The sequence below is a fragment of the Tympanuchus pallidicinctus genome, unplaced genomic scaffold (assembly GCF_026119805.1).
Source record: "Tympanuchus pallidicinctus isolate F22 unplaced genomic scaffold, pur_lepc_1.0 scaffold9, whole genome shotgun sequence".
NCBI lineage: Eukaryota > Metazoa > Chordata > Aves > Galliformes > Phasianidae > Tympanuchus > Tympanuchus pallidicinctus.
Window position 1 is genome coordinate 2,946,730 of NW_026294813.1, and position 140,839 is coordinate 3,087,568.

Here is a 140,839-nt window from a genome sequence, read left to right on the forward strand (position 1 = left end):
TGTATCAGTTGAACTGATTCTTTAATGAACGAGTAAGAATAGAAATAACAGAGTATACATCAACTCACTGCCATTCTAAGTTACACTGTTGACAGATGCTTTTTCTGTTCAAAATGTAGTTTAAGAAAAATGCCAGTACTGTCTCTCCTCCTGCTGAATCCCAATTAGACTACTTCAAAGGACATCCTTCTCAGACTCTGCAAAATCATCTAGCTTGACATGTATTTAAGATTACACACAGACACAGAAGGAACAAACACAATTCAACCCATTGAAAACTTCAAGGTTTACTGAGTAAAGTCAGTATAATCCATGTTTTATTTGATGGTTAGTTTGCTAATTTACTCAAGACAAACTTTGGCCAAATGTTTCCACGAGAGGTACTAAAGTTCTTCTATAAAACTCTGTTTCTACGGTTCTATCATAGCCAAGCAGTTTTTGATAGAATTGTCTCTTGACAAGTCAATCTGAAAATTAAGTAACATAACACAGTTTAGAACTCCTCTTAACATTAAAGCAAAATACAACACAGTATTATTCCTCAGTGATATAATTAAATGTACTGTAAAATGTATATAAAGTCAGCCCAAGATCAGTAAAGAATCAGTTCTGCTTTTTGGACTTTTTCCTTCCCAAAGATTCAGGTTATGTAGAAGACCAATTTAGGACACGTCTGTCTGTTTTTTTTCCCTTTAAAAAGTAGAGTGTGATAAAAATAAAATGATTGAAATTAATGAACGTATGATGTGAACATTTTGCTTTTTCAATAAAAAAAATATAAACTAAATAACCAAACACATCTCAGAAGGGGAACACCGAAGCCTGCCATTATATAGCTACGTTTCTCATTCTTTCCTTTAAAGATTAACAGCACACAGAAAATAAGTGAATTTTTATCAAAATACAGCACATTTCTGCTAGTATATTAAAAAAAAAAAACAATTTTCCTATGTAAATATCACTGAAAATCAACTAAAAAGAATTAAAATATACAAAGAGTTGTTAAAGGGTTTCAATTAAAATTATTAGAACTATACACAGTACAATAAGCAACAGTTAACATCTTTAAAAGAAGTGCAATAATATTGAAGTTTGCTTATTTAAAAAGTACTGCCTGTTTATTACCTTTAGCTATGTATAATTCCTCTCTTGTAGTTAATTTCCCCAAAACTAAAGGAGGCTGGTATTTTTGCTAGCTTTATTAAATGCATTTACTTCTGTACACATGGGTTGAAAAGAAAGCAACTTCTACTTGTTTCAAACAATCAACTTGCATGTAAGTAAAAATGAACTGCAATAACTGAATATTGCTCCACTGACAGGCTTATCATTAGCCCTGATTAAAAACAGTTACTGGTCTTCTATGGCACTTTTCCCTGGTCCATAACAACCGTGTATTAATTGACACTGCAGATTGCGTAGTCTTTATTGAATTACAAAGGAGAAAAGAGAAAAATAAAGTTAATGTTTCTGGTAAACAAAATTAATACAAGCGTAATTGAATATTTTACACAGTAATAAGGAACAAAGGCAGCCTGTGGTAAATCACTATTACATTAATACAGTTAGAAACCCTTTAATGACTCTGAAGTGTGTAGTTCACATTTAATGTTACCTGTAGGAACAGCCCTTTAAGAAACATCATTACAAACTGGTTGGTTGTAAGTATACCCTCCCTTTGCTCTCCATCTCGTCACAGCAATTCTCCATCACTGTTCGAAGTTTCACAAACTTGCTTTGGTTACCTAGCTCCATGCCTATGGTCTCCTTTTTGATTAACAAGGCAATGCAAAGGCCAAACAAAATCAAGATGACTTTCATAACCTTTCTTCCATCATCTATTTTGTGTGTGTTTAAATATATATTACAGGCAACAATCTTAAAAACTGGCCATTTTGGTTTCATTTTAAAAATCTGAAAGGTTAAAATGGAGTACTTTTTATAAAGACAAAAGTACCACCACTTGCACAAAATTGGAGATTTCCATAGCAAAGAAAAATCTCTGGGCACGTTTCCACAGTACAGCTGAAAAAAAGTATGTATTGAAGAAAACCCAACTAAACATGAATCACATGGCAAATGACTACATTAGGAATAAATCTGTACAATATCACAGATTTGTAATTACAGTCTTCCTAAAAAACACCATAATCTTTTATTGCATTTTCTATTGGTAGACGCACACTCCAGAACTAAATGCTTTTTTGTCTTTATTGATTCCAGATTTAGATAGCAGATAGTTGATTCACCTGACCTTTGTACTGTCCGACCAGCACCACCTTCCATCTACCCATTCATCTATACAATGTGCACATATCAAAGCCAACATTTAATATCCCCTTTCCACATCTATAGAAGTGGTTTCAGCATAACACATTAATATCTGGTGAATAAAAATAAAGGCAATAAACAGCAACAGGACAGACAGCCCTGCCATCTGTCCATTGGCTACAACGTGGCTTCTTAAAGCCTCGCACAAAGTTTAGTAATGTGTATGAATTATCCAAAAATAAACCTACCATCTGTACAAAACAATAACACAGGTTTGTTCTTGGAGGAGTGATCCTTAGATTGTTATAATGCTTAAAAACAAGTTTATTCACCATATGTATTTCCAAAGTGATTTCCTGTATGTTCTATACAGTGGTTTTTTCCCCTTTAACCACAAGTTCAGTTTTTCATTTCCTGTACAAATATTGATCATAATTCTTTTCAAGTTCCTTTAATGTATAAAAATAGGCAAAATATTCAGTTTCCCATAAGTCCTTCAATGAATCCTGTTGGCTTTATCCCCATTATCCACAGAATTTATGAAGAAATTTCTCTCACAACGATGAGTTCCACTGTATTCTGAAAAGTCTTTAGCAAAGATACTGCTTGTCCATGGTCAATATTTATGAAGCTGTATCCATTGGCCTAAAAAGAAATTTTTAGAATTGAAAATGGCAGTCTGATATTTAATGTTATGTCACTAATGCTTAAACTAGGTTCAAAATAACAAAATCTTACATGCATGCAGGCAGTAACATGCTGCTGATTCACTCATTCCATGATTAATGTCAGCAGAACACACAGGTATATGCTATAAGGAATTCACAGATCCTGTTAGCCTTGAGAGAATTTTGTCTCAAGTGCACTGAAAATATTTGCAAACAACCAAAAGAGAAATCTGAGCTTGAAAGCATCAGACATTAAATTCTTCAGCCTGAATACAGCCATGCTAAAGAAAAGCAAAGGCAGTACAAATGATATATCTCAGTTTAAATACCAGAAATGGATTTGTGATTGATAAATTAAAAAGTATTTAAACCTCTAACAAAAAGCATTCATAGCACTGGAGCCCTTTTAAGACTTTACTCCTTTTCTCCCATCAACAAACTTTCTTTCTTCCATGAGCAGAGTCTAACAGTGAGCCAGTTTGTTCTGCAAGGTTATACAGTCTTTTCCTGTGTACAACTTCCCCAGGACCTGACTGGATAAATCTCTGATCTGATCTCTGTGCCAATTCTCTTTCAAGGCTGGGATTGAAATCTCCTGGGGTCATCCCAGCTTCAATTTTCCTATAATCAAGTACCTCTATTATTCCTAAAATGGGCTTGGCAAACATGGGCAGCTCTAAGCAGCCTACAGAAATGAGCATTCAGCTTTTCAGGATGCACTGCTATAAATTCATACTCAGTCTGAGTCATGAAATGCAGATTGACAGTTTGGTCTGTCCACTGCTTCCAGCTCTATCTCCCACCTTTCTCTCAGAGGGGTTGGCACTTCTTATGGGGACAAAGGTCCAGACAAAATGTCACCAGAGGTGACAGTTAAGGCCAGTTGTGCTCTTAGCTGCTCCATTTTGGAGTTGCGCATGCTCCTCCTATTACCTAACACTTATTCTTGCTACTAGAAAGACCCTTTGTTATAAAGGCAGTAATTTGTAAGTCTGTCTAGGGCTACAAAAGCAGTTTTAAATATAGAATGTTGAGAGAACAAAAGCAGTAATAATAATTCCATGCCATCATCTATATGGTATGTCCTAACCTAATATGCAACAGTATCTTAAGACTTCCATGCAATTATCTGGGCACTGGTAGTGTAGAATATTTTGCTTGATATATGTACTAGATATGCATTACAATATACTTCTAATGTATATTTTATGGAAAACGTTGTCATAACAAGCATAGGAGAGAAATCTGAGGAGAAATTGTAGACAAATGCAGCCATTTTCATGACTAAATGTCATAAAGAAGACAGGACTGTTGTTACATTGTCACTGAGGTACCAGGGTTATATTTGCTGTTAGACCAAAAAAATTTGTTAGCTATGAGAAATGAAAGAGCTTGTAATTGTCTGTAGATGCAAATGCAGCATCTCCCTGAGCTCTTAAAATCTATAAAATTCTTCATTAAACAGAAAGCAAAACCCTAGCAGAGTGCCAACAGGACAGAAAGAAATTGCATTACAATGCATTACAAGAGAGACAAATGAAATTCCATACAGTCAAGAATAGTCCTTTAAAACAAAAAAATACCCTTCACACACATTCCACTCTAGTCCAAGGTTTAAAATGTTATTCTTCTTCCTGTGTAGAGTGTTGCCCCTTCATTTAAAGTATTTACATCACTAAGAGTGCTATGAATGGAAGCTAGCTTTCTCTTGTCAGGAGAAATGTGTACTTAATTATTTACCCCACTCAAAACCAAGTTATCTTAAAGACGGATTAATTTGATCTTAGTTCATTTTTTCGTGTGCGTTGGCGGGCTTTCTCTTCCATTGGAGGGATCATGCAATTTGTTTTTGCTTAAGAAAACTGTTCACACAAGATGGTACTTTAATGGAAATGCGAAGTTTGTCTTTGAAAAAACTGAAATACAGCAGAGCTAATTCTATAAATACCTTTACACTGGTAACATGGAGAATACTTTTTACCAAGAGGTTAGCTCTGCAACTTGAAGGGTGCTTTAAATATTCTGTTAGCCTCTTTCTGTAGAACAATAAGGTTATATAATCCATTCAGCCATTTCCTTGACCCCTCCAAAAATAACTTGCAAGTTCATTAGATAATTTCAAGCAAATCTAATAGAAAAGTGGTCTGAAAAGAATGAACTTGCTGCAGAAAAACAGGCTGCAGAGCTGCAACCAGAAGCCAGAGCACCTGAAAGAAATTGTTTGGCTTGCTCATGGCAGATGAGGTAGCCAGCAGGCACACACTGCGAGCACTCAGGTATCGGTCAGTCAGCAAAGAAGTGGCCTCTGTCAGTGGCTGTGCATATCCAACCTGCCAGCTGGGGGCAGGCAGCAAAAGCAGACACAGTCTGTAGCGCTGCAGTGTGGGGACAGCAACAGAAAATGGGCTTGAGGAGTAACTGATGGCCATCACACAGTTTATTATTCAGAGTATTGTATATAAATGAATACCAGTTAATTAAATGAATGACAAAGTCTAATTGACTTGCTCACATTGAATAACAACATTAGGACTATTTTTTGCTTTTAAAATTATGAAAATTAAAATTACAAAAAATATTCAAAATTTGAAAAATGACTCAAATGATCAATGCTTCAGCTCATCTCACTTATCCTAACATTAGGTAGAAAAAAATTGAAATCACCATCCCAAAATGCTAGAATGGCTCCGGAGAGATTCTAGTGATCTACACAAAAATGAAACATACTGCTTTTAGAAAAGAAGCAAATTAAAAATGAACTAATATATTACACAGGCTAATTGATTATATGACTACAGTACCTGAATTATTTTATCCCCAGGTTGCAACAGCTTAGATGCTGGTCCTTCAGGCTGTACTCTGGTTACAAATATACCCTTGAAAAACAGAGGTGGAAAATATTTTTGACAATTTATTTCATAAAATTAGGGTATACAAATGTAATTTAAAACATTTCAATTTTCCATCACAAATAGAAGGGGATGCAGTATTATTTTATGGCTGCCTTCTTTTTCCATTGTTAAATCCAGGGCAATTGCCTTTAAAGGATTACTGAAGGGCAAATCCTGATTCGCCTAACGTGTAACTCAAGGCTTTGTTTAATTTGGCAGACGTATATATCAAAATGAATTATCAGCCAGAGAAATAATGCTGTAGGCTAAATCATGTTTTCTTTTAAGAGGCTTCCTCTGTAATTTACTATCACAAATCTGTGAACTGATATCTGGTACAGTCTAAGAATCCTTCAGTGAAAATACTCCTCTGTGTTATCATGTGGCTACTACCTCCATTTTCCATAATTTTTCCTCACTTTTCTCCAATTACGTCCTGGATTTTAGTGGTTCACATTTGGGGCTATTGTATTTTTCATACATTAGGAAGCATGTGCTAATCAAAACGATTTTAAGATACGTTACTATAAAATACTCACATCATCTTCAGGTCTGAATGGATTTCCTCTACCACCAACTCCTCCTGATATACTAAATCCAAGTTCTGGATCCTTGTCAATTCTCACTCGAATCTAGGTAGTTACAAAGTTAGAAGAACTGGCTGAAAAATGCATTCAAAGCTACTGTAATGAATTTATTACTAAGGAATTCAGATTAAAAAAAAGCTTTTGAAAGAAAAAAAATTCAAAAAGCATTTATCATAATTCAAGCAAATACTGTAGCTCATAATATTAATTCAAGCCAAGGTATCTTTGTACATAAGTTTTACTCTAACATCACTGATATTATAATCGTAGTAATCCACGCAGCTTCTAAATTCATAGATATTTAATACTAAGTAAATTTATGTAACGTTCTCAGCAAATACATGCCTACCTGCAAGAATTTGTTCTTCCTATTTCTTGCTATTTCTAGCTGAATTTGAAATCAAACCTGGTTCCTACTTTCATTCTAAATTCTACATAGCCATCGCTGTATCTCCTTTCTCTTGACAGAAGAGTTGACTACAAGACAGTTTTACAGAAGAAGTCTGTATGTTCATTCTACCACAGAATGAAAGCTCTCAAAATTTTCCACAAATAACAAAGCAATACCGAGGAAAAATTCTGTGTCCAAGAACAGAAAGAAAGTTGCTTACAATGAGGGAGCCATTAAGTGGTGTAAGAAGTCCTTACGCATATCTGTATGCCATAAATAAGACTAATAATTATCAGGCATGCATCAGATGTTCTCACTTTTTTTTTTTTTTTTACCTTGTTATGATTTAGGGCTGCACAATTCCACATTTGCAACTTTTTGAATCATTTTGGAGAGCAATGAATAGAAGCAAAGTACTCTAACTTGTACTGTGATTTTGAATTTTTCAGTTACCCACAAATGATGAGTCAGTGATGAATAAACATAGTAAAAAAATGAATTTCTACCTCACTAAAAAAATGCAAACGTAAGTTTTTGGAACTATCTGTTAAAAAAATCTACCACATTTCTCTTTATAACAGACAGATGCCAGTCATCCAAATGACGTTTTACCCTTACCTCTTGCTTTACCAATTCATGGCTTTGTCTCGGAGAACACTGAGACTGGGTATAGGTAGGTTGGTGGGCAACTTTCAACATCAGATAATCAATTAACTGTTCTCTAGATGGATGTCTTCCCACTGATGATTGAGGAGGGAGATGATGAACTTGGCTATAGTTTGCCTGAGTTCTTTGAGGCTGGCACATCTGTCCGTTTGTCAAAGGTATCTGAATAAAATATGAATATTATTAATGCCGTAGACTTTATACATACTAATCCTCAATTCTTCCTTATTTCAATATTTCTCATGTTTGATTGTTTTTAATTTTAGGAACATTACTAAAATTACTCTTCTGGGTCACGCGCAATCACACTCAATTTTCATGAGACTTATGAGTTCTGACTCTGTAAGAACTTTGTGAAACAAAAACATTATGTTTACTAATCTACTAGAACAGACTAGACAAAGACTTTTTCACTGAGTTATCTCAACTATTTTTTTTTTTTCTGGTATATAAGTGACTATATTGAAACGTGGTTGATTTTGTTGTAGTTCTCACACAAAATATTTATAGCATTCTTAGTAAATTATATACAAATTAAAAATCCTACACAACTAGCAGACAATTTATATGATCACTGGAACAAAAAACCCAAAGAAGTTCACTTACAAGCTCAAGATTTAAATATCAAATCAATATTAATGGTATTTCTTTTGTTAAGGAGATAACTATATCAATAAGGTATTCAACTATAAAGACCTTCAGCACATTCAAACCATTTTACTAAGGATGTTGCTGGAGAAGACAATGTTTCTTACTGAAGCCGCAGAGTTACTGAGATTTCTGCAGCTCTGCCTTGAGATGTGACTCATTTTCCTTCTTCCATGCTGTTACAAAGCCCAAGTAGGCAGTCACCCTTCTGTAGGATTCCCACATTCTGAAATTGCTACAATCTTAAACTGCAGACTTTTCTGCCTACTACTATTATCTCATTAGTCAGAAGACACAAGGACATCAAAATACTCCGTTCCTCAAGGTTATAAATATCTAAGGTACACAAATTTCAGTCATTAACCATGCAATGTAAAAGGACATACAGAGATTATTTTAAGATGAGTTTCTATATCAAAGTCATTCTGAGAAATGCGTATGCGTATCTCAGCTAATCTACAGATGAGACCATACTTAATTTACAAGATTTTCCACTGCTTTTTCTTAAAACATTTTCTGAAAATGATAGGAAAACTATTTTTGTGTATTGTAAGAGGCAAAGAGTTTACATAGGCAACATATGTCAAGATCTATGCAAATTCTCAATACTCAGTTCTGTAGAAACTCAGTGGAAATCAATGAAGTTAGAAATCTATCACTGCTTTGTAAGTTACATACATATATTTATTTTCACCGTAGTAAGTCCTGCTTGCATAGACGGTCTTTACATATAAACACAGAATGTGTACTATGAATTCTAGCTAACCACTGCAATTTAATCACAACACATTTCAAGTTAAGTTCTTTAACTGCATAATGAGCTTCAATCTGCCTTCCTGATCATATGCATGTATTCATATGTATCATGTATCATATGCAGTATTCCAGTTTCGACATGCAGCTACTTTCCCTGGAAATTTCTTCCCTTTTTTACATTTCAAAGCCCCAGTTCCATCTACTATCTCAGCACATGCTTTTACAAACGATAGTATATCCATCCATGATATCATGTAGATAATTACCTGCACAGGTATTTTCTTCATGCTGTCTGGAGGAACATCTTTGAGACTAAGCGTAGCAGATGAGTAATTCTGCTTTCCTGAAATGAACACCTCATCTTGGCATTGGTCTCCTGAAGTTGAAGCCTGGGGATGCTTTAAGTAAAATGCAGGAGTAAAGAAGAACATCCTTGTATTATTCAAGAAACTAAAAAGTACTCAAAAGATTTTTAAAGTGTCTTTTGAAAGAGTTTTATAATTCTTTAACTTTGTTTTTGTTTATATAGAATATGTAAATCCTGCTGGTGAAGACACCACACTTAGAACATATTGGTGGATATTTACAAAAATTAGAAACTGCATAGGTGTCTTTGATCACCAATACATTGTTAAGAAAAGTCAACAAATGCTGAACATTACTCATGCAAGGATTCACATGACAAACAGTTTTCTGAAATATCTACTTAGGATACTCAGACTGAGGAGTTCTTTCCTCTCGTTTTCCTGAGAAAACATTAACTCATTTCCTTGAAAATCTAAATTGCCCAGCAATTGCAGCTTACAGCAGAAGAATTTGTTTGGAAGAAAAAGTGGCATAATAAAATTTTGTTCTATCATTTTTGATTTTTGGCTGAATTCAGAATTTCAAACTCTTGTTCACAATACATAAAACAAAACCAGACATTTTTATTTGTGTTTGACCATATATAAAGGCCAATTAGAAAATTCTACTTCACAGCATTAATCTGAAAAACCTGACAATAAAGTTAAGCCATATGAAGTAACGGCAAAACATTAAATACATATTAAAAATGAATCCAGCACAAGTTTTACTCTATTTATTGAAAGCACTGTTCATCTGTAGAAAGACAGCTATCAATTTAAAGCACAGTCCTCATAGTTTATCCTTTACCCCTCTGTATATTGCAGCAGTCTCCTGTAGGTACTCACTCGAACAATGTGCACACCAGAACCTCTTCCGTCTGCAACACTCAAGGCAACACTACCCTGGCTGCCATGCAGATCCCTAGAGCTGCCATAGTGAAAGCTGCTAACAGCAGCATAATTGGAATTAAAGGACCTAGACAGCATGCTCTGAATAAAGAGGGGACAGATTTAACACAGAGATTAGTGCAGCATGCATAAACCACAAGACATGTTATACGTAGACTAATATAGACATATTCCATTGTCATGCAAGATAAAAACCATGCAAGAACAGTGCTACTGTGATATATAAAACACAACTGTCTCCTATGTTTACCTTTATTTACTGTAAATCAGCATGCAGTCAGCACAGTACATGCAGATTTACATGTAAATAAAGTCATTCAAACGTTCATGTATTTGGAAAACAACATAGGTTCACAGGTTGTCAAAATTCCCACATTTTTAATAAATTTACAATATATAGAGTACATTGTGGGAAGAACAGCTGGCAGTCAAGACAAACACCTGTAAAAAATCAGTTGATTACCAGTTGTCACTATTTTGTCTTATTTTCCCCCTTATTATTGGTACAGTACAAACAATAACTCATACAGAGATTTGAAGATCATGGAGCCTCATTAAAAAACAAGCAAACAAACAATCAAAAAAACTATTCCCATGCCACTGCAGGTAATGAAGAATGTAACAAAAGCTCAAGAACAGAAGAGAGATTTGGTTTTGAGCTATTTTACTTTGCAGACCTAACCTCTGCTAATGCTGGCCAGGGTGACAGAAAGAAAGCAGTGGACGTAAGTATTTTGCCAAAGACTTTTGTTGCAAGAACAAAACAATATAAAAAACTGTGCAGATGGAAACTCCCTCATATTCTACCTGACAAATGAAATAATTATAAAACACATGAAAAATCACAGCCTTGTCAAAAAAACGGTAATAGTAAGAGATATGCTGTAAAACATCAAAACCCAAAGTTGTAAAAAAGTTGTAACTCAACACAAGCAGATATTCCCAGCGATCAGTTTAGGAAGCATTCTTGCTCTACTTATTTTTATCTTGGAAGAGAGAATCTGGGGCATTTGGAAAGAGAGCAGTATCTCTATAATTTTGTTTTTCAAAATGCATGATGAAGGTTGCACATTTCTTTAGAAATTCTCTGGAGATTGCTGCACCAGAGAAGATTCTTCCAGAAAGGGGAGTAAGCAGATGTCACCAAAAAACTCGTCTGATTTTTGAGAAATCCCATTTCAGGTACTCTAACCTAGATAGATGCTAACCAATATACATTATATGTTCTTTTTTTTTTTTTTCTTAAATGTTACTCGAGACTGGCTGAAGTACACAAATTGAAAGCTACATTATATCAAGGAAAAAATGATCTTATATATATTAAAAATATAAAATGTGTATATATAATATATATATAATATTATATATTAAAATTATATATATTTATTATATAATATTATATATATAAATATATATTATATAGACAGATAAAATATCCTGTATATAAATCAGGTTTATAGTCAGTAAGCAGACTAATGGAATCAGCTTAGATTCAGGCAGCTAGAAGTGCAGATTTGCTGCTGTTTTAACATTCTTTGTGAATGCTAAGAGTGAAAACATTCTCTATTCACTGCTTGTAAGAGAATGAAACGAGCATCTTTCTGGAACCAAAGTTTCTTAACACACTTACTTAGGTGCAAGATGATAAAGAGTGGAATTTACTGAGTAAAATTTCTTCCAGATAATGTAGTAATTTTAAGACTGCTTGAAGTATGCATTTTGCAATAGCCTTCTTAAAAAAAATCTTATTTCTAAGATAAAATGAGTCTATCCTGGCCCAGAGACATTAAGGGACTTCTTAATATATTCACAGCCTTGCTGTTTTGAGATATTTAAGGCAAAGTAATCACTTCTTGTTCCACCATTTATCTACACACTCCATAGTTTTGTACTTGACATATTCTATGTAAATTTCTTATGGCTTCCTTGTACAATATGTACACTGTTGCTGTTCCATGCTCTACAGGTACACATAATACAAAAAGTATATCCTCAACCTTCCACTTTTTCCAAAAGTTACTTCACATAGATATTATGATGTAGCATTTGCTTATCATAATCCATGAAACTTTGGTATATAATAGGAACTAACAAAATTCAATTAGTCTGTGACCTTACAAATACTAAGGAACTTAGTTTTATTCCTGCACAGACCTACTGAAGTTATTTTCCTTGTTATGTTGTAAAAGCTTAACTTGGAAAAAGCTGTGAGGCAATACTAATATTTTTCCACATCAGGATCACAGAGAAACAAACAACAGTGAAAAAAATCTGAACTGATTAAAACTGCAAGCCTGTATCAGTTGGACTTCTTTATTTCTTTGAAGAAGGTACCATACACTGAGAACTGTCATAGTAAAACCACCTATATTTTAGTTTCTGAATAGGAAAGTAAGCACCTACTTTTATGACTTGTTTTTTGCAATTCTTCCTGTTCTGAAAAGGTTAATGAATGAGATTTAAATAATAGAGCACTTAATTCCAGACAAAATTATAATTGAAAGCAAAAATGCATCTGATAAACTCTCAAGCAATCCACAAAAACAAAAAAGGAAAATACACCTATGTAAGTGACAGATACACTGTTTCTACCAACTCCAGTATTTGCAGATAACTCTTACAGATATTTACTCTTCAGTTTAAGAAATTCCTCTAAAACACAATAAAATGTGTGTGATTCTAAAATTATAAAGAGACAGTATCTTAGCTTAAATTCCTAAATGAAAACTTTCAACATAACTAGAAAGTTACAATTACTTGTCAGAAAAACCGGCAAGTCTCCCTTGAAAAAGGAAGTGTGATGAAATACGTTACTGTTCTTAAAAGCTCACCCGTACACTGAATTTAAAAGCTTTGGTACTGAGACTGAGGGGACAGAATTCATTGCACACTTTCCTACAGCTTCCTACATGTAACCACTAGGGAGCAGCTTGACATTTAAAGAAATCTTCTCTATCCCACAGTAAAATCAGCTTTGCATTAGATAAGAAAATTATTTCTCCAGAAAATATGCAAAAGAAAGATTTACAAGAGGTCTTATGAACTATATTCACTTTCCTTCAGCACGTGGATAATTTTAGTTCATCAGAATATGGTGTCTTAAATCTTGTCAAAGGAATTTATAGATTCTGTTTACTTGCTGGAAATCTGCTATTAATATTTTTGCAGGATTTAAAATATTCTTATACGTCTCCTCATACAAACTAAATTCTTGAAAGTTTCCTTTTGCTTGAATGAGGTTAAAAAAAATCTGATAAATATAACATAATTCAGACTTCCCCAATTTTGCCCAACAAGCCTTTCCCTATCTCATCCTGTTACTAAATTCTATAGAAACCAAGCAAAAAAGTAGTCCAGGAGCCTCACTCACCACCACTCCCCTCCAACCACAAAAAACAAACAAACAAATGAAACAACCCAAAACAAAAGAAGAAAAGACAAAAGCCTGAACACCATCTCCACATCACAAACCCTCAACAAGTCAAAGCCACCACACATTCTTCACATACTTTTTCTTAGTAAGTATTGGATAAAAATTTAAAAAGTGATTAATTCAATACCAGACTCAAAAGAAATTAAGATTATTAACCCATATTGTTGTGCACAACAGGCACAAAGATATGAATTAAATATTCATCATAATACTTAATTTTGTATACTTGATTTATCAGTGCTATGTCTTGTACTTTGAAAGAAAGGGAAACAGCATTATAAAACCATGAGCTTTGTCAAAGCAATTTCCAATAACTGTTTGTTCTTTAAACGAAGTATTCACTTCTTCAAGTAAATACTGATTTTTTTTCCAGACTTCGTAACAACTTCAGAAGTCTGTTCTGTAGATTAAGCTCCCATATTAGAAATACATTTTAAGTACAATCATACCTGAAGCCATTATTTTAAAAGAAAAAAGAAATATCCAGTGAATTTCTACATTATCATATTTGCCAGCTGCCATACAGGATTGCATCTGCATTTCTATAGTTTGTTTGTTTGTTTGTTTTAAAGCCAATCATATCCCAGAAAATATAAAATAGACAATTATACGCATATTCACCTTTAAACTCATAAGTCTTAGCTTAGTAAAATCTTCTTTAAAATGCTTTAAGGCCAGAATAAAAGAAGCACGCACAGAAAAGGCACACTATTAATATATCTTAGATAGATGCACAGCTAAGAACCCAGGAGCAACTATTCCATATCCTTCTAGTAAGAAACAATAATTAAGGTTTACATAAAAAGCATGGAAGAAAAAATATGAACAGATATAAAGGGTATTAAGTCAAGGTGACTAAATTTCTACTACCAGGGCAGTTTTCATTTGATGTATTAAACATCATTTCTAACATGTGAAACAGACAGCGTAAGAATGAACTAAAGCCAAATAGCTCTAGCAGTGCACTCAAGTTTCCCCCTATACTCCAGCGCTGTGCAATTTTTTTCATTTTCCATTGTTTGGCTTAAGATTATATATATGCATACAGGGGAATTTAACATTAGAATATGCACCTTTGATTAAGATTGGAACGTTCTGTGACAGCTTTGTATGACAAATGGTCCACTACACCTTAGCATAATACTTTGCCTTAAAATATTTGTTCTTTTGTTCTATGTGACTCAAAACGGATCACAAGAACAGCTATGGCTGTTGTGCAGACATTGAAAACAAACATCTCTTTTTATAACTAGGAATTATGCAAATTAAACAAAACCAAATTGACTTCCCTTCCAAGGAAACAAAGTCAGGTTGATGGTATCCTGGCCAGTATTTAGTTATGTGATTTTACAGTGGTTCTGCTGGGTAGCATACCATACGTTCTCCCAGTCTCCATCCAATTTCTTTGAAGATGCATAACTGTTCATGTTTCCATATCAGCTCAAATTTTTGATGGCATTAAGGTACATAAAGAATCCTGTTCATCATTACTCTAGTTATATCAAAATCTCCTGTGATTTCATGAAATGAGCAAGATTTTTATGTGCTCTCAGTTATAAATATTCATTCAACAGTCTGTCAAATATCCAACTTCAAAAGACAACTGGCTTGGAGCAAAAAAATGGCAACTATTTTTTTCAGCTCCTCCGCATTTGAAGCTGTAGACCTATACTAGGAAATGCATTTTACTGATGTTCTTTTCCTTGTTCTTGAAATGAAGAAATAAGGAAAAAATGCAGAAGAGAAAGCTCAAGAAAGGTAACAGAATAGTATAATATGAAGACAACATATTAATGTTATTAACAACAAAAATTACTCGACCTAAAAAAAGTTGGACTTGCAGTCCAGAAGGTCAACAGGACATTTAATGTATTCAAAGGTTATTGGACTAAGCTGGCAAGTATGATGTAAAAGCATCAGGGACCTTTTTCTACAGGGAAACATTTCATTTAGAGACTGTTTTTCACATACTCTTCATAAACATGTTTACCTTTTAAAAGAAGTAGTAGAACAGAAATATAATTTTACTGGTAATTAAAAGCTGCTCAAAACATAGATATTTAACTTAATGCCTAGATTACAGAAAAGTAGAAAAAATAAAATTATTTTTACCTTTTCTAGCTTTTTAGCCTCAATATGTCGCAGCACTTGTTCCCTCCAGTCATGAGGGACTTTACTTTTTCCTGTAGGGTCTAACAAAGAGTGCTCAGAGTTAACTCTTGGATTTGATCTCTTTGAAGGGCTAGTCCGAGAGTAATTAAAGTCACTAACTGACATAGTTCTTTCTGGTATTTCATTCACTGATGGACGAGCACTCTGTGGCCGAGGTACGTTTGGACCATCAATGCTGTACGTCCTGGCAGAAAGAGGTCTCTGCTGCCCTGACATTACTGGTGGAGCTCTTCCCATTGAATGCAAATCTCTGTATGTTAAATAATCCCCTTCAGGAACCTGGGCCCGCCTTGAAGGTCCAGCATCACCAACATTTACAGAAGCAGTAGAGGATACACTGCTCTGTCTTTGAAGAGTGTGCCTTGTTGCTCCAGGGAGCAGTCTGTCATTTGGTGGAACAGCCCACATGTCTATATGTCTACCAGCCATTCGCTGATGAGTGCTGTATGCAGCAGTGGCACGGACATTGTTGTGATTGGAGAAATTCATATTGGCAGAATGTTTTACATAGCTGGGTGCTTCTGTGCTGTCAGACCTCAGCAGACGTGAAGGAGGTAAATTGCTTTGTTCTACTTGGGTGCTTTGTTTCTGGGGCCACAAGGTGTCTTTTGCTGCTGTACTGCTGCTGTACTGAATGTTATACTGGGGAGTGGAAAACATCTGTGGACCACCTGGCACTGATCCTCTCACTACATTACCACCTTCAGGATTGTGATTTGAGTCCAACTTGAATGGAGTTTTTGTAGACAATATTAAATCAGATGATGACGACGATCCAGGAAAAACTTGCAAAGGCTGATCATATAGAAGAGTAGCAGATTTACTTCTGACTATGTTTTTCCCATCTGCATTACCAGATGAAGATTTTACCACTGAGTTTGGCTGTGGAGATCCACTGTCACTGACAATATCATAGACTTTCAGACCACCAGGGTCCATATTGGTGATGCTGTGAGACTTCGTTACAGTAGCACTTCTCTGTGGTGACAGATCTTCAGTGCTCCGTGAAATAGACAGCTCAGTGGAAGAGTTGCCATCAACTGTAGTGCTTCTCAGTAGTTCATCTTTACTGGGAGACTGTACTGATTCCTCAGGATGCCCATTTACTTTATTTATAGGATACCTATTTCCATTTTCCAAGTGCTCACCTTCTTCTTTTGTAACATTATTCATCAAGCCCTTTACTGACACTACTTCCTGTGGCTTTATTCTTTCTATGGGAACTGGCACTGCCTCTTCACTAGCCAGTTTATTGATATTCATGTTTATTTGGTCTAATTTGTGAGTCTCCTCTGTAGGACTACTTAGATCCACACCTTTTCCTATCAGACCTATTCTTTCTTCAATGCTCAGTTCGTATTCAGACAGATTTGTAACTTTCTCTTGCATATTTATTTCTTCTTCTGCAGTAATGTTCATTTCACCTCCATTTTGCAAAAGATTATTCAAATTTTCATCTTCTCGCCTGCAAGAAAAGATGATTCACAAACAATATTCCTAAGGGATTGAAGATATTCCTTCAAGAAAATTTAGAAAAACTGATGTGCAACATGGCCATGCTGCACACACAATGCAGGACAAAAACCAATTTACAAATAAATTTATGGATTTGCTATCTTACCATTACAAAAATTTGTTATTCAGAGAGTTTGCTTTGCTGATTAGCATCACGTTCTGATTTCAGACAGTGCGTGGGAGCTGTTAGGTCAGGGCCTGAACCAACGATTGAGCAACTGTTGAAGGGACACAGCCAGCCCTGGGAGTACAGGTGGAAGCAATTCACTTGTGCAAACCACATTTAAGGGTTGGCAGCACAAGTGAAGGATCTCTACTTGGATATTACCTTCTTCTGAGTGTTTAAGCAAGCTCTGGTCCTTGGAAAGGGGTAAGCAATTCATTATTACTGCATTACAACCTCTTCCTTTCTTGAGTGATCTAAAACTGTTTTGAGGCAGATATATCTGCTAATCACCTATCCTTACATAAAGCTACTTAACTTACACAGGAATAATTAAGGGTAGTTCAAAAATGTTAAAAGTATAAAGCAACTGTAACTTAAATTTCTCATAAAACAACACCAAGCTCCAAGACAACTGTAAGCAAAATTCTTGCTTTCATTGACACACATACACAAAAAAAAGCCAGAAATCTTTAAGTGCATTCTTCAAAAGATTCTAAAAGCTTTTTAATAATCATGTTAGCAATCAAACGGATCTTCACTATTTTCAACATTATGCAAATAAAAATAGAGCTTTTAAAATGTTATACTGGAAGTATTTTGCAGGGATAGCAGAAATTAAGGATGAAATTATTATACCCTGTTGTAACAAGAGATGGAATCGTATCTTTCATACTAAAATTGGTCTCCAAATTTGTCCCGTTTTTTTTTCATTGCTTTTTTCTTGAAACACTACTACTTAACATTATTTTGAAATATTAAAACTTCAGACTATTTAATGAATGATTAATTAAACAAATGGACATGTAATTTGAATGATCGAATAATGTTTTGCTATTATACTAGCTTAGTTTGATACAGTGTTCTACAAACCTGAACTTGGATAAAACAGCAGCATTTGTTTCTTTGTCTGGAGAACAGAGAGAAATATCTTGGCTGCTATCAGTATTTAAGGAAACAGAATCTGACATTCGAGAAGGAGAGGAACAGTTGCTGTTATTTTGATTACTGTTATGGGTAGCTTCATCTGATAAGGAATCAGCATCTTTTGAATCATCTGTAACAAAAAATGCGAATTTAGTTATAGACACAAATCTGCTTAACAGCCATTTAATGTGTTTAAATCACAGTGTTACGAAATCATACACTGTTCCTGAATGATACTTACTATCTTATATATTAATTTTCAGTAATTCTTTTACAACCTTTTTATAAATTCACAGAAGACTGCTGGCAGTAGTTTCTATTACTTCTGAAATATTTGGTTCAACATCAACAGTACTCATCTTTATATCTAAATTTGCCAAGTTTCCTTGGCATAAACCAGTGTTGCATTATTTCCCAAACATATCCATCAAATGATATTTTTTACAATTTTCATTCCTTCTACAATAAGCCCAAAGTTTTCAGTTGCATTACTCTATTCGCCCCAATGAAAACAAAGTATGCCGCTTCAAATACAGGATTTTTAAGGCTTACACATGTCTTGCTTTTTAACATTAAATCATTGTTAAATAGCTATTTAGTGCACCAAACAGTATGGAAAGAATTAGATCACTGACGATGTATATAGTTTTACAAATGTAAAAAAAAAAAAAAAAAAAAAAAAAAGTTCTTTTGCATGGTTGGGATGCAATGCATTCCCATACTTCACAGATCACATAGGACATTTTCAGAATTACTTGATTAATATATTAATATTGATTAATTAGATATATTAATATGTTATATTATTAATATATTAATAAGATATATTAATATTGATTAATATATGCACGCTTAAAATTGGTATCTGTATAAAAATAACTGATATGCAAGACTCCAAGCCAGCTGTGACTCTGACATGAGCAAACATAAGCATACAAATAAAAACTTTTTTTTTTTTTTTTCTTCTAGACACAGATATGGGTGCTAAAAGCATACTTTTTGAGAAACTATTTTTTAGCTAAGAGATGAGAGAAGTTTTGACTTTTCAGCCAGTTATAAGAGCCTAAAGACAATATTAATAAACACCATTTTTTTCACAGAATCTTAAAGTGGATGGAGTTGGAAAAAACCCTGGAAGTCACCTCTTTCCAACTCTCCCATCATAGACGGGGTTGCCATCCAACAGCTCAGGTTGCCACAAGACTCATCCAACCTGGCCCTGAATGCCTCCAGTGACAGGGCAACTTCTCTGAGCAAACTATTCCATCATCCTCTGATAAAAGAATTTACTTATCCATTGCAAATGCTCAGCAGACTTTTCTGGCTGCCTCAGTGGCTTTTCCTTCCTCCATCCTCAAAAAAAACCTTATCCTCTTACATACAACAGCCAGGAGAGCTTTTTTTTTTTTCCTGGAAAGTACTGGACTAGGGACATTATATGGAACAAAATACAATTTGCTCTCAGACTTAAAAATTTAGTTTCCTCCAATGGAAATGGTTATCCAGACTGAAATTATCTTCTAGAGAAGTAACATAAACCATAGTATCTCAGTTAACAAAAACAATGATCAGATGTTTCTTTTGAGAGGAAATAATAATAATAAAAGAGTAAGGTAATTATGGAAAAAAAAGAAACTGGAACAACTTTATTCTTAAGACTTACAAAGAGAGCACAGCTTCTCTGAGAAATTTAAAGAAGTGACATTGCTGCCAACAACAGCAATAATCAACAAAATGTGGGAGAAGAAGAAGCAGCAAGTATGGAACATTTCCAAGGCAAATACCATTTTCTGCAATTCTCTATCGAGAGAGTACTCAAGCTAACAGTTCTCAAAACCACAAAACATTTTTCTTCCCCTTTGACTTTAAACTGATTAACAAAATAGGAATGTCAGCACAGCTTTCTCAATCATACTCAAGGAAAGGATTCTTTCCTCTATTCACAGAATCAAAAGAGTTTACCAAGTTGGAAGAGGACCAGAAGCATCACAAAGTCCAACTCCTGGCTCCACATGGGAACATCCAAAATTCAAATCCTATGTCTGAGAGCATTATCCAAATGCCTCTTGAACTCCGTCAGCCTGGGCCACGAATGCTGCACAGGGATCCTGTTTCAATGCCCATCCATTCTCTGGATGAGCTTCTTCCTAACCTCCAACCTGACCCTCCCCTGGCACAGCTCCATGCCTTTCCCTCAGATTCAGTTGCTGTGACCAGAAAGAAGAGATGGGCACCTGCTCCTCTGCTCTTCTCATGAAGAAGTGGTAAGCCACCATGAGGCCTTATCCTTTGGGCTGAACCTCATACATCTTAACTTCTAGACTCTTTTCCGTCTTCGCTGCCCTCTTTAGGATGATATTATAGTTTTATGCCCTTCTAATACTGGGGGCACAACTGCACACAGAGCTCGAGGTGAGGCTGCGCAGAGCAAAGCAGGACAATCCCTCCCCTTCCCACAGTGGAAATGCTGGACATGGTGCACCACAGGGTACAGTTGGCCCTTTGGGCTGTCTGGCATACTGCTGACTCAGATACAACTTGCCATCAACCACAACCCCAGACATATTTCTGTGGGGCTGCTCTCCAGCTGCCTCTCCCCCAGTCTGTATGTTAATGTATTTCTAAGTAGCCACTGTTTTTATCCACCACGATACTTACCAGCTTCAACTGTGAGCTTTAGCCACCAAGAATTTTCTCCCTACAGTAGCAAACAGTATCTCTGTAGTTGTCCCATGCTGCCTCACCTTGCTTCCAGTGGCCACAGACTTTCTTTTTCTGCCTAAGTTCAAGAAGACAATACCTGCTAAGCTAAGCCAGCCTTCTGCCTTACTTGTTTAATTTCCAGCATTTGGAATGGCCTATTCTTGTGCTCTTAAGACGTAATGCTTAAAAAGTGACCTGTACTGACAAACTCCACTTTTGTGAAAAACGATCCACCAGAGGACTTCACCAACTAGTTCTCCAAGCACTCTCAAACCTGCTCTTCCCACATCCAGGCTGGAAGTTTTGGTGGCAGTTTTCCACCTTTCACTCAACTTCTTCATCATCACCATGGCCAATATGGCTTCCAATCAAGACTTCTCCCAGGAGACTCTCTGTTTACAACAAGTTAACTTTCCATTAACAGACAAATGTAATCACCTTTTACATAATTTAAATGGAAAAACTAGGCATTTTGAGTCAAGGAATTATTAGAATCCCACAATACTTTTTTTAATAGTATCTAACCTTTTTTACTGTTGCTAAGAGCTACCACTTTTGGTTGGTTGATGGAAGTTTCTATCAGTGGTGGACGCATTTCTGCCATTTTCATCTCTTCATCAGAAGAGAGTTCTTCTGACTCCTGCTAAAGGAAAAACAGTTTTATATAGAGAGCATTTTAAATAAATGGTTAAAGGTAAGTAAAACTGATCTAAACCATTACTCTATCTAATAAACAGTGAAGGTAAACACAGTAGTGAAGTAACACAGACCTAACATAGCAACTCTGTGGCGCTATTGAATTTAGTAATTCAATGAATCCAACGAATTTAGTAACTTTTTACCACTGAATTATCTTTAAGATGCAGCACATACACATTTGCTTTGTGTGTGATGAACTCAATGGGAATGATGGTTAAATTGGTGATAACTTCAGCTTAGGTTTTCATTTTGAAATTTACACTGGGATAAACTTTCAAATGGAAGAGAAGATATTTAGGAATAAATGATGCTGAATAGATCTAGGCTAAAAATCACTAGATCCTAACCATCACATGGATCTTAGTGCAGTTCTGAAAGACATAAACTGACAAAGCTGCCTGCAAGAACAGCCACGCAATAGATTCAGAATTCTATTGCCTGGCCCATATGCTGCTGTCATCTTCAAAAATACAATTTTTTTTTTCATTAATATTCTCTGTAATGAAACAAAAAAATCTTTACAAAATACAGTGCCATGAATTGCATGGGGCTAACTACCAGGCCAGCTTTTGGACTACAGCAGAGGTCAGTAAAACTGAGTGAGAAGTAGCAAACATGTTGTGACCAAGTTTATAACAATCCTGTTCCTCTGTAACAAGAACAGATAACCTCTTTGCTGCCTCTGCCCTTCCCCTTCAGTGTGACATTTAACAAGTGCAATTAACAATGAAAGGAAAAGCTTTTATGCATATAAAGTTATGTGGATTGAGACAAAGTCAGTAGCAAGTTACTATAAGGAAGTAAGGAATTTAGTATCCACAGTTGACTGCATACTACTGCCTGATTTCCTTACTGGCATACAGCCAGGTTTAAAGAATGACTGCCACTGCTAGACAACTAGGTTTTTTTTTTTGTGGGGTTCTGATTGTTGTTTTTTTTGTTCTTGTTTTTGTTTTTAAAATATTGTTTTTGAACTGCAGAGAATTGTCAGAATCAGTGTTTTCAGAATGCATATAATAGCAGGAACATGCAATGGGGGAAAAGACCCAGCAACAGCAACAATGGCTTGCCATAAAGTCTCTTAATCACATGATAAATGCAAGCTCCAGTGCTTGCACAACACACACAAAAAATAATCAGTTCATGAAACTACTGAAAAAAAAAAACCAACAAAAAACATTTTACATGATGTGATTGACAAGTAATTGACAACCTCCAAAATGCTATTAATGCTGAAACCTGTTCTAAAGTAAAAAATATATACATTTGTCACAGATGTACAAAGAGTTCAGAAACTGTGTCTTATTTCTTAAAAAAAGTCATACTTAATATATCTTACTACTAAATACATACAAAAACATTTTAAAGCCCACTTGTTAACTGAAATGAACAGGCACGATCACTTACATGCTCAAGATTTTGCTTGTTCCTACTGACAAGATATTTTGACATTTCAGTAACAGTCACAATCAATTATTTACCAAGGTGCTGAAAATCAAGTGGAAACCAGAAAATTCTATTTAAGAAAGAATCTTTTCCAGAGCTTAGTACTTAGACCAATTTTTGAGCTTGGCTTATTTTTCTTTAAATGCCTACAGTTTCATTATGAACTTTTTGTTACATTTTTCAACTTGCACTTATAATAAGGTAAAGTGAGAATAATATTGCATTACAAACCCTTCTGTACTAACAGTGCTTGTGGATAGAAATTTTCTGCTCTTGTCAACATAAATTTTCATTTCTCTTAGAAACAAGTCTGATGCAACACCAGCACAACTCTTTGACTGCTATAATGTTCATCACAATGCCTCACCTCAAGCGTGTCTTCATGATTAACAATTGTTTTTGTGTTCTGCAAGGTTTTAACAAGTGCAGCCATCTGCGAATTTGCAGTGCAGTGCTCAGCTTCTGGTTCAGTAGGCTTCTGCACAGAGCTTCCTGCTGAATACTGCTTTCTCTCATCAGCCTTATTCTTCACTGGAACAATTTCGGAAGTCTACAGGATTAAGAACATTCGTACAAAAAACATTTTGAAACCCTTTTCAATAACATATGATATCAAGAATTGACATTACATATTATGGAAAATTATGAAATAGATGATGTTTGAAATGAGCAAGTATGAAATACACGAGATAGAAAGAAACCTCTCTAGACTATCCCATTGTACTCCTCACCCTTTTCCAATTGGTTTCGCTCTCATCCCTACTGGCGTCAATTCATATCATTAAACTTTCAGTTAAATTAAAAAAAAAAAAAAAGCCAAGAGTATCTACAATAAAACAAGCGAGCAAAGACATGCCAAGCAGTCCTACCACCTATTACACTACATCTTCATTTTCAGCGTTAAGAGGAAAATTGCTAACACCAAGCAGACATATATTGCAGACTTCTTCATGGTGAGGGTACAGAACACTGGAACAGGCTGCCCAGAGAAGCTGCAAGGTCTCCTTCAACGCAGACATTCAAAACTCGTGTGGATGTGTTCCTGTGTGTCCTGATCTAAGTGCTCCTGGTCCAACAGGGGCATTGAACTAGATGATTTTTTCAAGGTCTCTTCCAAACCCTGACATTCTGTGATTCCTAATATGATGAAGAGGTAAGCCCTGCTCTTTAATGCAGAGCATTAATGAGGACAGAGAAGAACTAAAAAGAATTAATGGCAATCTAGATATTTGGAAGTTTCAGTGAAGTCAGAAGATTGTATCTAACCTTTACCCCCACATCTTTTACACAAGCTGTCTGGCTTTCTCGTTTTGATTCCTTAGCAACATCTTCAGTAGACTCTTCATCCTTTAGCCTATGTACAATTGTCTGCACTGTTTTGACCATATTCTTCAGCTCATCAGGATATGGAGTTGGATACCTCTTCAAATTGCCTTCCTGTGTAATAAAAAGTAATATTCTAATTTTAATTAAAAGCTGTAATTAAAGTATCAAGCTTTAAAATAGACAATAGATTCAGACAAAACACTCAGAGCAAAACCTAGAATCTCCACTTTGCAGTTTGAATCTACCTAGATTAACAAAAATTTTAGAAAACCCAGCAAAGTTACAAATCAATTATTTTTGCTTTAAATTTGTCTGTTGATACCAAACAGGAAGAGTAATGGCAACTGCTATGTATTTAAATAAAAATCAGAATTAACCATTATTTCCCAGCTATCCTTCTCCTGTACCAGCACCAGTCCAGCAATTTCATAATTATGTGCTCCATTTTAATGATGACGAAAAAAAAAAATAGCCCAGTTTGATGCTCTTAAACTAGTAAATGAAGTCTTGATTTCTTCAGCAGAGCTAAGTCAGCAGTCAAAGGAATAAAAAAGGAGGGGAGTCAGGAATGTCAATGGGAAAAAGAGAGAGAGAGAAACACCAGTAGTAAAAAATAAATGAAGTACTAACCCGAGGTGGTGCCTCTCTCTCATCTTTGTCTTCATCACACTCAAATGCCACCTGAGCACGCTGTTTCCTCTGTTCTTCCCACAAAGATGGATTGAAGCTTTCATTGTCAGATATGAACATAACTAAAGAAAAAAACAAGCACTTGTAAGAATAGGATGCATTACACAAAATAAAAGTCCTCTTTTTTCTTCTTTTTCCTGGATGGCATTTTTTTAATTTATACTTGAAAAGGCAACAAATTAATGATGCTGGAAGTTGAAAAAGAAATCCTTACCATCCTCAGTCCTTGGTTGCTGGGGGAACATGTAATTTGTAAGCACAGTTTTCTGTGTGTCAGGGTCTGCTTCTTTTTGAAGGGGGATAAGTGGTTTTGACTAAGAAGCAAATCAAAGAAAATTACATTAAGAAAACATACACGTGTACAAAGTAAAGATTATCTACATAACTTATAGAATGCAAGGCAGAGCAGTCTTCATTTTCCCTCTGAATAATTTTCAGAGAATGAAATTGCTAATACATGTCAATAGATGACTTTCTTGGGAATGGAAAAAAACAAATTCAAGAGAATAAATTGGATATAAAAAAAAAATAACCCTATTTTTGCTAGGACTTATTGTTGTCCCAAAGTAAGCTGATCTGGGATGCACAGACACACTTAGTCATCTACACCTGTGGACAGCTATATAAAGTAAAATTTTGTGCTTTTTCTTTTTTAAATATAATATTGATATCAGACTGGTAACTCTCACTCTTCAGAAGTCTTTCAGTATACCACACTTGAGATCAAAGAATTTCTGGAAGCCCTGAAAGCCTTAGTGCCATACAGGAAATTGGTAGAATATAGAGGAATAAGACAAGGCATGAGTACACAAGTTACTTCTCAATAGCTTGAAATATGGACAGCAACAAAGTTCAAAGATAGGACAAGCAACCTAACACAAAAGAGGTTATGCAAATCTTCTACAGTGGTGCAACTGCAGCACACCACTGTATACGTTTAAGTGCTAACAACTTTTCAAATACCACCTTTCTTGTTTAAGAGATGACAAGAAATTCCAACATCTGTGAAATTGTGTTTCATATAAAAGCTTTGACAGATAAGCTCTAAAGTAAGGGAGACACAGTGTTGTTTATTTTGAGAGAATGGACAAAATGTCAAGGAAGTACTTATGCACATACAATTCACTTAATATTCAAAAGATCACTTATCAATTCAATTAGGAATAAAGTCAACCATCTGTCTGTAATTTTTCTCCTGGAATATTTTACCTGATTGTCCGATAGCCACATGGCAGTGAGCTGTTGCAGTTTTGTAAAGGTAAATGGCAAATTCTTCAGCCTGCAAATTGCAATAAAAGTTTATGAAAACACACTTATCAATACTACAACTTGACAGTTAAAGGGCCTTTTTTTTTTTTTTTAAATATGCATTTCTGCCTACTTTAGCAAAAATGAGACAAGGCAAACTGAATTTATCTCATGTCAATGACCTGAACACAATTTTTATGATAACCATCAGCACTGCATATAAATCAATTACTGAACTTAAAATCAATACTATTTATTTTATACTTTAATTAGAAGAATCCTCAGCAATCCTTCAACATACACAGGTATGTTGAACAATATACACAGGTACTAAAATTAAGAAAAAAGGGTCACACCTAAAATTGTGGTTTTTTTAAGTGTGAATAAAATCAGGCTTAGGGTAGAGTACAAAGAAACTATATTTGGAGAACAGAAGGGAGAGTTCAAATTTATCTCTCCCAACACATTTCAATTCTGCAAACTGACGAATCCAAAAAGACATTTTGCCAGTTTTTATGGACCAGTTTTAATAAAAAATGTCTCTATCCTCCCTCTTCTCCAACACATGCTGGGGGAGCATCGTATACCGCAACACTTCTGTTTTGTGTCCCCTGTATGCAATACAGGAAGCTATTAATTTTTTAGCTGCAAACCAAATGCAAATTTTAAGAGGATAGACAAATGAATTCCATTAAAAAATACATACTAATAGCCATTGGCATATCTAAGCCACATGTCAGTGCATGTACTTAAATCAAACATATGCCTAATCAAAGAAACATAGCTTCTTAAAGCGGAAGAACAATAAATGAAATCCATGCATTGCAGTCAGATTATGAATTGAGGGATGTAATGACAGGTAGCACAGAACATTCAGAAAATGGCTCTACTTACATCCGATAGATACCAGGTGATAGATACCAGTTACACTAAAATACACTCAATGCCATTGCATTTTATATGATTTTTTACTTGAATTATATGCTCACAAACCTATTGTCACTCAGGTTGATGACCTTCAATTTCTGCATGTCACCCATTTCTTCAGGGAGAAATTCAAGTTTATTTGAATGCAGAAACAATACCGTTACATACTTCCAATTTCCAATCTGAAAAAAGAATCCAGAGAATTAATTCACCTTCACAGCTCTAAAAATACAATCTATTATTACTTTAAAACAACCAGTCTACAGCTATCTTGTTTAGTATAATTAGGTTTATTTTTATATATTATCCCTTTAGTGCTCACAGAATTGGTACTGATTTCTACTACTAGCTTCAAAAACTTTTCAGATTTATTTGTATATTTGTAAACGTTGTCATTAAATATACACAAAAAGTACTCAAGAATGATTAATCTGTTGTCCAAATAAAATATGTATCAACAATGCAGTTTAATACCCATGAAAATACTTTGTTTTTCAGTTTTATAACTAAATACATACCTCTGGTGGTAGCTGCGTTAAGAAGTTATGATCTGCAGCAAATGTCCTTATGTTAGATAGTTGCCCAACAGATGAAGGCAATGTTTCAATCTCATTGAAACTGCAGTCCAGTTCTTCTACTGATATTAACCTGAAAAAAGTAATACTCTGCTCTACAGGTTGATTTATCCAAAAATAACGGAATGCTTTAAGTTTAAATTACATTGATACCAGTATCAATTGCAAATGAAATTCAAAATGAAACACTGAAACTCAACTAAAATTAGAATCCAAGAAACTCATTTACTAATTGCCTAAATTCTTATTTTTTCCTTAATCTTGCTATTGACATCAGACAAGAGCTTTCAGAGGCGGTCAAGGAACTGAAAACAATCAGAATAGGACAAATGGCTAAATGGGAATTAAGAAACAGTGAATGTTAAGACATGTGGGCAGAGTAGTATTTTGTAAATTCTAGCAATACTTATATCAATTTCAATAGGAGAAAACACATTGGAACAAATATCCATGCTCAGTTTAGCATTTAATTATGAACTACTTATTTTTGTCATCATTTGGGACTTTTCAATTGAATTGCTGAACATGGAGGTAGACATTTAAAAAATCCCACTAATAAACAGGTGAAAAATAATTGTGCATGCTTAGATTTACTATTTCCAGGCCTTTTTATACCAGTTCTATCATCTGCCACATTTAGTATGGCCACTGCAATGATAAAGGCAAGAACACTTTAAGGCAGCTGCATACCTTTGTAACCATGTTGTTTCCCTTCAAATTCTATTTCTTTTATAGATCAGTGGCCTCATTAATGAGTGGGAAACATAGGTTTTGATACATATTATTTAAATATGTAGAATACATACTGAGAACCAAGAAATAGGTACGAAACATTTGCTACCAGTTTCATTATCACATTAATATATAGAAGGAAATGAATCAATTAGAGAAACGTAAACCATTCAACAGAGGAACCACTGTTACAGAAAAGATTGCAGAAAAGCAGTCTGGCATCTCATTTAGGTTAAATACATACCCTCCAATAGAGTCTGGCAAATAAATTAACTGATTTTCATCAATTTTAAGAGTTGTTACCTTCTTCAGGGAACCTGTGGGAAAAAAAAAAACATGAACAACTAAATAAATAAAAAATTAAAAACAAAATGGAGTTCATTAAATTTAGTTTTAATCCTAAGTTGGGGGGGAAATATACTTTCTGTATTCCCTGAAATTGCTGTAGAGCTATATATTTACTAAAAAAGGTAAGGTGAGCTTACAGGATTAATCTGCCAGCTTACTGCAAACTAGTCATAGGAAATACTTGTTTTTTCAAGCTCTGTTACTGTTGACAATTACTTATCAATTATGTTTTATTCAACTTTATCCAAAACTGGAACTTAAAAACACTCAACATGTAGGTCTAAAATATTATTTATATTTTTATATTATTTATATATATTTATTATTTATATAGTGTTCTGTGACTAAACCATAAACTTTTTAATTCATGAATTAATTGAAAATACAAACCAATAGTCTCTGGCAGTTGCTGAAGTGAATTACTGGATAACAATAGGTCTTGTAGGCTTTCACAACCTGAAATACCTTCTTCAACAATTTCGATGTTGTTTTTAGAAACATCCAGGTAGGTCAGTTGTTTCAAAGTGCCTATGAACTAAAAGCAATAGAAAATAATATACTAGGAAGTGCATATTCTAAACAAGAGCCAGAAGTTTTAACTACAAACTATCTCTGAAACGTAATACCACAGGAAAAGAGAAAACGTATTTACAGTGATAAAACAATTTTATGCAGAATATCCTATCTTTATGATGAGTTATTTTCTGCTAATACATATGCTTAACATGTTGCTACATACAAAAACACACCAGTTATTCTGCAGGTTTCTTTGAAGTCAGTTTTAAATGCAACTGTATGATCAGTCACCATGGATAGACAGAAGCTTTAGAACAGACTCAACACAGACGCACACAGTGTAACAAAAGGAGATAATACCACCCACGTTAAGTCTCCTAATGCTTGAGTTTGAATTTTGTATAAAGTTGCATTCTACATAAACTCAAAAGCAATAACAGTGAACCAGCACATTATACTGATAAAAAGTGCTGAAGTAAATCTTGTATTACATTTACATATGAAGATTTGTACACACAAGTATTTAAAATCTTTACAAGGGAGAGAGTGCACTTGCTTTCACGTAGAAGTTTTATTTTATTATGAAATAGAAAAATTCAGTGTATACTCAACTCTTCTCAAGGAATAATTAGCTGAAGTGAAGAAAGACAGTGAAGATATTACAGTATCAGAGGACTACTGATCAGACAAGAAAGCTCCATGTCCAAAGACTGTTAATAATTTTGAGTCTGAAAACATACCAGCTGCTTCCCAAATTTCCAACAGTGCTTTACTAGAACACAAACACAAGTTCACTAGTACTTCAGTCACACGTCACCCAGGACCCTAAGCAACTGAGAGACGTCAGAATGTTTTCTCAGGAATTTGTACACACAGCAGAGAATCCTCAGCTGCCGCTGTTTGCTTTACAGGCACTGCTAGTAAAAAGTCAGAAAGCCACATGACATTTACCCTGTATTTTCTATTTTGCTCCTTAAGGCAAACAATTCCTCTTTGGAAGGACTAGGCAGCCTTAAGTTTGAATCAAAATTTGATCTAGGATTTTAACCCCTTTCTCAATTTGGAACATGATTTTTAGGTGACAGATCTGTCAATGAAAAAGAAGCTGTGCACAAAAACGATCACGATCAGTGACAACTTCTAAGTAGGTTAGTTAAGCCTTAAGCAGTATTTATCCTATTGGTTTTAAGTAACATTAAAATTATACAGCAACTTCAATATATATGCTGTTAAAGCAAATACAACTGTAAATTAGAATACTACATGTTTAAAACAAAAAAAGGGAACTTACTCCTGGAATAAGTGTTAGTCTATTACCATCCATCCAAAACTCCTTTAACCCACTCAGTTGCTCAAGCACTTCAGGCTGTAAGGAGAAACCATTTTAAAAAATAGTTATTTAAAAAGGCAAAAAAACTTCAGCAACTCATATATATGTAACTAACATAAGTAATGTCTAATTACATACATTTGTTTCATTCGTTGATAAAAAAAAAACAGGTAATTTACTTTTTGAAATATATATACAAGATATACAAAACATGATGAAAACTTGATCACTCTACTGAAGTCTTCATAGAACTAAAATCTTCGTAGAAAGTATCATCTTTTACAGTCACTGCTATTTTTCAGCTAGAGCATACAAGAAGTTCATCTTGCATAGAATTCTCTTTCTCCTGAAGGAGGTCTAAAAATACTTAAGTTCTATCAGCCCATAAGAGTTGTTTTTCAGAAATGACAAAATTGACAAAATAAAACTAGAAAACTGGGAAACAAATGGTGCATCTGCACATCACAAGTAAACCGTTTGATTCATAAAATGAAGTACCAGCTGTGGTCCCATTGCAACTTATTGTATCTGAGAAAGACAATGCATAGGAAAGCATATACAGCATGGGTGTTTACCATTTAAATCTCTCTCCTGAGAAAGTAATACAAAGCATGTTGTACTGCGTCCGAACAACTACCAAGTTCAGTTAAGTGTAGAGCTTCCTCAAATGCGCTTCTGCATCTAACAAGCCACACAGCTAGGCAAGCGCTCCTCTGTTCATGATCTGTGGTTAATGAAGTACCCACTGGTAACGCACAGAGGTTTGACTTCATGTGGTAGGTCAGTATATTTCACTATTCTTCTATTTCAGTTCCCTTATATGGGGAAGTACTCACAGAAGCAGACAGATGTCAAATCCTGACTATATATATTATGGGCTGCGTTTCTTCACTTTGTTTCTTTTCTTTCAATAATACTCAAACCTAAAAAACCTGAATCTAAACAGCTTATACCCACTAAAAAGGCAAGTCACCCACAGCTTTCATAGAACTGTAACACTAAATAAGATTAAAAAAATAAGTGTTCAGAATTTATTATAAGTCAAGCCATTACTTTTATAAATCATACATATACTACCATTAACATTTAAGTGGCACATTAGTCCCACTATGCCACAGTGTTTTGTTTTCAAAAACACACTCATATGCAAAAGAAAATGCACAATTTTAAAAACAGGCCCCATACAGAAGCATAGATATCAATAATATTTGCTCAGTAGCAGAATCCTTGAGACAATTTTTACATTTATCTGATGATTACAAATTGATTATTTAATAAAGGTGTTAATAGAACAATCAAAGCTCTACTTAGATAAAACTCACCACTTCTGTGAATTCATTACTTCCTAGGTCCAGTCTCTCCAGCTGGGTTAGTCTGGACATGGTTCTGCACGGGAAAGGGATTAACAAGAATCAGAATTGATAAAATACAATCTTCCTGTATTCATCCAAATATATTACTTGAGTCAGTATTAAGTAGTGATGCTGTTCTGGAAATAGATTAGTATCTAAAGAAGATAAAATTTGTACACTGTTCAACTAACCATACATTAATGATCATGCTGTGATTGCCATACAAAGAATAATTAATCTATGAATTAGTTTACAATAATCAAAGATCACTAGAGTTATCTTTATGATAAAGATTAATTCAGTCAAGTCAGTCTTCAACTGCCTCAACTTTTCACCTGTTGTTAAAATCATGAGAGCTATCCCCAAAAAAAGATCACTTCCTAATGATTACCAAAAACAGACAAGGCCACTGTTGAATCAAAATAACAATGAAAACTGTCACATTTTACATTGACTCAACATTGTCAGCAGCCTGGAACACAGAATGGAATCCTAATTATTCCTCTAGTTCTAAAACTAGAGACTAGATTACTAAACTGGATTACATGACACATCAGTACCTCTTAAACCAGTTGATAGCAAAGACTAAATCAATCACTGAGACAGGGCAAGATTCCTTCTTTTGACAATGTTTTGTCAAAATTTTCCCTCCACTTCTGTTTACTTTAGGAACTCAATAGAGAGTATCTGCTCAAAATTACTATACAAATTATTTCTATTTCCTTAATGGAAATTGGTTGTGCTTATTCCATTCTACTTTAATATATTAGATTGTTTACAACAGAGCCAGAATAGAACATATCTTGCATAAAGTCGACACTATAATAAAAAAACTTTACTGACTCTAGGCCTTTGTTTCTTTGTATTTTTGCCAAAAGCAAAAGTGCCTCTCATCCAACAAACATATAAACATTTTGTAAGATGCCTTCCTCACTACTTGCATAATTTTTTAGCAATCTTTTCTTAAAATAGCATCTACTTGCTTTCCCATATTGTTTAGTATGTTGGCATTAATTACCTATTTTGATTACTAGACTTCTAAGTGCTTTATGATTTAATTAAGTTGATTAGTTAAGTTATGTGCATTTTTAACTCAGCAAGAAGACTAGTTATTTTGCTAAGTATTTATCTAAATACATCCCCCTCCTTATAAATCCAAAAGAAACTGTCAGTACAAACACATTAAAAAGGAGAGAGGACAGGAAAACAAGAAAACAGTATTTGTTTTTCATAGCAAAAATATCGGCATATAATGCTGCATCTCATTAGTTTTTTTAAAAAGTGATTTTATACACTATTTAAAGCATGTTCTTTTCACAACACACAGTTCTTAAACCTAGCTAAGTTGTAATTGTCTATCAGTTTCTGTTCTGACATAACAGCTGAAGCAGGATACAGATGACTTCACTGGTTAAAACAACTGAGTCCCAGTGTACATTATGCAAATAATAAATTATTGTAGTGCCTCACTGTAGCAAAATACATAATTATGTGTGTACAGTAGCTTCCAAAGCTTTAATCTCTCTAAATTGAACCAGAAGAGTAGAAGAAGAAAATAATAAAGGCAGCAGCTCAGCAGGTATCGTAGGAGGTGCTGCAGAGGACACCCTCATGACAGCTACTGTTCAGCTTTCCAGCAAGGATGGAAACCTAAACACAATGAAGTGAAGAAAAAGAACTCCCAGCAGGTTTAAGAGAAGTTGCATAAATCAGAGTGACTTCTGTAAACTGCTCTTTTAAAAAATATCGCACATAATTCATGTTATTAATGTTAACTGTGGCAATTAAAGTCAGTAATTTTGTAAACAAAACTTATATTAGCTATATGTTTAAAGTATACTTTCTCCATAGAGTCACTATCCCAAATTACATGTCGTTATTTCTTTCTATCAAAAATTAGTGTCATCAGAAAGAAGGAAGGAGAGCACTTCTGTCACATTAACGGGTATCATGCCTGAAAAAATCACTTTCACATGTTCTGATACTATATACTGCATTCCGAATTTATGTTTTGGCATTTTTAAATCAACAGACACAGTATGAAATCTAAATGGACAAAAAGGGAATTTGAATGAAACATAGTTTAGTTCCATTTTAGTTTAGGAAAACTGGCTGTTGTACTTGAAGGGCTGAAAAGTCGCATCTCAGCCTACTCATATAAGTTTCTGCTAACATGTGCGCTGAATAGAGACATACAACACTTAGCACCTTCTCTTACAATCCCAGTTTCCCCAGCTACTTCTGAGAGGATGATGTTAAAACGCTGTGTGCAGAAAAACCATCTCCAGATACCCAAGACTCATCCTGAAAAGACCACATTCTCACTTAACAAAGTTACAGTGGGATCAGAAATCTACAGAGCTAGACATGGCAGAAACTTTAAAATACAAACACATGGGGGAGAGGGGAAGAAAATCAGGCAAACTTAGGTATATGAAGACCAATCAGTCTGCTGGGATAATTAGCTTCAGCAATTATGAAGGGAAAGTTTCTTGTAAGAAGCTACTCTAGTTACTTAGCTATAAATTTTAAGTTGCTGTCTGCTTTTTTATATGTATTAATTTATTAGCATACCTACAGTAGAAACCCTCCAAAGCGTTTCATACGAATTTCACATACTTACTTTGGCAATATTTTTAACTGGTTTTCTCTAAGTTCCAGTATCTGGAGTTTAGTTAATCTGAAAAAAAAAAAAAAAAAAAAAAAGGAAAAAAAAGTAACAAATTATCACACACTATTCTGTATTACCATAAAAAACAATCTCAGAACTTGTTCGCATTGCTAAACTTACACTTTAAAAGAGATTAACAAGTTTTAAATCTTTTCCTGTAAAGAATACAAATACATTTTATACAGAAATCTGCATGTTATTTTGAATTCATTTATTCATTAAGGTTTGGTTCTTGCATAGTGGCAAACAAACTGGATCTTCCGGCACCTCAAACACAGTTCCTTTCCCTCAGCCTACATTTTTTTAAGCATTTCATTGGATTCATTAGCATATGCTGTCCTCATATAAAGTAATTGTGAAATAGAAGGAGAAAGGCAGCATCACTCTGCAAAAGTTATGATGATAAATTTCTAATACAGGCAATTTATCAAAGCACTTCATGTGAAAGACCTCAACAGTGGAATACCCGTGGTTTTCCAAAAGGTAAAGCCAACTTTTAAACTCATATTGGATTTCCTTTCATGTTACGTTTTTAGTCAGCTTCTTAATCCATTTTGATATTTCTGCTAGGAGGTAATTTGACCTTTCTCTGAGTAAATCCTTGGTGCAATATAAATAACCTCTAAATCACAAACTGAATTGCTTGGTCCAGATAAGTTCAAGGCAGACTCAACATTAAAGCAACGTACTGTCCCGAGCAGCTTTTTGTTTGCATTAGGACAGAAGTGACAAGACTCTCTCTTAAGTGAAAGATAAAAAAACCCCTGAATTTGGTTTAAAAAAAAAAAGCTCATAAAGACAAGAACTGTACACAGATTGCCTGGAAAAAACAGGATAGTAAGCTCCAGGACTGAAAAAGGAGCTTGGTGAACAGACCAGTCCTTCCTGAAGGTGCAGAAGTATGTTTTAAAGACACAGATGAAAACTTATTAAGGTGTGATAACTATATTTAAAGTAAAAATAGAAAGCCTGAAAACAATATTTGCTTTTTCTCAAGACATTCTCTCATTTTTGTATGCCTTTGAAAGTAGCAGTCCTACAGATAACCTAAGAATGCAACCATTGCCTTGAAATAGAGCAGAACTTGATCAAGTCCAGCATGGCAAGCGATAGTTGCCAGCTGGTAGTGACTGCTGAAGAGGAACCTCCTCCCTGAAAGCTTTCCAAAGAAAAATCAAACCTGTAACAAGACTAAAAGAATACTTGACAGTGGGCATCTAAAACAAGAGAATTAAACCTCCTTCCTCCTTGAATAACAGGATATTGCCCCAACTGTGTTAATATTACTGCGGGTGCAAAAGCAACCCACATCAAAATGGCATTTGAATCCTGTTCAGACTTAGCCCACAGGGGACTGCACAAACATCCACACTTAGAAAGTGCTGGAGACCTGAATTTGCACTACTCTACATTAAGAAATACACTTTCTGTGTTTTAAAACACATAGGTTTCCTAGAAGTTCTACCTTTCCTTTAACAAGAGGTAAAAAAAAAAAGTGAAAACAGAACAGTTAAAAAGCAAATCAAATGGAAGATATTTCTTACACTTGCTCAAAAGCTCAATAGAAGCTACTAAGCCATTTGCTTTGCCTAAAACAGAAGTAGAAAGGACAACTTCCTACTTTAAAGTCACAAAAGGCATTCAAGATCATGAAGTTTAACTGTCAACCTGACCTATTGATTCCCATCACCAAACTATGTCCCTTGCTGCCACATCTTGTAAATACCTCCAGGGACGGGGACTCTACTACTTCCCTGGTCAGCCTGTTTCAATATTTGAGTGCTCTTTCCACGAATAAATTTTTCCCAACATCAAATCTAAACTTCTCTAGCATAACTTCAGTTTACTTCCTTGTGCCCTACCACTTGCCACCTGGGAAAATTTTGGGAAGGCTTCCATAAACACTACCTTAGGCCCCAAACAGCGCTTAGCTTTGATGACAGGGAGAATAGCTAGTTTTCAGTATTTCCTTACAGCACGTGTACGTAGACAAATTTCTTAGCTGAAAACAGGAGAGGCTTTCCTACGCTAAGCTATAAATAGGTACACTCACACGTCACTGACTTTTGCCTGAACTCACTGTACAACACTTTTAATAAGCTAATCGTGTGAGCTTAAAAGACTGTCTTTGGTGACAGAAAGGTTCACAACTTTGGGACCTTATTTCATGTCCTACTCTCATTTCAGCTAACCTTAAGAGTCTGGAAATACAAATATCTAATTTGTTACGCATAGAGCAAAGGCTGCTAGCTAAATGTTTTCAGTCTTCTCAGTTGGGAAATACAGGCTGTACCTAAGGTAGCAATTTTCTTGCAGTAATTAACCAGAAATAATGGCCTCAAGCAGTTGCCATTTCTTCCATTATTACTAGGGTTTAATTCAAGTTTAATGTAATAACACACAACAAATATTTAGCCTAGCTGCTCTTTGATTTGCTGGTGTACAGACCCATGCTAAGTACCTGAATTCCCGCTACGAGACTGAAAAAAAACAATATTTAGTTTGGAAAATAAGTCATAATGGCAAAATACATATTTTCTGTTCCATCCAATCACAATGATTTCTCATACTCAAAAGAAAATAATCTCTCAGCTGTGAAAATATGTAGCCACAAATACTTATGTAACGCCTAAACACAAAGCAATAGGAGAGTATTATTCAAGTATGCCTAGTGCAATGGAATTAACAAAATTATTATTGCACAGTTCTTATGAAACCAATTTAATTTACATTATAAAAGAGGGATAACTTTTATTTAAAAGAAAATCTGTGTATTAATACCTTACTCATGTTAATACATTCTTCATAATTTGATTTGTGTAACTTCGAATTTTTTAAAATGTGCAAGTATACAGCAGCATACTTAGTAATTCAATATACAACAGCAGTTATTCCTTGGATAGCAACTAATATTTCATAGGGAGAGGATCCTGATTTTTCACTTCTTTAGCAGCTTTACTAATGCAGAAGTACTCTTCTAAAATCATAACTAATAATGAAACAGGACTCAAATGCATGCCAAATATAAAAAAAACCTATAGGATGTGCATGAGTTTGCAAACTTACTTAGGTGTAACTAAATCAAGATGTCAGTTCAATCTCCACTGTATATTTAATTTAAAAAGATATCCCAGATCAGACACTATTTAAAATATCTGGTGCTGCAAATTGTTGAGAAACAAGATTAAAAGTAAAATCATAAAGGAAGTTCTCTGGAAGCAAAACTCAACAGTACAGACAGCTCTCTCAGTGTTTTTAAAATGATGCTGAGGATACACCTCTTTGTTTTAAACATTCAACAATGAAGTTTCTCTTTTGAAGGTGTCACGCACAGTGAGCTTCAGGTTTAAATTACTCTGCTTATAGATCCGCATATCTGATATTTGCTTGTAGGATAATCACTCCTTTTTAACTGAGCTGTCCAAAGCATAAGATGATCATGTGTGGGAAGCCATACTCAGCAGCTGCAGAAGGCACTGGAGAACACTAGAGTGTAATCACTGACATTTCCAAGAGAAACAAGGAGATAATCATGACACTGTACAAGCCATTAAGATATCTCAATTTGAATTCTAAATATAGTTACATATGTTGTAGTCCTCCATCAATACACAAACAAAAATAATTAAAACTGAAACTAGTTCCAAGATCTACTAATACAAGGCACACAGAAAAGCCTGTGATAGCAGAGAGAAAAATAATTTAGACCATTTGTCTACAAATGATAAAGTTATGATTTCTTTACATGGCACAGGATGGAGGAGGAATTAGAATGACTTGTCTTAGTTTGACTCCAATTTTGGTAGAACATAGCTCAGCTTCAGAGTACCTTAAGAAAGAAGCATGTAACTGATGTGACAAAAAAGAAAAAAAACAAAAAAAACCAAACCACCCAAAAACACAAAGCTTTTAAAAGAAAAGAAAAGCTATCATGATATAGAACAGAAATCCCGATTGAAAGAACATTTCTGATGTATTAAATCAGCAGTAGAGAAATCCCCCTCTTTCTAGCTCATGTAGTTCTAAGCAGAAGTCACATGCATGCTTTACTTGTCCGAGTGTTAAGATTGTCAGCAATAGTTTAGTTACACATTTTGTTATATTATCTTCTAATTTCTTCTGTAAATTACTTTCTGAGAGAATTGTATATGTTCTGTGTGATACCATTAGTAAACATGAACTTAAATCAAAATATGTTGAATTTGATTAAAAACAACAGATGAGAGAAGCATTCATTTCAGACTCATTCTCTTTGCTACAAGCCAGGATGTTTTAAGTCAATACCTCTGTTTTAAAGCAGGGGTGTATTCTTAATGGCTATTAAGAAGCAGTAAGCACAGTATCAGAAAAATGGCTTTCAAGTTGCCCACAGTAAATAATTAATCCTAAGCCAGTTAGCAGTAATTAATGACTTCACAGTTTGCCTAACCATTGAAGAAGTTACAGTACACTGTAAGCTTTACAGAAGAGCACAGCAATGAAGAAAAATGATAGTGAATGATGCTTTTTAAAATAACATAGGTTATTTTATAAAATTGGTTATGCACATTTCCTCTTCTCCAGTCTGCACTTTGCTCCAGAAGCAGCAGAGAATGTTCTGCACAGATTTGAAATTAAACATAGATACTATGTTTCAAATGCAGCTCACCTGCCAAAGTTAGCTGGCAAAAACTCAAGAAACGCATCATTCAGGTACAGCTGCGTTAGGTTTAGCAGCTGGGAAAATCCATCCGGAAGTCTGTAAAAAAAAAAAAAAGTAGTACAGAGCCTTCAATTCAATTATATTCAAGGCATTTGACTCAATGCTCTATGAGAGAACACTACAGGACTGAAGACCGACACACATATTACATTATATGGTATGGTGGTTATGTGAAACTAGTTTGAAAATTATTTTTAAGTGTTGAGGGCAGTATCTACAGGCAACAAAAATACAAAGAAAAAACGTGCTCTTTCCTATGTACTTATGATCTCCTGACACCTAGAGCAGAAAAAATATTTTTACAGGTAATATGATGAATTAAAATTTATGCAATAGCTTTCTCACCCCAAAACAGTTACCTTCCATGAAGTTCGTAACTCCAGTAGCACTACTTTGGCAAAATTACTTGTATTGCTATTGAAAATGATGGATAGTCTGTATTAACTGAGTTATCTTAAAGACTGTAGTGCAAATTTTGGAGTGAAATTAATTTGCTCCTAAGAAACAAAACTTTGATCATTTTTCTCTACCTTCCTAAAGAAGCGAAGAACTGAAAAAAAGCTGACGAAGCCATGTGATATAATGCAGGATGCCTGACTGAACCTATTAAGCTAGGCAAATTACTTCAGTCACATAGCTAAAGTGCATCTTAGCACAATGAGGATAATAAAAATAATTCTTGGGTGCCTCAGTTCCCTGCCTCCAGTTAGAAGAGCTGGCTCACAAAAAGGCGACCGGAGCACATGTGAGATTCATCAGATCTTGCGTAAATCAATAAGTACCATAAAAATTACGAACTTACTTTGAAATTGGATTTACGCTGGCCTCAACAACTGTCAAGACTTTGCAGTTTTTTATGTTTTCTGGAAACTCCTGTATGCCTGCAAAATACGTGGACAAGAAGGGAAACAGTGTTCAACCAGTATGCTCCAACACAGACATAAAAAATGGTGCACATAAAACTGCTGGTGATAAAAACCAACCCATCCGGAAGCCAATGGACTCGTTCTTTAATGTTTCACCTTAGGTAAGTTTTCACGAAAAAAACACCTTTACACAAAATCAATTTCATTGCTATTCTATTTCTCATGTACTTCATTACGTAACAGTGAGTCCACAAAGCAACATTTCATAGACAGTGTAACAATTCTTACTGATATTTCCAAACACTACAGAACTTGCACTCTGTAATGTACCTGAGAACAGACTGTTAGTTCCAAATTTACTTCTTGAAATCTGAAAGTACATTTACAGCATTCATGGTTCTGAAAAGATCTCCTAAAATCTACCACATACCCTGCTGCTAGCTTCAAATTATTTGCACAGAAGGAAAAAAAAAATGCTGCAGATACACTTGCATAAAGGCTAAGACAATAAGGAATCTCCTCTTTTTTCTAAAATAGCCTATAGAAATGGTAGTGAATAAATTCGCAACCACAGCTGTATTTGTCTGAAGCTGACTATCCAGGCCTTGAGAACAGAAGATGGGTATGCACCACGTCAGTAAGAAGGCAGCTCTGAGCTCCGTTCTGTTCCCTAAGACCTTCACCTCATTTACCAGCATACCATAAAAAAACTAAAACCATGGTACCACAACAAGATTTACTTTTGCAATGTACCACTGCATTGTTCTGATATGTCAGGACACGTGTTCAGAGTTTGGGTCTCTGTTTGTGCAGTTAACAAGATTGACACAGTACATTCTGACCTAAGAGATAACGCTGCCACCTCACAAGACAAGTAGTCAAAAAAAACCAACAACATTCTTTCACAGCAAATACACTGATGATGTTCAGGGGGAAAAGTCATTATGTCTAATTCAATTCAAATTAAGTACAAACTCTAACGCCATCAAAGCAGATTTTTAGGTCTTTCTTGACAGGAAGCCAGTAGTCAGACCAGATGATTAAAAACTACTTTTGACTCATACCAGATGTAGTAAGAATTTGAGTAGACCTGTAAAACAGTCAGTAGAGGAGGAGACAGGGACTACTGATTAACTTTATTCCTTTTAGCCCGAAATCAAAACTATATGCTTATAATGCAAAGAAGCTTCGTTTCTCAAGTAACAGTAATCCTTTCAGGACTGAAGGTAGCTTTAAAAAAAGATGAGAAAAATAGCATGTAAAGATAAGAAATGTTAACCTGTTGTTGCCACATCATCTTTTATACTAAGGGAAACATTTCCAACGAATTTAAGAATGTATTATTTTAATTCCTGTTGTAGCAAGAAGCCTCTTTCTCCAAACACACAAATGGAAGGCACCCAATCTGACACACAGTCCTCTACCACACCAGATACACAAAAACCTAAAGCATGTGAAACCTGTCTAGATGAAGTCGCACAATTTTTTTCTGATGATGCAACTTTGTCCATTTAAAATGAATTATGTTTACTGTAATCACAGTAAATCACTGCTAAGTTCCTCCTTGGAGTCAGCGCAATGTTTTTGTCTCACTCTATGCTATTTGATCTATTGTTAGAACTGCAGAGATTCTCTAAGCTTAGTTATTCTGAAAGACAGGCACGATACTGGCTCTGGCTTTCTCCTTAGATCAAAGACTGTTCTCCTCCAAGATGTCAAAATTCATTTATTACTAATGTAGCCACTGCCTGTATCAAGAACTCTTTGAAGCACAGAAGACTAAGATTTGCAATAACTACCTAGAAAACAAAACACATAGCATATCTAGAGAGGAGAGTGTACTCAAAAGAATAGTCAAATACAATATTAGCTATCCAAATACATACAAGTTAGATCAGAATGCTTTTGTACAAAATTAGAGTACTCTACCATAGTCTCTTGTTTGATTATGCCTTGGGCAAGAAGCAGCAACAGTTCTAACAACAAATTAACAACAGAAATTCAACAGATACGAGAAAACTAACAACGAAGCAGCAACTTAGTTCAAATCACTGTACCAGGATTAGTACATATATACTGTTTTTACAAACTCACTCAAAACTTCAGTCAGATAAATGGTGGCAGCCATTGTTACATGAGGAAAGTAGCATTAAATATACATGCTTTCAGTACAGGTTCAGAGGCTGTTCCTCTCCATCAGGTGACAGGAAATCAGCAGTTAGCACTTGCTAACTGCCTACACAACAACCTTCAGACAGTCTCTTCTCTTCATATATACTTCCTTTACACTCAAGTGTGCAGTTAATGTTGAGTTAATATTCTCCCACCAATAAAACAAAATCAAAAGTCACTAAGAGTAGGCAGAAAGACACTGTGAGCAGGTGACAGAAGATCCAAGTGCTGTAAGAAGCATTTTTAAGAGGATCTGCTCTTTCTCTGCTTGCTATCTACACTTAAATGTCCTGAATTGTCTTCTGTTAAGACAGCTCAACAAATCTCAAGGGTCTACATGAATATGTCTTTTCACACTCCATTTGTAACACCATACTAATTAATTTATGACCCCTCCCCATCCTACACAAGGATCTGATGCAATGGACACCACAAAGTGAGACCCATATTCTGCTTCAAATCTCATTTTCCTTTAGGATCTTTTATGGCTTCCTTAAGTACATACTTAAGCATTAGAGAAAAGGAAGATAAATCAGATTACTGATCTGTGGGTTATCTAGACTACTACAGCTTTATCCCATCCTCGAAACACGTAGCTAGGTTTCTTAGCCTGCTGTTCCCTATTTTATATGGTAACAATCACGTCAATTCCATTTCTGTGCTGCAGTTGGTTTACAGATAATGTTTACTATTTTTACAAAAATCACAAACCATCACATTTGTGGACTTCGACCAATTCCAGAGCACAACAGGAGACAATAAGATTTGCTGGTCATTTTTAATGCTAACTGCAGGTTCTATGAACTGAATTAAGAGCAAAGTTCTTTTTGCATTGCTGTTTTCCACAGAAATAGCATTTACATAATAGCTCTCACATTTACTTGTCTGTCCCTTCCAACCTGCTTTTCCAAATTTCAGGCATTTTCAAGTGTACTGGCCAGTTTCTACTACAAATGCCAATTAAAAAACAAAAAACACGGGGATGAGGGCCTGGAAGATTGTCAAAGAAAAGCTGGCAGCTAGGTAAGGAATGGAATCTAAATTATTATCTGGACTGCACCAAAAACAGAAAGCATTCGTCATTCAGAACTCTATCTGGCTGCACGCGCCAGCCAGCTAGCATAACCCACAGAAGGGTGGTTAATCAGGATCCCCAGACCAGCTGCAGCACATGCCGGAAGCATACGACCAAAGAAGTCACACAGGGATTTCAGGTCAACGGCCAGAAACCTGTATGTAATCGACCTCGGTTCTGGATCACATAGCAGGGCTGAAATAAAGAATTTCGCCTGATCTTTAACTCCCCAGAGGGAAAGGATTGTTTTGGCACAGCCCCGTTGAGCAAATACACGCTAATGTCCCTCTCTTTGTTCAGTCTGGATTAAGGCAGTTGTAAGCATAATTGGGGTCCCACTCACCATCTGGAGTTACACCAATCCTTTCTTATCACCGAGGTCAGCGTTAACTGCAGAACGGCCGAGTAAACTGGAAGCACCTTTAGTATCCATTAGGAAACTTTTTTAACTCAGAAATATCGGCATTTCTAGGTTAACGGAAAACAGCGTAGTCATACCCACCGCTGGTAGAGCCCGCCAAAGCCGACATCCTAGTACACTGCTGTTTCAGCCCTACTGCCGTTGGGAAGAATTTGCACTGCTGTTTGCACTCAGATCACGTACTCACATTTTTCTTCAAAAATGCCTGGACTGGTATTTCCAAACTTTAGTTACTCAAGCTATTACTGCTAGAGACAGAGGTGGCATTACCTCCAAATGAAGTTCCACCTCTTTTTTCCCCCACATCTAAAGATTTTTAAAACTGCCTTGCGAAAAAAAATACAAGTGTCAGTTCAATTCCTAACCACTAACAAATGTAAGACTGTACAAGTCACATGAGTAATGACCCCAAAGGAAAGAGTTTACAGCTGGATGTTTTGATTTGTAGGAAACATGTGAAAATTAAAACAGGTTTTCACCCCGAACAACAGATAGCTCAACAACAAACAGACCTACTGCTGCAAAACACGTGGAACTACTGCCCTCCATGCACCTTTTCTATTCTGCATCCTTCCAAGCGTAGGGGATATGGGCAAACACGCAGGCCCAGTTTGCATGAATGTGAAAGCAACGTAATTACACACATGCCTCCCTGAGCTAATCTATTCATCCTGGTCTTAAATTCTGGACAAGCAGCTATGAGGACCAGACTGAAAGCAGATCCGCCATAAAAAAAAACCACAGCTTCTGTTTGTTTTCCCCTTCAGCCTTTTGCTACAGCTATACTGACAGCTAATATGGATTAAACATGGCAATCAAAATACTTCCAGAGTTCAAGATCACACAGCTGTTCCAAAAATTATGAAAAACGTTCCTAAGCATGGAATTTAAACTGAAAACTCAAAGGGAAGTATCAGTCACATTCAGTCTGTATTCATATATACCTCTAGAATCCACTTTAATTCAGGATTTCTGCATACCTGTGGTATTAAAAGCAACACTTAAAGTAGCATCTTACAGACCAATTAATTTGCTACACAATGTTTACTCAGCCACTGCTCCTTCTTAGAGTTCATCTATCTTCCTAAAACTCTTACCTAGTCCCCTGCTGCCACTGGTTTCCAGTCAGCCAGGAGCTCTGGTTTCCAGATGTTTGATCAGCTAGCAAAACAGCAGTACCTTCCTGCTCAGAGCTGCAGCTCCAGACCTGCACAAGGTTGACTTCTCCATGCAAGGTGGCAGACAATTCACTAGTGATCTCAAAGCAGCACAGGCACCTCTGGTTTATTCAGTGCAAGCCTATTCTAAACCAATCATTTTCAGAGTAAAGAGCAACTATTGCAAATAGATTTTCATCTAGTTCTAAAACTCGATATTTCAAAGCTTTAGAAACTTGCTATACCTTGCTTTTTGGTTGCTTTACTTGTATTTCACAAGGAATACCATGACAACCACACTAAACTAGTAACATTCCTTGCAAGTGTAAGTTTTCCTATTTGTATAGCCTTTAATCTCTCTGTTTTGTTTAAATAGAAAAGTTTCCTTAGAAGAAAAAAATATTTGCTTGTAGGTCTCTTATCTAAAAATCTTACAGAATGTTTGTAAGAATCTAAAAACATCCTCCATTGGATTTCCTTAATTTCACTTGAAGCAGGCAAGATAGCTGGGCTGAGGCCAAGGGATGAAGTTCAACAAGACCAAGCACCACGTCTTGCACTTTGGCCACAACAAAAACCATGCAACGCTACAGACTTGGGATAGAGCGGATGTGCAGAGGAAAAGGATCAGGGGGTGTTGGAGGGGGTGTTGGTCAGTTCTCAACTGACTATGAGCCAGTAGTGTGCCCAGATGGCCAAGAAAGTCAATGGCATCCTGGCTTGTATCAGAAACAGTGTAGTTAGCAGGAGTGGGGAAGTGATCATCCCTCTGTACTCAACACTGATGAGGCAGCATCTTCAGTACTGTGTTCGGTTTTGAGCCCTTCCCCATTCCCCACTAGAAAGATATTGAGGCCATGGAGCACGTTCAGAGAAGGGCAACGAAGCTGGTGATGGGTCTTATGGAGAGCAATGGAGGGAGCCGGGATTATTCAGTTTGGAGGAGGCTTAGGGGATGATTGCCATTTATAATGACCTGAAAGGAAGCTGTGGCCTGGCGGGTGCCAGCTTGTTCTTGTAATAGGACAAGAGGAGACAGTCTCAAGTTGTGCCAGGGAAGGTTCAGGCTGGATATAGCGAAAATCTTATTTGAAAGAGTAGACAGGTGGTGGATCAGACTGTTCAGAGAGGTGGTTGAGTCACCATTCCAGGAGGTGTACAAGAAATGTGAAGATGTAGTATCAAATGGGCAATACCAGTGGTAGGTGGACAGTTGGACTAGTTTATTTTAGAGGTTTTTTTCAGATTTTATGACTCAATGAACTACTTGACAAGTACCTACATACAGCTCAGCCTATTCACCTCTCCATCTTCACTTTATGAAGTCCTTTTCTCCAATTCTATGCTCTAAAAGTTTCCTTTCACACTTGTCCTCCCTTCTATTATGGTTATTTGAAGGTTTGTAAAATGAAAAATAGAAACTCAATTTTTATTTTGAGGTCTGCTTGGTATTTTCTAGAAGAGAAGCATGATATTTATGCTATCCGTTAGTGCAAGAATGTTAGTTGATTTATAAACCTGAGAAGTACAACTTAAACAGTGCTTTCATTTTAAAAAAGGGAGAGAACAAAAAATACTTCAGTAGAAAGATTTTTATGGTTTAGAAAAATATACTCTTATTGGTTGTGATGATTATTACAGTATAATTAGATTTACAATAAAATACAGCATCAGAAATATATTCAATGCTCATTTCACTAATGACATGAGGACTCAGCTACATACAATTATGTGGCAATAGAATGTTTACTGAAAATGTAAAATGCTTTTTTTTTTTTACAGCACTTTGATCTCATAAAAAAATTAACATTTTATGCTCATGTGTGTGCCATACTTTAAGCTGGCTTTCTCTCATCATCTGCATGCTATTTTTTTTCTATTAGAAGGCTAATTCAGGTTTAATATTTCCAAAATTCATTTCTGAGAGTACTTGCAAAATTAAAAATATGAAGGTTTTTTTTTTTTCATCTGAAGGCTTAAAACCAAGTTCTCAGCAGTTCAGACAGTAAAGAATCCTATTTCGCCCCTTGATCTATTTAAATGAAAAATGCCTCATCACTTCCACCAACAGTAACTCATCAGAGGAAATTATTATTACTTGATACACATACTCATGGTCTTAAAAAGTGCTTGACAGATAAACCTACCTAGGCATGCCAAGGTCAGAGTAAAATTTTCTGAACATGAGATACTAAGAGCGTTATAGACAACAGTTTTGCTTACACTGCTGTTTTGAAAGATTATTAAGATTCAGGTGGTTCTGAACTATGTCTGATTCAAAGCTGGACCCCCTCAGAGTAACCTGAAACTAAAAGCTGATTTGCTTTTCTCCCACCCCCCATTACCCAGAGCTGAAAAATTTCTGTTGCCTGTCCAGTCACTTTTGCACTTTTGTGTGATAGATTGACTGTCACTCAAAGCACACTACTCAAAAAAAAAAAAAAGGAACATTCTGCCTCCACATGAAATTCACAACTAAAAAAAATCCCAATTACTTTTACAATGCTTTTTCTATGTTATGAAAATTTCTTTGAATCCAGGAACAGATCTGTATTAAACTAGTTTCAGAATTTCAAATGTGTACACTCAAGTTCCACATTCAAGACCAAATCTGTGCCTTAACTGCACTGCAATTCCATTTTGCTGACATCCTCTCTTAGACAGGAACATAATTTTATTCTGCAGAGACAGCTTCTAGTCAGTACTTTTTCATAGGAAAAACAAAGTATTCATGAAAAAAACATTATCTACACTGAAGAGCTTTAAGTTGAATAGCTAACTGCTTTTAACATAAATTTACCACCTCTATGTAATGACAAATATTATAATAAAGCTACAGACTTAGAAGTCCTCAACCAATTAGTTATCTTTTTATTTAACTATCATGAAAGATACAAAATTAAGTACATCCCCTCCCCTTCTTCCTATATGGACAAAAATAGCAAATTTATAGCAAGTTATTTTTCTATTCAGGATCTTTCTCTCTTGCTTCTCCCTGAGTAAAATAAAACTTGGATCATTCTCTTTATTAACTATGAATAATTCTCAATTTGTTGACAAACTGTACTTCTAAATCCTTCACAGATGGGCAACATAATAACTACACATTCTCCTGAATTTTTGTTTTTCAACTCCCCAACTTCTGGCACACACTACTCTAAAATTTGCCAAATCAGCAGATGTTTTTAAAACACTGAAGGAAACATATTTTATCTAGATTTGTATTTCTTAACAAAAACCTTCAATATTACTAAAAATAATATTATTGGCAGATGTGTTTTCGTGGAGCTTTTCAGTGTTTGTGTTTTTCATTTGTGTATTTTTCTGTAAAAATGCCTTGCAACAGATAGAAAAGGTGACAATGTTTAAATTTGCTGAAATACACAGGGAAAAAGCTACTCCATCTACACAGGAGACTACTGAAAGACCTGAATGTTCATTGGTATTTGAAAATGAAGTCTAAAATTATAGATGAAAATTATAAACGAACATATATTTGATGCAAACGCATTTGCACTTTGTGCTTTAATTCCATCCACATGAGGAAAACAACACTTTTGGTACTGTGACATGAGAAAGCATACAAGAAAAATGCAGGAGACTAACTTTCTTGCTATAGCCACACTATTCTCACAAAAAAAGCCACTGCATTATTCTAGAGTTTTGAGGCCTCTCATAACTGATTCCTAGTTTTCCCTGATTTATGAAGAAAAATTACATCTCCTGCACTTCCCACAAAGTTTGCTGTTTCCACATCACACTCAAAAACACAGAAAAACCCCAACAAAATAAAAACACATCAAAAATGTGAAGTCCTGGAAAAGTCCTAGCTGATTCACTAGACATGCTGGAAGGGCTGACAAGAACCACACAGAATTCAACAAGGAAAAGTGCTGCACCTAAGGAGGAAGAACCCATTGCTCCTAAAAAACAGAACTTAACAGTTTATTGCAATGTCACATCTTTCAGCTATTGTCTCCTTAAATCATTTATATGCTTATCAGTAACAAGTGTTTCTTCAGCAGCCCTTAGAAGCCCTTAGAAGCAAAAGGTTGCATTGTTTTGGGTGGGTAACTAACTCTGTGACCAACTGCCTATTTACATTCATAAGCTAAGGAATTGGCCAACACTAGAACTTGAAATCTCTTCCATTGCTTTCAAATTTTAATTATTGAGAACTTGCATTAGAATCATTTAATCCTTTTAATTGTTCAGTCTAGGACAGAAATATTATACTTTCCCAGCTGTTTGTAATTATGGAAGTTCAGGGAACATGTTCTTTAAGAAAGGCTATTAATCCACTTGTAACAGGAACAGAGCAGTAACAACCAGGTCAATTTATTGCACTAAATGTTGCATTCATTAAGCAGAAATAATAAAGTTTAAGTACAGACTGGGATACAATGGACAAGAAAGGAGAATGCCAACACCTCCACGATGGGAACACTTCCACAATAAAGCAGATCTCAACTTAATTTTATGGAGTCATTTAGGTATTCACATAAAAACAATGAATTGCATATGACAGAATCTTTGGCATGTTTATTTAACCTATACTTTCAAATATGGTTTCAAGCAAAGGTCCTTGTCTAACTTCAGTGTGAATCAGCAAGAAAAGGCTCTTACATTCTTATCAATTAACACAATAATTTTTTTTTCTTTAAGTAAACCACACAAGCAAGCCTGATGACAATATAAGCTCTTACAATTTCCTCATTTGCACAGATATTCCAACTTGCCAAAAGACTACCATTAAAAAATAAATGAAAGCATACACATAGTACTTGGCTGACAGCATTTCATAATTTATAAGCAGCTGACTCACAGAATGCAAGTCAGTCAACTGAATCAGTCATTGTCCACGGACACTTTTCTCCCCATGTGACAGAGATTACCATCTCTAGAGACAGATAGCAAAGCAGCTGACTTCTATTACAAGTCTGGGACAGATCATTAAAGTAAACTGAAAACAATTTTTATAATCAAATTAAAGGAGAATCCAGCAAATTTTTAAAAGCTCTTGAGCAAAAATTCTTCGCTATAGTGAAAAATGACAAGAGTCAATAAAAGTAATAACTTCAAAGCATATGCATTTTTGAGAAAACACAAACATTTGATGGTATCATTTTTCAGTAATGATCTCAAAATATAAAGCAATACATTTGACAGATATGATTAAAAACAAACATAAAAAACCATAAAATAGATTACTCTTGGCTAAGCATAAGATTTAGAGTTGTAGTTTAAAGTTTATTAGATGCATAGATTCTGGAAATTACACTTTTACTGGTATCTTTGTACAATCAGTGATGATTTGCCTTAAAGCTATTCCAATATAATAAGTGAAATGACTTACCGTTCTTGCTGACATCCAGTTCCCTGAGATTAATGAGATTTGCAATGGATGCTGGCAATGTGGTTAGATCATTGTCTGGCAAACTCAGCTTGTGCAGCGACTGACAGTTAAAAAGTTGCTAATGAAACAAAGAAAAAAGAGCAACTTTCTCTTAGTTTCCTCTGTATAGTTTTTTTTTTTTTTTTTTTTAAATCCCTTTAAACTTATGACCTCACAGCTGGAAGGTCAGGCTATTTAAACACTTTGACCAAAGACAATTTTTTTTTTTTTTAAACTTGACTAGGTTTAGGATGTTTAGGAAAGCTAAAAAGAAGTGCAAACAGCCACAGAAAACTGATAGTTACATTTAACAACTATAAAATCCTACAAGTGCATCACAAATTGTGACCTGTAGTTCTGAAAACAAAAGTATTTTCCACAGTAAGCATGCCATCTGGTTCCTCCAAAGTACTTTTAGTTTCTTCAAGAAAAGGAGGAGAAAAAATAAAGGTAAATCAACAAATCCACTAAAAACATTATTCCAGAATGTAGCATTTGAGTAGGTATTTATCTTCTCTAAAGTAACTTCAAATTTTAATACATTTTACATTTATTTCACAGTATGTCTTATTTTTTCAAGTTCAATTACATCTGCTTAATTAACAAACAACACTGTAACATCCAATTTTGAAAGTATACTGAGGTGAACATTACAAGAAAGACTGGGGGTGACTAAAAAATGAAAAAAGCCCCCAAACCTAAAAACAAACAAAAAACAAACTAAACAAAACAAAAAACAGGTCATTGCAGGTTGACAACATGGCCCAATTGTCCAAACGACTGTGTTGTGAAATACAAAGGGCAGAAAACTGCAACACTGGGACAAAAACAGCACCAGTAGCAGTCAGGAAAGGGGAAGAGCAGGAGACAGTCTAATAAATACCACACTCTTTTTCTGAGAAGATGGATTAATTACGAGCTTCAGAGTTCAAACACTAAATAAGTTTAGGTTAGGGAAAAGGCTTATACAGTTTGAAACTCTGGCTCTAAAACAGATAGGATTATTACAAACTTGAAGGCATTCCCTAAGAGATCTTCTATGGATAGTTTCAAGATTACAACCTCTATTAAATAGGTAAATAGTTTTTAAGATGTCTCTAATACTCCCTAATTTCTCAGCTTGTTTCTTTTACTGTATTTGAATTTGTACCTATACTGAATTTACATAAGCTTTGTAATTCCAGAAAAAAAGGAATATATTCATTAGATTAAACAAAGTCAGCTCCACCAAACACAAACAAGACTTCTGATGAACTGACATGTTAAATTATTTTATTTCCTTATTAATTTCATCTGTCTTTCAAAAAAACTCAAGTAAAAAAAATCTCATATGGTTATGACAAACCACCAACAAGCTTAGCAGTGTGTTCCAAACTCATCACTGCGCAATAGGGAAGGTCTGCATGCAAGTGGGAAAAAACTATTTTTAATATCAAGTACTTAATCCAACTTCACCAAGATAGGATCTAATAAGGGAAAATTTATTATTCTGACCATACTGTACTTTTGAGGAGTCTCACTGGAACAAAATCTGATCCTTTCCTGTAGTATACTGTTCATTCAGCACATGGTTTGTCTTCAGAACTAGCAACAAATAATGATTTCTTTAATTAAGATGTAATCAAAGTAGAATTTCATCTCTCTACATTTTGAGCTTAAATAATTTTAGATACTTTTCAGTCAAAAACAAAAGCAAGGACTTCAAGTGACTATTTTGGACTTCAGCTTCATGACCACAGAAATCTGAATAATACAGTAATCTTGCTGCTTCTAATCCTCATATACTATCAGAGATTCAAAGCAATGCAGCAATTTATTTAATATCTGAATAGTATTAGTCAATTTAAGCAGACACTTCCACAGAAATAAACTAGCCTGCCTCTTTTGCTTTGCACCAGCTTCTCCTGTTGGGCTGGCTCAGTTGTTTAAGCAGTTTCACCTCAAGGCAGCACAGGGAACTGGTCCAGCTGAAATACACAGGACAGCCTATCAAGAGAGCTTGTTCTGGGACCAACATTTACTCAAAAATATCTAGGATAACTCAGCCTTAAAGCTGTACGGGGAAGCTTGACACTATCAGCTTTTACCACTGATGATGTAAGAAGAGAAACACTGAAAGTTACACAAAGGGAAATCATGCAACATACCTTTGGAAGCTCTTCAATCTGATTAGCATCTAAGTAGAGTTCTTCCAGGGTCTTTTCAAAAGCAAAAATCTCCTTAGGCACCTGTTCCAGGCTGCAGTGAGAATAATCAAGTGTAGTGACTGTTTCCTCCTCCCCACGCAGGCAGCGGCATGGCACCAGCCGCACCAACAGATTCCGCTTCGTGGTCATTTTCAGGCACTAGGACACAGAAATTAGTAGATTTATAAAACCAACCAGACAACTGCAGAAATACCTAGATGGGCAACATCTCAAACTTCTAGCTGCTAAATGCTTGAAAAAGAAAGAAATGTATACATACATGCTATGTATATATATACACACATATGAGAGGGAGGTGGGCAGAGAGATTTTAGTTTTGTTTAAACACAACAGTTCTTTACTGGCATGAAATGTCATTGAAATATCTACAGATACCGATGGATGAACATAGAATTTAGCCTGTAACTTGTCACCTGTCAACAGCCTTAAGCAGAGAATATCCACACTGTATGTAAGCAGATAAAATTTAAAGCAGCAGTTCTGAAGCATCGTTCATACTTTTACAATCTATTTTTGCTTAATACAATGAAATCAAAATGATACAGAGAAAAAAAACCTTATCTTCAGTGATGAGTAATATCAAATTAATATACATTAATTTCAAATCCCTCACATACATACAGCTTTTTTGCGTAACAAGCTAGCGTTGTTTTCTCTAATTTTTCTACTTATTTAAAATAAAAGATTTCCAAGAACTCAGATAAATAATTTCCCTCAACTTCTGCAGTTTCAGTCAGTAAGTAAAACTTTAACACATCTTGCTGTGCTCACTGAAATTAACTAAATTTCATTTTGCGATAGGAACTTCTTCCCTGTCTTAATTAAAACACTGAAGGCTATCAATACTAGGACAGCCTCTTCATATCATCATTCTGCACACTTTTCTGCCTCTCTCAATGCACACTACCTATTCTCCTATTTACCTGCCTTTCTGTCTGACCTCATGATCAGTTGCCCAAGTAAAAAGACTGTGGAGGAGAAAAGGAAGGACGTATCACATAAGAGAGTTCACTCTCATCAACCAAAGACAGAAAAATGTAGTGTAGCACAGGTGACGTTCTTTTTTTTATATTCTCAAATTCAGAACTACTCCAGGGATGGTTTGGGTAAATACAGTTCAGCAAGGAACAGGAATACAAAGCATCTCAAATATTTCCCTCTGAAGTCCAGCAAGAACAAGAATCTTGGTCTTGTACTATTTTGCAACATCAACAAGCAATCTGAAAGTACCAAATAAAACAATGAAATAGCTTCGCAAATCTGCAACACTATTACAGTTTCTTTTTCTCCATCACCGTGCAAGTTCAAAATTTTAAGAACTTGATCTACTACAGAACTCAGAGAAGGAAGAAAGAACAAAACAAAACTCCAGAAACAAAAAGCCTTTGTCCCCCAGACAGTTAAAGCCTTGACCTAAGTTTACCTCAGCTAGTAGTCAACAAAGGAAAAAACATCAGGATACTGGTACAGTTCATTTCACCTCATGAGGAAATAAGAGGAAAAAAAACACTGTATAAACAGAACTGATAGGAAACAAGCTCCACAACAAATACACCAAGTGGGACAAAGAAAAATATCTGTATATCCCACAGGGGTTGTAACGGACCTCAAGAGATCATGAAATTCACCCCGCAATAAAGCAGGTTCCCTACAGTAAGTCACAAAGGTAGGCATCCAGGTAAGTCTTTACCTTCATAGAACTGTCTTCTTCTCCTCAGGCTTAATCAATCTTTCCTAATATGGGAGATGCTCCTGGTCCTTTATCATCTTCGTGGTACTTCACCGGACTCCCATTATGACATCATGTGTTTTTTGAAATGGGGAGCTCAGAACTGGTCACCGTATTCTAAACATGGCCTCACCAGCTCAGAGCAGAGAGGAAGAATCACCTCCCTTGATCTGCTGGCCACACACTTTTTAATGCACCCCAGAATACCATTGGCTTTCCTGGCCACAAGGGCACACTGTTGGCTTATGGTCAACCTGTTATCCACCAGGACCCCCAGGTCCTTCTCCACAGAGCTCCCCTCCAACAGGTCAGCCCCTAACTTATACTGATGTATATGGTTATTCATCCCCAGGTGCAAGACCATAAACTTGCTCATCGTCTTCATCCCTTTCCTCCCTTCCCTTTCTTCCCAACATTTCCATCTGTCAAGGCCTTTCTGAAAGTGGCAGCACAGCCTTCTGGAGCATCAGCCACCCCCTCTCAGCTTTGTACCAACAGCAAACTTGCTGAGGGTGAACTCTGTTCCTTCATCCAGGTCACTGACAAAGATGTAGAATGAGATCAGACCCAGCACTGACCCTGGGGAACATCACTAGTTACAGGCATCCAATCAGACTCTGCACCACTGATCACAAACCTTCGAGCTCTACCAGTCACCCAGATGTCAATCCACCTCAGTGTCCACTCAACTATTCCACACTTACTAAGTTTAATAACAAGGATATTGTGGGAGACAGTGTCAAATGCCTTGTTGAAGTCAAGGTTCATAATATCCACTGCTCTCCCCACAGCTACCCAGCCAGTGATGACATCAAAGAAGGCTACCAGGTTGGTCAAGCATCATTTCCCCTTGATGAATCTATGTGGACTACTCCTTACAGCTTTTTTCTCTTCTAATTGCTTGGAGAGGTTATCCAGAACAAGCACTTCCATCACCTTTATAGGAACAATTGACTGACCTGTAGTTTCTCAGATCCTCCCTTCTTGCCCTTTTTGAAGACTAGAGTGACACTGTCTATCCTGCAGTCTTCAGGCACCTCTCCCATTCGCCAAGACCTTTCATATCCCAATGGTACAATGACTAAGCAGACTATTGCTGTGGGATTTTTTTCCAACCAGTTTGATCAAAACCAGAGGGAAATAACAAAGCATGATGTGTACACTCTCACCCACCCACCCCAACTGCTCAAACAATACAGGAACCAGCCCCACAGTCAGCCTTGGATTCATTTGTAGCTATTAACCCTCTGATGTGACAAACAGAAACAACAACATTTGCTGTTTTTTTCATTTTTCATCTCAGCTTTTAATTTTTTTCTCAGGATGAGAGTGGAAATATCTTCCATATTTCCCGTATCAATATAGTCTCAGATACATGTCTTTCAAATAGATATTCTTTCAAAATATAATACATGCTCTATTTATTATTATTACTACACCATTGCAAAGGTTATAGGTTTGCAAATAAACTTGCAGAATAGCCAGCATTTTGGAAAAAAAGAATAAGTTAAAACTCATGTTTGTCTGAGTCTCACTCATTAGTAACTCTTACCTATTTTTTCCTGTTCACTGTTTTCCACTTCTAACTTGCAAGATTTGGCCAGCTAAGTACCTCTGCAACTAAGACTTTTCTAGGCATCTACATCCTGTGTTGTAGCAATACACTACACTTTCATTTAATATGCTTGAATTGGTAAACTCCTTACACCTCTGATTTTATAGGCAAAAATTATTTTGCTAAGCAAGTTCCTCAATTATTTTGCTATACTAAGAGCACTTCAGCAACACTTGGAACAAACCATTAAGACAGGTTACTGATAACAACGGCAATTTAAAAGATATGTAGGATTTCTTCAGCAAAGGTTTACAAAATGGAACAGCACGCTAACCACAAAGGCACAGAACAGTCAATTTATGATGAATTCTACAAGCATAACTTACTGTTTCCAAAACAGGTATCTCTAGGTGTTACTAATATAGCTGAAAATGAACAGTATTTTACTGTTACCATCAACTTCAAACAAATTTTGCTTGAAAATCAAAAGAAAGTCAGAATTAAATTTCCCCTTTCTGCTTTGAAAACTACACTGAAAATGAATACAGAGGACTTTTGTTTCATCAGATAAATAATAATAAAAAAAGATCTGTGACTGTTGTTCATCTTTTATCAGTTTTGAATATTAGTCATTTGTGTTCCAGCTACTTTTGCATGTACTTATCACATTTAAAAAAAAAAAGAAAAGACTTCATAGATTATCTTCTTTTTGAAGAGACCATGCTAAGCTTATCAATGTTTCCAGTTCCAAAGGGGAATCTGTAATTCCCCTACAGTAATGTACTTCTAGAAGATAGGTCAGCTTGTTACCCCTGAAGCATGCTATTACAGAAAACAGAATCAAAGCAGCAAAATCTAACAAATCCAGAAACTGGTTTCAGCTGGTTTGCAGTTTCAAAAAAAGAAAAAAAGAAAAAAAGAAAAAAAAGTCATTACCTTATTTTGCCTTCCCATTATATTTGTATCAATAAAATGAAAATATGTGCTATCATGATAACATTTAACTTTGTGATTAAAACACTAGAGCAATCAATATAACTTCAATTCACATTTTAATAGCATCTACCCTGAAAAACTTCTACTGTACAGAAGGCTTTGAAGACTGCTTGAAGTACTCTTTAAATCTCATTAATCTTACTAACTAGGGATGGAATTTCAGTGCAAACAGATGCTAATAACATACAGTGAAGTAACAACTGGAGAATACAGTATAATTAATACAGTATTCAGATAAAGTTACTGGAGAATCTAGGGAAAAGTAAGCACCATGGTTATAGCAAATCTACACTGTAACAACAGCAGACCAAATCTGTAAGCCTAAGACATCCTTAACAGAATAAAATCACTCGAAGTAGAAAAGCAAAGCGTCAGTTTGAAAGGCCACTATTAGCAAAAGCAAGCGAAACCGGCAGCAGGGTTGGACACCACTACAGACCGATAGTTCAGACGAGTGCGCACCGCCCAGAGAGACATCACTCATTCCTGCACACTGCCGTCATCTGAGCACTCACAGCCTAGCAGCACCCAGGCATCTGCCAGAGACACACAGGACATTTTTGTTTAACCACATGTCTCACTGTGATTTGATGAGCACTAAAAAACAAAACACCATGCACAGAAGTATCACACTGCTCTGAGAATTGCGAACTCATGTCATTACCCACAGAATCTAAGCTAATGCTCTTCATCTCTGCTACTTTGTTTTAAAAGCAATAGCACTGTATCATGGGTTGTTCAGATTCCTGCCTGATACTAACAGGATGCGAATGCTGTAAGCACTGCGTGTGAAAGCGCTCCCCTTTCCCCCAAGTGTTTCAGAAGGATGTTTACCAGTTACATCAGCAGCAAAGCTGAAAATGAAACCAGCAATCAGATGCTCACACAGAAAGGCAAGTACAGCTCCACAGAAAAATTTCTGGTCAGAATCCCACTAGTCCAGTCCAGTGCCTATAGATGAGCACAGAATTGCCGAGCTGGGGATGTGTAAGCACAGGAACAGGCAGGGAGGGGCAGTATGCATTGCAGCTTAACGTGTAGAAACCTTTATGTGGCCAATGGATAGAACCTCCAACAAATTAATACTGAAACACAATGTAATCCACCAAGCAAAAAGCTATCGGTCTTACATTAATAAATTATTAAGAATGAGACTTCCTGTATCAGCAACACGCAGTGGTCTATCTTCAGAAATATTGTAGGCTTTTCTCTTCCTAAGGCAGCAACATGTTCAACAACACATGCACAGATGTAGGCTGATTGGTTTGACCTAGAAGAGACTGTTGTGACAATTCCTAGCACAATTTAAATGAATCTTCCACCAAAAGGCAGCTCTGGTCCTCAAAAATTTGGAGATACTGTACACATCTAAGAATCTTAAACTCAGAAAGTCCTCCACTCTTACAAGGAGAAGCAGAACAATTCTTCATTCTTTAAGCTCAGAAATGATTGGTATCTCTTCTTCAATATCAGAACACATTAACCGAGATGGGGCAGGGGAGGCAAAAGTTTGACTCTGGCTTCCCCTAACTCCTCCCCCTCCTCTTGGGAAGGAGCAGCAAGGTTTCCGAGCAACTGAGAGCACCTGACACCCTGTAAACCCTGACCTGCATGTCCAATGTGTAAGAGGAACGCGTGACTCTCAGACCTGATGGACTCTGATGAGAAACTGAAACACCAGAAAGAAAGGTATGCTGTGAGTAAACTGCCTTTTGTCAAATGCCACTGCCATTTTGTGGCTGTGGTTTTAAAACTTTGTTCAGTGACAATGCCAAGTCAAGGTATTTTCACTTCCTCCTGCCTCCCATCCAAGCTATTTCTTTCACTTCTAAAAAAAGGGAAAAAAAAAAAAAAAAATCAAAATAGATTGGTTATGTCACACATGTAATTAAATGAAACTGGTAAACACTTAGATCAATACAAACCAAGGAACCAAAGCTGTACAGTCAGAACAAACAATAGGAAATAAGAGACTTACAACAAAGGGTCTTTTGGAACCATTTCACTATTTTTATGTGAAGCTCCTGATATGCAAACAATGTTCAGCTGCACTCATGGCTGCAAGTCCCCACAAAGGCAGGAGACAAAAAAAATCACACTGTACTTGCTCACATACAGCATTCATAGCAAATGAAATAAAAGGCATTAGTCATGAAGCAACAATGGTGAATGGTAACAACAGAGGGAGGGAGGAAGATATTAGTAAATGCAGTACAATTATAATCATTCATTAAGTGCAAACATGTGAAAGATACTTTTTTCTTGAGGGGTAAAAGGGGCAAAAACCATTTTTGTGATGACTAAAACAAACCTGAGGAATTACTGTGACAAGTAAACCAATGAAAGCATATAAGAGGAAATGCTTGGAATATTTATTTCAGTTAATTTATTTATCTGCTATTAAAAAAAAAGAAATTAGTAATATAACAAAGCACTTGGTCTTTTTATACCAAAAGCTTAGCAATGACAAGAACAGATCAACTTTGTAAAAATAGAACAAAATTGTTTTACATTAAGAAAAAAAACCTTTGGCAAGATTTTAATTTAAGCACAGAATTTAACTGTGTAATGTTTAGTATTATATCTCTAGGCTGTGGCATCACTAAAGCACAGGTACACAAGAGTACAGATGTGTAAATTTAAGGCAAGATGCATCACAGAAATGCCCTATTTAAAAAAGAAAAAAAAGTAAAATTATAAGGTAAGTTTACAGTAGAATAAAATGTATTTATAAAGAATAAAATGTATAAAATACATTGAAGAATAAAGAATAAAATGTAGTTGGGTGTTCTAATAATTGTAATTTTGACTCTATATTAACGCTACAGATTAAGCAAGTAAATCGAATGCATTCTGCATTTGTTCTGTTAGATTGTTCACGTTTGAAAAACCCATCCAATTCAGAGTCCCTCCAGTTGTCACTATACAATTGCATTCCATTTAGTAGTAACTTCTCACTTGTTTTGCTCTTTTCCTAAGCCAGTCCTAGAAACTAATTTCCATTTTACCAGCCAAACTATCCAAGTAAATTTGTCATCTGAAGAATAGTCTCTAGTCATATATCACTAACAATATTGCTGAGATTAGCAATAGATCTAAGCTTCGTTGCTGACATTTGACTACATTGTATATTCTTTGGGTAACAATTTGTAGTTTTATTAAGAGAACATTAGGAGGAATAAACTACTCTATTATTAAGTACTACATTAAATAACTCAATTTTTTTCCATTGTCAATGTGGAAAAGGCCCACAGAAACAAAAAGGACAAATTCCTAACTTTCTATACAAAGAAAACAATGAAAATTAAACACACAGTGCAGCTAGACTAAGACTTGGTAAACCTGCTGGAAGAGGTATAAAACCTTATTGAACTGCTTATGCTTCTGGTTTAGTCCTTTGAGGGATTACATCTGGATCTATGGTACTAGTAAATGCTGTGTATCACATACTGTCAACAAATATTCAATCAGAGAGGAAGAGATGCTGTGTTAAGTCCTCCAGTTATAACAATCAAAAGAGATGAACCAGCATATGGGAAGAAAAAGAAGAGGCGCTGCAAGTCATTTGCCTATAGAAAGCAACCAGTCCTTACAGAGTGGTAACAGAGCTGAGGCAGCACAACAACAACAGTTTCTTAGTTCAATAGAAAATGCTAATGTACACAAGGCCCACTGAACTGTAAACAACACAGAAAACAAGAAAAAAGAGCTTGTACATATGCTTCTATCTCCTTAAGCTGTAGCAATACCAGATAAAATGCTCAGATGATTCTGTATGTTTTAAAACAGATATTTTATAATAAATCTCATAATTACAGTCACTGATGAGTCAATATTTATTAGCACGTGCACAATATTAATAGCACTATTAACAAAATCAGAGCAGATGGACGCTGTGTGTGTGGTGTGGGGGCAGAAAGGGGGTCGGCAGGGGGAGAGGTGAGGTGTTTGGTTAGTTTGGTTTGCTGGAGTGGGTGGGAAAGCACTACTCAAATTCAAACAGAAGTTCTAGAGATGAATGATTCTCCTGGATATTCTTCTCAATTCATGAGGAATATTTCTATCTAGCAACTCTTACCTTACAACAATCAACTTAGTATCATCTACACTGGCATCATTGAAAAAAGCTGAATACAAATATGTGTTTCTTTTCCAAAGCTTTGAAAACAAAAATGAACTCTAGCTTAACTTTGATACTCTAAAGTATGATCTTTAGCTAAAGAATGTTAATATACCAAGAAGCGAGAAATGATATGACTTAATGTCCTCCTGTGCAAACTATTAAAATGGATGGTAAGAGGCCCAACAAGTATTCAACAAGTTTTCAAGCATCTTTAACTTTTTTTTCTTTTTAATGCTCAGGTTTCTTAAGAACTAAATACATTTATTTTAAAAAGCAGTTTAAAAATTATTTTAAAATGCTAAAACTCCACAAATGAAAATATTTAATAATTAACATTTGTCTTCAAAACAGAAAATTATTATCCTGCAACTTAGTTTCATGTTTTCCCTTTTATATTCACGCATAACTACATGTAATATACTCCTCAACTGATAGTTGCAACAAAAAAGCTTCAGAACAACATGAGCATTCATGCAATAAAATTTGAGCACTCTGGAGATGATTACTGATGGCATACGAAAAAGAAAAGAATCAATGTGTAAACATTCTATTACGTAAAGGAAACAGAAATACAGTACTTACCACTGTGTTACTTCCTTCTCCCTGCTGCTTCTTCCCTGAGCTTTCAAAGCCAACATTCTGTTCAAAACAAAGGTAGGAAAATTTTAGTCACACCTATCCATACTAGATAAGAGCAAACTGATACTTCATTGCATTGGGTGTTTATTTTGCTTTCCGCATTGTTTGCTTAAAAAAAAAAAAAAAAGTACCTGTGTGAATTTTAATTTAGAGACTATTATAGCATTACTGCAGTAGTTCAGAATCTTCTGTACTATTAATAGTTTTTGAAAGATTCACCAAAAATACATACAAACTTTTAGGGGGTACTACTTTCTTTAAAGAGAAAATTACTGTCTGCCTTCCTACTTCAATTCTGACTTCATAGCATTGTGTCTATAAACCTGTTTCATTTCTACTTCACATCTAATAGCTATACTTAATAAGTCCCTAACACTAGACATTTCTTGCACGTTTCTCAAGAAAGTTAAGAAAAAAATACATCAGAAATCAATGGAACATGACAAATCTGTGCTTTTCCCATAATATTAACTTTATGGGTTTTTTGTTTTTTAAACAAAGTTGCCAGTTAAGTCATAGCAGACTACTAATGCTACATTCACCAATGTAGAACAAAAGGAAAGATAAAGAAAAACACTCAGTACATCGAAAATTGTTGGCTGGACCTATGCAAACTGTAATCTTGGCCTACAAAAGTATAGAAGTAGAATATATCTTCACAGGGATTAAGTATCCGCATGAACAGATTCTAATTGAATATAAAATCATGTACAGCAACTAAGGAGCTGAGTCATGGTAGAAGACAATCTCTCAAAGTACCTAGAAAAAACTAAAATAGTGGGGAACAAATAGTGGGGAGCAATTATTTTCATTCAAAGGATTTACCCATAAATGTAATTGCAGTTTATTTAATTCCAGTAAAAAGCAGAATCAGACTATCAAGAAAGGTATCATAACTGTGTCCACAAAAATTCTGAAGAGGGATTTAAAATCAAAATTGTTATAGGAGAAATGAAAGCTAGTTTGTTTGGAGTAAGAAGCAAGCAGCAGTACTACCACAGAACAATTAATTTGTTAGGAAGCCAGGAACAACACAACAGGATTGTGCTGTGATCAGCTTTTGCATGTTACTGGCCCTGCTCTTCCCTCAGCAGTCACTTGTGCCATATAGTACATTCAAACCAACCACATTCCAATGCATTGTACTGGATAAACATATTCATTTATTTTCAGCAGAACAACAATGAGGGTATGCAAACAAGGGATAAAAGCAATTGAGGTAAAATATTAAAGCCTCAATTGAGTTTCCTGATGAAAAAAAAAATAAAATAAAATCAATCGGTTTAGCCAGCATCAGAAATACTTAGCAGCAGCATTCAAAACAACTAAAAAGATGAATGAAGACAGTGAGGATCAAAACATATTCAGAAATCTGGGATGCCTGTGTCAAACTGCCACATCTGTGTGATTCTCTCCCATCTCATGACTCTATGCTCCTTCTGAAAAGCTATTTCATTTGTAGAAAACTTATTTCGAGGCACTGTACACAAACCTTCCAAATGATAGAACTGTAGGTTTGCAATAGCTCTGCTAAGATAAACAGAATTAATCCAAAGAAAACTGTAGCACAAGGCTGGATCTGAAAATAAGAATGTCAGGTGACTATGCTGCTGAAAACAAAAAGGCAGAAGGTCAAGGCATGGCAGGCAGAGCATTCAGATTAGAAAAACTAAAGGAATTAGTTAGCTGCATAATAATTGCAAAAACAATAAACAAAAGGGATTACTCTTGCATCATTTCCTGACACCTGTTGGGTTGCCTCTGTTGAAATGCCTAGAAGAATAAATTCCAGTGGTAGGGAACCATTAGCAAACCATAAAATGCTTGCAGACTTCAAAACCAAACACAAGGAACTGATCAGATTCCAATTCCTCAGAGAAAATAATACAGGAATTGGTATGTGTGTGCATGCCATAAAGATTAAGGAACTATGTACAGAACAACACACAACAGTTACAGAATTAGACAAGAAACACTGAGATCATCACAACTGACATTACTTTAATAGCACTTGAAACTGACACTAAATCAGATAAATTCAAGTCTATAGCAGAAGAGAATACTACTCAGCCAAGAGTACAGAGTGACTACAGTTTTAAGTGCTGGTGATTCTCAAAAGTAGGAATACTCTAGGCTTCCATGCAATCACGCTGATATGTCCAGTTCATTGAAAAGCAGAATGAAAAGCACAATGAAAAGAGGCCAAGGCATTCTGCTGAACCCAGGGTAACTATGCACCATGATCTCAACTAGCTTAGAAAGTCACCTTCCTACCTACCTGAAGTAACAGGTGCTTTAGATGTATAGTGATAAATTAAAATATGTAATAAAAGCACCTAGGAAAGTTTTATTTAAACATTCTAGAGCACATGGTATAATCCACAACATATTGTGCCTCTGTATTCTGCCAGACTCCACCAAAAAAGGTGCTATGTAAGAGTCCTTGCACTCCATTTTCCGAGCACTAGGAGAGAAGTTGGGCAAACTGCTATGTACTCATTGTTTTTCTACCCTCCCTTGTGTATAACTCTACCTTTGTTAGAAGATGCTTGCTAATCAACTGCTGGTGTGCTGCAATGCAGTGGTTCTCTCCACCACACTGCATCCTGTTCACATACATACCTCAGTTCCAGCTTGTCGCTGGTTTTAGGCCAGTGAGGTCTGCAGTTGTGTTAGTACACTTCTTTCTTTCTGCAATTTTAACACAAATACATTTCACCTCAAATTCTCTGAGTAGCTTATTGGAAGATTTTGGAGAGTTACTGATGGACCCAGAACACTAGTGGCAAGTTTGCATATAAAAGATGAGGAAATAGGATTATACTTTAGAATTAGCTGAATGGTAACAAATAACTCCCAAGCTGTTTTTCCTTTCACTAGCTTGTTGAAAGGAAATGGGAGAAGAGAGAGCCACAACATTCATGCCCTTCATCTAAGGTAGGACTGAAAGAAGTATTTTGAAAACTACTTTTTTCAGAGACATTTCAGGCAGCCTCCAGCCTATGATAATAATCATCTTCCATTTAAAACAATAAAAACAGTAAAACCAGAATTTATTTCAGTAATTCCAGGAAGAGCATTGTAGAGGTAGGATTATCCATGCTCATCCTTTAAACATCCATTCGTGTTCAACGACAAAGATAGTATGTTCAGCTAAAAAGACTTCAGATTTAGCAAGATTATCCATCACACAGACAAGCTGAACAGAAATGAACTGCAACATTAAAATTCTTCTTCTAAAACAGGAACAATTTTAGGGCAATGAGATTAGTTATACTGTCTTCCTTTGAACAAGGGAAATGAGAGATTCCAAAGGAGACTAAAGAAGTGCAACTCCATGCACAGTTAATACCACTGTTCCCAGTGAAATAGGTTTTGTCTGCACAAAGGTATCAATTATCATGTAATTGGGGGGTTGGGGAGGGAAGCCTCATAAATTCCATGTAAGCTTCCATATACCTGTTACAATAAGTTCAGAAAAAAAAAAACCCACCACATTTATAGATAATTTCTAAGACTTAACTGTATTACAATTAGAAGTACCACAGAAGGATAAGCTCTGATGATTTACAGACTGTGCTTGATCAGTTTTAAACCAGCAAATAATTTTCAGTAATTTTCAGCAAGTACTGGGAGAGTATATGTGGAACAAAGACAATTATTTCACATATGACTGTAATAAAGGGATTGTACTGTCAGTGGTTAATGGCAAGATTCTAACTCAATCATAGCCTTCTAGACTGATTGAAAATATGTGCCTTACAAGTGAGCTAGATTTGACAAAAAAATGTCATATGGTTAGGTAAGATAGATGTGGCTAGAAAAATATTTGTGTCTACAAAGTGTACCCTTTGAAATCAAACAGATATTTCACATTTAGAGTAGATAGTTGTTTGATCATTTCAAATGTCTATACTTAAGGAACAGGGAAAGGCAGGCCAGGGAGACACAAAGTGTTCAGAGATCATTCTCAAGAAAAGCCTAACATGTTTTTCCTGAAAGCAAGTATTGCTGTTGTCAGTTTCCTTACCACTTCTCATTACTTCAGTGTTTGAATCAAAGCTACGAATTTATAGCAAAGCAAAGAAACTACCTTGCTGTGTGGGTTGCCTGATTGACAAAACCTGACCAACTCCAAAAGCTGTGCTATCTTTCAACTTCTCTTGGGTGGAGAATTCTATGATGTTAACTATAATACACTGTCTTAAGAGGCAAGAGACTGAACTATTTACAGACTTGTAACCTCCTAGTACTAACAGCATGACAGCTACTGACAGCCAGAATCCTTCAACACAGGGAAGTGACAGCTCATGGTACATTCTCAGCAAGTACACAAAGACTCACATTTGCTTCCAGACTGCCCCAAAATAACCTGTATTTGGCAATACCATTTTGGTGTTCTGCTGGGGACATACTTCTGGAAGTATGCTGCCAAGGGGTATGGGTATGTTTATCAGCAGCAATGGCAAGGAACTGTCATAGGTCCATGACTGGCCAAATCTCTGCATGAGTTGCATTTTAATACTAGAGTTTGTTTTGCCAGAACATATACAGTTTTTATATGGCATATTTTTAACTATCTTAAAACTGAATGAAATGCCTAACACTCAGTATAATGCAATGTTCTTTATTACCTAAAATAACAAAACAGCACTTTTGGAAAAAACAGCTATGGAAACACACTCACACTTGGAAGTATGCAAACAAATTAACTGTTCTGTCTTCTTGTTCGTTGTTTTCTCTTAGGAATCTCATCAACAAATATGAGCTCCACAAACTGATCCAAGACATAAAAGAAAACTAGAAATTTGACCTCAGCTTAAAGGAAACAACCAAAGAACTTCACTGTTTTCATGTTATCCATCTTACATCTGTGGACACAGATGCAAAAACCCTCATTGTGCAAGTTATCTGTTGGTACATGGATTTTGCAGCAAAACAAAAATACTTACGACTTTCCAAGGGTTCAAAATCGCCCTTTATAGTGCAAATAATGCCAAAATAACCAGTGTAGTGGAGTTTAATCTCAGCCATGAGAAACTGCTATAATGCACATGCAACAGATCACAGAATCACAGAATTGCAAGGTTGGAAACGACCTTCAAGATCATCTAGTTCAACCACCCTCCCATTCCTATTAGTACCACAAGCACTAACCCATATCTCGTAGCTCCTCATCCAGACTCCTTTTGAACACTGCCAGGGATGGCGCCTCCACCACCTCCCTGGGCAGCCATTCCAGTGCCTGACCACTCTCTGAGAGAAAAAGTTTCTCCTAATGTCCAACCTAAACCTCCTCTGGTACAACTCCTGGCCGTTTCCTCAGGCCCTACTATTAGCCTGGGAGAAGAGGCCAGACCCTTTTACACCACAACCTCCCTTCAGGAAATTGTACAGTACAATGAGGTCTCCCCTGAGCCTCCTCTTCTCCAGACTGAACAATCCCAGCTCCCTCAGCCGCTCCTCATAAGACTTGTGCTCCAGACCCCTCACCAATTCCGCTGCCCTTAACTGGACACACTCCAGGGCCTCAATGTCTTTCTTGTAGTGAGGGGCCCAAAACTGGACACAGTACTCAAGGTGCGGCCTCACCAGAGCTGAGTACAGGGGGATGATCACCTCGCTGCTCCTGCTGGCCACACCATTTCTAATGCAGGCCAGGATGCTGTTGGCCTTCTTGGCCACCTGGCCACACTGCTGGCTCATGTTCAGCCGAGCATCAACCAACACCCCCAGGTCCCTTTCCTCTTCACAGTTATCCAGCCACTCATCCCCAAGCTTATAGCGCTGCATGGGGTTATTGTGGCCAAAGTGCAGGACCTGGCACTTGGCCTTGTTAAACTTCATCCCATTCACCTCGGCCCAGCGATCCAGCTTATCTAGATCCCTCTGCAGGGCCTCCCTGCCCTCAGGCACATCAACACCACCTCCCAGTTTGGTGTCATCTGCTAACTTACTCAGGGTATACTCAATCCCTTCATCTAAGTCGTCAATGAAGATATTAAACAGGTTGGGCCCCAGCACCGACCCCTGGGGGACACCACTTGTAACAGGTCTCCAGCTAGACTTCACTCCATTGACCACCTCCCATTGAGCATGGCCCTCCAGCCAGCTCCTTATCCAACGGAGGGTAAAACTGTCCAAGCCATGGGCAGCCAGTTTCCGCAGAAGGATACTGTGAGAGACCATGTCAAAGGCTTTGCTGAAGTCTAGGTAGACTACATCAACAGCCTTTACCTCATCTACCAGTCTGGTCACCCAGCTGTAGAAAGAGATGAGGTTGGTCACAACCTGCCTTTCAAACCCATGCTGGCTGGGCCTGATCCCATGGACGTCACGCACGAGCCGTGTGATCTCTCCCAGGAGGATTTGTTCCATGACCTTCCCTGGCACTGATGTCAGGCCTGTACTTTCCTGGGTCCTCCTTATGGCCCTTCTTGCAGATGGGAGTCACATCAGCAAGCCTCCAAACCTCTGGAATCTCTCCAGTCAACCAGGAGAACTGGTAGATAGCTGAGAGCGGCTTAGCAATCACCCCCGCCAACTCTCTCAGCACCCTAGGATGAAGCCCATCCGGTCCCATGGACTTGTGACTGTCCAGATGGAGGAGGAGCTCTCTAACTGCCTCCACCTCAATCTCTGGGGAGACATTCTGCATATCAGCCCAGATATCCATATCAGGGCACAAAATGCCCTGAAGATAACTGCTCTGACTATTAAAGGCTGATCTAAAGAAGGCATTGAGGACCTTCTCCTTGTCATCTGTGGCCACATTCCCCGCAGCATCAATTAAAAGATAGATATTATCCTTGGTTTTTCTCTTGCCATTGATATATTTGTAAAAGGATTTCTTATTCTCCTTTACTGCAGTGGCCAATCTAAGTTCAAGATGGGAAGATATGAAGAGGCTCTCAACTATTAGAACTGCAAGGAATCTTTATGCATCTAGATGCCCGTTTCTCAAAAGCTTAAGTCTCACAAACATGCAGAGGTGATAGCCGAGCCGCTTTCCATCATCTGTCAGCACTCCTTGTTGACTGGTGAGGTCCCAGAAGACTGGAGGCTTGTCAACGTGACTCCCATTTACAAGAAAGGTCGTAAGGAGGATCTGGGGAACTACAGGCTTGTTAGCCTGACCTCAGTGCCAGGGAAGGTTATGGAGCAGATTGTCTTGAGGGAGATCATGTGGCATGTGCGGGATGAGCGGGGGATCAGGCCTAGCCAGCATGGGTTCACAACGGGCAGGTCCTGTTTGACCAACCTGATCTCCTTCTATGATCTAGTGACCCATCTGGTGGATGAGGGAAAGGCTGTTGATGTGGTCTACCTAGACTTCAGCAAAGCCTTTGACACTGTCTCCCACAGCATTCTCCTGCAGAAGCTGGCAGCCAGAGGCTTGGATGGGTACACTCTTGGCTGGGTAAGGAGCTGGCTGGAGGGCCGGGCACAGAGAGTGGTGGTAAATGGAGTCAAATCCAGCTGGCGACCGGTTGTGAGTGGTGTTCCCCAGGGGTCGGTGCTGGGGCCTGTCCTCTTCAATATCTTTATTGATGACCTCGATGAGGGCATCGAGTGCACCCTCAGTAAATTCGCAGATGACACCAAATTGGCTGGAAGTGTGGATCTGCCTGGGGGTAGCGAGGCCCTACAGAGGGATCTGGACAGGCTGGAGAGCTGGGCTCAAGCCAATGGATGAGTTTCAACAAAGCCAAATGCCGGGTCCTGCACTTCGGCCACAACAACCCCAGGCGATGCTACAGGCTTGGGGCAGAGTGGCTGGAGGACTGCGTAGAGGAAATGGACCTGGGGGTATTGATTGATGCTCGGCTGAACGTGAGCCAACAGTGTGCCCAGGTGGCCAAGAAGGCCAATGGCATCCTGGCTTGCATCAGAAACAGTGTTGCAAGCAGGAGCAGAGAGGTGATTGTTCCCCTATATTCAGCACTGGTGAGGCCGCTGTGTCCAGTTTTGCACCCCTCACTGCAAGGAAGACACTGAGGCCCTGGAACGTCTTCAAAGGAGAGTGACAAAGCTGGTGAGGGGTCTGGAACACAGGCCATATGAGGAGAGGCTGAAGGAGCTGGGAATGTTCAGCCTGGAGAAGAGGAGGCTCAGGGGAGACTTCATTGCTCTCTATAACTTCCTGAAGGGAGGTTGTAGTGAGCTGGGGGTCGGCCTCTTCTCTCGTGTCATTAGTGATAGGAGCAGAGGGAATGGCTTCAAGCTACGGCAGGGGAGATTCAGGCTGGACATGAGGAAGTATTACTTCTCAGAAAGGGTGGTCAGGCACTGGAATGGATGCCCAGGGAGGTGGTGGAGTCACCGACCCTGGGGGTGTTCAAGGAAAGGCTGGATGTTGTGTTGAGGGACATGGTTTAGTGGGAGCTATTGGGAATAGATGAACGGTTGGACTGGATGATCTTTTAGGTCTTTTCCAACCTTGGTGATTCTATGATTCTATGAAAAATTCCTAAAGAAAAAAAAATGCAATATTTTCATTAGGCATAAATAATTGTATATACAACACTAACAGAAGGTCAAGCTGTTGCAGACAGGTATTCTATACTCCCTCAAGTAGTTTAAATTGAAAAATAATGGAAGCTGGAAGAGCTCTCTCCAGGTCATGCAGTTCAGCCCATGAACAGTAAACACATCAGGCCCAATTTCAACATTAGACATAGTGTCAAAGTCAAAAGTCACTCCTGAGCTAAGGTCCACGTTAACGTGTACAGTAGGAAGGTCAGCTGACTTACCTGCTAACATTTCCAGTAGAAAAAAATAAGACCTGTTTTTTTTGTTTCTTTTTTTTTTTTTTTTTTTACAAACAGTGGAGATATATAGCAAAATTATTTAGTTGATATAATTCCTATCCAGGATATCTTTTCCAGTCTTTTCCAATTCTTACTAAAGCAGGTAAATAATCATGTATTCAATCCTTCCTGAATTCACAATAGACACCATTTCATCTCTCAGCAATTCCAGCATCCTTTCCTTCAATTAAATAAAAATAAAAGGAATATTTTTTTATAGAACCACGCTCTATCAATGAACATAAATGAAATCAGACAAATCTCTATTTAATTGGAGATGGTTACTAGTTTATAGTAAATGACCAGTAAGTTCACCAAAGAAGAGCTAGTGTTCACAGACTTGTGAATTATTACTTCCTATAAGTCCAAATTTCTTTGCAGCAAATCTGAGGAGGATTATTTTTTAATATAATGCTTTACTAATATTTACTTTTTTGTTTGTTTGTTTACTGTAGTGCTGTTGCATTAGCTCAAATAGTAAGAGCCTATGACAGAAAAAGTAGAAAGTAAAGACATTATGCTGTGAGTTTTAGATTCAAAACTTAATTTCTAGGACTTTTGGCAAGGCTTTAAACCAAAGCATCTAAATACAAAACTAACATGTTTACTGATCTATTTTTACATCCATTTGTTTTCTGTCTCTGCAGTATATGCTGTAGTAGTATCTGAACATAAAAACACACAAAAAAAAAAAAACCCACCAAGAAACACATCATGCATAACAGAAAGAAAACCTGCTATAGCCATCAATCAGGTCGACCAAAGGACTGGTTACTTTGGCCTCACAGATCATGATTACAAACCAGCAGGTCTGTCAACAGCTACAGCTGATTTCCTTCAACCATCAGAATTCTGTACAAAGCCATGGCTCTGAAGTGACATTTATGCTAGCTCACTGGCATCAAATGAGTACCCGCATGCTACATCAAGGTCTTCTTAAGCCTGAGATAGCTTTACTACCAGTGGCAATACAAATCATCCAGTTTGACTCAACATAGGAATTAAAAAGCAGAATAAAACTTAAAAAAAAAAAAAATCAAACACAAAAATAGAATTCCTTGTAGATTATGATAATTCTTACACCCAAGCTTCAGCTGTCTGAAGTATTGCCACTGCTGCTATAGATCTGCCAATTACTTTAGAGGAATGGACATACCTACTTCACATCAGGAAGCCAATTAGCACCACAAACAATTTGGCAAGAGCATTAGCATAAAAAGACTGGTTGCAAATCTATGAGAAAACTACTTAGATCTGATGCTCTCACCCTTTGTGTCTGTGAGCCCCCTTCTTTTTACTTTCTCCTCTCCTTTCTCCATTTTTAAAAATTTCTCCATCAGCACATGTATCCTAGACAGACAGTGATAGCTACAGATGGTCAGGGTTTCTGAGGCCTACTTGCTAGCCACAGCAAACATGTTCATACCTTTGCCTCCTTTCACAGCAGCCCAAGAGATTGATGATGGGAAAGAAGGGGAAAGCAAAATATTTGGTAAACAAATGACTAAAAGAATAGGAATACTCAAAGAGAATGAATATAATTATTTAACCAGAAGTAAGATTTGTAACTGAAAATGTGAATCAGTCATCATCCACAATAAACCACACCAGAATGCATTAGCACTATCTAAGCCATTTCATCTAAAATAAATACGTGATTGACTCATACGATGCTATGAATGTGACCCTCAGTGCTTTTTCCCTGCTGCCCTTTATCACACAAACCCTTTTCCCTACTACATCACACCCACATATTGTTTATAGCTTCTAATACATTCTTTTGGGAGGGACATATCTAAGTTTATTTGCACAGTACTCAAACATGGTAATATATCTTATAGGGAGCGTGGGTGTGTGTAAAATGCAAGTGGCACCCAACACCCACACCTCTGTGAGCAAGGAGCAAATGCTGACTCACTAACATAGATAACCTATTAACTACTTCAAGCGAGGAAGACAGAAGTAATCTAGGCAATACGGTGAAGATGACTAGAAACAAGAACAAGTCCTCCCAAACAACCAAAAGACTGCCACAGAGTGAACACTACTGTCCTAAAATACAGATCAGTGGAGGTTTGGGTCCTCTTGGACACCATTTAAATGTAGGTTTCCAGCAATTCAGATTAATAACTATTACTTATACCCCATTACAACCATAAAGTACATAGCCCTCAATTTTAATTCTGCTATAATAGATGCACTCTGAACATACGTCATAAATCAAGCATATACCTTGCCATTTATACCACCACTTATGTAGAAAATTGGATCCAAGTGGGGTTTCAGCTTAGTAAAATGCAGAAGATTGTGGAGAAATGCAGTAGCAGAAACTTATACATAAAATTCAGACTGCACATTTACAGTCACTAATAATGCCATTAGCACATGGAATTCATGAATTTGTCTTGTGCCTGTGGCCTTTCATTGCTAGCCAGGCTATTACAGCTGCTGTTCACTGAACACTTCGAGACTTCATATTTAAATTAGCTTGAGCTAGTATTACCTGAACGCTCTAACACTTTGTACTTACATTTATCGAATTGTGCAGAAAATGCACTGGACTAAGCTGATGGAATCAAAATCATCTAGAAGTTTTCTGAAAATAGAGTAACAAATAGCTGTTAGTAATCTGATGAACTGTTTACTCCCATATGTGGCACTTCTCATACTTAAGAAACATAGTTTCATAACACAGATTTTAAAATTGTTTAAATAATAGAAAGTACCAGCAAGCAGTTGCTATAATTGTACACATAATAATAGCTCTCACTCCACCAGCCAAGTCATTGTTAGGGTATTCCTGAGTTCCGTTTCTTTCCAGGGCAGAGGTGAGGGGTGTTATTTGCCACACTGAAATCTATTTTCGGATGTCACTTCCCCCTACACGCATGTAAAACCATAACTTTCCAACTAACAATTGTTTTTACAAATCTTTTACTTCCTCCTGCACTTCGTCTGTTCTTCACTAGTTTACTAAACTCATTTACAAGACATCATTGAGCAGTTTGACAAAATTAGCAATCTGAGAACTTGCTTGCAAAACTGTTGAACATTCATAGCTAGAAGTGACATTAACCTCACTCACCTCAACATAGAAAATTATACAAAAAAGTTCAAGTGTTTTTCTTCGTTTGGGTAGATGTAAAGAAAAAAGAACTGTCGGATACTTTTTAAAGCTTCAAGTGTTAACTGCTGGGCACATCAATTCAATGTCATAACACTATATTGTTAACTCATCTCATGTGCGCATTGTGAAAATCAATTCCTGAATGTCAACGTTCTCAAAGAGAGAAATCAGAACAATACACTCCCATATTCAAAACTGAAGTAGGTGATAAAGCAGGAGCAAAGAGGAATCACAGAAAGATGAATTAAAAAAAAAATAAAATTACTTAAGAATGTAATTAAAACTTTTAATAAGTTCTGAACAATTGAAAAGGTATCTTCCTGGAAGCTTCCTCTTTGGAGTTATATTAAATTCACAACTAACCTTAACAGCTACTGTTCATGAGTAACCATACACAACATATTTCAAACATACCAAAACATATCAAAACATATTTTTAGACTATTACACTTTACCAAGGCATGTGCCATCTGCCACTGAGTTATAAACTGTTTTTTTCTGTGACATTATCACATTACTCTTGAAAAGCTTAATGCTGCTGCTTAATCTCATGGTTTGAACCAATTTATGGACACAAAGTCTTGGCTTGTTGTTAGATCTCCCCACTACCTGCCTGAGAGTCAAAGATGAATACTGCAGACCATCACTTGTTGCCATATAATTTTGTAATGGGGATTTGGGCACCTTCAAAGACAATTCACATTCAGGAAAAAACTGTTCTAGAATAAGTGATTTATTTTATGGAGCTTCTGAATCTAACAAAGCAAGAACAATTGTTACTTATACAATTGTTACTATACTTATAAGTTACTTATAAATAATTGTTACTTATAATAATTGTTACTATACTTATAGGTAGAAGACAACATTTTCTGAATAAGAACAGATGCAAGCTTGTTGCATCCCCTTCTGATAATGAGGTTACAATGGGAACTTTTCCCCAGTTCCTAGTGGCTTCTTATTAAGTTTGACCTAGACCAACACAGAGTTGGGTTTTAAGGCTAGCGTGCAGAAATTGCTGCGCCTGCATGGGCTGCAAATCACCACTAGGTTTCTCCTCAATCCTAATCTCTTGCCATTTCCACAGTCTTCTTAAAGAAAGACCTTCACTTGTTGTCAGAAGTCCTATCAAACTGCAAATTCTGAAATGCATTTTGAAGACAATACTCATGCATCTTCCCGATCCCTCTTAAATGTGGTCCCACTTTGCAGTATATTCCAGCAACATAGGAAATGCATCATTAGATCTGACCGCTAAACTTTTTTTCCCTCCTCTCCTTAAATTCCACAGCATTTCTTTGGGATTTTCTCCAACAAGTCAATATAAGATCTGGCTGAAAGAAATTAAGTCTGTACCTCAAGACTTCATATAAACAAAATAAATCACCTGATTACCTGCAAATTATTGTATTGTTTTCTTTTGTTTCTTTGTTTGTTTTGTTTTTTAACAGAAAAACAGGCATTTACTGAACTGCATTAGATGACATTCAAGGCAAAATTCTGCCTAGCAGTAGACAATGCAACTTAACTGCTCCAAAAGGTTCATTTTAACATAACAATCATTTACATCAGCAGCTGAAAAAGCAAAACATTTCTTTTTAGTAGGGAAAAAAATCTCAGTATTAAAGCTCAGTAGTGAGATTAGTGGACTAATTCCATTCTAGATATTAGCTTTTGTTTTGATACCATTAAGGGATCAGAACGGAGACAGACTGATAATGTCATGGATGAAATAATTCGACACATTTATGGCCAAGTACATAAAGCTATTACAGAATAGTTTCTATTTGAGAGATATTGGAATAACAACGAAAATGCATTTAAAAAAAAAAAAAAAAAAAAACAGAAAAAAACCCAGAAAAAAAGTGATTGGCTTGCTAATATGACTCCTATCAGCAGTCCTATGTTTCTCAGAGACCTTATGGTGCTGTACAGGTGAACCCCCTAATCAGTGATAAAATCCTTAATAAAGGTGAGAACAACAAAAGCATCACCTCTTTTGCTTTCTCATCCATCCCACTGCTATTTTATGCATATTCGTTTATCCATTCCTCCTCACTTTTCTGTTATTCTTTTTTTTTTTTATTATTATTTTCCTGTATGTTTTTGTCCATCCCAAGTTTCTAACTCATTCCCAATGCTTCTCATTTCACAGCAATGCTCCAGATGATGAGAACCTCCGGGGACTGCTTACTTAAATTCACTGTGTACCAGGACTTGATCTCAATCACCAACACCAACGTCTGTTCTTAGCACATCCTTCTACTGATTCTGGAAAAATCAGCACTGTTCTGCCCACTGCTTCTCGAATTCTGGTAAATTCGCTCTTGCCTTGACTATGTTCTGAGTTTCCCTCTTTCCTTTTTCTCCCTTTCTACTAGAGAGAGAGAAACAGCTTTTTTTCCACATTCCCTCCCCAAACTATTATTTCATTCACAGTCCAGAGCGAAACTTAGCTTGTCAGTAGACCTGACTTCTGTCATCATCAGTTTTTTAAAAACAACATCTAGACAATTCATTCACACAAATTACAATACAATTAATTCCTTCATTTTCTTGTCTCTTACATTTACAACCAGGCTTAAAAATAAAGTTCTGACAATTTTCAGGCTGTTAATGAGCAACACTACTCATCAAACTAACCAATATTTTCCCTCCACTTTATCGCATGCACTTAACCATCGAAGTCACCTTAAGGTAGAGGATGTATTCCACCTAACACTCATGTTGAATCATGACAGGTGATTTCAGTTTGTTTACTGAAACTCCTTTGGATTATATCATTATAAAGGACAATTATACTGTTCGGAAAATAATTTTTAACTACCTTGCAGTGAAACACACAAAAATACATTACATGCGTTACATTTGTGCAAACATTCATACTAAAACGATTAAGGCTAGACTGGTACCATTATTTAGGCTAACTTGAAAATTTAATGCAGAGGCACTTACGTGGTTTGTTTCTCCATGATCTGAAATAGTAGCAAACAAAAACACAGACAAAAAAAAAAAAAAGTTTAAGAGTTTGATAAGAGCATGAGATTCCAGAGATGAAACGTTTCTTCGTAGGAGGGGTGCTCCAGTCCTCTATCATCTTAGTGGCCCTCCTCTGGACCCATTCCAAGAGTTCATGTGCCTCTTATGCTGAGGGCCCCAGGCCTGGATGCAGTACTACAGATGGGGCCTCACAAGAGCCAAGTAGAGGGGGACAACCACCTCCCTCTGTCTGCTGGCCACCCCTTTTTTAATGCAGCCCAGAACACAGTTGGCCTTCCGGGCTGCAAGCACACACTGCTGGCTCATATCCAGCTTCTTGTCCACCAGGACCCCCAAGTCCTTCTGTGCAGGGCTGCTCTCAAGGGGTTCTAAGCCCAGTCTGTATGAACACCTGGGATCGTGCCAGTCACAAGTTAGCAACATGAGACAGGGTTCTCGTGCAGGGAAGAGTTCTTTACTGCTGCATATCTGTCTTCTAAACAAACCCTTTATATTCTAACATGCACATTCAGTACGTTCACACTAACAATCCACTGGCTAAAAAGCAAGCAAGTTCCATAACAACTCTTCATAAACAGCAGAGAGCTTAGCTTATGTCTAGATACAAAACATCCCTGTTTATTCTATTCATCTCCCTTCCCCAGGCCCATGTTATAAGCAAGTTGACATTCAACGAGGTCAAGCCGACCTCTCCATCTCCTAAAATTCCCCCTTCTTTGCTAATGAAAAAAACGTGATCTAAAACATCTTGTACCACTTTCCGAACACAATGCAATAAGCAAGGAATGCAAATTAAAACATGGAGAAAAATGATGAGACAAACTAACACTATTTTTAACATATTCTGTATCCACACTACCAGCCTTACAAAGAGGCCTCCAAATATATCCAACCCGTCATCAACCTCTAATTTCTTAACTCAGTTCTGTAAATCTTGAATGCTTTTATGTATTGAATTTGAATGATCTGACAAGTTCATACAACACATGCCATTGGAATCCTGACACCTGTGACCCTGAACTAACAGAAGTCTGTACTAGCACAATTCTGTAGTGTAGCATGTCATACTTAGTCTATATCTAGTAGCAGAAGACTGTCCAATTAAGAGTGCTGCCATGCCATTCCCCAGAGTTCCATAAATACCTGTGGGGGGTAAGGTGACAGTGGTATCATTTAAGATTGTGTCTGAGGATGTGGCCAAGTCCACCCCGATGCTGCTATGGCTTCTGGCATACAAGCTGAGGCAGCCACCTGAGGGGAATTTGCTGTCATTGTGCAACCCTGCCATTATGCTTCTCCAGTAGTTTCCTACTGGAAGGAGCGGCTGGTCATTGATATTATATTTCGACCAACAATCCCGTACTCAGTGGTTGCCTTTTTTGAATCTCAGACATAATTGTTGTGATTTACTGCCCTTCCATGGACGCTTTGCGCAAAAGTGCCCAAATTGGTTATAACCAAAACATCCATACTGCTGGTTAAGGGATACTGCAACAAATACGCCTGGGCTGCTAGCATAACCTGGTGTTGATATGTGCCAACATCCATACACGCATTAATCATTTGCCCAGTAGTGGGATTTTTTAGAGCACGTAACACCTTCTGGCAGTCAGTGTTTGCATTTTCAATTGCTAGCTGTTGAAATACGGGAGCTGTCGCCTGTGCGTTATCGACCTGCTTTTCCAGCAAATTTTTAAGCCTATCCAGAAACGTCATATAGTGTTCTTGGGGCTGCTGATTAATGCTCACAAACGGCTGTCTTTGCTCCCTGCCTCTCGCACAGACTGGAGGGCACACATTGCCAGATGCTGAACTTACTGTAACCCTTCTGCAGGGATTCAGGCCTGCAGAGCTGGAGTGGAGAAATCACCCTCCCCCATCAAAGCATTCACATCTACAGCCTCGAGCGGATTTCTCTGCAGCAGTGCTCAATTTTCAGTCGCCTGTGCCTGTGCCAATCCTCTCAATTTTGATTCACACATAGTATACTGCATATTGGTCATGATAAGACAACACATCATTTTAAAATCATGCAGTGTAAAAACGGAACTATCACATACGGATTGAATCAAATTGACAGTACACAGGGCACTGATGCCGTAGTCTTACTGTACACTGTAAATCTCGCAGGGTACTTACTATACAATATAGCCTCCCACTGTGGTTCTTGATCTGGGGCAACCATTACAGGGAATGCCCTTAACATACCTGCGTCTCTAGCAGATTTCCTAGCCTCCCTCTCAACAAGCACCTACGCATTGTGTGGATCAGGAGAGACAGATCCAGCGCTTCATCAGGGTCTTTCAGGCCAAGATCAAAGGGATCAATGGGGCCCTCAGGAAGGGAGGCAGTGAGCCCCCTGCCTGCAACAGTGGTAACAAGGAAGTAGCTGGCACAGCAGGTGAGTCTGAGGAGGACCCTGCAGCTCCTTCACCCTTTGACAGACGGGGGGTGACTGACCATGAGCCCATATGACTTTTTTAAGCTTCAAAAATTTTTCTCCAAGTTTCATGTAACCTGGACACCACTTTATCACCTTTAGAGGATGCATCCCACAATTTCACCCAATCCCTTCCCAAGACTCTGGGTTGTAAACTGTCTGGAGGGATCCTTCCTGGTGGCCCATGCAAGCATTTGCCATAGATTGTGGGGAGATACTGACACCCCCCCATTGTTTAAGAAAAGACTGAAAAGCAACTAGGATGTTTTTCTGTTCTGAGGTCATTTTGTTCCCCAGAGTATGCATGCTTACCTTCATCTAGTGAGAGGCAATCAGAGTTGTTAGGGACAATGAATCCTCGGTCTGCTGTTTATCTCAATGCCTGTACAGGCTCTCCATGTTTTTCTCAATGCCTGCCGTGTTTGCCTCAGCATGGTATGTTTGCCCCAACTCAGCGTGCTCCACACTAGTCTCAACAAACCCTGCATTTGTCTCAACGCACTCCAGACTGGTCAGTCTTGAAGGCAGGTCAAGTCCCTGCTCGGTCCCTGTTTGGGTATCAACTGTCCCAAGCTAGCAACACAGCACAGGGTTCTCATGCATGGAAGATTTCTTTATTGCTGTGTATCTGTCTTCTTCTAAACAAACCTTTTATATTCTAACATGCACATTTAATACATTTCCACTAACAATCCATTGGCTAAAAAGCAAGCAACTTCCATAACAACTCTTCATAAACAGCAGAGAGCTTAGCTTATATCTTCTACAAAAAAATCCCTGTTTATTCTGTTCATCTCCCTTTCCCAGTCCTGTGTTATAAGCAAGTTGACATTCAACGAGGTTGGGCTGAACTCTCCATCTCCCACACCTTGCACTTGGCCTTGTTAAACCTCATTAGGTTCAAATGGGCTCACTTCTCCAGCCTGTTTAGGTCCCTCTAGATGGCTTCCTTTCCTTCCAATGCATTAACAGCACCGCTAAGCTTGGTGCTGTCTGCAAACTTGCTCAGGGTGCACTCAATGCCATCGTCCGTGTCATTGATGAAGAGCACCACTCCCAAGACTGACTGCTGAGGGACAACACTTGTGACCAGCTTCCACCCTGATGCAGAACCATTGATCATAACCCTTTGGCTGCAACCAGCCAACCAGTTCTTAACCCAGCAGTCCACCCTTTAAATCCATAGCTCTCGAGTTCAGAGAGAATGTGGTGAGGGACCATGTTAAAGGCTTAGCACAAGTCCAGACAGATGACACTCATCAGCCTTCCCCTGTCCACTGATGCTCTCACTCCATCACAGAAGGCTACCAGGTTGGTCAGGCAAGATCTGCTCTTGGTGAAGCTTGCTGGCCGTCTCAAATCACCTCTTTACCTTGACTGTGCTTGAGCAAAGCTTCTAGGAGGATCTGCTTTGTGATCTTCCCAGGCACAGAGGTGAGGCTCACCAGTCTGAAGTTCCTTGGCTTGTTTCTCCATTCCTCCATTCCTTAAAAAAAGCTCTGTTCTGTTTCCCTTTTTCCAGTCCCTGGGGACTTCACCAGACAGCCATGATTTTTCAAATATGATGAACAGTGACTCGGCAACCATATCAGCCAATTCTCTCAGAACCCTAGGATAGATATCATCCAGCCCCACGTACTTACATACATACAGTTTCACAAGGAGGTCTAGGACTTGTTCCACTGTTACAGTGGGACAAAATCTGCTCCTCTCACCCACACCTAGAGCCTCAGGGTCCTGGCAGACATGGGGAGGTGTCTGAAAAAAGAGGCAAAGCAGTTACTGAGCACCTTAGCTTTTTCCATGTCTGAGGAAATCAGCTCTTCATCCTCATTCTTCCGTGGGGGAACACTCTCCTTGATCTGTCTCTTCCTGCTTATGTACTTGAAGAATCCCTTCTTGTTATTTTTCACATCCCTCACCAAGTTCAGCTCCGGCTTTCCTAATCTTATCTCTGCACACGCAGACAACATCCCCATATTCTTCCCAAGCTACACAACCCTGCTTCCACTTCCTGTACCTTTTTAAGCTGCAGGCCCTTACTCAGCCATACTGGTTGCCCACCTCTGCTCAATTTCTTCTGCTGTGAGATTGAGAGCTGTTGTGCTCTCAGAAGGGTGTCCTTAAAGAGCTACAAGCTCTGTTCTGTTCCTATGTCCTTAAGGAGAGCTTCCCAGAAGATCCTACCCAGAAGTTCCTTGAGCAGCCGGAAGTTTGCTCTTCTGAAGTTCAGGGTCCTGATTCTACTTTCTGCCATGCCTGTTATTCCTCCAGATCACAAGCCCACCAAGGCATGACCACTGCAGCCCAGGTTGCCTCCAGTCTTAATCTCCCTAATGCTTTTCTCTGCACTGATGAGCACCAAGTTCAGTAAGGCTTCACCTTGGGTAGGTCCATCCACTAGCTGGATCAGGAAGTTCTCCTCAACAGACTCCAAAAACCTCCTGAATTGTCTGCCACCCACCGTGCCACTATCCCAGCAGATATCCGGGTGATTGAAATCCCCCATCAGGACAAGAGCCCACGAGTGCAACGCCTCCCAGAGTTGAAGAGAGAAGACCTCATCAACAGGCTTTCCCTGATCAGGTGGCCTGTAGCAGATCCCAACCACTAGATGTCCTTTACTGGATTGATTTTCACCCATAATTCTCAACCTGGTCATGGCTGTTTTCTCAGGCACAGCTCTTCACAATGTACCCAATTCCTAACATAGAGGGCAACACCCACTTCCTTCCTACCTTGTCTATTCCTTCTGAAGAGCTTGTGGCTTTCAGAGCATTCCAATCATGGAATTCATCCCACCATGTATCCATGATAGCAACCTCATCAAATCTAGTTGAAATTTCTGAACTACTTGCTCCACTCTAGAGAGCATCATTTTATCCCCATCCCCCTTCATACCTAGTTTGAAGTTCTCTCAAACCCTTCCAGCACCTGGGATAGGATCAGCTTTCCTCCCAGAGACATGAAAGAACTGTCTGCTGCCATCAGGCCAGGCACTGAATAAACCACCTCATGGTTAAAGAACCCAAAGCTCCTGTGGCAGCATCAATCTTTCAGACACTTAAAGTGTTTTCCTACACTGCTCTATGTCCTTCACCATCCCAGAAGGGAGAGAGAATAACACCACTTGCACACCCACTCCTTCAACCATTCGCTCTAAACCCCTGAAATCCTTTTTGATAGCTCACAGGCTTCTCTGAGTGATTTCATCACTGCCTACCTGAACTATCAATAGTAGATAGTAATCAGAGGAGCAAACCAGACCCGGGAGTTTTTTGGTGATGTCCCTAACATGGGCCTCAGGGAGACAGTACACCTCCTTACCAATCAGGTCTGCAAATGGGGCCCTCCGTTCTCCTGAGAAGGGAACTGCCCACCACAATTTCCCTATCTTTCCTGACAGAGCCAGCCTCAAGGCATGGGGTGACTGCCTCACCCTAGGCTCCCTCCTAGGCAGATCCTCCCTCACCTCCCCGTTCACCTCCCCTTCAATTTCCAGCATCTCAAACCTATTGCTTAGTAGGATCTGGTGGAGCAGTGTAGGCAGGCAGGGGGTGTGCCTGTGATGCCAAGTCAGAACTCTCTTCCAACCCTCTTCATCTGTCAGATCTGTCCAACTATGACAGGGCAGAAATTCCACCACTTTTCTGGGGATATCTCCTGGGACCCTTCCCTAGAGCATGCCAGCCACACACCCCACCAGTTGATCTCCCGCTCACACTCCCTGATGGCCCATAGCTTCTCCACCTCCTCCTTGAGCTCTGCCACCAGGCTGAGCAGCTCCTCCATCTGCTCATACCTCACACAGGTGGCAGGAAGCCCTGCTACCCTCCTCCCGCAGCAGCAGGCTCAGGCACTCCCTGCAGCTGGAGACCTGAACAGCCACATTTCTGGACTGGCCCTCTGTCTGGGTTGTCACAATCTTTTCGTGACTATCTTGTGGAGACCATATTAAAGCCTCTGGTCCCAGAGAATGCCAAAAGGAGAGGAAGTATTAACTTTTTTCCTCTACCTCTCAAAAGTCAAAAACAGGTAAAGTTGTTTTAATCAAAATCCAATTCTCATCTCATTCAAATAGCTGCCACTAAGTTAATGAGGATAACCTAACATCCTTCATGCCGAGGACCAGCGATATTAGATAGAACACACACAAACTTTTCTTCCTTTTTTTTTTTTTTAAATGAGTACCTAAAACTTCTTTCTGTAAAGACCCTTAGGTTTACTTATCAGCCCTTGATGATCTGATGGACTTCAAGACATTGCCCACCTAATGACACCGAAGTATGCAGGCTGACAACATGCTACAACTGAACGGGTATTTCTAAACACACAGTATTCTTCCCATACTAGTTGTCTAGAAATCAAAGGCAAATTCTTCTTTCTGTCTTCAGGTTCTAAAACTTCTTCAGCCTGAATTAGATGTAGACTAGCTAAAAAACTAACCTGCTCCACTTTCCACCTCCTGTTCAGTTTCCCATATTGATTTAGCTTTTTTATCTAAAACACATCAGCCTATGCAGCGGTCCACATCAGTGTTGCATGACCCTCCAGACATGAAAATACTGAAAGAAACTCATACTTTTATGTACTTATAAAATCAAAATTTGTAAACTTTCACTATTTGTATTTATATAAAATACTTTGGCGGAAAAATGATGCCATGTCCACTACAACACTATACAGTTGCTTATAGTACCATCAGGAGTAAAGTATTTTGCTAAACGCATCTGCCTCATCATCATATCTTCACACTAACAGGCAAATGTATCAGGAGATGAAAGTACAACTGCATTAAAAAGAAAAAAAAAATCCATGGGGGAACCAGTGGGAATCAAATAAGGTAGGAAACAATCAATGAGTTTTGTGAGTGACAGAGAAGCTGCATCTTAGCTGAAGAACACAGTCATTCCTCGACCAACAAGCTGAATAGGCCAAGAACTTCAAGGACAACAGTCAAAAGGAAGTTTGTTTGCATAAATTAGTTAGCACTTATATCTATCCATACCAGACAGTGTAGCTGGAAAAGGAGGTGAAAGAGGAAAAGGAAGCCAGAATATGCTGGGCTATTTTAACAAGTTAGACAGAAGCATTCTCTGCATACTTTTCCTCTTAAAGCACTATACGTACTTAGACCAGTATAATAAGTTTTTATATTTGCTAGTTGCAGACAAATAGATCCAAGAAGTGCTTATGCAATGTAAGGGAGGTGTTTCCCAATAGTTTTTTTTCACAGAACTAAAACCAAATTTGTCAGATTAAGGATGAATGTGGTTTTCCTTCAACTATCTAATTCTGCCCAAGTGACAACCAAAGAATTTATTACATAAGCCAATCTTCTGATAACCTAATCAGGTTTTAGACTGACTGCTAGCAGCATGCACATTTATGACCAGCTAACTGCTATCCTTTATAAATCCTCAAACTAAAACAGCGTTCAGCAAGACAGCATAAAATACTGTAGTTCTGAAGTTCTGAATATCCATGAGCAAAAAAATCATGTCAACTATCAGGATGGTTTTCCTATTCCTCTTCTGCATTACAAGGAACAGCAGGCTGACAGAAAGACAGGCTTCCAACACACACTGCCAAGACAAAACATGTCTGGTGCTGACTGAATTAGCCTTCGCAGCTGAGCCACCTGAGATATGTTGGAATATGTGCTTCATGCTGAAACATGTCAATAAAACTAAGAAGGGAGAAATCTGAGCCAAAGCTTATTGCTACAAGAAAAAATGAACCAGCAAGTCAACAAGATTCAGAGTACCCATGGCTTATATAAGAAGGCTGGAACATGTCCAAGAACTACTGGACATGTGGAAAAACAAGAATACTTAAGGGATGGGATACCAAGGCCTCTCTTTAGCCAGTGTTGTTTCCTTTATTCAGTAAGTCCTTATATCAAGACAATGAACTGCGATTTTCCTTAGCTGACTCAATACACGGTTTCAAGAACTGCATATTTAACTGGAGCATAGTCAGAACACCAAATAGAAAATACAACACTACTGTAAAGAAAGCTGCAGTACTCTATGCAAGGAAGATTTCAGTGACTAGTCAAGTGCAGAATACATTGCAAAAAAAAAAAAAAAACAAAAATACCAACAACAAAACATGATGAACTTCAGCACTTATTATTTGTTTTTAAACTTTATTTCATTGATTTCAGTTCTATACAAGTAAGAACTCATTTAAAGTTCACTATCTATAATTACACAAGGTTAATCATTACCTTCATGATAGACCTGAGCTTTTAGTGGTGTACTAACTGGATTAAGCTGCACAACAATTAAAGCACCTTTTCCAGAAATAAAACTTTGAGAAGCAGCTGAATACACTCAGTTGGCAGCAAGAAGCCTCTTCCAAATAGACACTACATTTCTTGTGAAGTACACACTTCACCATTGTAAGTTTTACAGTTCAACTTTTCTAAACCTGCTTGCAGCTACAAGTCTATTACAAAGCTTACAACCCTGTTAACAGAGATTTCCTTCACCCTGGAAATGGTGATGGCTCATTAGTCAAGTATGCCAAAGAACCAACAGTTAAGCGCAAAGACAGTGATAGACAAGAGCAAACAAAAGCAAGGCAACAAAAAATAAACTACAGATTAACCATTCAATTTGAATTATGTAAGACTTAACAAGCGCTTCAATGGCAAAAAAAGATTTGCAGTGAAATTAGGATTATGAAAATGAGATTACAATTCAACATAAAATTGTTCTTAACACTGAAACATCTGCAATCATTCTATTTGTGCATGCATGTTAGGACAAGCTAATGTGAAAAATATGAATACCATGACAAAGGAAATATCTGTCTCTAAACAGAAGTTGAGCAATGTTGCCTGCAGTCCTTGCTTTGTTACTGATGCTTTAATAGTAAACAGCAGATTAAAAGCTTACTGAAGAAGTCTCAGCCTATCTACATTTTAAAACCATATCTCTCCAATGATTATTTCACAGTATCTCTCACTAGCCAGAGAACTGCAAAATAAATCTCAGGTGTGTAGCAGAGAAATATGGCACTGAACAATTCTGCGTAACCAAAGATGTATAGAAACAATAGTTCTGAAATGCTCACATAGAACATCAGGTACTTTAAAGAAATAATTAAGCTTTTCCTCTAAAGAAGATGGAATCTGTTCAAAATAAGTATTCTTGCTTTCTTTTAATAATCTTTATTGAAATAAGTCATAATAAGTCTTATTAAAATAAGTCCCAAAAACACATCTAGAAAAAAAAATTTCCAACTATCAATCCAACTAAATTATCATTTCATAATGGTTCCCTTATGGAACCATCTTTTCCATATACATCTCTCTGGAAGTACTGCCTCCTACTTATTTATTACCATGGAAACTACAATGGATATAAAAGAACACAATACAGTGAAAAACTTCTCAGCTACAAAATACTCCTTCAACACAGTCACCATAGCTAGTTATGTATTTTCACCAGCAATGAACAAGAGCCTGCATGCCTCACTTGTAAAAATCTGCTCCAGTGGAGGTGATCCATGATTACTGTAGAAATGAACCACCCACCACCGCACTGTGCTCACATCCACTGGCTGGTCTCCATAAACATTCAACAAATGTTGATGAATGTCAGTGGGTGCCATATTTTCCGTGTGGAAGAAGTCAATGACACACCTTTTCTCCACACATACTTGCATATCAGATACCATTTTGTCAGACCATCCCCTCTACTGCCATCTGTCACACAGCAACAACATACTGGAATGGAATACTGGTGGGAAGGTTCAGCCTCTACTGTCATACCACCAACATCCTCCTCTGACATCATGGGCCAACATAATAAAATAGGAGGCATCACTTTCAGAGCCGCCATTTGCATTTAAGACAGTATTTTTCCTATGAAAATATTTCTCCTCCAGAAGTTGAGCATTTTCTGTGGATAGTTAAAAATATCTTTAAGTTATTGTACCTGTATACTTGAGACAAAGATTAAGAGAGCAGGATGAAAAAATGTGTTTTGCTCCACAGTACTAGTAAGGACTAAGACAGTAATTCCTTTTGCAATGTATTAAGATCAAAATTCTGAAACACATCAATCATATTTTACTTACTAAATAAAACTTACTAAAAAAACCAACTCCTTATCACTTTACTTTGTCTCTAATTCTTTACAAGTCGATAACTGCATCTGTTGATGAACTACAGAATTAGAGGTGTTTAAATTAAAAAAAAAAAAGTTTCAACTTCCCAGAAAAATATCACTTACAACTTCATTCACATGGGTACAGAAAACCAAAGGAGTACATGCTTACAACTGCAAAGGAAAAAAAGAAAAACAAACAAACAAACAAAAAATTAATTCACGGCTAGGATGGGAGCACTTAAGTTAGCTTACTGAGGGCAGAAGTGCTTTTCACTGAGTTTTATTTCAGAGCCATCTGAACACACTGCCATAAAACGTCTAACTACTTCACATACATAACATTCTATAAAAAAAGTAATGCAGAAAATCAAACACATTAATACCTAGTACACAAAATATGTTTTGTGATTTAAACGTGAACAAAACAGCTACACTGCAGAGATACCCCTAACACTTCTTGACAGAAAGCCACCAGTTATCAGTTTTCACACATCTTCCCTACCAGCTACAAAAAATAAAATAAAATAAAATAAAATAAAATAAAATCAGCAATTAAAACAAAGGTTAGTCATCTTACATGCAAAGGCAAGAGAAGATACTTGCACATCATAGAACAACTAAAACAATACATGTACTCAAAACACTTCATTCCTTTTATCTCCTTCAATATCTCTAGACAGTCACCTACCCGAATCACTCCACCACTGCCAATTCACAGCACAGGAGTCTGAATCAGCTTCTGAACTTGGATCAAAGAATCACCAGGATGCAGCAAGGAGTTCATCAAACCATCCACCACACGAAACTGTGAAAAATAATTGGACAATGTTTTCAAGATGACAGGTATAAATGGCCTTATAAGAAAATAATCATTTCAAATCCAATCATTATTTTGGCTTTAACATCAGAACTAAATACAGAAGACACTGAAAGGGTAATGTGTAACATCAATTCAAGAGCCATTCTACAGTTACTCATGAATACCCCCTGTCAAATCTCAAAGTAATATAAATACTGTGCCAAAATACAGAAAAAGCTATAACTGATTATCACATCTCCATTTTACACCAGACAAAACCAAAACATATGCATTGATAGCAAGCTTGAGTTCAAAACAATTGTTATTTGTGAGAATGGATTTTTAAGAAATGACAGAGTTAACAAAATGCAACTGAAAACAACAGTTTGTGCAGGACCTACACAAGATGACTTTTCTCTTTAAAGGGTGCTTTCTGCTTTGCTTTTCTGGCACAGCTGAAGCACATTCTCTGAGAGAGAATCTATACCATCCACACTGTCACAAAAACTCCCACAGACCTCATGGGGAAATACAGCTCCTAGCAACAGATGAGTCCTTCAAAACGCAGCAATTATTTTAATAACCTACCAGACGCCTTTCATTTAGCTTAACATGAGATTTTATTGAAAGTCTGCAGCCACAGCTATTGGCAAGATGGTTGCTTACAAGTAGTTGAACCTCTTCTGAGAAGTTTTTCTGTCTGGAGAACATCTGTGGAATATTACCCTATACTCGGTATGCTGAGGACATAGTTTTACTATGTAGCCCTGGCTAGTAAGCAGGAATAATGAAGCAAGTCCAAGATGTATATAGAACACACCCATTGCCTCATCTTGATGACAATTCTTGGGGCCAGTTCAAATCAGGTGACAAAATACAGAAGGAGGACCATAAATTAGAAGAGAGTGGTTTCGTCATCTGCTTTCAAAACAGCAAACATATTCCATACAAAAAAAAAAAACAAAAAAAAACTAACAAATTCAGGTAGGTAAGTGAAATCAGTCTCTAAAGAAAAAAGATCCTGGGGGGGATATCAGATTCTAACATACCATATTATTTTTATAAAGCACTCAGTCACAAAACTGAGTTTAATAATTCCAAAAATTTCTAAGGTTAATGACTACTATTATTGCACATAAGACAACTTCTGTCCCTTTCAGAATACCTACTGTGATTTAGCAATCTCTAAAACCTCCATTCTAATGTAACCATTTAACAGATGAATTGTGTTTCAGCTTTGCCAAGATACTGCTGGTATGATTTCTCAAGGTCTTAAAGCCAGCAAATCAAGAAACCCTGAAGGATGCATGGCTCTAAGGTCATATAGCTACTTCCCTGGTTTGCTTGGGGGTAGAAGGGAGAGAAGAGGTTGTCTTCCTTTATGGTAGTGGAACTTTCCTTTGAAAATCTTCCTACTGCCTTTCTATGTACAGCCAAAATTTTACATGACCAAAAATACTAATGTAAGTACTATATTAAATGAAGTTCGTATCTGGCCAGTAACTCCCTCCACACACATCCCACTCAGAAACTGTTGTTTTATGATGTGATTTGAAACAACTTTCTTGGTTTGTAACTAACAAGAGCAGAATAACTTCCCTCTCTTTTGTCTCACCCTCTTCCACGTAAGGTTGAAATTTCAGTTCAGCCACAGATTTAAGTGTCATCCTTCAAGTGGACTGTCCAACATGCTGACTCCTCCAGATGACATGTCCAGGACAGTGACTGCCTCCATCAATTACTGAACAGTGCTTTAATCTGTGACATGCTATATCCGAAGCAGCAAGGACACAATAACTGTAGGGCCATATACACAATGACCAACTGCACTGATTTTTACATGAACGATTATTGCCTAGGTATTATGAAACTCTCCTCCATCTTCTTTTCTCTTTCCCTACTGACAAAGAGAGCTTTGTTACACTAGCTCAAAAGACAGACATCAATTTAACCTGACTGTCAAATGCAGTGTTTCCTGTGACCATTAACCACTTCCTTGTTTCTAAGATTCAAGTTTTTTCCTTAAGAAAAAAAGGGACTACTGTGGCATAAGTACTACAAGCACATAGTGCTGAGCTTGTCTCCAAAACTAAACATTTAGAAGAAGGAGAAATGAGCATTTTTAAAATCTTCAGAAAAAAATATCTTGTTTTGGTACTTCTTCCCCTAACTTTTTTATCCACAACATGACAATTTAGAAATTAAGTATCTACAATAGCTACTTCTAGCTTATTCATCACCACATGCTTTACTTTAAGTAAAACACAAGCTGCCTAATTAATTACAAGAACTGATTCCAACTCAAAGCCCTGATGATTGGGTCATTTAGTAAAAAAGCACATGCGTTACATTTGAGATATACTCATTTCAGAAGAGTTATAAACCAGAACTCTTCACAGCTAGACAGATTTTGCCACTGAGTGCACAGTCAACTCTTTTCGACAACATCTGATAGACAACAAGTGCTTTTGTGGCTGCGAAGCCAAACATGAGAATACTCAACTTGGATTTTCCTACCACACTTCAGAAAGTCATGCACCATTAAAAAAAAAAAAGTTATTAATTAAGAAAAGAAGTGGAAAATGCTTTTGTTGTTCATTTCTGGTTATCTGGTTACTTCTGTTCCTTTTTTCAATACTTCTATTGCATGAAAGAGCAGAATCTGACTAGCCTCATGAAGTTCTGTACAAGTATTGCAGGAAAGAGAAAGGTAGGGAAAGCGTTGTTATCCAGCACTTCAGATTTTCAAAGAATATATTTTGGTAAATTCATAACCCAAATCCATCTACTACTTTGGAACAGACTTACTGGACAAATATTATACAACCAGCATCATTTCACTACATAATTCACACAAAGCCAAAAAACATCATCATACTGCTCATAGCAATAGACACACTGATAGCAGTAAGCAATCACAATGATCATTTCAAGTAGCAAAACTCCTGAGAAATACTCCACTAAACAAGCCTTATAGGCTCAGAAAGACTATTAAAAAATGCTTGTTAGTCAGTCCTACTGCATCAGGAGATGTATATAAGCTAGCATTTTGCTTTCACAGGGAACAGAAGAAAAATTCGTTTTCCACTACATGATTCTCCCCTTCTTCATCCACCATGACAAAAGGAAAGATTTCCTTAAGCATGCTTCCAGTGAATGTCTAGTTCAAACTAAAGGGAAAATAAAGACAAAAATATGAATTTATTAATTCATGAACACAACTACTTGGAAAGCAATAATATTAGTTTAGCAGTAATATTAATACATTTGGGTATGAAAAGAACAAAGAGTCTTATCCATGAGTGGTTTGTGAAAGCAACTAAATACTTTCTGGAGATAATAGAGGATGGATATAATTACAGAAAACACACACCCAAATTAGTTATTTCATATTACAAGAAGTTATTTTGACACATTCATTCTTCACTCATTCCAAAAATCAGTGAGAGTTTACACATCCTTGACTACTATCCTTCAAACCTTAATATATAATTTTGTTATATAGCAATTCACTTTCCTGGAAAGTAAGTGATTGACAGGAGAATGAATCAACTTGCAGATTCTGTGCAAGTGTAGGTACTTGCCAACAAGTAGCTCAACAAATTAGTTTTTTACACAACCTAAAAATAGAGAAATTTGACACTGCATCCTACTTTCTTCTTTAAATGAATAACTTCATGACAGAAAAGGAAGGAAGCCCTCCTAAATAGTGTATATTATTGCACTCAGCTCAGCCTCATCACCGGCTGTAATTTCAGCAAGCATAACTTAATTCCTATCCAAGAGTCAAGACTGATACAAGAAAATTTATGATCTTAGCAGAAAGAGTGATTTCCATGTTGGATATTAAAGTTAGGGATCTTAAAATATCTCTTTTTTTCCCCATCTTTTTAGATAGACACACACACCCCTCTATATTTATATATATCACAAGACAAATGTGAAGATACATATTTAGTTCACTTTTGTAAACCTTTTCTGCCCAACAGTAAGACAGAACAGATACACAGAAACTGGAGTTCAGTATTTCATGAGTATTTCATGAATCAGAGTGTCTGATTCTTCCCAAAAGAGATAAATACCAATAGGAGAGATTAGGGGGCAGTCAGAAGCAAGCAGAGACAAAAGGAATTTCGTTTTCATGTTTTAAAGTGGAAAAAAACCATAAGACAGACAACTTCCAAATTAGAAAAAGTGAACATAGGTAATAATATCTTCACCAAGTATTCATTTGACAGGCAAGAGTGGAGAAAATTAAGATGTGACAGTATAAGATACACCTGCACTCAGGTTGAAAGTCATTTCCAATTCACCATGCTCTGAATTGTTACTACAGATATACTCTACATGGAAAATATGACAATAATCACAACTGTTTAACGCTTATTTAAAAAAAAAAAAACAATTTGGTTGACCTTTCAATTCATAAATAGTCCGTGAATGTGTTTCTTTTAAGATGAACTGTAGTAAATTTTGGTTTGAGATTGGGGAAAAGACCATACCACGTGACCTTTAATTCATAAGATTAAGTTTTGGCCCCACAGAACTTCATAGCTTCACAACAGTTCCTGTTAAGTATGGAAAAGATCAGCATTAGGGACCTGCCTTAAGGAAAAAAATTACCATCTCCAGTTAATGCTTAGGCTAATCCTTGTACTACATAAGTTGAGAGGGGAAAAAAAAAAAGCACAGGCTAGAATATAGCATTCAAACTAATTCAGGACTTGATATATTCTGAGTTTTTTTTCAATCCTTGCACGTTGGGGAAAATAATTTTATACTGAATGTATTTTCCTCTGATACGCAACATGACATAACAAACTTGGAGGAGTTATTTCACAGAATCATACAGTAGTTCAAGTTGGAAGGGATCTTAAAGGTCACCCAGTATGAACTCCCTTGCCATGGGCAGGGGAACTTCTACAATGTTTTCCCAGGGCCCCCTCCAAACTGGCCCTGAACACCTCCAGGGATAAAGTATTCAAAGATTCTCTGGGCAGTCTGAACCAACTCCTCACTACCCTCAGATAATGAGCTTTCTATAATCATCTAATCTAAACCTCTCCTCTTAATTTGAAACTATTATCCATATCCCATCACTACACTCCCTAAAAAAATTCGATTTTTCTGGTAGTCCTATTAGGTATTGGAAGACCATACTAAGGTCATTCCAGACCTCTCTCTTCTCAAGGCTGATAAACCCTAGCTCCCTCAGCCTGTGCTTCATAAGAGAGGCACTACAGCACACTGATCGTCTTTATAGTCTAATCCAGAAGCACTCCAAGAGCTCCACATTCTTCTAATGCTGGAGGACCAGAGCTAAACATACTACTCCAGGTGGGGTCTCATAAGAGCAGAGGAGAAAAAAAAAAAAAAAAAAAAAAAAAAATCACCTTCCTCATCCTTCTGGTCATGCTTCTTTTAATGCAGTCCAGGGTACCATTGGCTTTCTGGGCAGCAAGCACACTGCCAATTCATGTCCAATTTTTATTTATGTTTAAATCATCCAACACTTCCTAAACCTTATCATCACAGCTACAATTTATTCACTCATTACCCAATCTGAATTGATGTCTGGGATTGCCCCAGTCCAGGTGCAGGACTATGCCCTTTGTTTTGTTCAGCTTCATGAGATTCACATGGGTCCACCTCTCAAGCCTCCCAGGGCTTCCATCCTCTGGATTGCATCCTTTCCGTCCAGTGTGTTGACAACAGCACACAGCTTGGTGCAAACATATTGAAGGCTATTCAACCTCTCTGTCCATGTCACCAACAAGTTAAACAGCATTAATTCCAATACCAGCCTTGGAGGAACACCATTCGTTACTGGTCTCTACTTGGACATTGAGCCACTAACTGCAACTCTTCCAATGCAACCATCCAGCCAATTCTTTGTGTACTGAGTGGTCCATTTATCAAATCAACATGTCTCCAGTTTAGAGACAAGAATGTCCTTCAGAACAGCATCAAATACTACTTGCACAAGATCAGGTAGTTCAGCTGCTCTTCTCTTATCCACCAGAGCTGTAACCCCACTGCAGAAGGTCACCAAATCTGTCAGATACGATTTGCCTTCAGTGAAGCCATGCTGGATATCCCCAGTCACCTCTTTGTTCTCCACATGCCATAGCATACTTTCCAGGAGAATCTGCTCCCCAACCTTGCTCAGTAGAGATGAGAGTGACTACTCTGTTGTTGTTGTCTGGATCTTCCTTTTTCCCCTTGCCAAAAAAAGGTGCTATGTGTCCCTTTTTCAGACCCTGGGAACCCTGGGAAACTCACTTAACTGCCATAACTTTCAAATTAGATATGTGGTAGCTTAGCAACATCCTCATGAAGTTCAACAAGGCAAAGTGCAAGGTCCTACACTTAGGTCAGGGCAGTCACAAGCACAGATACACTTTGAGCAGAGAATGGCTTGAGAGCATCCATGAGGAGAAGGATTTGGGGATGCCAGTTTCCAAGTCTCCCAATGGATTACATGCACCAGTACCCTAAAGTGCCAAAAGTTTGCCTTTCTGAACACTGGGATCTTGATTCTACTTCAAACCCATTTTATATATCTCAAGACTGAGAATTCTACTAATGCATGATCACTACAGTCCAGACTTTCTCCAATCTTGACATCCCCAGTAGGTTCTTCCACCGGGAAGCAACAGATCTGGCAACATACGTCCCCTAGCACAGTTTTCTATCACCTGTAATTTCATAGATTAAAGACTAGGATGTACAAATAAACTACTGGCATGAGAAATTGTTTTTTAGCTGCTTAAGGATATTTTCAAAACTATCCATTTGATACATTACTACTCCAGTGAGTAAGTAACAAACAGCAAAGCCTCTCCTGCAGAAGCAATTTTTGCTAATACTAGTATAAACGAAAATCAGTTCACACAAACTAGGCCAAATTTTTCTCATCTCTTTAAGAAACACAGTGTAAGGAAAAAAATGTAAACTTAACATTAGATCTAATGGAAAGAGTTTTACTTGCAACAATATGAAAATACTTTTCCTCCTTACAATAGAAAGGAAAGAAAAACTCGCTTTTCTACATCATTGCCACTCTACTCTCCTTAGAGCATCAGATAGAAACACATTATTGGAGTCCATGACTGAGTGAAAGAATATCCTGAATCAGCAACAGAAATTCAAAAACCAAGCCAAGTCACACTGAGTTTAATCCAAACTACAGACTTCTACAGAAAGACTAAGACTGAATTTTCCCTACTCACACTTGCCTTCCATTTAATATTGAGCTCAGACAACCAGTACAACATGGAGGACACAAGGAAGAGACCTGTCAGCCTCACCTCAATCCTTAAGAAGTTGACAGAGAAATCATTTCTAGTCACAAGAAGGACCCAGAGAGTAGCAATCAGTGGTGCAAAGTCTAGTTTGCTGGAGGTCAGTAATGAGAAGAACACCCCAGGGATCTATAGTGAGTACAGACCTGTTTAACTTCTTCATTAACAATCTAGATGATGGGGCAAAACACACCCTTGTCAAATTCACAGACAAAATGAAAGTAGGGGCAGTGGCTTACTCACTAGAGGGCCATGCAGCCATCCAGAGGGAACTCCATAGGCTAGAGAGACGGGCTGACAGGAACCTCGCGCAGTTCACCAAGGAGAAGCGCACTCTTGCATCTGGGGAGGAATAACCTCAAATTGGACTGGAAAACAGACCTGTGGAAAAGTGCCTGGAAGTCCTGGTAGACACCAAGGTCAACAAGACTCAGTAATGTGCCATGATGCTAATGCAGCAAACTGTATTCTTGGCTGCATTAGGCAAAGTACTGCCAGCAGATCAAGAGATGATCCTTCTCCTCCTCTCAGCACTGGGAAGGATGTATCTAGAGTGCTGTTTCCAGTTCTGAGCCAATGAGTACAAGAGAGACATAGGCATGCTGGAAATAATCCAAAAGACAGTCACATCAAGACGAAGGAAGGAAGGAATTGGAGGAATTGAGCATCTCTCCTGTTAGAGGCTGAGAGAAGGGATCTCACCAATGTCTCATCTACCTGAAGGGAAAGTGCAAATAAGATGAAGCCAGGCTCTTCACAGTGGTGCCTTGGACTGGGACAAGAAGCTGTGTGCACAAACTGGAACACAGAAGGTTCCCTCTGAGTATCAGGAAGCACTTCTGTGCTGTGCAGGTGACAGAGCACTGGCACAAGCAGTCTCTTAAGAGATCTTCAAAAGTTGCCTGAACACAAGCATGGGCACCCTGCTCTGGATGTCTCTGCTTGAGCAGCGGCTGGACCCAGAGGTCCCTGCCTATCTCGACCACTTTGTGATTCTGTAAAACATACCATGAGTCCAATCAGTGACTGAAGCAGTAAAGGACTCTGCAAGATACTGGAGGGAACTTCTTTCTAATTGGATTGACTTGCTCACTTCCAGTGCAAAATCTCTGCACATAAAACAAGGAAACTGCTACAGGAAGAAAAGAGGAAGCATCTTGTCTCCTGTTGGAGAAAATTCAGCATATCACAGGACTACGCATTCCACACAGATTTTCCAAACTTAGACTCCTTCAAAGTAAAGGTGATAATTATTATTTTTGTCTTTACTCTGAGCATTAAAAAGATGCATCAAAACAAACATTTTGAAAAAGAGTTGTTAATGGCTCACAAAGCACAACAGCACACTCAGGTAGTAAAATTCACCGGTCAAATTTTACAATTTAGTCTGCCTTGGATTCACATGGTTGAAGTCAACCATGACAAAAAGCACCGGAGGCAACAGTTTGGAGGGAAAAAAAAATAAAAATAAAAATAGTTAACCATTCCAAATCTCAGTTCTGCAGATACTCCAGGCCACAAGAAGAAGCAAAGTTATAGTCTATGTAATGCTATGTCAGCAGTTGCACATTTGAAGGTCAGAACTGGAAGAAATACCTATAGGATGTGGTCTAAATGAAAGACAACCTTTTCAGCAAATACCGTAAATATTTTGTAACAAAATATTAATTTTCATAAATCTAAAGTAATGCTTTATATGTTAGTAACATCTAGCTTTACATTCATTAAACAGCAAAACTATATCATACAGAAGAGACCATCACCCCTAACATGTCAAACTCTGGCTGTTGTGTTTTTTTTTTTTTTTGTCTCGGTTTGTCTTTCATATAAATAAACTAGGAACTAATTCTTAAATTCAAAAGCAACCAATACCAGAAAGCACTTTATCAGTAAACGTTCCTGGTTAAGAATTTTAGCTTTTCAGGTAGTGTGGACTAATACAGAATCACAGAATCACAGAATTGCAGGGGTTGGAAGGGACCTCCAGAGATCATCGAGTCCAACCCCCTGCCAAAGCAGGTTCCCTACAGCAGGTCGCACAGGTCGGCATCCAGGCAGGTCTGGAACATCTCCAGAGAAGGAGACTCCACCACCTCCCTGGGCGGCCTGTTCCAGTGCTCCGTCACTATACTATACTATATATATATATATAATACAAATATAATACAAATATATAAATATAATATTAAGGCTAAAATAATCCCGTAGAAAATGAATACCAAGTTTTAATTCAAAACTTTTTTTTTTTTTTTTTTTTTATTTAAATAGCGAATAGATTTGTAAAAAGGAACAAAGTTGTGAAATACACAGTTGGGCCACTGCATCTCCCATCTGTCCTACTGCCACTCCATATCAGATAGACCTACTACTTAGAGAAGAATGCAACCCATTCCCAATTTTAAAAGGTGAAACAATTTATGCCATGTTAAGTCCTTGTAATAAAACAACTACTGGGGAACGTTTAGCTGTTCAGATGTAAAGCAAGTCTAATAGTTTGTATGGATGAAACCAGTGCCTCTGCAGACCACATGAGATTTGAATTCAAGTTAGAATGAAATGCACACCTAACATAATTCTGATAATAAGAAACGGATAAAAATTCCACAGAACTCTCTTCTATCCTGCTTGCAAATCTACAGTCAGTCTTTGACAGCCTAAGGAAAAGGGATACTTTCAAAAGGAAAATACTAGGAAGGACGAAACAAAGCATAACAATCAAGATGCTATTATAAACCAGAACATAGAGCTGATTTGAGTTGCAAACTATCTCACAAAGGGTAAAATTCACAATAAGATAATTGTTACAAAGGGTAAAATTCGCAATAAGATAATTGTTTGCTTAAGATGTTTTTAGAGAGAGAGACTCACTAAATATGAGAAGTTGGCTCTACATTGCTACCAATAACATATACATGTTAGTAGAAAATCTGGAGTGAACTCCAGAGGAAGAATAAATAAATCAGTGGACTCCATAGTTTTGTTTACCTATTAAAACTATAAGTGATGAGAACTTATGAGAAGTGATGAGAAGTTGTTCAAACAAAAAAAGGACAGAAGTAAACCATGGACCTGATGGAAAATATCTTCATGTCATTACTTCTGATACTTTCTAAAATTCAGTAGCTATAGGACAGAGTTGCAGCCACTGATAAATATGGAGAGGAGTAGAAACAATGGAATGCATCATGCTTGAACAGGAAAGGCTTTCCTATGCATAACAGGACCAACATTTGTTCATAAAACACAAAATTTCTTGGTTAGAATGAAGACAGCTGCCATGCTGCAGACAATTAAGGCAGAGAAAGAAGACATTTTCATTCCTATTTATGCTCTCTACAGAATCTCTCCTAGCTATACGATATATACTGATAGAGACTACTACTATACTGAAGAGAGCTGGTGAGACCAGACAAAATAATACATCACAGTCAGGGAAAACTGGTAGAGTGGCAAAACAAATCTGAAAGCACACGAGAACTGAAATGAGGTGGACCTAAACACACGGAAGTAACTGCAGAAATTCTTATGGACTGTACATATTGTCTCAGCACATGAACACTTTCTTGGTAGCATCATTACCATGGAAAAGCTAAAGACTTCAAGAAGCAACAGGGAATTCAAAAGAGAAACACCAACATTTCTTCCTTCAGTTCAGAAGACAAGATTAGCAAGATTGCACTCCACTTCAAGACAGATCTGTTAATCTTGCATACCTACACATACATTTATACAAAAAGAATACAGAAATTATTATGGCTTCAGCTACAGCCAAGTTTTAGGAGAAACTATCTCATTATTAAATGCTTGATTTAAATACATCCATGCTTGCTACAGCTATGAAAATACTTCCTCAACTCCCTCCTCCTTCAGGGTGCTATCACAGGACAGAACAACACTGAAGACCTCATGTAAAAAATTAACCTCAGTGAATTATATAACTGTATGACTAGTAGCAGAAGAAAAAAAACATTCAGAAAGTACAAACAAAACTGCTTTAAACATACATGCTGTTTCTCTGGGTTAGCTTAAGACAGCTACAAAATTAAAGTTTTCAAATTACTTGAGAGCAGAAGCAAAATCTACAAATTTAGAGTTGGAAACTGAAACAAAGTGACCACCACCCTCTTTGCAAACAAGGAAGTAAGATACAACAAAATGCCCTCTACCATGAGTTTGCTTCTTTATCATAAAATCCTGCAATACATGGAGCTATTATTGAATGTTTTCACTTCCCATCTTGAGAACTTGCTGAAATTGCAGAGTTAGGGCAGAAGTGAAAAATTAACAGCAGGAGACATTAACAATGCTGTTTCTCTACCTGCAATATCAAGCAAATACATACATCTCTCTTCAGAAGGTAAAGAAAAGCATGTCACCAGCCATAACAAATTAAATAAATGGTCTTATATGCCGTGCACATGCCTAAATATTCAAAAATTAAAATACTCTTTTTCATATACAACACCCCTACTGATAGCCTTTAAGTTTCCATTTCAGTATACAGCACGTGTTAATAAAAAAAGCAAAGGTATAGGGAAATGAACAGCAAAGAAAATACCAAAAGCCTAACCCAGCAATTAATACTTAATACTACTCTCAATACATACAACACTAAGTCCTTTTAACCCCTCAGTTTGTGAGGGTAGGGGAACAGATTTGAAAAGCATAGCTAACATATTCTGTTTTGCATGAGTGTGAAATTTTTATTCATTTGACATATGTTGCTTCCTGAATGAATTTAATATATTTTGGTATTCCAGCACAAAACTGCTCTCATCATATTTGGCACTTCATGTACAATGTAGCCAGGAAACCACTCCTTACACTACTCAGCCATCTGCAGCAGATAGTAAAGGTTTTTAAACAAGCAAGCTGCACTGTTGTAAATATGCAGTATTTCAGTATAAAAGTTCTCATCCGTTAACTAGACTTTTCCCGCAGATAAATTCATGAAACACATAGCAGTACAACACAAATTAACATGGTAAAGGGGAAAGAAAAAAGAAAATTTCCATCAGAAGATCGACAGTTAATTTTTATTTGTTTATTTATTTTTTTACAATGTGCAGTCTGTATATTAAAAACAAAAACCCGATGTCCTGCTTCATATGCACCCCACTCCAAAAACATAATTACCAAAACTTCTAGCTAAAACTAGGACGATCAAACAAAGGTCAGACGAACATAGTAGGCTCAAAAAAATAACAGACTGAGAATCAGAAATCAGAGACTGGAAACATGAGAGGAAGAACTATACCAAATACCTTGAAGCTAATAACAAAGCACATAAGCTGCCCAGAAAACTCCTGCACCACATCTAAACAGGTTACACAACTCAGCTGGTGGTGAAAGTAATACAAGCGGAAACCCACTCACAGAACACAGTTTAAAAGACAGGAGTGCTTGCAGGGGCACATATTCAATCCCCATTAGGGACTGCTCTATTGCAAAAAAAAAAAACCAACAAAAAAACCAACAAAACAGATACTACTACAAACACAAGTAGAGATGCATTCTGAAAGACAAAATGCTGTAATGAAACGCAGTGCTTAAAGAAACAGAACATGCAAAAGGAGTTTGAGTTTTCTTTAGAATGCTCTGTCTTAAAGAACGTTTCTGTCGTTATTCCACTGCCCATCTCAGCAAGTCAGTTTATTTTTTGCCTTCCCATATCTTTTTACGAAATGTTGTACTGGAAAAGCAAGTTTATATTTGCAGTTAAGCTTTAAAAAGCACTTTTTTCACTGTTTCGGTAAGGAATAGCCAGTCTATTTCAATAAAGAGAATTAAAAATAAAAATCAGTATTTTCCAGATTCAGTGTACCTTCTCCTTCTAGTTTACACAATAATAATGATGAAATAATAATGATACTAGGCCAAAACCCCTCTCAGCAGCATTAGTGTCTTGGACAAACAAAAGAATGCCTGAACTTTATTTTTTTCTTCTTATACATTCATACATTCATACATAAATCCTCATCTATATCAATCAGCAATTATAATTTTGGTATACAAGAATTACTTTTCTTTGCCTGAGCCATGGTTCTAAATACAAGACTTTTCAAGAAGTCTCCCATGTGGTGAAGCACTATTTTTCTTGACCCGTATTTAGCTTTACTTTCAGAACATACAACTTCAGTTTTGCCAATTTGTAATCTCTTTTCACTCCTAACACAGTAAATAAGCATGTAAGTGAAGTTATTTTTCTCTTCATGTACTGTTGTGTTATTCCATGCTAAGAGACTGTGATCAGACTTTAAAAAAAAAATCAAAAACCACAATAAGTTTTATTTTAATGCATCAGGTGTTCTGAAGATTAGATAAGAAAATGTTACAACAAAATTTAAAATATATATGTTTTCTTAAGTGGTTTCCAATGTATTCTTTGTCTCCTTAGATAGTGAGGAGTAGAAGTTTACAGTTCACAATTAAAAAAAAAATAATAATTGAAGAATTATTTGGGATTTAGATAACTACACTGAAGGACAAGTTCTCTGTAACCAAATTATCAAAGTTGTTAATACAGCTTAAATAGAGAAAAAGTTTTCACCAATAAGAAAGTTTAAACAATTCATTCTTCCTTGCCATCACAGTGCAAATTACAGCCTCAAAACTTCCACTTAACTTCCCTAAATCCCATGCTTTTTTAGTAGGAGGAAAATAGTTACTTCAGTGGCACCAAAGAAATATTTTAAGAAGTAGGGCAGTGCTTTACTAATTGGCTGCTGAAGTAATAAGCCTTTTTTCCTCACACTAGGAAAAAGACCTGAAGAAGACAAAGTGGAAATTCCAGAAAAATTCTTAACTGTGATTTCAAATAACTTTAATTATCCAATGGCTACTTCTCCCCTCAGACGCTTCAGTGATTAAAAACAAGTTTATACAAGTTTCAGGAAAAATAATAGTATTCCCATGCTAAGGTCATTCCAAAAAAGATATTTCAAATTCAGAAGTTGAAATATAACTATTAGTATTTAACGCAAATTGAATATCTTGTTATCTATGAATCTGAAATGATTGAACACCTAATTGAATTCAGTAGCAACAGGCAGGGACTTACTACACCTGGGACAGATGGAAGTGAGTGCACTGTTTCCGAAAGTCTGGGTTACAGTTTGCTGCTTCGTGACCAGGTTTTTTGAAGTAGAGGTATGAGAAAAGTAAGAATGAGATCTAAAAGTAACTGTGAGTAGAGATTCACTTCTCTTCCATCCTGTAATCCTGTTTTAATTCATTCTCTTTACAGGGCCATGATCTTTCCCATGAGTTGTCACAGACTGCTACTGCACAACCAATTCAGTAACAGCAATGTCATGAAGGAATACAGAACACTGGAAATCCTGACAATGCCTCTCCTTCCTTTTTACCAGTACCGAACAGGAAAACTCCACAAAAACATTTGTCTGCTCCACCTTTCTCTAGTAAAAGCAGCACTGCAAGAAGAACACAGGAATGCCACAATCCTCAGCACCTTTGCTTTGCTTCAGTGAAGTAAGACAAAAGTGCTGAAGCTCTGATCTCTGAGTGAGGAGCTCACTCAAATAAATACAAATGAAAAAGTAAATTTATCTCATCTAAGTCTATTAAAGGTCATTTTCATTTTACCTTGCTTTTTTAGTTTTTGTATTGTCTATGTTTTAAATTTCTTAGATGAAATTTCTGGTAAGAGACCTGAAGTATGGAAGTCTACATTAAGAATAATGCACTGGAAGAACAGGATTTTGTAACACCCACAGAAAGCTCCCTCCTATATAGAACATTGTTTCAGGAAAAAAAAAAAAAAATCTCTTAAAATAAGATGCCAATGATGCACTGTAGTTAAACAATAGCATAGTAAAAACAGTAAAGCTCCAGTAGTTTCTCTCTCCCATGTCAGTGTTTCTGATCTTATCTATCAGAATTAGAGCCAGATGGCATGCCAAATTCAGAGGCCCAATTGATTTCCCCTTCCTGCCACATTCCCAGACAGGATGGGAACACACAGGTTTAAGCATCTTTCTCCTCTTTCCACTTACAACTGAAGCCTTAAGTTAATTTTTTCCTTCAGGAAAACTAAAACAAAAAAAAAAACAAAAAAAAAACCAACACCCATACATGAACCAACAAAAATTACCTTAAAGTCAAATTTTACATTTTTTTCCGAGTACTATTTAGCATTCTTCACTCTATTCCCTGTGTCTGTAAATTCTTCCCCCAGAAAGTAATCTACTGAAAAATTCACTAGTATTTTCCTTTACTTAGAATAAATAATCCTACATAAGTTTAGTAGAGCTGAATTAAACCGTACAAACACTGGATAACTGTGACTAACTATGAGTCACAGAGATGTGAACTTAAGGAATTTTCTCTCACTAGTCAGCTCAGAAACAAAACGAAAACAAACAAACAAAATAGCACAGCTCAGAATTTAAAGATCTATGGTTTCAGAGCTAATATCACAAATGATCATGAGAGCAGAAATCCAAAATGAGTATGCTCTCCTAGGAAGAGCTCACTACCAAGATGACCTTCCAGGTCACCATCAAGTCATTTGCCACTGCAAAAAGATATACAAGCAGCATCTTGAGAGTGTAAGATAACAGCTGTAAGCACATTCATCTTCCCTCAGCGCACCCATCCATTAGAAGAAAGGGAAAACAAGTGAATTCAACACCTGCAAGTTATACTCTGTAGCAGAGAATACAAGTGGCTGTAGAACACTAAGGTCAGGAAGGCCCTAGGCTTTTTTCCTGTCATAATTTTCACTTTACTGTTATTAAAAATATATACCTTGATCTTGGAAATACTTATCTAGCCAAGCTTTTCTTTTACTTGGACCGCAAGTACAGATAAGCACATGCAGATTATTAAACATAACAGAAAAAGAAATAATAATAAGAAATTAGTATAATTATTTAAGAGTTCTCTGATATCCTATTTCATATAATCTACCCCTATTCCATTTTCAGGGTTACCTGTAAATGAAGGCAGAAGAACTGCAGTAAACATAGAATCACAGAATGGTTTGGGTTGGAAGGGACCTTTAAGATCACCTAGTTCCAATCCCTTGCTATAGGCAGGGACACCTCCCTCTAGACCAGGTGGCTCAAAGTCCCATCCAGCCTGGCCCTGAACTCTTTCTGGGAGGGGGCATCCAAAAGTTCTCTGGCAACATGTTCCAGGGTCTCACCACCCTCACAGTAAGGAATTTCTTCCTAATACTTAGTCTAAATCTGTCCTCTTCCAGTTTAAAAAATTTCCCTTCATCCTGTCACTACTACATGCCCTTCTAAAGAATCCCTCCCCACCCGTCCTGTAGGCCCCCTTCAGGTACTGGAAGGCTGCTATAAGGTCTCCTTGAAGCTTTCTCTTCTCCAGTCTGAATAGTTACAGCTCTCTCAGCCTGTCTTCATAGTAGAGGTGCTACAGCCCTCTCATCTTTGTGGCCCTCCTCTGGACCCCCTCCAACAGCTCCATGTCCTTCTTGTGTTGGGAACTGTATACAGCACTCCAGGTGGGGTCTCATGGGAGCAGAATAAGAGGGACAGAATCATCTTCCTCGACCTGCTGGCCACACTTTTCTTGGTGCAAGCCAGGACAGTTTGCCTTCTGGGTTGCAAGAGCACATTGCTGTCTTGCGCTGAATCTTCCATCAGCCAACATCCCCAAATCCTTCTTCTCAGGGCTGCTCTCAAGCCATTCTCTGCCCAGTCTCTATCTGTGCTTTGCACAAGTCCAGACAGATGACATCAGTTGCTCTTCCTTATCCACTGACGCTCTAACTCCATCATAAAAGGCCACCAAGTTTGTCAAGCATGACTTGCCTTTGATGAAGTCATGTTGGTTACCACTGATATTAATTTTGCTGACAAATTACTGACAACTGGGATCATTTTCAGAGCTATCACTTCTTCCTTCAAAAAGATTAATTCCAAGATCACTACAGTAAAGTGCAGAGAAAAAGCAGCAGCTCTCAAAACGTTTTATTTCCTAGCAGCCTACCAGAAACATTCCAAATGAGTCTGGAAATGCTTTCCATCATCCAAACACTAAAAATTACATCCATGGCAAAAACATTTTGATTTTTGCTGAACCTGCAACTTATGCTCAAAAGAATCTGGTGCTGCATTTCAGACACTATTCAGATGTAGATCATTTTTACATCCAGTTTTCCAGGGATACAGATAGAATTTCAGATATTTTAAATTCAGCATTGATAACCAAATGTATCTGAACAAAGAGAGAAAGTCGCTGGCCACTTCACAGAATCCTTTTGAAATTAGAATTGCACTAGAAACTTTTCATGCAAGTACTCTTGTACACTACTTTTGTATACTACATCAGAGCTTCCTCTAAGCCTAAAGCTAGCAACCAGCACAACTGAGACAAGAGGTAGACATTGAGCACAACCAGCCCACAGGAAGGCACCTACTTCCTAAAACAGAATTTTACCTTCAAGAGAGCATAACATTCAACACTTCAAACAAGTAGTCCCTTCCTATCTGTTCCCAGAAATTCTGCTCACACAGCTGCAGTCTCTCCCACTGGAAGTGTGATAATGCTGAACAGTCAAACAGACATGGTTCAAGTAGTAAATTATTTATCTCTGTTTATTCCACCTTTGCAAGTTTCATGACAAAGACTACAAGACAAGAAGTGCAGGAATGCACATACTGAACTACACAAAAAGAGAACTGAACATTATGAGATCATTAAAAGCTTATAACAATGTTCAGTTTTGCTCATACACCTAGTGAATTCTTAACTGACCACTCTGAGATTACCAACCTGCAATTTCTTCCAGTTGTTACTCCTGCAAAGGCGTTTACACAGAAATTAGAATTAGAATCAAAAAGTTTGCTTATAGTAGCTGCTTCAATTTGCATATGTATTATAGCTTTATACTTGCAGAATTTAGAGTTACAGAGAGCTGGAGAACCCATAGCTTCATTTTAAAAAGATACAAAGATGTATAATATCATATTTAAAATTTGGGAAACTAGGCAGAAGTTGTACATTTTTGAATCATTCATCTTTGAGGTACCTTCATTCTTACAAGGACAGATGCTGTCTTTATTATTTTAAGTAACCTTTTAGGTCTAGACCAGGCATGTTCAAAGTACAGCACAGGACATCCCAACCTGCAACTGCCACCTGAAACACACCATCACACTGGCAGCTCTGCCCCACTGAGTGGCCTGGTCCAGCCCCAGCCGCACACTCATTGCTCACAGCAGCCAAACATCACTGTCTGAGCTGAAATCAGGGCAGAGGGAGAGTACAGGGCAGTGCTAATTCAAGTTACACCAAATAATTGTACATTCCCTGCTTCTACAACACCTTTACAGAAAATACAGACAAAATTAAACAAAGAGTAATAAGTCAATAGCTGTACTGAAATAAGTATCAGAGGGGAAAAAAAAACCCTTAAGAGCAGATGATGAAGAACATTACCAAAAAAGTAGAATAATCCCACGGTTACTACATAAAAATACTAGCAACTTCATTACAGCAATATTTACCTCTCCTATTCTTCTTACGCAGAAGATGATTTATAGATCTCTACCAAATCAGCATCCTCACTTTCAAAAATTAGTTGTTACAAAGTTATACTCTCAACACATGAACAATGAATTTTTAATCAGAAGTTAAAGCTGTATTTTAGTAGTCATCTTTTTACTAATTAAAAATCTCACAGAAAAATAAAAGAAACCAAGTACACCAAGTCCAGTTAAGCTCTCACCTGTTTCCTCAAACTAAATAAAGCTGCCGAATAATTAATAGTTACTGACGTACAACAGACACTATTTTTTACTGTTTTTTTAGTGTGCCAGCTGTGCTGACTGTGGGTTCTACATGCCACCTTCACAGTTCAAAACTGCAGAGGCACACAGCAGCTGCTACCCAGGATGAAGAGAACAGTTAAGACTGTGGGAAACTCATGTGAAGCTCTGACCAGCCTCCTACCCCAAACACCACCAAAAATGTAGTTCTTGTCCAGAACTGGACCAGAGTCTGCCAACACAGAATTGTTCACATTACCACGACACTAGAAAAAAAAAAAAAATCTTTATGTACTCAAAACATGAAACAAAACTCCAAATCAGTTCAACTTCTCTAAGATGTAGAAAAGTAGCTTTTACTTATAAGTGGTGTTTTGGACTTACAGGTGTTACAAAGATTCTAGGCTAGCGAACTAATAGGTTACCACAATAGTGTACTTTTTAAGCTTGAGAAAATAATGAAATCAGTAAATAGTTAATAAATAACTGATTAACAAATTATTTAAAGTTTTCATTCTGATATGAAAAGTATTGTCTGACACAGTTTTCCTTTAAAAGCTAACAAATGCAAAATAGCAATGTATCTGAACCTTCATTTTCCAGATAATTCAGACTTAAACCTGTATTGACTGTTAACATCAACATCTACATGCTCACAAAATGAAACAGTTTTTGTATCCCTAAGAGCAGTTTTCCTGTCCGCCTGACCAGTTACTCATACGGAAGAGGTTAGATCTGTAAACGTCAGATGGTCTTTTAGCTTATTCCATAGGGAGAACTTTCTGAAAGATGACATATCAAGCATTTGATCTTTACATAACATTTTCCCCAGAGGATTTTCCTTTTTGTTTGTAAGCAGGAAGAATAAAAACAGAACAAAAAGCCCAGAGCAGACAGGTAATGATTCATTACACCCCAACAGGAAAGTTGAGTTGAAGAATCCTGCTCCCATCCCTTTCTATTTCTAGAACCTACTGCTAACATGGTAAGTTAAATGCATGTTACACGTGTGCATGCCTTACCTAATGAGGATCCTCCAAGCATGGCCCTCCTCGCTCAGATCGGTGATCTCTGAACCAACTCCACCAAGGACAAAGCATAAATTGGTTTTCTTACACCAGTCTATTACACCAGCCAACTTTCAGAACATCACATTTATATCAAATATTATGTACTGTCTGACTTATTAGTAATAAAACTACACTCATACTTTTGCTAAGACCATTCAAACAACATACAGTGGTAACTGTGATAATCATATTCCATAGCGTGCCATATCCTGTAATTTCCACCTTGTTCACTAAACATACCTACATAAAATTACTAATGTTTACATGAGCTTAATTTAACTCATAAGCAAGGAACGGCCAGGTAAAAAGAATGTTTCCCCAAGCCATCAACACTTACCTATGAATGTGCTGCTCCAAATAATGTGAGCTGCCACGTGTATGTTTGCATCATTTTTTTCATAACACAAATACCAATGTCAGCCTAATTCAGTTGAGATGGTTGATCTCAAGGAAGAATACACTCCTTCATAACTTCTAAGCTATGTTAATGACATGAATGGTATTCTGTGATATAACGATTAGCTGTACGCAGTACTGAATTCCACTTTCATCATTAAAAAGAGCCTTATCCACAGCTACCATGGTGACAAAACACCAGCGTAAAAAGTTGCTGCTCCACTACAAGGATCTATTCTTCCCCACCGCATTGAAAAATATCAAGTGCATCATGAGGAACACAAAAGGTCTGAAAAGAAACAAAATTGCCTCCATTACAACACAGTGGTTTACAACTAAATTTGTCATGCACTGCTACAGTATCTATCCCCCCATGGAATCTCAAGTCATCACTGGGGCTAAAACACTGGCTTGGAAAGTGACGTTCTTTGTAAAAAGATTACTCTATTTAGACTTCATTGCTTTTTTGCCAAGCACCACCCATATAAGGAAATCAAAGTCCACTGTCATTTATTCTGTCCAGCCCTTTCAGCCACCTCAGAATAACCTTTCTGCTGCTTAGAAAGGTAAGTCCATAAACAAGCCAAATCATCTACTTGTTATCAGCACCAGACGCTACTTTAAGTCAGTTAAATGCTGACATTTGTCCTCATGCTCAATCAGACCGACAGAGGTGGATTAATAACTTTGCTCATTCCCTGCTATACAAGGTGCTGTTAAAGAGCTGTGCACGTAACAGTTTCAAGTAGTGCACAGAAGTGACTGTCCAACTCTTACAAACACCAGCACGCCTTGGATACAACAAACCAGAAGCACTGCAGCTGCCAAACACGCTGGCTCAGGCAAGAGAACACTATCTAGATAAGCCAGCAGAGCTACGGCTTCCAGTTCATGCAAGCATTCCCAATCACGAAGAGACTAACCAGTAACTCCTCTGAGGCATGCGAGCGAGTCCGTGGTGAGCGACGCTGCTTTCACTACATGCAACCAGCAGGCTCCCGCGACAGGAGCAGCGCAGCAATAACAAAAACCTTACACCAGAACTTCACGTTCAGCTTCCCCTCCAAGAACTTCGGATGGGACGCTTAGACTTAAAAATAATAAAACAGCGGGGTTGCGTTCAGCCGGGGCCCGGCGGCACGCTGCTAAGCGGTCAGGGACCAGCACGCCTTTCTTCTTTCGGACGGAAGCCCTCGAGACGCGCAGAGCGAAAGGCAGCGCAGCGCGGCCGTCCCGGGGCTGGGCGGGGGCTCCTTCCTGGGGCCGCCCGGCTCCTGCCAGCACCCCGGAACAGAGCGGGCGGCGGGCACGGGGCGCGCGGAGCCTCGGAATCTTCCGATTAAAGAAAAACGTTTGCCTCCTCCGGAACTTTCTAATTTGCCGAGAACTTAACCACGCTGCGATCATTCGCAAGGGCAGGACGCGCAGCACCGAGCCGAGCGCCTCCAGCCCAACACCTCCCGCAAACAAAGAAACTTCTGTGCCCGCGGAGCTCGGAACTTTCCGTCTCCTCGGGCTCCCCCCGCCCGCCCCACCTCCCCCGGCGCGGCCGCTCCGTCGCTCACGCAGCGCGGCGAGACGGGGCCGCACAAAGGGCCGCGGGGCGAGGGGCCGCGCAGGCCGAAAACAGGATATCGGCACGGGGAGAGAGCGCTTTCCTGCCAATCCCCGCCTGGGCGGAGGGACGGCTCCGCCGCCGCCGACCCCGGGCCCTCTCGGTGACGCTCACCTTGCCTCGGGCGTCCGAACCGGGTCCGGCGGCCGCGAGTTTCTCCCGACCGCGAGGAAACGTATTAAATCCAATCGGGCGTTCCGACCGCTGAACGGGGAGAGAAGGGAGGGAAGGAGGGAGGGGAGCGGGGAAGAAGGGAGGGACAGAGAGAAAAAAACCAACAGCTTTCAACGAGACGGGGGCGGCGGCTGCAGCGCGCCGAATGCGCGAGCGAGCGAGCGAGCGAGCGAGCGAGCGAGCGTGTATGTATGTATGTATGTATGTATGTATGTATGTATGTATGTATGTATGTATGTATGTATGTATGTATGTATGTATGTATGCGTGTGTGTGTCTGTCTGTATGTGTCTGTATGCGTGTGTCTATGCGTGTGCGCCTATATGTGTGTGCGTACGGGGGAAGGGCTCCTCCCGGCGCCGCACTCTGCCCCAAGGCAGCCCCGCCCTGCGCCGCGACCATCCAGCAGCGACGGCGCCCCCGCCCCAGTCTCGCGGTCCCTGCCTGCCCGCCCGCCCGCCGCCTCAGCCCGGGCCGCCCTACCGCCCTCCCGCCCCCCCCCAGGGCGCGACGCCGCCCGCCTCACCTGCCCGCCCGCCGCCGCCCTCTCTCCCCGCCTCCTCTCGCACGCTTCCCCCTTCTCCTCCGTTCGGCCTCCCGCCCCTCCCCGGCCTCGGCGGCGGCGGCGACGAAGCCGCGGGAACGCCCCGGGGGGTGGCGGTAAGGACGCGACAGAGGAGCGTACGAGACCGAGGCCGCCGCGCCCCTGCGGCTGCCGGCGCCGCGCACCGCCGCCCAGGACGGGGCAGAGCGGGGGGGGGGGGAGGCACGGCGGGGGCGGGGCGAGAGCGGGGCCGGGGCCGTGGGAGGCGGTGGAGAGGGGCGGGGGTGCGGCGGGAGCGCCCACGCTGGGCTGCGGCGGGGGAGGGGCGCGCGGATCGGCCGCCGCGGCCGCCGAGCCCTACCGGCCGCCCCTCCCCCGCGCAGGCGTGGGGCTGAGAGCGGGAGGCGGCGGCGCAGCCAATCCCGGGCCAGGGGCATCGTGAGGGACGGGCCGAGGGGCCAATGACACCCCGCGGGGAGCGGGAGCGCGCCGTGGAGGAATGAGGCGGAGGGGGTGGAGGGCGCAGTCTGGGCTCGGGCCGAGGCGGGGCGGGGTAAGCGGGCGCGCGGAGGCTCGCGGGGTGAGCGGGAGCTGTTCGCGGGCCGGGCCGGCTTCGTCGGCCGGTACGACCGAGAGACAAGGGCGAGAGGTGAAGGCACTAGAGAGGATGGAGACGCGCCTCGTTCCCCTCCTGTAGGAACGCATCAGTTGTTGAGACAAATTCAGTCCCGAACGGCAAATGATTTCTTGGGCATAAGCAGCTCGGCTTCTTAATCTAATAATGACAGATATTACCTTCAAATGGTGAAAATATTGATCACGAAGCAGGCTGTCTGGCATGCATGGCGGTGCTGGCCGAGGGCTCCGGAGACCAGTGGTGAAAGAGCCACGACTTGTCCCACTGCGCTGTGCACAGGCAGGTATGCTGAGGCCTGCAGTACAGGTGTATTTCTAGGTACGTCAACCCGCTGTACAACTACATAGCCGTGCTGAAAGGCTGTCAGCCACAGCAGCTAGTGGTGTACAAATAGGTTGGAAAAGCAGTCGCAGCTCTACAGCGTTCACTCCTGTTTGCTAGGTCTCGGCAGTGCACTGATGAGAATGTTTTTCTATTTAATTTCCCCGCTGTTTGAAAGAGGTGTTTGACACCCCATGGTGAGCACAATATGCCTCTGCGGCAGTCCTGGAGCTCCGGTTTTGCTCAGCCGCCAGGCAGAGCACTCTGCTGGCAGCAGGGAGGGATGTTCCTGCTGCTCACCTTATGTCCCTTAATTGTCTTCTGCAGGGACCATGCCTGAGGACAGAGATGCCTCTGCTTCTGTGCCCATTTAATCCTGGGCTTCTCTGCTGGACTGCCACCAACGCAGCTGTATTTTTGTAATCTTCTCACTTAGAAATGGACAAAATGCTGTAAAAAGCCAGTTTACGTGAGCCACTAACGCCGTCAGCTTAGCACAGACCTTCGTCTGATTGTTAGCTTGTACAAGAAGTGAAGAAGCTTTTAAACCCTTGCTGCTCTCTCTGAAAGTAATTTCAGTGGTCTTCCATTCAGGATCATTAGTTGCTTCATTCGGATTCTGATGAAACTTTGTTAAACATGCAGCTGGACATATTTATATAAGCCCACTATGTTTAACATTACTGTTATTTAAAAGTACTCAGCTGTGTGTGGGAGTTGCACATTCAAGAATTTAATTTGTATCCAGATATAGAAAGCAAGCATGAGTTTCTACTAGGGTAATAATATTCACTGATTGTTTCTTCCCTTTTCTATGAATTCTCACTCCATCTTTACAGAGCATACAATCCTCTTTGGGGACTACAGCTGTGCCTGGATTTAAATAATTAAACTGAATTATAGATAACCATCAGAGTTTGTAAAAAATAGAATTGTATACATATTTCACAAAGCATGAAATCATCTTTGTTTTGAAAGAAAGAGAGAGAGAGAGAGAGAGAGAAAGAAAGAAAGGAAGAAAGAGAGGGAGAAAGAAAAAGAAGGAAAGAAAGAAGGAATGAAAGAAAGGGCAAAATCACCACTTTGTTGTTGTTTAGAAAAGGTATTTTACTTAAAATAACTCCACTGTGGACTAAGACCAAGATTGAGAGCTTCAGCTACTACTGTTAAGAACACTGATAACAGATTTAGAATTTCCCACCATAATGCACTATACTGGTGTTTTAATAAAATTACCAGTATTTTATCTCATGAGCAATTGATCATTCTGATCAAGTAACAAATAATGCATCCTTATCATAATTAATGCAAATCTCTTTCTGTAACCCATGTCCTCCTTCATGAACTCTCCAAGGCACCTGTGTTATGCATGACATTGTTGTAGCTTTTATTGGTGTGAAATTGTTCTTTGGCAAAGTTTGCTGCAAATTGCCCAATGCATTTACCAGTGCAGCTGGGTAACAGATGGGTGTGGGAAATTTATAGCAACTATTGTTCCCATGATGGATCAGGCATAGCTGTAACATTAGTTTCAGTGTAAGACACAATTTTGCTTGCAGTTTTAGCCATCAAAAATAAAAGCCTAGCCAAAGATTACTGATACTATAGATAGCTGGACTACAGCTCCTGAAGACATGTTGCACAGAAAAGATACAACTGTCTATGCAAACTAAAAAATACCAAGAGTTATCCCAGGGATTTAGAAGTGCTATAAATATCAAGATAGTATTTAGATTACAGCTTCAACGGAGTCCCCAGCAACATTAATTCCCAGGGTTGTTATCCCAGTTACCCTGTAATTACAGATTAAGTGCATAAAGTACAAAATATAGTTATATAATGAGTCTTCCAAGTGATACTCTGCAAGTGATCCCAGTGAAAGTTTAAACAAATTCTTTATACACAACTTCACATTAGACATGAAGTCCAAAATTCTCTCACTGAAATTTCTATTTTTGTATTTGAATAGCAATGTGAGTAAACACTGAGTAAACTAAACTGAAGCCCTGAGTGTTTAAATGGGCTAAGCAACACGTGTAGTTGTTCAGAGTGCTTACTGCTGGTTTTCCCTGTTCTTACAAATGTTGTTTGTTACATTTACGTCTTCAAACTTTTCTGGCTAGATGAAAGGTACTTACTTCAGAGTAAACATTTCTCATTAAATGCTGAGGTATGGGAACAGTGGATCTTAACTTGGTCAGAATTGGGACTTTTGGACATCATTGCAATACAAACATTAAATAACAATTACTGGAAGTCATAATTGCCTGAAAGACATAAAGAGACAATGGGTAGTCTTTTCTATAATTAGTGCATGTTGAAGTTTTGCCATTTATTTTAGGGATACTCTATAATTTACGTTTGTCCATGATCCAAAGTAGAATATTTTGATTGATCTGATTCACAACAGGATAATACTGCAATTATACTGGTGAAATCAATTTAAACAACAACAACAATAATGCTATAATTCCCTGGCAATTAAGGCCCAGAAGTATGCTGTTACAAGTTCCTCAATGTATAATGCCCGTCTCCTATATTTTAAGAGAAGCTAATTAAACCATCTCTGTTCAGTTTAATGTTGAAACAATGAAAAACTGACACTAACTAAACACTGTGTTACGCCTTAGAAAGAAGTTTTTATCTATGCTGGGCTCTACAGTTTTCAAATAGTAAAATATCAAATGTAGCAGTGAAAATAAATGTATTATGTAATTAAGTTTTACGGTATTACACAAATAGCACTAGGAAACCTTTGTAACACTACAACCTGTTTTGTGTATGCTCTATTCCAGAAATGGTTAGGAATGTTTTAGAGTTATTTTTAAACATTTAATTGTGACTTTTTGTTTGTATTTCTCTTCCTTGGTTACCATGGGTGAGCTCCTGAATTCTGGCTGAGGAGCAGTTGGCATGGTGTTTTGTAAGGAGAAGAAAAGACAAAAAGGTGAAGTTAAGGCACCTTTACTCTCCTCTGATTTGGACTGTTTTGCTCCTGGGCAGTCTCCTTAGCACTGACTTTAAGCTATGCTGTAGCCTCTTAGCCTGAGAGCCTGTTTTGACAGCTGATGCCCTTACATAAATCCTGCACTGGTCAAAACAAACAGAAAGGAATGAAAACTGCAACCATGTCGTGTGAGGACAGGGACCTCTGTGGACTGTAGCCATCAATCCCTCACTCAGAAGCTCCTGCAGAGCTACTTCTGGCCACGCTCAAGACTTGAGTTAAACATGAAGTTGTCAAAAACGTGCTTAAAATGAGCTATTTTATCAATATTTTTTTGCTATAAACTCTTACCAGCTGCCCTTAGAAAGATTTTTGAATCCAAAAAGTGTAGCAATTAATGCTGCTGAGGGTATTTGTGTCCAGAGGTTCTAATCAGACCAGAAATAGCTGTTCTATCAAAAGTGAACCGTGCTAGCTCTATAGTAACTTCATAATATTTCTATGATAGTTAAATTGCTATTCCAAAGTCTGTTGTGCTGCATCCTGCAGGAAAATGATCATTCCTCTCTCTTCACTGTTACAAAAGAATCTCTGTGGCAAGTTTGCTTAAAATTAGCAAAGCTGGTGTTTTTAAACTAACAAAAACCCCTACAAATGAATTCTGGAATACCAAGTTGATGAACATGTAATGTGTAGCTGAACATTATAAATGTATAAAAAGTATCACTCCATAATTTTTCTATTTAGGCGTATTTATGATTATGATACCAATCATGCTAACCAATGAATAACTCCAAATTTCTGTAACTGTGGAATGAATTGCATTTATTTTACATTTTAAGATTTCGTGATGTGGGTCACTTCTTCATTTCTGTTTTGACCTTCAAGTTTTCTTGTGAAGGAATACAGATCTGTTTGTTTTTAGCAACACAATTATATAATGTGCACAGTCCTTAATTTTCCGTGTTTGTCCATTCACCTCACTTTCTATGAATAATCTCAATGAAATACTGAGTCCTAAAAATACGTACATTCCCAGATGTAATGCTGGCTCAATTAAATTTAAAGCTCAGTTTCTTGTAGATGGCCATGTTTGAAACTACACATTAAATGTCAATGAAGCAAACATAAAACATCACCTCTGTGTAGCCGGCATAACTGATAAGAACTATAGACTTTTAAATTGTTTCTGTAGGAAGAACAGTTTTGCAGATACTTTTTAAAATCTGAAATGAAGAATTTTTTTTTTTAGTTTTATCTATCCTTAGTTTTCAGGCAAACAATAAAACTAGAGTAATAATTTAAATGTTTTAAGCCACGAATTTCATCTCTTAATTTCTTCCATCCAAAGGCAGGATTTTAATACAAATCTTAACTGGCAGACATGACTAATATGCTATACATCAATAAGGAAGTACGACTTTCCGTGCCACAGAGGTGAAAATGTTATGGATCAACACATTTCCATGCCTACAAACAAGCAAATGCTCTCAGCAGAGAATGTCAATTTACTAAGTGCTTTGAGAAGAACACTTTAGTCAACAGCAGTAGTTATTCTGTAATATGATTTCTACAAATAATATACTTAAAATATTTTACTTAGTTAAGCTTAGATTGAGAAAATGCATAGATAGAATCTTTGCATTTTCTAACTAACTAACCATGCTATTAACAAAAGAGCAGAGACCACAACTGAGCATCATGGCAGCAGCAACTCAACATATTTTCATGAACGTATTTCATAGTTTTGTAATTAGTGTACACTGAGATTAAGCAGACACACTGCTTTGGGGGGAAGTTGTCCCTTTGAATTTGCACTGAAAAAAAATTAGCCTAGCAATAAAAATAGCCTTGTTCTTTACTATTGATGAGACAAATCCACTTAAATCTATACACAGGTGGAACAGAAGCCTTTAGATTCAAGGAAAAACATTCAGTATGAACTACAGTTGTTGTAATGAGGCCCTTAGGGCACTGCTTTTCAACCTTATAGTTGCCTGTGTAAAGTGTAAATGTATTTATTTCCCCCTTCCTCCCAGACCCCTTTCATTTTCTGCAAAAGCGGGAGAATAAGTACACCAATTAAAAGTTTACCTAACTTCTGTGCATTTTGAGAGTGTACTTGTGATGCTCTGGATATTATGCCACGGTATTAGTGAGACAAGTTTTGTGGAAGAGGTAATCTTTAATTAGAAGAACTGGAGAAAGCAAACAAGCTTTAGGACTTGACTGGCATTCATTAATCAGATCTGACAAGTAGCAATCCAAACTAAATACAAGTTAGATGTGATTGTTCTTAGTATAATGAAACATTTTAATCAGTTTAACTATGGGAGAGAGAACAGTTGCTGACATGAATGTACAGGGATGAATCGGCAAGAAAACAGCAAGCTTTAAAAACCATGTCACAACTGAGCCTACAATTTGTTTATCCGTTGTTGAGAATTTAGTTCCCAGGATCGTTTACTGAAAATTATTTGTACATCTCCTATGAGGATCTGATGTGTGCAAGAACTGGAATTTATTCTTTGCTTTAAAAATATTCTCTTACGATTCGAAGTGTTTTGTCCTCAGTCAGACATCTCTGTAGTTCATTGTAGTGAATGATGGTCAATTAGTTTCACACACCTAACTCCCATGAGGGCATTTGTTATGTTTGATATAACATATCACATTTTTAAAAGGAGAGGAGCAATATGCATGGAAATTAATAATTCTTTGGTGCACTGACATCAATTATGTTAAATGTGTTGGTATCCATGAATTTTGCATTTGTTGTGCTGACAAGATTTTGTTTTGATGAGCATTTGTTAGTGCAAAGGCAATTTGTTATGCTATGGGTTATGAATTCAATACTGGAAGCACTGTTTGAAAAGAGAGGTGGAAAAGGGTACCCAGTAGAATTTTTCACGGATGTTTTTTAGTAGGTGCTGTAATTATTTAACACTTATCAACATCAAAACATATGGAATATATATATATAAAATAATAAAAACATACTGTCTGCAAGGGTTTTCTTTTTGCATCATTAGGTTCATGGATGGTATTGTGTTGTCTAATTCAAAAGTACAGCCTGTTTCTCCCAGGGCACTTTTAAAGAGTTTTTCCCAGAGTGTTATGCATTGTGGCTGATTTTGTGAAGAGTGTTTTGATTTGTGTTTCCCTATACAGGGTAATTTGTACTGTATTTTTTTTTCTTTTTCAGCCATCTTATCTAGAAAGATGATGTTCAATCTAGTACAGGAAATACAGTAGATACTGAATTTGCTGTGAAATCAGTGGAGAAGCTCAGGTGATAAAGATGTGTGTATTTTAGATACAGAGTAGGTTTGTTGGCACAGTTGTCTCAAACACCTTCCTCCTAGTAGTGGATGAACAAATTGGCATACTGTTATGGAAGAGGCATTTTAAAATATTTTCAGATTTTGTTTGCCCTTTCCTAATGATTTGCATGGGGAGTACCAGTAACAACCACTTCCATCTAAAAAACCACTGATATAGGTGTGTCATCATTTTATTAAAGAAGAGAAACGACAGTATACTTTTTCAGTTCATTCTTTACTATTAGCAGAAACCTTGAATTAGTTCCACTGTAAAACCAGGAGACAATTCGGAAATAAATCCTCCGAGATGTGGATATTCATAAACTACTTTTTAAGATATTCACATGTGGAATTACACTGCCCTTGTCTGGCTGTTCAGCATTTTAGATCTGCATAGACATAGATAGCTGGTTGAGTCACCATCTCTGGATGTTTAAAAACCTTTTGGATGTGGTGCGCAGGGACATGATTTAGCAAAGGCTGGTTAGTAAGGGTAGTATGGTTAGGTTATGGCTGGTTGGACTTGATGATCTTTAAGGTCTTTTCCAACCTGATTGATTCTATGATTCTATTCTATGACATCTTCTCCTCCTAACTCTGAAGAAAAAAGGAAATTACCAGGATATGGTTGTGTTCTTTTCAATGCCACATTTATGTAAGAACTATATTATTTTCAATTCAGCTGCACATTCATGTTTCAATATAGTTATTAATAAATAGATTTCTGCATACGTAAGTTTTTATATATACATCAATATGCTACATATATATATTATATATACATCAATATGCTAAATATGAAATATGCTAGATGAGATACGTAATGCTATAAGCAATGCCTCCTATTTATTTCCATGGAAACTGCAGCAAACAAACACAAAGAGCACAAAGACACTATTTCATAAATTCTCAGCTATCAGACGCTGATTTTCAACTTAGTCACTACAATTAGATGTTCACTTATATCAGTGATGGACAAGAGCCTGCATGCTGTGCTGATAACAATCTGTGCCCGCTGAGACAACCCACCGCAGCAACTGCTGCAATACAGCACTCACCCTTCATTGTGTTCACATCCACTGTGTGGTCTCCACCAATGTTCAGCAAGTGTAGATGAATGTGGGTGCCATTTCTTCCGCATGGAGGAATTCTATCCTATACCTTTGCTTAGATGTACTTCTATGTCAGATGCCTGACTAAATTTTGCCATGGAAGGACTTACTGAAGTCACTTCACTATAGACAGTGAGGATTCTGAGACTGACATGCTTTTGTGGAGAAGGCTCAAATGAAAGCCAGAACTGCTTCACTTGAGTGCCAAACCAAGGGCCTATGTGCTGACTGCATCTATGCATTCAGATGGCCAGTCTTACAGGCTACTTGTGCCAGAAATCCTGAGAAAAGAATATCAGCCAGTAAATGTTTCTCTGCCTGACTAATACGATGTTAATGTGAAAAGCTACACAAGAGACAGCATTCTTTTGGTTCTCAGGTGAAGGAGTTCAGCTTGCAGTGCTGCTGTGGGCTTTTCACAGTTCTCTGCTTGTAAAATCCAGCTTCAGATCTCTCTGAATTCCTGATTACTCTTCTCAGTTGCCTCCATTTTCAGGCAGTGACCATGCCAGAAATTTTAAGAGCTAGTTTAAAAAACGATGTCCAATAGTTCACTCACTCTCAGATGCTCACTGGGAAACACTCCTTTATTTCCCTTGCTTCTCCTCCTCCCACACATGGATTTTATCATTCCTCACTTCCCATCATCTTGTTGAGTTCCTCAGGGAAAACTCTTGGAAATCTCAGTATTTCAGCAAATGAGTCAAATCTGTCTTGTCATCACTCATCTAAAGATCATCCTATGCTGTTACAACTAAGTTCCACAGAAAGTTCTCCTCCACCTCATAGGCTTCAGAGAACGGCTTTGTGCTCTCTGCCCATGGTCCTCGGGGTTGACCAGCTTTGAGAGTAAATAATATGAATGTTTTTGGTGAATAGGGTGACAAACAGGGTTTATAATCTGAATTAGAGTCTCCCCTAGTCTGATCAATATCCTTAACATTACCTTTTTCAGAGCGTATTATTTGTTGCAGTTGTAGTTGAAATCAGTCTTTAGGTGGTCTGAGGTGGTATTAGATGGTTTTTCTGAGAAGTCAAATTATGGGAATATAGTGATGCACAAATAAGAGGCACAAACGGTTGTTAGTGTTTTCAGTATTCAGTGTTGATTATTGATTTTTGAATAACAGAGATCCACTGGAAAGTTGAAGCTTTTCTGTAAGCAGTAAAAACTGAATTCAAAATGTAAGAACTACTACTTTACAGCTCTCCTTATTCTCTCCAACGTGGAAAGCTATGCCTTCCCGGCCATAAGCAACTGTTCTTCAGAGAAGATTAGATGGCTTCTGTTCCATCCCACACAGAAAACATTCTCTTTATCACTCCCTGTTCAATATGGAAAGCATTCTACTTTTGATGGATTACAATCATCAACATGCTATAAAAAATAAATAAGGTATTTTAAATGTGGAAGAGCGTTGGACACATTATTTTCAGGCGGCAAATGATCATCTTGCTTTTCTTACTACTCTTTCTGCCACAATACTCCCCTTTACACACAAATATGCAGACCATCCATTCCTTTCCTATGAATTCCCCATCATCCCGTAATTGTTTCCATGAAGAATGAAAACAACTGGAGTGCAGTGCTGAGTTATCTCTTATTCATGGGACTGCAATTAAAAGGGGAGTGTTCAGCCACCACTGAATACTGAAGACCTTAATCTCCCACTGGAGTGGAATGAAATAGTTTAGCTTCAGACCTTCAGAGAAAGACTGGCCTATGAAGGACGTATAAACTGGTCCCAGGTAAAGAATGCTGCCTTGGGAAAAGGAAAGTAAGTCCAGGCAGGCCATGATGGAGCAAGTTGGATAGATGTTCCACACATTCAAACATCATGTAATTGCCCCAGCATTTGTATTGCTTTCCTGTGTATAGCATAGACTAGCAAATTCCAGTCATGCCGACTGTAAATACAGGCTTTTGGAAATGAGGAAAAAAACTCATGTTAGTTCTCTTGTAACCAAAGGATCAGAACTATGAGCATTGTGTGAGTAATTTCTTAGGCAAAAAATGCAAGTAGAAAATCAATTAAGGAGTCTACAAGGTAGGGAGGAGCTGTTGAAACCGAGAAACTTGAGAAGTAATGTTTAAGAAGTCATATCTATTGGTGGCTACTGAAGAAATGTATGTGAACAGCTAGTATGTAGTAATGTACAGCTGGAAAGAGATGGAGAAGATTGACAACAGTAAAAATTATCATATGGAGCAAAAATATATCCAGTGGTCTTCTCAAAGCCTTGGGAGAACAAGGAAGAAACTGAAAAAGGAAATTAAAGGAAACAAACTCATGTTGTAGCATAGAGACTGCAAATAAACAGGCATTCTAAAAGATCATTCAGAAGCAAAAGCTGAGAAATGCAATTAAGGTGAACATGATGTGAGGCAGAAAACTGCCGTGTCTACTTTCTTTCTTTAACAACAGTAGTCATGCAATCCCTTCATCAATTAGTCTGTCTTTAAAATAGATTAAGGTTTTCCTCTTACAACTTTATTGAAGAGCAAAAGTGTTGGTCTGATGGAAACGGAGGTCAAAATAAATAAAAGAGAGGGAGAAATTATTAAGACTGTAAAGAAGAGGGAGGTAAGCAAATGAAGGGACAGAATGAAGGGAAGAGTGGGAAAGAGCAGAAGAGATGGAGAAGTAATAACTAGCACATCACTCCAAAAAGAAAGCCCTTGATCTATGCAAATATCCCATCTAATGAAATAAATGCATGGAAAAAAAAAAAAAAGCAAAAAAAAAAAAAAAAAAAAAAGCAAGTCTTTGAGAGTTCTGGCAAAAGGTTTAAATGGGATTTCAGTACTTTCCCATTTTTGGCCTGACACTGCTCTGTTGGAGCCTTGTTGGAGCCTTGTGGTTGTTTACAGCCACTTGAGGATTAAAGGCTGAATATGTATTAGAGATTTCCGAATAAAAGGCTGGAACCTAGGTCCAATAAAAGTATTTTTGCATTTCATTCCATTTGTTTTATGGAAAGTAAAATTCCTAAATGCTTCTGTTTTGAGCTGGGTTTCTTGCTCACAGAAAAGCCAGTTACAGTGGAGGTTCTAGAAGTCTGCTAATTTATAACAGTTAATAATTCTCATCACAGCTTTAGGAAAAACCAGTTGTGCCAGTACCATAGTGCGGCAATCACAGCCTAAGTTAATAATATTTCACTTGAAGTTAGCAAGATAAATTCAGAATACACACTCCAATCAAGTGCCCAGTTTGAAGAATTTAAATGGAATATATTTCAGTTGTTCCCTCATGCTTGAAATTAATTGGCCAGGTGTTAAGAATAATTTTTCCTGAAAGTGTAAAGCTGAGTCAATCACATGAATCGTATGGCACACAGTGTTATTTGTGTGTAACTTGCCACTTTTTAGCTTACTGAAGTACTAAACTGTGTAAAAATGTAAACATATTTATAATTTTTTATGTTTTGCATACTTCTTGTGTTTATCATTGTTTGACTACTGAATAATAAGAAAACTACTTTCAATTAATGTGAGATTTGCTGCCTTCATTATTTTTTATTATCATTCACCGTTGTTGGTCTTTTTTTTTCTGAGTGGAAATACTCCATTTTGGAATATTGTTCAAAATTGTGGCAAATCTTGTTTGTTTGTTACAGAACATTTTCATAAATATTGGTGCTGACAGTGTTACACTTCTTTCAAAGAGTATCTTCTTGCAGGAGGCTACTTTTTCTGTGTAGTTGACACAGTTGTAAAACACATCCACCATGCATACTCTGCTTTGATACACTATGATGCTTGCTAAACTTTGCTGATAAAAGTATCAAGGGTGGGCAAGTCCTGAAGCAGTTATAAAACAACCTGGAATGGTCTGTATTTGTCTTGTAAGCTTCCCATTTCCATTGATGGCAATTTACATAATACAAACATAAGCTAAAATGAGCTCCTTGTGCTTCTAGGGGAATAATAACATACAGAAATGCTCTCCTATTTTCCTCCTCCACACTGACATTTTTGCATGAATGTCAATTTTCAGTTACAAAAGCACAAAGTAAAAACAGCAGTGAAAAAATGAGCTTGATGTAATCATACATAAACATGGTCTGTCCTCTTCACTTTTCAGGCAATGTGCCACTGTTGTTTCTCATATGAGATGCCCCATGGTAAAGAAACACAAGCAGATCATCACATCTGTGTATTTATACAGTGTACGAAACAATCCTGAATGAAAATACTGTTTCTGAGCATATGTGTGTGTGAAATCAATCTGATGTTTATCCACATACAGTTATTATTGTTATTTTTTGCATGTGACAAGCAGGCACAGAAAATAATTACTGCCTTACCGTAACTGCAGCAATGCTGTTGGGAAAGAGAAAGAAATGCAGAAGTTTGAAAGTGCACACGAGCACTTTCAGAAGGTCAGAAATGAACTTTCATTGTATGCCTGAACTTCTATCTCTAAAAAAGTGTCCTCAAAAGAAGTTCTGAAAATGCTAGCAGGATCTCATTAAGAAACAACCATGCATCCCTCCAAGCCAGAGAGCTTAGCACAGACAAGGTGGCAGAGCAGCTTGCTTTCTGAACAACACAAGCTCAACGGAAGACTCATTGATGTCCAAAATTGCATTGAAAATTTTCATCAGCTATAAAAAGTTCACTATTGTGCATATCACATTAGTCTTCATCTAGAAAACACAAAACCAATATGACTTCAACTATCATTGCCTCAGATTTTCATATCAAACACATGATTTTAGAAGTTTTACCTTTCATTTCCAGCATGTAAGATTGTTTTTCAAGAAAGGGTATGCTGGATTTTCTCATTTAAGCCATGCTCCCAAGATTCTGAGAGAACCAATTAGTGCTGGGAATTTCCTGCTGACCTACAAGTAAATTAAGAATTACAGTAATAACAGTATGCAATAAATACTGTGAATTTCTAAACCCAATGACTAGTTGGGAAAAGATACTCATTTAGATCTGTTACTGAAAATGGCTGTTTTGGACTGTAGAGAATCAGTTTTCTTTAGGCTAGAATGGGGAAGGAATGTGCTTTTTTAGTGCAATAAAGCTAAAGATAATACAGTGAATGTATAATTACATTTGCTTTGAGTTCTTTTGTATCGTGCATTTTGACTGTGTATTCATTCAGAAGTGAAGGCAGTGAATAACAATACTGAAAAGAAGCAGAGGAAACCCATTAATTCCATTCCATTTGTTTGTACTGCCACCCAAGTCCCTGTACTATTTTCTCCAGTAAAATATTTTTCTGGATACATATTCAATTTGTACAGCACTTTATGCAAACAAATCAAAACAAAAGTGGTAAGTCTTTCACATTGGCTTAAATGTGGGCTTTATGGTAAGAATGTTAGTACAACTTAGGTAATATGGTAAGAACGGGAATTTCTCTTTTGATCATCAGAAGAAAGAAAGCAGAACATATGCTTAAATTTTTGCGTAATTACAAGTAATTAGATTTCATAGGTTATTCAGAAATAAACATTTAGGACACAGGAAAGCAGATTTCAAAATTACAATAAACAGACACAGTTCTCTTCCAAATCTAGAGTCCATACAATACTCCTTCTATGTATAGCTTCTTACAATGAGGTAGAGAATAGAACAATAATGCTCTGGCATTACCACAGATTTAAAAAATATGATAGAATATTTTTCTCAATCATTCAGATCCATTGAATTACTAAAAGTTCACATGCAAATAAATTTTAAGATTTGTTTGCTTAAAAAAATCTAATAATTCTTTACTGCTTCAATGTATATTCAGTTCAGGAGGGACTGGAGCACTAAGGTAGATGGATCACCATGGCAGGTAGATGGATCACCATTGCTTTTATTGGTTTTTGTGCATCAAGAATTGTTTTGGTTTTTTTTCCAAGCTGTTTTTCTCTTCATTAACTTCCAAGTATCTCTGTATGCTTTCCGTCATTATCTACAGCAGTGATGCTGCACTTGGCCTCCAGAAGGAAGCAGCAGATTTTGCAGAGCTCTTAGAAACCATACTAAAGACAAACGCCCATGATCTCATACTGCACATGAACACAGCTGAGCTGTGCAACTACTCATCATGCAAACCCATGAAAGCCTCACATAGTTTATTATCATGATTACAGTTACCCTTTGTTCCAATCCTGGTTTTCTCTGATCTCTGGAATATTCTTAATGTCACTGGTGTATTCTGCTGGTTTTGAGGAGGAAAGGACTTTGTGGGAGGCATGAGCACTAAGTCACGAAACAGCCACCAGACAACTGGAGCAGTCTGCACAGGTTAAAGTGGGCTAACTGAAGTGCCTGAGAGTTTTTCTCGTGCTCACGGAACTCCTGGGCATGTTGAGGTTTTGCTTCTCTAAAATACTCTCAAGAAGGAAGCAAGTTTTCTACAGTCAAGCAGGTGAATATGTATTTTTAGCCTATCTGTAATGCTCCTGCCTGCTGTTCACTAACCTGAGTTACGAAATGCTCTTGCTGTATGAGTTTACTGAAATAAATCTTTTCTGCATATCCACGTACTAGACAATTTCAGAAAAGTATTTTAACTTATTTTAATCTAATAGCTAATAATAACAGCTTGTGAAAATTCCATGGAGCTTTGGCTCTGGCATATGTGTTCAGCTTCAGAAGTCTTCCTTTTTAAATCACTTATATCTTTAAAATAAGTATGGATCTTGTCATCAGAGTTCATGTGTAATTTTCCAAACAGAGAGAATTTAACAAGTGGACTGCAAATAAGAAAAGTCTGACATTAAGGCATGTTTAGACCAAAACACAATACAGAATTGTCAGACAAGTATGCAGGGTAATTTAAGATTCAGCATTAATACTATGTACAACAATGATTTGGAAAAGAAGAAAAGGAATCTTGTGCCAGCAGTTTATGCAGTCATGCAGAATCAAAGGCTCTCCACGCAAATAGTTCTGGAACGAACACAATGAGACAAGACTTTAAAGGTATATATGCTATATCAAAACCCTGGCAAAAAAACTTGGCTATGGTAGCACAATCTGCATAGGTTCTTCTCTCCAGCCTCCCAGCTTTCAACGGTAAAATCTCCCTGTGAAAATGAGGGGAGATTTTCCAATCCCCGGTGCAGGCAGGGTTTATGCGCAGTGCTCTGCTGAGACAGAGCAGGGCATTGGGCCTGTGCCAGGGTACTGGGCTCACCCGTCCCTGACCAAGGCCAGGGCTGCAGCACAGCACAAGGGCAACATCTGCTCCTAATTTCAACCCTCAGTGAATATCATGAAGGCAAGTGGTGAACGCTGCGAAAGGAACAATGGAAAATTACAGGACAAACGTGAGTTCGAACACCTGAAAATGTACTTCAGAGGGAAAGTGGGAGTTCCTTACTCTGGAAAGACGGTGACACTGGGAGATGGCCATCCATTAGCAGTACAGCACTGCTTTCCCTCGTCCTCACTATCTGCTCTAAATAAATGAAAGTCATTCTAATAAGCTCAGTGACCCAGAATGGAGCACTACAGAGCGGAGGGATGGTGGATTAGTCTCACTGCTTAATTTCACCAGATAGCAAGGATGTTCTTTTTCAATGTGACAAATACTGATGAGAGTGTCGGACAAATGCATTCAAGGCCGTCTTTCCACAGCTCATATTCACAGCACATAAGTTTCAAACAAACTCCTTACAATCAGGTCATTTTTTGTCCCCTCTCTCCTTAGGGCCGTGCTCTGCAGTGCAGCAGCTCCTGGACACAGCCTCTGGTGTACCCAGGAAACCCTGAGCAGAAATGGAGTGCCCTGGGACCAGGCTGCAGAGGCTGCCTGTGAGGCAGCAGTGGACCTGCTCTGCATTTAAACCCCACACAGGCAACTCTTCCACAGCCTGCACGCCATGCTGAGCATGCCCCCAGCCACAGAAGGGGACAGATCCCACCAAGGGCACGGAGGCAGGTGTGGCAGGATGTGTGTCCCCACACCAGGAGAGCGTGCTGCCACGTGAGGCTGACAGACATGAAGGTCTGCCATGCTGTGGGGACAGGAAGGTGCAGCGTGGGCCCCTGGCAGCCCTGGCAGCAAGTCACTTTGCTGAGCTGCTGCCACAGTCTGAGCAAAATGGTTGGGAAGGAGCCATGCAGAGGTAAGGCCCTACAGTCTTCCCGAGGCCTGCTCAAAGACACGCATGCACTGTTCTTGTCCATTTCACCAATAAGAGCCTGGTATCTGAACAGCTGCTCTTCTGCTCCCTTCTCAACAGATCCTAAAAGATACCAAGGCTGTCAGTCTGCATGGGAACACTGTAAGGAGAGGAATGGGCGCAGTGGGAAGGGTGGTGAAGCAGAAAGAGCCAGGGAAGGCCTGTGCTGGCATTTTGTGGGAGATCAGCTCCCGTCTGTGCTCTGGATTTAATTGCCAGAGATATATTTTAAACACAGTACTTGTCTGTGACCTTCCCTTTCCACAAAACAATTCATTATTTTGGCACATTTTCATCAAATACTGCTTTTGTGTAAAGCAATCCTTCACACAGGCAGGCCATAAACATCAGGGAGAGTTTGTATAGTAATTCTGAGGCCAGCACCTGTGTCCATGCCAGGAACCACTCTGCGGCACTCTATGTGCCCAGAAATTCACCCACTGAAACCATTCCCTGTGGATGATCCACCCACTGTGCTCCATGGCACCCAGAACACCAGCAGGGCTGCTCTCAGGGCATACAACTTTGCTGACTTGCTCAGTGTGGCAGGCATGTGTGAGCACCAGGACATCTGCTCTGTTGTGGAACAAGTTACTCCAAACATGAAAGCATCCATGATGTCACGGAAGCTATTAAAAATAAAAGACATGTCAGGCACATAATTTTCAAACAGCCTCACATTGGACTTGCAACTTTATCTGTATAACCAAAGTGGCATTACATTTTACCACTGGGGCTTTTTCCTTTTTCTTTTTTTTTTTTAAAATAAATAAATAAATAAATAAATGTACAGGCAGTGTAAATCCTAAATGTTTTATGTTTTAAAATTTAGGATTTTGTAAATCCTGTCTCAAGCAACTCAGTGTAATTTAGCTGCGAAGCAGGGCTGCTACTATCAAAATCTCTCTCAATCTTGTTTTCAGAGTGAAAGGATAATCTTGTTAATTCACGATCGAGGATTTAGCTGCTCTGAACTCTGCATCCCAGTCTGCCACAGACCATTTGTGACAGGCAACCAGTAAATCCTTCTTGCTCTGGGCTGTAGGCAATTTGGGATGGGAGCCTCCCTCATTCTGTACCGGTAGCGCAGCAGCAGTACCTGCACCAGAGCAATACAAATATTAGATACTGGAGTGTCAGAGGAAGCCGTCAGAGTTGTTGAACTCTTCTTGGTCTCATGCCAATGCCTGATGAGACACTGCAGGAAACGTGATGGACAGAAGCAGCAGAGTTACCCAGCGCAGGGCTTGGTGGTGGCAGCAAGCCAAGGCCAACACTTGGGTCACTGGGGTGGCTGGGCTGTCCCATGATGCTGCAGTGGTGTAGGACTGTCCTCAGGGTACAGAAACAGGAGGAGTCTGAGTCTTCCAGAGCTGCTGACATCAAAACAGCCACACTGCTCTCTTCCTCCCTTCTGAAGACCAGAGGCAAACCACAAACTGCATTACACCTAGCCGGAAAATGAGACGAGATAACCAGACAAAAAGGCAGCTCAGCTTGATAAACCGGATAGGTTTCCTCACTTGCAGGCTCGTGACATCTAAACATCATGGTAATATCTAAATGGCAAAGCTGCAGAACGGCTCATCCACTCTCTCCTCGGCCACTCAGAACCCACTTGGCACAGCCCATGCGTGGGGGCTGGCAACCATCCACCAGCCAAAGCCTTTAATGATGCACTTCATCGCTCAGAGGTGGCTGAGAGCACAACATGGTTGTGTTTGGCTGTTTTCTTCCCTGTACACCAGCCTCAGGCCTATGAGAAAGAAATATTCAGCCAGTTCAGCCTGCCAATAAGAACAGGTGGCTGCACAGCTTCCTCTAAAAGGTACAAAAAGCCATGCACTCAGGGAGGTGAAAAGGGAATAAACAAAATCCTGCAGGGACACACTCAAGGGCAAGAGCAGCTCTCAGGTGAATGGCTCTGTCATCACGCAATGCAGCTCCAGGGCCTCATTGCTAAAGCTACAAATGAAGGCAAATGTTCCACTGGGTCATGGACTACAGCACGGGCAGAGTTTGGTTTGTGGTCAGTCTTGACAGCACTCACTGGCTTGTTTCTGCAAAAGAAACCTACACACCAGTGCCAGAATAAGGAAATGGTTCTGTGAAGTGCTGAAGTTTGCATCACGCGTTGCAAAGAGGTTCTATCTTCTCCCATCCCCCAACATACAAGCTTCTCCCTGTCACTAAGTAAGTCTTTGTTCATTTTTTACACTATTTGCTCTCCACTCCCCTCTGCAACTGCTTTTCTTCAGCTTCCCCTGCTGCTGCTAAGCAAGAGTTCTGCTTTCAGACACAGAGATCCAGAGCTGAGTCAGCCCTATAACTGAACACTACACACACATTTCAGGTGTCAGACAGACTAGATGAGCCATCCCCTTCTCCAACACAGCCAACTGCAAGCTTGTTTTTTCAAATATTGCACCTTCAGAAAGCAGTTGTGTTCCTGCTTTGCAGGAAGCAACTGAAGATAAGCGAAGTACATTGTTGTAGAGACAGAAGAACTTTCAGTTTCCCAGTTTCAGGTCAGGTTTCTGTGTGTGTGTGTGTGTGTGTGTGTGTGTGTGTGTGTGTGCACGCGTAACCATCCTTGACTCCACTATATCTTCATGTAGGCATTTTTATGTGTGCTATCCCTGGTTTACCCTGGGCAGTGGATCCGAAGCTCTGCTAAATTTCTCAGTGAGGGAAATTTGGATGACAGCCATCTCTGTGAGGATGTGAAACAACATCATGTGCCCTCATTTACCCTTGTTTTTCTGTGGAGATCTTTCTAGTTTTTGGGAGATGGATATCAAGCTGTAAAGCTGCCCTGCTCAGAAGCGGACTGTTGTCTTTGCACTTGTGCATATTAATGAAGAATCAGTATTCCCATGTCTGGAACCCTCTTCTGCTCTCATGGAGCTCCTCCTGAGCTGGAGCATGTATCAGACAGACATCCCCTGCACAGCAGAGCAGTCAGTGTGCAGCCACACAGTGACACGAGTGCCATCACATCTCCATATGTGTGTGCATATGGATGTTAGCAAAACAATGTCAGAGAAATGAAATGAAGACAAGGGGCTAGCACAAGATGTCTTAGCCCACTGCTGCTGTCTCCACACACAGACACTATACAACTTTAATACTTAGCAACGTGTCTTGTCTCAGAGGAAGGTTCCAAGGAAAGCAGGCTGCACAGCACCAACATCCTGACACCAGGGGTATGGCCCTCTCTGCCCTACTGCAGGGTTAATGACTACTTCACTTGCCTGTAAAATAAGAAGGGCACTGCACAGAGGTTTTTATTCTCAGTTCTCATTTTCCTTTAGACCCTTTGCTTGATTTGTCTCCCTTGTTGTCATTTTAAGTGTTTTGCCAGGCAAGGGACAGCGTAACTCACAGTCTTGAGCTATCTTGGAGCATGGAAAAGACTCAGAGTTTAAATCAATTTTCCTTTGCCTGAAATCACTGAAGATAAAACACCTCAAATATTAGCTATCTCTTATTTTAGATATGTACAGTTACAAAACTGGTGCTATGTCATAAAAATAATGTCAAGTATAGAAGTAAACAAGTGATGCAAGTATTTAAGATCCTACATTCTGAGGTAAGTACCTGATTCTGAAGACTGATGACAATCTAGTTCCTCTTTAAATCTAAGACACCTCTTTTTTTTTTTTTTTTTTAGCATTTGTGATTTATCTATTATTCTGACATACTTTCTTTGAAAAACAGGATAGGTATAATGCTATACACAGCAGGTTTGTTTAAGAGTGAAACAATATCAACTGCAGAATTGAATAATTATTTAGACCAAACAGAAAGAAATACATTAATTAACACAGAATTTTCTTTTAAGAGTGCACCAGAGGTCATCACAGAAAAATAAGTAATATTTCTGGATGTTCATATTTCCAAAAATATAAGAAAGGAATTAGTTACAGAATCCCTATAACTTTTGTTTATGAAAAATGAATCCCTATATCTTTTCATTATGATACTGTATTTTTAACATGCTCCATATAAAGGTGCCTGTCTACAGAAACAGAACGTTTTGCTCTCGCTGCTGGTGTGCTCCTGTTGGAGCTTGTTGTGAGTTCTGAAACTCACTCGGGCAGAAAGGAGGTGCCTGACTGCTTTCTTTTGTTCGTGACTCCAGAACATGCAGTGCAGTGCACAACAATGGCAGGAGGAGCACTGGCATTGCCTGGCACCTGGGTAACAAGTCTCCACACTATGAACCATTTCATCTTCATCAGGAAAGCGTAAATGATTGATATTTACAGTATATGGGAAAAAAACACTATTGAATATAAGAATGTTAACTACCTCAGAACTTTCTGCAGCAGCCACAATAAGTTGAACATAGCCTGCAAGTCACTACAAAGCAGCCCAAGCACAGTCTGTTTACCATTTCAGACACACTTGATGCACTGGTGGGAATTTCTTTTCCCAAATTCACCCAGCAGACAGGGTCTGAGAGCTAGGAAGTGGCAGGGCTGTTGTTCTCAGCCCAAGAGGCTGCAGAAAAGCAGTTGCTGAGTCAGACAGGACATGCTCGAGGTCTCTGGCTGCAGACCAGCCTGCAGGACCTGCCAGCACACCTACCTACAGGAGTGATGTTTTAGGAAAGAACAAGCAGCAGATGTTTTAGGAAAGAACAAGCAAGCTCCTTCCTTTAGGAGGGAACAAGCAGGAGATCTCAATTTCTCTGATAGCTTTTTGATATTTTAAGTTTTGTTTGCAGCAAAGAAACATCTTGAGTGCTGTAAAATCTAGAAGCACTTGAACACCAGCTCCCCACCCTCCGCCCAGGACTCTGCGGCATGCCGCTGTACCTGCTGCCGTCACCATGGCAATGGGCACTGGCAAAAAAGCGGCATAAAGGCTTTACAGTAATTACCAATATAATTAGTATGTTCACCTCTTAGGAGATTAGCTCTCCTCAGAGTCCCCAGGTGGTGAAACCATCTAGTTCGGACTCTTCAATAGAGCAGCTAGCATCCAGAGAGGCATTGGTTCAGACATCAGCGTGGGGATGGAAAGCACTGTTGGAGAGATGGAGCAGAGGATTCCTGTGGCCTTCTTCCCTCATCATTAACAAGAAGCTCTCCCTCTCTGCCATGAGTTGCTGCTCCTGTTTCATTCCTGAGTTACTAAGAGCCAGAAGAAAGGGCACAGATGTGGAGCCTGGGGGTGGCTCCATCAAAGCTGCAGAGGGAACCGAGGAGGGGAGTGGGAGAGAAGTCGTTAGAACAACAGGTCTCAAGATACCAGAGAGGAAGAAACCTCAACAGACATGTTTCACTGCTACTGCACAGCAGCCACACTGGGTGTACCACTGTTTTCCTTTTTTGTACAAACGCAGTACAGTGGAACTCTCTCTTTGCCCATCAGGACCACCTGCTTACAGGAAGTGCATGGGAGCACACAGCAACCTGCACCAGTTCCTACAGACTCCCCAATGCCACTTACAGAGAAGAGGATCTTATTTCCTGGTGTATGATTTCACATGTATCAGAAGCACAACAGTCTGCTTGTCTTTTGGCTGTACAGAGCTCACCTCCGTGTCCAATGAAGTGCTGGTTGCATAATTATTACTGCTTTCAACAGCACTTACTGCTGTTCAGAGAGATACAGCCTGGAAGGTTCTGCCATGGTTAGGAAGCAGAGAGATGCACCTTCAAAAGAAACCAATAGGCTTTCTGAGGAAAGTTCAGGGAAAATGGTATGCCTAATTTTATAATAGAGGTCTTGGCTCCCCAGTAGATCTTAACAATATGAATACATATCAAAGCATCAAGCCTAACTAAAGCTGTATGCCCGGGGATATCTTTGGTATACATGAGGGGTCCTGCCCCATACCATCAGCTCCTGTCTGCCTGCCCCAGAGCATCTCCTTGCTCACACGGCCCATCACAGCACAGCAAAGCAAACAAGGCTCCTCCACACCTCTCACCTCAATAGGCAGCAGGATTCGTACCTTTCACTAGCACCTAAATACCAGACAGTCTTTACTTCAAGCCATGCATCATCGTGGTACTGCTTTCTCTAATGCACTGGAATTTTCAGGACCTCTTGCATTGACAAGCAGTGTTCTGGGGATGAAGTAGAACACTGCTCTTCTTGTTCTGCACAGGAACTTCTCTTTGAGACTCCGGAACCTGAAGGGCTTATTGTACTCATTACTGCTGTTATCTGTTGTAGAAATATTGTTGGGATGAAAGATTGTACCATCCAGATGGTATTTGTCAGCATCCATCTCCATGTCTACTGCTGTTATGTGCTTTCAAATCAACATGAGGTTTAGGCCAAGTTCTGCTAAAAGGAAAACACAGCAGTGGGAGGAATGCTTTTCTGCCTTCATGATGATGACATAGACCAAACTGGCTGGACAGCTTCCTTCTGACAGAGCCCGTGGGACATGTGCACACTGGAAACACTCACATTTTGTCATGGCTCACTGCAGGGAAGGCCTGAGGGGTTTTCCCACAGGGGTGGGCAAGGACAAGCACAGGAAGACCATTCCAACCAAGTGTTGAAGTGAATGGCATGCCAGCAGGACCCTGTGGCTGCTGTTCTGCTCCTGCACAAGGTTTGGGTAATTTTCAAAATAGCTCTGAGAAAACCCCCAGATTCCTGAGCATCCTGCATAGCTCTCATTGCCCAGGAAAATATGGTGGCCAAGGTTCCCAGCAAAAGCTCCACTTCAAAGTCACCTGCCAAATTTCTTCACTATCTAGTTTTAAGAAATTAAATACATATTAAAAAACCTACCAATGTTTGCATTAACCAAGTAACCATCTTAAGCAACAAGAGAGACACAGCTGTGCTGTGCTTTGTGGGCCAGCAGAGCACATCGGACTGAGTTCCAAGGCAAGCACTCAAAGAATTAGGAGGTGCTATAATTAAGGTACGTAAGGTTAGGAGGCGCATAATTACGTTCAACCATAATTACACCCACTGGTACATGTGCTTTATGGTACAGTCTTCAATTACATGACCACCTCCTTTCTTCTTCTCCCTATGGGATCTCTGTCTGTGTCAGGCCTGCCTCCATGGCACAGTGCTGCAGCGCTGCCCAAGCTGCCATTAAATACTCTGCTGAGACACTGCAGAGTCCTTGCTGTCCAGGACACTTAGCTTCCATCCCAGTCACTTGAAAAGTTGTCAACACAAAATACATCATGAAGCATGACAGAACAAAAGGCTCCTACTGCTGCTAACACTGAAAGAAGTATATAATAAATACTTTTCAGTAAAAGTGAGCTGTTTTTAGTTCAGATCCACCTGGTAAATTTTCATGTGTGTACAGTCAAGAGCACTCTCCTTTTACAGACACTCATCACATGTCAGCACCATGAGGAAATATTTACATTGAGAGCAACTAATCTTTCATAATTGCTGCTTGTTAACATCTCTCTGCTTTTGAGGCATGGTAGAATCATAGTTTCAGTGATACTTTTGAAATAACAACTGCAATAGCAATATAGAAATTTAACTATTAATAATCATAGGCTATCTATCTGAAATGAGTATAAATAATTTACACAGCAGTTACAATGGAGGTAACCAAACTGAAATGCCAAAAAACAGGCTAACCTAAGTTTGATTTTTAAAGGATATCACTAAAATATGCATCAATGTATCACAAAAAACTAGACTACTAATTATGGAGTTTGGTCCATAATACAGAAGATTATATTTCTGGAATGAAAGATACAGAGATCTTGATTTACTTAGCAGTCTGAAATGAAATCAAAACATGCATGTCCATTAGACAAACACACTGTATGCAACAAGGCTAGAGAGTTACTGAGAGCGCCCAACAAAGAAAAGACCACAGGTTTCAGAATTAACTTGCTGTGACCAACTCGGCAAACCAATCAATAAAACATGTCAGTGAGCGCGGCCTCCATGCAGCGCGCCACCGCATGGCATTCCTGCCCAGTACCGTGAGTCCACCAATATAACCTCAGCAGGAGTACTGGAAGCAGCAACGGAACAGCTTCTGCCTTCATGCTGGATCACACTGGATGACCCAGACCTCTTATGGCTCAGTGCCTCTGGAATAAGTGGAGAAGTTTATCTGATGTATTGCATTACACCAGGATAAATAAGATTAAAGATCTTATATATATGGAAACAAAACAGGCCTTTCAGTAAAGTTCCTTCCTCCACCTTCCCATAGCAGTACGTTATTTTTAACTTCTATCTCTTCTATATCCTGCTTTTAAACACCCATCACCTTAACTTCTCATACAAATACCTCATTTACTTCAGTTCGTACTCCTGGAGATACCATTTCATGTTTCCACTTTTAAAAGTTGAACATCGTATCAGATTTTACTGCCAGCAAAGGACTAACTCTGCAGTTGGAGAGCACAGTCACCTTCCTGTTTACTCCTCTAATTACCATGCACTCAGTGTCATTCTACTTTTAGTTTCAACACGTCTTGCAATGAAGCACACATTGTTGTCATTTGGTAAGCTGTTTTCCTGCCTCGTTTGGTAAGCTGCTTTCCTGCCCTTGGCACTAAATACAATGCTCCTTTCTTAGTCTGACATCTATATCTGCATCTGTCAGCCTGACATCCTTGTATCCATATCTGCAAGTGTTACAGGCAGAGGAGAAGCCACACTGATACCTACTGCTTTTTTTGCAGTAGCCTTGTCAATAGATGCTCTCACCAATAACTGTCAGCTCTGGCTTTGTTGTACTATGTTGTGGGTTTGCTTCTGGGAGACAGCTTTAACTTCACCCAGTCTGAGAGCATACAATTGCATGGAGTAACTGCATCGATAGTTTCCACAGCTGAGAAAGGTATCTACATGCCTTTCAGGCTCATGTTTTACAGTACTTTTCCACAGTGAGAGATTTCAGGTGTAATTCAGAAATCTGAGGTAATGTGAATACGTGTTAATTAAATAATAAAAAGAACAACATCAGTTTGGTTCTTATCTAAAACACAGTGTTTTCTCCTTTCAAAGTTGGCCACTAAGGTACTTTAGAAGACATTTAAATATTTCATGACCTTCACAAGTCCATCTTGTGCATGCAAGCTGACTGGGCAGCTCGTGTAACACAGCTGCACCAGATGAGCATAACAGCAAACCTCAGCCCGTGATTCACTCCATATTATAGTTATCTGAAAACACCTTATGTGTAGTACAAGAAAATTTAAATCTTTCTGTTTTATAAAAACTTTGCTTCCTAAAGAAAGGAATACTTATGTAAGCGCTTCAATGATTTAAAAAAAAAAAAGAAAAAGAAAAGAAGTAACTTTCTCCATTTTCTACTGAAAATTCTTAGAGTATTTTCCAACAAGTTCCAGCACTGACCAAAATATAAACAATAAAAAAACACCCAAACCCCTTTCTATTCAAATCCAGAACTTCAATTAAAAATGTCAACATTACTAATGCTAAAACATTTCAATCAGTACCAGCTCTTAATTATCGTACCAGGAAACTCCTTCTCCATCTGTTTTTATAAATTATAATCCTACATTTAGAAATTACTCTCTACATGCAGTAAATTATAGGTTGGGCTTATAGACCTGCCTGCAATTTAGGCCGCCCAACACTGCCTTTTATAATAATCAGTTTTTAATTGCTTTTGAATTTGCTACATTATAACTGTTTGACCTCCATGCTGAACATATTCCACAGTCTGTTTTTGGGGAAGAAAACTTCACCTGAATTATTTTGGCTACTTAAAATGTATGTAATACCTTAACCAGGTTTTGTATTTCAGTAATTGAAAACATATGGTGTCCATGCTTTAGGGCACACATTTGATATTTGGCAGATAATTTTGTTTCGAAATATCCTTTTGGTTATTCTCAAGAAAACAGACTTACTTACCCATATTATATACCTATAAGAACATGCAATTCAGTAACATTTCTGACAAATCAGAACAATTTAGTAACAGTATACTTTAACATTCTTTAAATCCCTTGAAATGCTAGATCTCCCACAACCCCTACAGCAGCCTCAACTGCAAATGAAACATTCAATCCCAAACAGGGCCCCCCCAGGCCACAGCGCATGAGCTGGGTATTCTGTAATAGCAGCTGGAAACTGACTCAGGCTGCAGCAAGATGGAGCAGCAGGACTGCAGCAGAGCAGCATGTCCCTCCTGCCCTCAGTGACCCACCTACCAGCAACAGAAGGCACTGGGAGGGAGCTCCCTGAGTCTGACTCTGATGCAACAACTCTGAAGGCACCAGCTGAGCAACTTTTCTAGATCTTAGACTGAATGATACAGTAGGCTGTTGCACATAAATCGGTGCAGTAGAAAAGATTACCTAAATAGTATTTCATTATTTCCTTTATGTTTTTAATGGACTGTGCACACACAATTAAAAACATGTACAAGTACATGAAAAAATGTACTTTTAGCCCTGTATTTTCTAGTGCAATTCAATCATTGTGTCCCTGTGAGATGCACTTGAACCAGATATTATTTCTTTCCATGCCAGGGACTTTTCTTCAGAAGTGACATTCTATTAGAAGCAACTGCATCAGCACCTAGACTCCATGAAGGTAATTGCATTAACTTCTGCTCTGCTCAGAGAAAGGGCCCCAGAACTCCTCACCTATCAGATTCTTTGTTGTAACAAAATTAAATGCCAAAAGCAATGAATTGCAAGGCTCAAAAATCAAGGCTCTCTAACCAGCAATGTATTGGCTCAAATCATGCTCCAATTAGGGGTGGATTGGAGAGCGGGGTGTGTTGAACTGGGCAGAGGGTACACAGAGTAAATAATTCTTTTCACAGAAATTTGTTTTGGGCCTTTTCAGTCACAGAAAAAAAAACTGTATTAAAAAAAATCTGATATACTTTTTTGAAGCTCACCTTCTCCAGGTCTAATTTTTTATACATTAAAAGGGATATTGTTGTCAATTTTAGCTTTAAAAAAATAATAATAATAAGAGAAGGATACAAATCTTTAGATACATCAGGAAAAAAACAAAAACAACAAAAAAAACCGCACTCCCCCCAAATCAGCTTTACTTAAATAATGAACTTTAGGCTCTGCCATTCAGTGTGTAAAATTGTAGCCATAAAATGCTATTTACCAGTTACACATAGATGAGTTACACATTGTGCTCAAGGAAAAGATATGGAGCTTTTTATTCATTCCCTATTTTTCTGTCAGCAGAATGAACAAAGTACTTACAAACTAGAACCTTTCAAGATGGAAGTAGCTACAGTGAAGGTGAAGAGTCTTCAGAGAAGCATACCTGCTAACAAAGTACAAGGCATTCCCAGTACTGAGAAAAAGGCACTAGGAAAACTTTGTCAGGCTCAGCTTGTATTTGCATTTTAAGAAGATTCAGGTGACAATCTGATTGAAAATGAATGAAGAAATGTTACTTAAAGCTATTCTCTATTCTGAAGGCTATTTTGGATGTATTAACGATGTATCAAAAGAATCATACCTTATTTAAAGATGTGTTGTTGCCTACTCTGAGGTATCAGTTCGCAAGTCACACATTGAAAGTTTTCAGACAGGGGAGGAACCATTCCAGAGTTCTTACTGCTATACTTTCTCTTAAATTAAAATGATGCAGTTCCATTAAATCTGTATAAGAAAATTAAATGCTGTTTTCTTTGACAGCTAATTGATTTGTATTCGTATCTCTGACTTGTAGGAATATTTTAGAAATAAAATTATTATCTGGTTTATATTAACAAACTAAACAAACTTCCTGAGCTATTATTTCTCCTTAAAGGGTAAATAGCCTAAGTCAGAGGAAAAATAGCTCATACAAAACATGTAACACCTCTAAGTCAAGTATTTTTATACTAGCTAAACAATAAGCTCAAGAGATAAAATACTGAGTGAGACCTCAACACTAGAGAAATTAAATGAGGGATATATTCTCTTACATTCAATATTTTGATTCTGAAAACTCTCATTCTGCTATTTTCTACATTTTCTACTTTATTATAACAGTTTTGCACAAACTCAAAGCTGTCTTCTATTTAATGAAGTTAATAATATATTTAAGCCTTCGATGCAACTTTCCATCTTAATGAAATTAATGTAATACATACTTAAATAACAGGAATATTGTATCAGCGATTTATACAACTTTGTTATTGTGAGGAAATAATCTAGGTAGGCTTTTTTTTTTTTTTTTTTTTTTTTTGCTGTTGATGCTTCCAGCAATGATAATAAAGAAGTTTCAATATCAGTTTTTAATATTTTAATTTATAAATATTTAAATAATAATTTAAATAAATATATATTTTATATTTATTGATAACTGAACACTTTTTATTTCCACAGACATATCAGGGATTTCTCTGGCAAATCCTCCTACAGTTGCATAAGAATTCATATCCACGCAGCTTGTAAAATAACACACCAAGTACAGAGCATAGCTTATGGTGATCAAATGCCTGTATCACACAAATAGAACTTCCATTCTCCAAGTCCAGGTAAGCACTTAGGAGAGTCTTGAATTGTTTTTTTTTCCCTCTTTTTGTTTTGAGACAGTCAATTTCAGTCTCTGCTTTGAGTGTGAAGTGACCACCAAACCAAAAAAATTGAAACCGCAAAGCTGCTCTTAAATTTTCAGGATTAGGAGACCCTCTTGTCTTCGGACACCAGCTAAAAATGGCAGCCTTTCTAATGCAGAATTCTTCTGTCTCTTGGATCCCTGCTCCTTATCTTCTAATGAAAAGATGCTGGCAAAGATAATAATGTGATACAGAGAAGGCAATTCTCATCACTGCAGAGAGGGCAATTGTTCTTATTCAAGAATGTACAATGCTCAGGCCCTGCCCTTGGCTTTAGACATGCTTTCACTGGACTTAGGCAGGACTCTCCACATAATACTAGTTTGTTTTTGTTTTTGTTTTTTTTGCCTTGAAACCTATGGATAAATTACGACATATGTGCACTTATCAAGGAAAAAGCCCATGAGACACAGTTATGTGACTAAACTGACCAAAACCTTCTATGGTGTGTAGACAAATCTTTCCCTGTAATGAATGTGTCATTTCCTGTGATCCTGGATCATCACCTGGAATTCATCACCCAATTCTTAGTATTTTCTCAGCTGGTGATGAACAGTTTTTAGATTCTGTACTTAGTTTTCACACATTTCTATGGGAACAACCACCTCATTAATATGTCATTCCTTCATCACAGCAAGCATACTTTGCATACCATATTTATGTTTTACCTAAGTGAAAGTATTGACCCTCAGGTATTCTAGTAAAATAATTTACTCACTGCAGTCC

The 140,839-nt window shown here is 38.1% G+C and overlaps 1 protein-coding gene and 1 long non-coding RNA gene across 11 annotated transcripts; one reads left to right on the plus strand and one right to left on the minus strand.

Moving 5' to 3' along the window:
• Positions 1-262: 262 nt before the first annotated feature.
• Positions 263-111,210, minus strand: ERBIN (erbb2 interacting protein). 10 transcript variants are annotated; one of them, XM_052670012.1, is made up of 30 exons: positions 111,091-111,210; positions 110,505-110,594; positions 88,133-88,249; positions 73,285-73,350; positions 61,888-61,944; positions 52,843-53,040; positions 50,657-50,774; positions 40,412-40,490; positions 39,556-39,645; positions 34,860-34,916; positions 32,207-32,270; positions 30,846-30,920; positions 29,429-29,573; positions 28,935-29,007; positions 27,902-28,031; positions 27,450-27,565; positions 26,418-26,487; positions 25,423-25,522; positions 25,149-25,270; positions 24,459-24,629; positions 23,560-23,742; positions 21,573-21,690; positions 18,291-18,474; positions 15,680-17,204; positions 10,072-10,215; positions 9,145-9,276; positions 7,427-7,636; positions 6,370-6,462; positions 5,741-5,815; positions 263-2,916 (listed from the first exon to the last, which is right to left on the minus strand). In XM_052670012.1, exons 6-30 carry the CDS (start codon positions 53,029-53,031, stop codon positions 2,809-2,811), a joined length of 4,371 nt encoding a protein of 1,456 aa, XP_052525972.1. In that variant the 5' UTR covers positions 53,032-53,040; positions 61,888-61,944; positions 73,285-73,350; positions 88,133-88,249; positions 110,505-110,594; positions 111,091-111,210; the 3' UTR covers positions 263-2,808. The 10 variants fall into 10 exon arrangements, with proteins under 10 accessions (XP_052525972.1, XP_052525970.1, XP_052525974.1 ...); XM_052670010.1 differs by lacking the exon at positions 111,091-111,210 and adding an exon at positions 87,568-87,615 and having other exon boundaries at positions 110,505-110,714; XM_052670014.1 differs by lacking the exon at positions 110,505-110,594 and having other exon boundaries at positions 111,091-111,110.
• Positions 111,211-111,536: 326 nt separating this feature from the next.
• Positions 111,537-113,067, plus strand: LOC128074305 (uncharacterized). The gene is made up of 2 exons (XR_008203151.1): positions 111,537-112,263; positions 112,394-113,067. It is a non-coding gene; the product is annotated as an uncharacterized LOC128074305 (long non-coding RNA).
• The last annotated feature ends 27,772 nt before the right edge of the window (positions 113,068-140,839 follow it).

What these genes read in the sequence shown, in the direction of transcription:
- ERBIN (XM_052670012.1), bottom strand. Translation starts at nt 53,031, where the DNA reads ATGACCACGAAGCGGAATCTGTTGGTGCGGCTGGTGCCATGCCGCTGC. An exon ending in GCAACCAAGGACTGAGGATG is followed by an intron (nt 25,271 to 25,422) that starts GTAAGGATTTCT and finishes TTTTTTCTTTAG; the next exon opens with TTATGTTCATATCTGACAAT. An exon ending in TCTTAGCAACAGTAAAAAAG is followed by an intron (nt 18,475 to 21,572) that starts GTTAGATACTAT and finishes TTTTTGTTACAG; the next exon opens with ATGATTCAAAAGATGCTGAT.